The 144179-nt window shown below is 39.8% G+C and overlaps 2 protein-coding genes and 2 pseudogenes across 3 annotated transcripts; 2 read left to right on the plus strand and 2 right to left on the minus strand.

Annotated features, from left to right (window-relative positions):
* Positions 1 to 1467: 1467 nt before the first annotated feature.
* On the plus strand, positions 1468 to 6657 carry LOC129032436 (RNA ligase 1-like; annotated as a pseudogene).
* Positions 6658 to 14491: 7834 nt separating this feature from the next.
* On the minus strand, positions 14492 to 14905 carry LOC129033830 (histone H3.3A-like). Its single transcript, XM_054482894.1, has one exon. The coding sequence runs from the start codon at positions 14897 to 14899 to the stop codon at positions 14492 to 14494; it is 408 nt and encodes a 135-aa protein (XP_054338869.1). The 5' UTR covers positions 14900 to 14905.
* On the plus strand, positions 14804 to 104899 carry LOC134739152 (putative uncharacterized protein encoded by LINC00336). Of its 2 annotated transcripts, XM_063661607.1 has the most exons (5): positions 14804 to 15025; positions 22598 to 22757; positions 65735 to 65780; positions 82556 to 82595; positions 103862 to 104899. In XM_063661607.1, coding segments are annotated over exons 1-5 (291 nt in total). In that variant the 5' UTR covers positions 14804 to 14981; the 3' UTR covers positions 103863 to 104899. The 2 variants fall into 2 exon arrangements, with proteins under 2 accessions (XP_063517677.1, XP_063517676.1); XM_063661606.1 differs by lacking the exons at positions 65735 to 65780; positions 82556 to 82595; positions 103862 to 104899 and adding an exon at positions 41107 to 41296 and having other exon boundaries at positions 14875 to 15025.
* On the minus strand, positions 29503 to 30700 carry LOC129033829 (heterogeneous nuclear ribonucleoprotein A3-like; annotated as a pseudogene).
* Positions 104900 to 144179: the final 39280 nt, after the last annotated feature.

Here is a 144179-nt window from a genome sequence, read left to right on the forward strand (position 1 = left end):
TCACACAAGCTAAAGGAAAGAGGCAATTGTCAAGAAAGAAGAGGGTGATGAATGTTCCTCCCCTCTGGACTCAACTCACTTCTACTTCCAGAGCTTGTTCTTAGATGCACTGTCGGCTGGGCGTGGTGGCTCACGCCTGTAATCCCAGCACTTTGGAAGGCCGAGGTGGGTGGATCATCTGAGGTCAGGAATTCGAGACCAGCCTGGTTAACATGGTGAAACCCGGTTTCTACTAAAAATACAAAAAATTAGCCAGGCATGGTGGCGCGCGCCTGTAATCCCAGGTACTCCGGAGGCTGAGGCAGGAGAATTGCTTGAACCTGGGAGGCAGAGGTTGCAGTGAGCCAAGATCTCGCCATTGCACTCCAGCCTGGGCAACAGGAGCGAAACTCCATCTCAAAAATAAATAAATAAATAAATAAATAAATAAATAAATAAATAAATGCACTGTCTTGGAAAACCTAAAGACCATATTCCCATTAGAAAATCAAAATTATTTCCAGACTCTCCTTGCCGAGTTACGACTTGGACATTGCATGAGGAAACAAAGCAGGATGGACGGCCTTGTTTCCAAGCCCCATTTCCAGTCTTCATTTCCAAGGATTTATTGCCATCATTTTTCTTGCAAATGACTAAATTATTTAATTATGCTGCCTAAGAATGGCAGAGCTATAAACCTTAATTATTCAACAACTTACCCCTTTAAAGTTGTTACTGGGACAATATTTTGATAATCTTCAGGAGCTATTCTGGTATTCTGGTATCTCTACTATTTCCATATTCCTTTTTTTTTTTTTTTTTTTCTTTTTTCTTTTTGAGATGGAGTCTCACTCTGTCGCCCTGGCTGGAGTGCAGTGGCGTGATCTCAGCTCACTGCAACCTCTGCCTCCCAGGTTCAAGCGATTCTCCTGCTTCAGCCTCCTGAGTAGCTGGGACTACAGGCACACGCCACCACAACTGGCTAATTTTTGTATTTTTAGTGGAGATGGGGTTTCACCATGTTGGCCAGGCTGGTCTCAAACTCCTGGCCTCAAGTGGTCCACCCGCCTCGGCCTCCCAAAGTGCTGGGATTACAGGTGTGTGCCACCATGCCCAATGGGGTTTTGCCATGTTGGCCAGGCTGGTCTCGAACTCCTGACCTCAAGTGATCTGGCTGCTTCGGCCTCCCAACGTGCTGGGATTACAGGCGTGAGCCACCGCGCCCGGCCTCTATTTCCATATTCTTCTCCCTTCATTCATCATAATTCTGAAGGAGGAAGTCTAGAAAGAAAAAAAAAAATCGGAGGTAAGGTTTTGGGGGCGCGGGCTGCAGCTGCCGCTGGGTGCCTGGTGTGAGCTGCCTGAGCCCCGGGCTTACTTGCGCAGGGCTTTCTTCCCGCCTGTGCTTGGCGCTGCTCACAAACGCGCTCTCCTCTAGCACCGCCTACTGGGTCCACCACAAGGCGCCTGGACTCCGTGTAGCGGAAAATGCCGTGTGTTTCTAGGGAGGTGAAAAAGGAGTCCTCCACCGAAAGGCAGAATCAGCCGTTTAAAGTTTTGGCAACGAAAACCGTAAGTCATGAGGCATTAGATGGAGATACATACAGTGCAATTCCAACAGAAAAAGAGGACGGAACATGTTGTTATGTTGCTACTTGCAGAGATACATTTTGTTTTGATTAGATAGAAAACCTAACAAACAACCTGTTAAAAGATTTTAAAATTTTTTAGATTCAAAAGAAAACTTCAAAGAATTTTCTTGGAATGTTGAGGAGTACTTCAAGGCTACTCCAGAGTGCTGGCTAGCAGCAAAGGAAACAGAAAAATTAAACAGGAATCTGGTCCATGATGAAACATGGACACATTCCTGGTTGGGCACCAGTAGAGAAAAATAACAAATAGCATTACTGGCATTCCTCTGTGGTTAATTATGAATTTGCAATTGATCTGGTACTAAAGCATCATCCTGAGGACCCTAGGCTTTTGGAAATTAGTGCAGTGCCATTATCAGATCTCTTGGAACAAACATTGCAGCTTATAGGAACAAATATCAATGGAAACCCATATGGGTTAGGAAGGAAGAAGCATCCACAATATGTTATACTGCATGGACCATTTCAAATAAGAAATCTGCCTACATTGGGCCAAGTGTGGTGGCTCACACCTGTAATCCCAGCACTTTGGGAGATTGAGGTCAGAGGATCACCTGAGTTCAGGAGTTCGAGACCAGCCTGGCCAATGTGGTGAAACCTCTTCTCTACTAAAAATACAAAATTTAGCTGAGCGTGGTGGCGGGCGCCTGTAATCCCAGCTACTCAGGAGGCTGAGCCAGGAGAATCGCTTGAACCCAGGAGGCAGAGGCTGCAGAGAGCAGAGTCGCACCACTGCACTGCAGCCTGGGTGAAAGAGCGAGACACCGACTCAAAAAAAAAAAAAAAAAGAAACCTGCCTATGTTGAAGCACAATGATTTGCTGTCCTGGTTTGAAAGCTGCAGAGTAGGTAAAGTGAAAGGAATAGTATGGGGTTGCAGTGATGGCTGTTTAACTAATGTCCATTACCATCGTCTATCGTCTTTGTTTACACTGGCCAATTGCAGATGTTTACATGAATTCAAAACCAGTAATTATCAATATGAAACTTAACAAATATGACTATGCTTTTGATACTGTTTTTTTTTTTTTTTTTTTTGAGACGAAGTTTCGCTCTGTTGCCCAGGCAGGAGTGCAGTGGCGTGATCTCGGCTCACTGCAAGCTCCGCCTCCTGGGTTCACACCATTCTCCTGCCTCAGCCTCCCAAGTAGCTGGGACTACAGGCGCCTGCGACCACGCCCGGCTAATTTTTTTGTGTGTTTTTAGTAGAGACGGGGTTTCACCGTGTTAGCCAGGATGGTCTCGATCTCCTGACCTCATGATCCGCCCGCCTTGGCTTCCCAAAGTGCTGGGATTACAGGCGTGAGCCGCTGAGCCTGGCTTGATACTATTTAATAATTTTTTTAAATCAGAAATTTAGTAGGCTTAAAGATATAATACTTGACATATAAAATGCAAGTGCACTTAAAATTAGTTTTATTTATTTAGTTTTTGGAGACGGGGTCACCCACGCTGGAGTGTAGTGGTGTAATCACAGCTCACTGCAGCCTTGACTTCCCAGGCATAAATGATCCTCTCACCTCAGCCTCTTGAGTAGCTGGGACTATAGGATCATGCCACCATGCCTGGCTAATGTTTTTAATTTTTAAATTTTTTGTAGCTACAGGGTCTCAGTGTGTTGCCTAGTCTGGTCTTGAACTCCTGGACTCAAGTGATCCTCCTGCTTTGGCCTCCCAAAGTGATGGGATTACAGGGGTAAGCCACCTCACCTGGCCAGAATTAGTTTTATTATTTAAAAAAAAAAAAAAAAGACAATCTGTGAAATAGAAAAAAGAATATGTCTGTTAAAAACTACAAAAGATAGCTGAGTGCGGTGAATTGTTTGAGCTCAGGAGTTTAAGACAAGCCTGAGCAACATGGTGAAACCCCGTCTCTACCAAAAATACAAAAATTAGCTGGGCATGTTGGTGCATTGCCTGTGGTTCCAGCTACTTGGGAGGCTGAGGCTGGAAGATGGCTTGAGCCCGGAAGGTGGAGGTTATAGTGAGCTGAGATCATGCCATTGCACTCCAGCCTGGGCAACACAGTGAGACCTCATCTCAAAAAAAATTACAAAAGACTGGGAGAAAGCAGAAACAAGTATTGGGAAGATTGTGCTATGTGTAGAACCCTCCTGTTCCACTAATAAAGGAATGTGATCTTTGATAGACTGAGTATAGGGAACATATAATGGAAGCATTAAAGGGGTGCATCTTCCTTACTTTTTGCCTCCACTGTACACTTTTAGGTCAGACATTCCCTGAGAGGGGTATTATCAGGCCTAGAGTAGAGACAGATGAGAGGTGGTTGAAATTACTCTATTGTATAACATAATTAATACAAGCAGTGACTCTATGGGATCCTTTAAAGCTTTTATTTTCTGGGTAAACATTTGCACCGGGGCCAGTGCTGGAATTAGTGACTGCTTCCCACTCTTTCTGCTTTTCTTCTCTTGATCACCAGTGGCAGGAGGGTGAGGCTAGGTAGGAAGGAAAGCTTGATGTAGACTCTGGATGTGCCCAGGGAGGGTTTGGGTTGTAGCTGCTCCTCTAATTCCACCTAGAGGTAAGAACTGGATGTGGTCAGGGAGAATCCTCTTGCTACTGCTCTCTTGCTACAAGCTGGCAGGCTCCAGTTTTACTAAGGAACACAAAAGAGTCCGGAATAGGGTACACACACACACACACACACACACACACACACAATCATATTTTTTGGTTCATTTTAAATTTTTTTATTGTCATATAATATACACAATAAAGTGTACCAACCTTAAGTGCTCCATGAACTTTTACATATGAAAACATCTTTTAACCACAATTCCGTTAAAATTATCTGAATACATGCAGCAGCTCAGAAGGTAATATGAGCTGTGTTTTCAGTAAATACTGTCATCCAAAGTAACTAATATTTACTTTTCCACCCAAATATAGATGGGCATTGGATTAACTTCTGGTGTGGACTATTATAAATAAAGTTACCTTAAATATTCGTGTGTGTATGTGTGTGTATATATATATATATATATATATATTTTGTTTTTTTTTTTTGAGATGGAGTCTTGCCCTGTCGCCCAGGCTGGAGTGCAGTGGCCCGATCTCGGCTCACAGCAATCTTGGCCTCCCAGGTTCAAGTGATTCTCCTGCCTCAGCCTCCCAAATAGCTGAGATTACAGGCATGCGCCACCAAATCCAGCTAGTTTTTTTGTATTTTTAGTAGAGACGGGGTTTCACCATGTTGGCCAGGATGGTCTTGATCTCCTGACCTCGTGATCCGCCCACCTCAGCCTCCCAAAGTGCTGGGATTACAGGCCTGAGCCACCGGGCCTGGCCCACAATATACATATTTTCCCCCTACTTGCTTTTTAAATTTTTCCATGTGTCATGAGTATCATGTCATGGCATACACTGAAAACAAAATTCAGATTCCTGGCATCTACAGAAAAACCTCCTGAACAAAAATCTTTAAGAGCAAAATTTAGAAATTCATATTTTTTAAAAGGACCCCAGGGAATTTCGCTGTAAAAACTAGATTTGAGGCACAGGCCCTGATTAACTCCTGGAGAGCAGAAACTAGAGTCACACATATTTTGGATGAACGACTCCAGTGTACTCTTGACTTTGTTAAGTGAATTTTAATGGTTCTGCTTTCTCTTCCATATTGATTTTCTAGACCAGATTTTATGTTTGACCTCTCTGGAGAAATGAGGAGGAAAATCTTGGTCAAAGATAACTTCATTGATGCCATTTTAAACACAAAATAACTCAGGGATCAATTGAGTGTCCCTAGAAAATGGGTTGAAACCTTTTTCTCTGCTGCTGTCTTTATCAGATCATTTAGTTATAAGGTATTAATAACTGAAGCTGGATTGATCAAAACAGAGAGATTTCGTTTTTCACTGTGAAAGCTAAGTGTGTGTCAGGATAGGGACTCTTAAAAAATAAAACCCTCTTATCAGGAAGCTTAAAAAGCACATAGTAAAGAAAACTTCAGTGGCCCAGAAGAGTTTGGAAAGAAGTAAAAGCACTGGCAAAGATTTACTTTGCAATTTATAGTACATATGAATTTTTTTTTTTTTTTTTTTTTTGAGACAGAGTCTTGCTCTGTTGCCCAGGCTGGAAAGCTGGAGTGCAGTGGCGTGATCTTGGCTCACTGCAACCTCTACCTCCTGGGTTCAAGTGATTCTCCTGCTTCAGCCTCCTGAGAGCTGGGATTATAGGTGCTTGCCAACACACCTGGTTATTTTTGTATTTTTAGTAGAGATGAGGTTTCAGCATATTGGCCAGGCTGGTCTCAAACTCCTGACTTCAGATGATCTGCCTACCTTAGCCTGTCAAAGTGCTGGGATTATAGGCGTGAGCCGCTGCCCCAGCCAAATATGGGATTGCTGATGTAACTTTTTCTTGAGACCAGATTTCGCTCTTGTTGCCTAGGCTGGAGTACAATGGCACGATCTCAGCTTATCGCAACCTCCGCCTCCCTGGTTCAAGCGATTCTCCTGCCTCAGCCTCCTGAGCAGCTGGAAATACAGGCATGCGCCACCACACCCGGCTAACTTTGTGTTTTTAGTAGAGACGGGGTTTCGCCACGTTGTTCATGCTGGTCTTGAACTCCTGACCTCATGTGGTCCGTTCTCCTGGGCCTCCCAAAGTGCTGGGATTACAGGCATGAGCTAACTTGCCCGGCTTGCATTACTTTCTTTGGACTGCCGTAAGAAATTACCACAAGCTCAGCAGCTTAAAGTAACAGAAATTTATTGTCTCACAGTTTTGGAGGTTAGAAGTCTGAAGTCAAGATGTTGGCAGGGGTGGTTCCTCCTGGGGGCTTTGAAAAAGGATCTGTTCCATGCCTCTCTTCTAGCTTCTGGTGGTTGCAGGCAATTCTTGGAGTTCCTTGGCTTATAGATGCATCATTCCTATCTCTGCCATTGTCTTCACAAAGCATTCTCCCCATGCGTCTCTGTGTCTCCGTGTCTTTACAAGGTCTTCTTAAAAGGACACCAGTCATTGGCATATGGACCACCCTACTCCAGCATGATGTCATCTTAACTAATTACATCTGCAAAAATCCTACTTCCAAACAAGTTTACATTCTGAGATTCATGATGGACATGATTTTTGTAGGGGACACTATTATTGTCATCATTATTTTAGAGATGGGGTCTTACTATGTTGCCCAGTCTGGACTACAGTGGCATGATCATGGTGCACTGCAGCCTTGAACTCCTGGGCTCAAGCCATCCTCCTGTCTAAGCCTCCTGATAGATGGGACTGCAGGCACATGCCACTGTGCCAGACTGGGTTGACACTGTTGAACCCAATACATTACCTGCTTTAGCAGACAATCCTACTATAGCTGAACTAGAGAAACTGGAGCTGATGTTTTTGTACATTCTCTCTTTTTTTTTTTTTTGAGATGGAGTCTTACTCTGTCGCCCAGGCTGGAGTGCAGTGGCGTGATCTCGGCTCACTGCAACCTCTGCCTCCCAGGTTCAAGCTATTCTCCTGTCTCAGCTTCCCAAGTAGCTGGGATTACAGGTGCACACCACCGCGCCCAGCTAATTTTTTGTATTTTAGTCGAGATGGGGTTTCACTGTGTTGCCCAGACTGGTCTCGAACTCCAGAGCTCAGGCAATCCACCTGCATTGGCCTTCCAAAGTGCTGGGATTACAGGCGTGAGCCACCACGTCCGTCCCATTTCTATACATTCTTAGCAGAAGTTTTAAAAAGGGGAGAGAATATTGTTAGATTCTTTCCTTCTTCTTTTTCCGGAAATGAAGCATTTGGGCTTCCCTCTGTCTTTGTTACTTTGTTAAGGGAAGAGCAGAAATAGGTGCCTGAGAGACAGCAGCAGCCCTGGCACCATCTTTCAGGCCCCCACAAGCTCTGTGCTTATAGTTTCATGGCCCTGCTTGGCTTCTCAGCCACCCCTTCCCTAGAATGCTAACCAATACAATTTCTTGGGGGGCTCCTTTAATTCTCAGTGTGGCCCCAGTAGTGGAGAAAGATAATATGAATTTTTCTTCTTCCTTAAAGAGTTATAGCTAGTTCCTATTTGGCTTTTAATTTTTCTTTTTGGAGTTGTAATCTATATCTTTTCTTTTTTCTTTCCGCTGGTCCCCAAGGCAAATGTCAGGGCAAGAGTAGCTCCTCTTGCCAAGGAAAGCTTCCAGAAGCTGCTGTGTTGGCTCCTATATAAGCTGGTTACACAGGTACTTTAAGTTTTTGTTTTTCTCAGCTTCATTTCTAGATGTCAGCTTGTTATTTTGTTCCTACTGGGCTGTTGCTAATGGTATTCATACTATCACACAGATCATCCAAGGACAAACTTCACCAACCTGCCTAACCTTATAGAGTGGCCTATACCCAACTGCTCCAGCTAAACAATTCTTGGGAAATTTGGCACCTGTATGTATGAGAGAGAGAGAGAGAGTGTGTGTGTGTGTGTGTGTGTGTGTGTAAGAGAGAGAAGCAGGGGGCTTGTCTGAGTTTGGGCTGCTATAACAAAATGTCATAGACTGAGTGGTGTTAACAACAGACATTTATTTCTCACAGTTCTGGATGCTGAGAATTCCAAGATCAAGGTGTTGGCAGATTCGGTTCCTGGTGAGGGCCCTTTTACTGACTTACAAATGGACACTTGCTTTCTATGTTCTCACATGGTTGAGAAGGAGAAAAAGGGGAAAATCTCTGTTGCTTCTTTTAAGGGCGTCTCTCCCATCATGAGGACCTACACTCCTTGCCCCACATAAACCTGATTATGTCTCCAAATCGCCATCTCCAAATGGGATCACATTGGGGGTTAGGGCCTCAACACATGGATTTTGAGGGGACACAATTCAGTTCATAGCAGGGCTGTTTAATATAATGTGGTTGTCATCTCCTGGACTCAGAAAACTTGAAGGCAACAATAAATTCAATGTTGATAGGAAATTATTTCAGTCAGCTTTCCTTGTTTCCTTAAAATAAAAGAGACTTTTAGGAGATGTCTAATGTTCTCTTCCTTACATTTTTACTTTTGATGATTTTTAATGAATGGGGAAGAGTTACAGTGACCTTCTCTTTTTTTCCTCCCGATCCATTGAGAGAGGGCATTTCAATTTTTAAGCCCAAGACAAACATATTTATTTTGTTTTCCTTTCCTGCCCAGATGGTTAAAGATCATTAGCTTTAGGCCATTCAAACATTTTCAGTCAGGACTCATTTTTTTTGTTTTTGTTTTTTTTGAGATAAGGTCTCACTGTGTCACCCAGGCTAGTGCAGTGGTGCAGTCTTGGCTCACTGCAACCTCTGCCTCTTGGGCTCAAGCGATTCTCGTGCCTCAGCCTCAATCAAGTAGTGGGGATTACAGGTATGTGCCACCACACCTGGCTAATTTTCGTAATTGTAGTAGAGACGGGATTTTGCCATATTGGCCACGCTGGTCTCAAACTCCTGGCCTCAAGTGACCCATCTGCCTCAGTCTCCAAAAGTGTTAGGATTACAGGGGTTAGCCACCGCACCCAACCTAGGACTCATCTTCTAAAAATTGTTGTTTTTGTTGTTGTTTTGAGACAGGGTCTTGCTCTGTTGTCTAGGCTGCAGTACAGTGGCACGATCACTGCTCACTGCAGCCTCAACCTCCCCAGGCTCAGGTGATCCTCCCACCTTAGCCTCTTGAGTAGCTGGACTACAGGTGTGAGCCACTACACACAGCTAATTTTTTTTTTTTGAGACGGAGTCTCACTCTGTCACCCAGGCTGGAGTGCAATGGCACCCTGTGGGCTCATGGCAACCTCTGTCTCCTGGATCCAAGCAATTCTCCTGCCTCAGCCTCCCGAGTAGTTGGGATTACAGGCAACCACCACCATTCCCGGCTAATTTTTATATTTTTAATAGAGACGGGGTTTCACCATGTTGGCCAGGCTGGTCTCCAACTGCTGACCTCAGTTGATCTGCCTGCCTTGGCCTCCTAAAGTGCTGGGATTACAGGCATGAGCCACCATTCCCGGCCAATTTTTATTTTATTATTTTTCTTTTTTTTTTTTATATATATATATGTATTTTTTTTTTCTTTGAGATGGAGTCTTGCTCTGTCGCCCAGGCTGGAGTGCAGTGGCATAATCTCGGTTCACTGCAATCTCTGCCTTCTGGGTTCAAGCGATTCTCCTGCCTCAGCCTCCTGAGTAACTGGGATTACAGGCATATGTCACCATGCCCGGCTAATTTTGTGTTTTTAGTAGAGATGGGGTTTCTCCATGTTGGTCAGGCTGATCTTGAACTCCCAACCTCAGGTGATCTGCCCGCCTCGGCCTCCCAAAGTTCTGGGATTACAGGTGTAAGCCACTGTGCCGGCTTTATTTTTTCTATTTTTTATAGCCATTGTGTTTTATTTTCTGGAAAGTGTTACTCATTTTACTATTAAGTCATAGGTTTATTTATTTTTATTTTATTATACTTTAAGTTCTGGGATACATGTGCAGAACGTGCAGGTTTGTTACATAGGTATACACATGCCATGGTGGTTTGCAGCATCCATCAACCTATCATCTACATTAGGTATTTCTCCTAATGCTATCCGTCCTGTTGCCCCCAACCGCCTGACAGGCCTCGGTGTGTGATGTTCCCCTCCCTGTGTCCATGTGTTCTCATTGTTCAACTCCCACTTATAAGTAAGAACGTGCAGTGTTTGGTTTTCTGTTCCTGTGTTAGTTTGCTGAGAATGATGGTTTCCAGCTTCATCCATGTGCCTGCAAAGGATCTGAACTCATTCTTTTTTATGGCTGCATAGTATGGTGTGTATATGCCACATTTTCGTTATCCAGTCTATCATTGACGGACATTTGGGTTGGTTCCAAGTCTTTGCTATTGTAAATAGTGCTGCTATAAACATACGTGTGCATGTGTCTTTATAGTAGAATGATTTGTAATCCTTTGGGTATATACTCAGTAATGGGACTGCTGGGTCAAATGGCATTTCTGGTTCTAGATCCTTGAGGAATCACCACATTGTCTTCCACAATAGTTTAACTAATTTACACCCCCACCAACAGTGTAAAAGTAAAAGAAATACTTTTACACGTATTTCTCCACATCCTCTCCAGCATCTGTTGTTTCCTGACTTTTTAATGATCGCCATTCTAACTGGCGTGAGATGGTATCTCATTGTGGTTTTGATTTGCATTTCTCTAATGACCAGTAATGATGAGCTTTTTTCCGTATGTTTGCTGGCTGCATAAATGTCTTCTTTTGAGAAGTGTCTGTTTATATCCTTTGCCCACTTTTTGATTGGGTTGTTTGTTTTTTTCTTGTAAATTTGTTTAAGTTCCTTGTGGATTCTGGATATTAGCCCTTTGTCAAATGGATAGATTGCAAACATTTTCTCCCATTCTGTAGGTTGCCTGTTCACTCTGATGATAGTTACTTTTGCTGTGCAGAAGTTCTTTAGTTTAATTAGATCCCATATGTCAATTTTTGCTTTTGTTGCCATTGCTTTTTGTGTTTTAGTCATGAAGCCTTTGCCCATGCCTATGTCCTGAATGGTATTGCCTAGGTTTTCTTCTAGCGGTTTTATGATTTTAGGTCTTATGTTTAAATCTTTAATCCATCTTGAGTTAATTTTTGTATAAGGTGTAAGGAAGGGGTCCAGTTTCAGTTTTCTGCATATAGCTAGCCAGTTTTCCCAACACCATTTATTAAATAGGAAGTCCTTTCCCCATTACTTGTTTTTGTCAGGTTTGTCAAAGATCAGATGGTTGTAGCTGTGTGGTGTTATTTCTGAGGCTTCTGTTCTGTTCCATTGGCCCATATATCTGTTTTGGTACAGGTACCAGGCTGTTTTGGTTACTGTAGCCTTGTTGTATAGTTTGAAGTCAGGTAGCGTGATGCCTCCAGCTTTGTTTTTTTTGCTTGGGATTGTCTTGGCTATGTGGGCTCTTTTTTGGTTCCAAATGAAATTTAGAGTAGTTTTTTCCAATTCTGTGAAGAAAGTCAATGGTAGCTTGATGGGGATAGCATTGAATCTATAAATTACTTTGGGCAGTATGGCCATTTTCATGATATTGATTCTTCCTATCCATGAGCATGGAATGTTTTTCCATTTGTTTGTGTCCTCTCTTATTTCCTTGAGTAGTGGCTTGTAGTTCTCCTTGAAGAGGTCCTTCATATCCCTTGTAAGTTTTATTACTAGGTATTTTATTCTCTTTGTAGGAATTGTAAATGGAAGTTCACTCATGATTTGGCTCTCTGTTTGTTATTGGTGTGTAGGAATGCTTGTGATTTTTGCACATTGATTTTGTATCCTGAGACTTTGCTGAAGTTTCTCATCAGTTTAAGGAGATCTTGGGCTGAGACGAGTTTTTGGGGTTTTATAAATATACAATCATGTCATCAGTAAACAGACAATTTGACTTTCTCTCTTTCTATTTGAATACCCTTTCTTTCTTTCTCTTGCCTGATTGCCCTGGCCAGAACTTCCAACACTATGTTGAATAGGAGTGGTGAGAGAGGGCATCCCTGTCTTGTGTCTGTTTTCAAAGGGAATGAGTGCAGCTTTTGCCCATTTGGTATGATATTGGCTGTGGGTTTGTCATAAATAGCTCTTATTATTTTGAAATATGTTCCATCAATACCTAGTTTATTGAGTGTTTTTAGCATGAAGCAGTGTTGAATTTTATCGAAGGCCTTTTCTGCATCTATTGAGATAATCATGTGGTTTTTGTCATTGGTTCTGTTTATGTGATGGATTACTTTTGTTGATTTGCATATGTTGAACCAGCCTTGCATCCCAGGGATGAAGCCGACTTGATCGTGGTGGATAAGCTTTTTGATGTGCTGCTGGATTTGGTTTGCCAGTATTTTATTAAGGATTTTCGCATTGATGTTCATCAGGGATACTGGCTTCAAGTTTTCTTTTTTTGTTGTGTCTTTGCCAGGCTTTGGTATCAGGATGATGCTGGCCTCATAAAATGAGTTAGAGAGGATTCCCTCTTTTTCTTTTGTTTGGAATAGTTTCAGAAGGAATGGTACCAGCTCCTCTTTGTACCTCTGGTAGAATTCGGCTGTGAATCTGTCTAGTCCTGGACTTTTTTTGGTTGGTAATTACTGCCTCAATTTCAGAACTTGTTATTGGTCTATTCAGGGATTCGACTTCCTCCTGGTTTAGTCTTGGGAGGGTGTATGTGTCCAGGAATTTATCCATTTCTTCTGGATTTTCTAGTTTATTTGCATAGAGGTATTTATAGTAGTCTCTGATGGTAGTTTGCATTTCTGTGGGATCAGTGGTGATATCCCCTTTATCATTTTTTATTGTCTCTATTTGATTCTTCTCTCTTTCCTTCTTTATTAGTCTCGCTCTGTTGCCCAGTCTGGAGTACAGTGGCATGATCTTGGCTCACTGCAAGCTCCGCCTCCCGAGTTCATGCCATTCTGCCTCACCCTCCTGAGTAGCTGGGACTACAGGCACCTGCCACCACGCCCGACTAATTTTTTTTATATTTTTAGTAGAGACGGGGTTTCACCACATTAGCAAGGATGGTCTCGATCTCCTGACCTCGTGATCTAACCACCTCGGCCTCCCAAAGTGCTGGGATTGCAGGCGTGAGCCACTGCACCCGGCCATGGATTCATTGATTTTTTGAAGGGTTTTTCATGTCTCTATCTCCTTCAGTTCTGCTCTGATCTTAGTTATTTCTTGTCTTCTGCTAGCTTTTGAATTTGTTTGCTCTTGCTTCTCTAGTTCTTTTAATTGTGGTGTTAGGTGTCGATTTTAGATCTTTCCCGCTTTCTCCTGTGAGCTTTTAGTGCTATAAATTTCTCTCTAAACACTGCTTTAGCTGTGTCCCAGAGATTCTGGTATGTTGTGTCTTTGTTCTCTTTGGTTTCAAAGAACTTATTTATTTCTGCCTTAATTTTTTTATTTACCCAGTAGTCACTCAGGAGAAGGTTGTTCAGTTTCCATGTAGTTTTGCGGTTTTGAATAAGTTTCTTTTTTTTATAGTTTAATATATTTTAATAGCATACTTATAGGAACAGCACAGCAGACAGACAACATTAAAAACATGTAATTGCCCGGGTGCAGTGACTCAGGCCTGTAATCCCAGCACTTTTGGAGGCTGAGGCAGGCGGATCATGTGGTCAGGAGATGGAGACCATCCTGGCTAACACAGTGAAACCCCATCTGTACTAAAAATACAAAAAATTAGCCAGTGTGGTGGCACATGCCTTTAGTCCCGGCTACTGTGGAAGCTGAGGCAGGAGAATTGCTTGAACCTGGGAGGTAGAGGTTGCAGTGAGCCAAGATCTTGCCACTGCACTCCAGCCTGGGTGACAGAGCAAGACTCCATCTCCAAAAAAAAAAAAAAAAAGAAAAAAGAAAACAAACATGTACTTGCATGTAGGACAACTCAGAAAAACATAGTGAATGGATGGAATTTATTGTATGATAAAAATGCTACAAACACTATTTAGTTGTTGCCAATAAGAAATTTACTTGTTTTTTTTTTTAAAAAAAAGAATTAATGTAATATGTTATGTCTTTAGATGGAAGAAAAAAAAAAAGAAATTTACTTGTTTTTAAAAAAATGCTAATGCCGGCATTGTCTAGAAAAATTTAACAGGTTTATTTATAATTATTATAAAGTTGAACTGTTGAAACCTGTTCACTGAAACATTTTAACTTGCATTAATGCTTTACATCTTCACATTTATATTAAAAATTTACACACAAATGAAAATTGAAAAACTACCATTACCTGATTTCTATCCCCTGTTTTTCCACTTGCAATCATATACTTCGGTATCTTTTGACCCCATGGAAAAAAATATCTAAGCTTCAGAACCACCAATAACAGGAAGAAAATTTTTTTCTTTTTGAGAATGAAATGTTTCCCATCATAGTGGATTCTTAAGCACGTCTTCCATGTATGCGGCATGCTAGCTGGATGTCTTTTGGCATAATCGTTGCACGTTTGGGGTGGATAGCACACAGGTTGCTGTCTTCAAAAAGGCCAACCAGATAGGCCTCACTTGCCTCCTGCAGAGCACCCATAGTTGCACTCTGGAAGCGTAGATCTGTTTTCAAGCCCTGAGCAATTTCTTGCACCAGACGCTGAAAGCGAAGATGGCGAATCAGAAGTTCAGTGGCCTTCTGATAACGTCTGATTTCACGGAGTGCCACAGTACCAGGCCTGTAACGATAAGGTTTCTTCACCCCTCCAGTAGAGGGCGCACTCTTGTGAGCGGCTTTTGTACCCCGTTGCTTCCTGGCTGCTTTACCGGTCGATTTGCAGGCAGTGCGCTTTGTACAAGCCATGGTATAGAGGCTTCCCTACTTACCTCCCTTATCCTTCAGCTGGAGCTCTGCCAGCGAGAGGCGGCGCTGGCGTTGGAGAGTGATGGCGGCATGGACGCGCGGCAGCAGCGGCTGCGAACACCTTGAGTGAGTTTCTTAATCCGCAGTTCTAATTTGATTGTACTGTGCTCTGAGAAACTTTGTTACATTTCCGTTCTTTTGCATTTGCTGAGGAGTGTTTTACTTCCAATTATGTGGTCAATTTTACTTTTATTTATTTGTTTATTTATTTTTGAGACGAGTCTCGCTTTGTCTCCCAGGCTGGGGTGCAGTGGCGCCATCTCGGCTCACTGCAAGCTCCGCCTCTCCGGTTCACGCCATTCTCCTGCCTCAGCCTCCCGAGTAGCTGGCATTACAGGCGCCTGCCACCATGCCCGGCTAATTTTTTTGTATTTTTTTAGTAGAGACGGTGTTTCACTGTGTCTCTACTAAATGTCTCATTGAGACCATTGAGGATGGTCTCAATCTCCTGACCTTGTGATCCGCCTGCCTCAGCCTCCCAAAGTGCTGGGATTACAGGCATGAGCCAACGTGGCTGGCCTATGTGGTCAATTTTAGAATAAGTTCTATGTGGTGCTGAGGAGAATGTACATTCTGTTGATTTGGGTGGAGAGTTCTGTTAATGTCTATTAGGTTTGCTTGGTCCAGAGCCGAGTTCAAGTCCTGAATATCTTTGTTAATTTTTTGTCTGGTTGATCTGTCTAACATTGACAGTGGGGTGTTAAAGCCTCTCACTATTATTGTGTGGGAGTCTAAGTCTCTTTGTAAGTCTCAAAGACCTTGCTTTATGAATCTGGGTGCTCTTGTATTCTTTAATTTTATTTATTTATTTTTTGAGACAGAGTCTCGCTCTGTCGCCCAGTCTGAAGTGCAATGGCGGGATCTCGACTCACTGCAAACTGGGCTTACCGGTTGCGAGCGATTCTGCCACCTCAGCCTCCCAAGTAGCTGGGACTACAGACGTGCGCCACCATGCTGGCTATTTTTTTTTTTTTTTTTTTTGTAGAGACAGGGTTTCATCATGTTGGCCAGGCTGGTCTTGAACTCCTGACCTCAAGTAATTCGCCCACCTCAGCCTCCCAAAGTGCTAGGATTACAGGCATGAGCCACTGCGCCCAGCCTAATTTTTATATTTTTTCTAGAGAAGGGGTTTAACTATGTTGCCCAGGCTGAGAACTCATCTTTCAAGGAAGTACAGCTGTTTGTTTCTGATTAAATATTTTGAATTAAAAGATTACTTTTTTTTATATCAATGGCTTTTCGTAAGTCCATGCCTCTATTTAACCGAGAGGACAATACTGAGAGTTCATACTAAATTATAAACGGGCCGGGTGCAACGGCTAACACCTGTACTTGTAGCACTTTGGAAGGCCGAGAGGGGAGGATTGCTTGAGTCAAGGAGTTTGAGACCAATTTGGACAACATAGGGAGAACCCATCTCTACCAAAAATAAAAACAAAATTAGCTGGGCTTGGTGGCATGTGCCTGTGATCCCAGCTACTCAGGAGGCTGAGCTGGGAGCCCAGGAAGTTGAGGCCTCTATGAGCCGTGATCAAGCCACTGCACTGCAGCCTGGGTGACAGAGTGAGACCCTGTCTCAAAAAAAATATATTAATACATAATAATATATATTAAATATTAAATAAATAATATATTATATAAGAAATGATCTATAATAATTAATTAATATATAATATGTATATTTATATAATATATATAAACGAAAAATAAGACTATACAGTTCCAATTTCCTGACACGTATCTCACTCTGGGTCACTTTTAGATAGCTTTGGATGGTCTCAGGGTTAGGCATTTCTGAGATTCAAAAAGATCACTTTTTTCTGTTATTTGTCATATTTACAATTTTAATAGTAACATGGTCATTACTACTGTTTTCTGCATGTTGGATTCTAGGTTCTGATTTTGAGGTTATAAGCGACCTAGAAAATGGTAATATTTAGAGTCAATATAATAATCAGCTTTTGTGTATTTTGTATATTGGGGAGTAAAATCTTGAGTTAGCCATAACCTAGAGTCTAGGACTACCAGTTTTGTCATCATTTTCTGATTCTTCTCAGTTCTCTTTGTTTTGCTACACTAGCGTAAATGTATTCCCTTGTTTCAATATAATAACCCCACATGTACATAGCCCCCTCCAAAACAGACAACAAGCAAAAATGTAGAGTTTACTATTCTAAAGTGTTTAAGATTTCTACTCAGATGCTTTGATTTGCTTCCACAATCAGATACTGAATGTATCTTCTGTTTAAAGAATAGAGATGAGGAAAATAGCACTCTGTGTGTGTGTGGTGTGTCTGTGTGTGTGTGTGTGAAATAGACTGATGAGATGCATTGTGACAACAGGTTGGGTTAATGACATCCTCTTTTTGTAAGGACACCAGTCATATTGAATTAAGGCCCATTCTAATGACATTATTTTAACCTAATTCTTAAAGACCCAATCTCCAAATACAGTTACCTTGTGAGGTACTGGTGGTTAGAACTTCAACATATGAATTTTGAGGGAACACAACTCAGCCCATGATGCACCCATAAAGGTGGAGAAACAAAGGGAAGAATTTGAAATTACCAACCATTTAAGGCTTACAATAAGGGCCCTGCAGATCTAATACTCAGACCTTTGAGAAAAAGGGGGAGTTGGTCTGGTGCTTCTATCTCAGAGCTCAAAAACCTATACCACAGCACAAATATAAGATGCAAATATCTCACTACCAAGATGGAATAAGAATTACTGGAGTTTACAGTCTTCTCTGAAAAAACAAAGAAAAAAACCAAATAATAGATAAAAATATATAAAACCTGTTTTTAAGACATCAAGCAATGAAGGGCAGTGATCTTGGAAAATGGGAAACAAATGAGCCCTGTGATTACACAGCCTCCTGAACTGAGGGAGATCCCAGGTTGTGACAAAGAGAGGGGGACCCCAGGCGGGGTCTGGTAGACTCTGTATGTTGAGGAGACAGAGTTGAGAGTCTGGGGAAACGGAGGCAGCTAGCATTCTCAGGACGGAGTGCCAGAAGTGAAGGAGCTGCCCCAGAGAGAACTCTGGAGATCTGTAGAGGGTGCCCCTTAGTATTCAGGAGAAAGCTGGTCAGCACATCCATGAGAAGAAATGACTCAAAGCTGGGGAAAAACCACTGAGAGGATTAGAGAGAAGAGCATATAACACTCACACAAGGCCGGAGAAACTGCTGTCTTACTAGCTAGACTGGAGAAGCTCACGATTCATAGGACGCTGGGGACAATACTGAGAAGGGCCTTGACTCAGTAGTGTGGAATAGTTAAGTTAACCCAAGACTAATCATGGCTCTGGTCATTCCTAATTTTTTTTTTTTTTGAGACAGAGTCTCGCTCTGTCACCCAGGCTGGAGTGCTGGAGTGCAGTGGCACGATCTTGGCTCACTGCAAGCTCCACCTCCCGGGTTCATGCCATTCTCCTGCCTCAGCCTCCTGAGTCGCTGGGACTGCAGGTGCCTGCCACCATGTCCAGCTAATTTTTTGTATTTTTAGTAGAGACGGGGTTTCACCGTGTTAGCCAGGATGGTCTCGATCTCCTGACCTTATGATCTGCCCCCCTCGGCCTCCCAAAGTGCTGGGATTACAGGTGTAAGCCACTGTGCCCGGCCCCCCCGGCCCTTTTTTTTGGAGCCTTACTCTGTTGCCCAGTCTTGTATGCAGTGATGGGATCTCAGCTCATTGCAGCCTCCACCTCTTGGGTTCAAGTGATTCTTGTGCCTCAGCCTCTCCAGTAGCTGGAATTACAGGCATGCACCACCACGCCTGTCTAATTTTTGTATTTTTAGTAGCGATGGGGTTTCACCATGTTGGCCAGTCTGGTCTCGAACACTTGACCTCAAGTGATCTGCCCACCTTGTCCTCCCAAAGTGCTGGAATTACAGGCATGAGCCGCCACACCCGGCCCATTCCTAATAAGTCTCAAAAGCAAGACCAAAAGAGGATCCACCCATTTCCAAGTAACTTAACTATATCTGAGAACAAAGCTCAAGAATATTTATTGAGATACAGAAAAGATGCAGAACTCATCAAGGTGAAATTCACAATTTTACTAGGCATGAAAAAAGGCAAACAACAACAACAACAACAACAAAAACTGATGCATAATGAAGAGAAAAATCAATCAATTGAATTGGATCAAGAAGTGATACAGAGGCCGGGCACGGTGGCTCATGCCTGTGATCTCAGCACTTTGGGAGGCCGAGGTAGGCGGATCACCTGAAGTCAGGAGTTTGAGAGCAGCCTGGCCAACATGGTGAAACGCTGTCTCTACTAAAAATACAAAAATTAGTACCGGGCATGGTGGTGGGTGCCTGTAATCCCAGCTACTCAGGAGGCTGAGGCAGGAGGATCACTTGAACCTGGAAGGCGGAGGTTGCAGTGAGTGGCGATCACACCATTTGTACTCCACTCCAGCCTGGTGACAAGAGTGAAACTCTGTAAAAAAAAAAAAAAAAAAAAAGAAGTAAAGGAAATTAAAGCCAGTTATTATAACTCTATTTCATATGCTCAGAAAGATATTTTTTTGTAAAGACCTAAAGTGAGTTTCTACAGGTAAAAATGACAATGCCATCACAACAGCTTTATTTGTAATAGCCAAAAAAATGGGAAATAATCCATATGCCACGAACAGGTGAATGGTAAACTGTAGTATATCTGTACAATGAAATACTACTCAGCAATAAAAGGGGCAAACTATTGATACACACAACAATGTGGATGAGTCTCAAAATAATTATGCTAGGTGAAAGAAACCGGGCAAAAGGAGAACACACAAAATATGAATTCACCTACAGTAATAGAAAGTAGATTAGTAGTTGCCTGGAGATGGGAGTGGGAGGGATTACAAAAGGTTATGAGAAACTTTTCAGGGGATGGTTGGACTTGTTCATTATCTGGATTGTGATGATGATTTCATGAATATACATACATCTGTCAAAACTTATAAAATTGTACACTTTGAATATGTGATGTGCAGCTTACGGCAAGTCAATTGGTAAAGCTGTATTTTTTTTAAAATAATGATTGACAGGAGTGTTTAAGGTCTGTCTCAAAACTTATCTCTTCTGGAGGCTGCTACACACCAACCTGTACTTGTACTTTATACTCAGAAACACTAATGTGCAGTTGTCCTATCAGTAACTTGCTTTGATGGGTAGTTCTACCCACAGACTCTTAGTAGGAACATTAGCTAGCATTTGCCTTCAGCTTTGCTTCCAGTGACTCTTCTCTTCCTGACAGGATTTTTGCAGCCCCAGTAACCTCATATGATATTTAGAGGGTGAGGCATTTAGTATTAACTCACAGCATTCTCACTCACTGGGTCAATGGAAAGAAGTATGGACAAGGAATAGAGTCTTGCTGAAATTGTGCTGCCACTAAGCAGACACACGTAGAGGTAAAGCGTTCACTGCATGGTAATGGTCTGTTCTCAGCTTTCTAGTATTGCATTGTCTTCTGTAATTGTGCAGTATCTTCTGCCTGGAAATCTTCCAACTCTCCCACAAGATATTTGATTCTACAACATCCATGTAAAGAAAAGTTACAATAATCATGACTTGCTAACCTCAATAAGGTCAACAACAGGTTTTTAAAATCTTTCTTTCTCTTTCCTTATCTCTGCCATTGTTAAATAATTCAGGAAATACCTAGCGAGGGCTTAGTGCGGGGCACACTTAGCTGTCAGGTACATCTACAGCCTTGTTATTCAAAGGGTATTTAGTGGAGGACAGTCTCTGCATCGGCTGGGAGCTTATTAGAAATGCAGAGTCTTAGTCCTCCTCCAGACATACAGGATCAGTTTCTGCATTTTAACAAGATCCCTCAGTGATTTGTATGTACATTTAAGAAGCTGTATTCTGGAGAATTCTTCTTAGCACTACCACTTAAATACTGCCATGACTTTGAGAAAGAGACTTCACTTCTTTAAGTCATTAACAAATGAGGGGTATGGGAATAATAGTAGAACCCACCTCATATTTGTTGGGAATAATAGTAGAACCCACCTCATATTTGTTGGGAGGATTTAGTGAGACAAACCTTCTAAAACCCTTAACATACTAGCTACTAAGTGCTTTTAAAAAATTACCCTTTATTATTATTATTATTTTGTAGTTGAAAGAAAAAACACACTTTTTTAATAAAACATATGTCATAGGCACTTCCTCTGTAGTTTATTTACGTGTTCATAATGACGGCAGAGAGACATTATTGCAACAGACATGAAAAATAAATATGACACTTGATCCTGAATTAGAACTTGAAGAAGAAAGGAAATGAGGGAAAGGGAATGTCTTAGCTTGAACTCTCTTAATAAAATACCACATACTGGGTGGCTTAAACAACAGATGTGTATTTTATTTAATTATTTTTTTGAGATGGTGTCTCACTCTGTTGCCCAGGCTGAAGTGCAGTGACGCGATCTTGGCTCACTGCAACCTCCATCTCCTGGGTTCAAGCAATTCTCCTATCTCAGCCTCCCGAGTAGCTGGGACTACGGGCACACGCCACGACGCGCAGCTAATTTTTGTATTTTCAGTAGAGACAGAGTTTCACCATATTGGTCAGGCTGGTCTTGAATTCTTGACCTCAGGTGATCCACCTGCCTCGGCCTCCTAAAGTGCTGGAATTACAGGCGGGAGCCACCGGGCCCGGCCTCAGAAATGTATTTTCTTACAGTTCTGGAGGTTGTGGTGCCTGCATGGCTAGGTTTTGGTGAGGATGCTCCTCCTGGCATGCAGATAATTGCCTTCTCATTGTGTCTTCACATCCCCTTTACTCCACAGTTGCACCTGGAGGGGGAGAGAGATTGTTCTTTTGTTCTTTCTCCTTTCTCTCTCTGTTTTTTTTTTTTTTTTTTTTTTTGAGGTGGAGTCTCACTCCGTCATCCAGGCTGGAGTGCAGTGGCTGTACCCTTGGGTCACTGCAACCTCCACCTCCCTAGTTCGAGTGATTCTCCTGCCTCAGCCTCTGGAGTAGCTGGGACTACAGGCACGCGCCACCACGCCCGGCTAATTTTTGTATTTTTAGTAGAGATGGGGTTTCATCATGTTGGTCAGGCTGGACTCAAACTCCTGACCTCAAGTGACCCGCCTGCCTTGGCCTCCTAAAGTCCTGGGATTACAGGCATGAGCCGCCGTGCCTGGCCTCTTCCTTTCCTTATAAAGCCACTAATCCCATCAGGAGGGCCCCACCCTCAACCATAATTACCCTCAGAGGCCTCATCTCCAAATACCATCACATTGGGGGTTAGAATTTCAACACAGAAATTTTGGGGGGATACAAACATTCAGTCCATAGCAGGGAATATGTTTGTTGATGCTGTTGTTTTTCTTCCTGTAAGTGAGACCATTGGACATTTGAATTCAAGTGATATAGAATTTGATAATGATGAATCTCTTCTAGGTGAAAAGCTGAACAAGAACTTTCAGAAGAGGACTGGATGTATTTAAGGGCTTTAAACAATAATAATGTTGCTATCCAGAGACTGCTCTTGCTGATACCCCCTTCCTTTTGCTCAGTTTCCTCAAGAAAGGGTCTGTGGGTGGCTGGCTACCTTGGACCCCGTAACTAATAAGCTCCAGGTTATACTTGTTCCACTCAAGTCTATTATTCTTTCCTTAGGGACGGGTCTCATTATGTTGCCCAGGCTGGACTTGAACTTCTGGGCTCGAGCAATTCTCCCACCTCAGCCTACCAAGCAGCTGGGACTACAGGTCTGCACCACTGCACCCTACCCATTCAAGTCCACATCCCCAGAAATGAGGATAATGCTTGGCACAAGGTAGGCATTTAATACATACATGTTGAATGTATGAATAAATATACTGGCTCTTTCTCAAGGCCAGAGAAGCCTCTCTTCTTCTTCCCAGGACTTCCATTACCTACTTTTTTTCTGGAGGGCGGGGGGGGGAATAATTTCAACCTACAGAAAAGATGCAGATGCAAGAATAATGAAAAGAACTCTTAGATACCCTTTAACTGCATTCACCAATAATGTTTTAGTTTGTAAAATCTAATTTGAAATAATTTTTTTTACAAACATTTATTTTCTCCTCAAATTTCTTTTTCTTTTTTTGACTTAAGAATCTTCATGTATTTATTTATTTATTTATTTATTTATTTATTTTCTGTTTTTGTTTTTTTGAGACAGAGTCTCACTCTGTTGCCCTGCCTGGAGTGCAGGGCATTATCTAGACTCACTGCAACCTCCACCTCCCGGGTTCAAGTAATTCTTGTGCCTCAGCCTCCTGAGTAGCTGGGATTACCGGTGCACGCCACCACGCCGGCTACTTTTTGTATTTTTAGTAGAGACAGGGTTTCGCCATGTTGGCCAGGCTGGTCTCGAACTCCTGACCTCAGGTGATCTGCCTGCCATGGCCTCCCAAAGTGCTGGGATTACAGGCTCATGCCTGTAATTGTTGCGCCCAGCCTCAAATTCCTTTTTTACCATGAAATAATTTCAAATTTATAGATTTGCAAGAAAAACACAAATAATACAAATAACTACCTTATACCCTTCACCCAGATTTCCTGATTATTAATCATTTACATTTGTCTGTTTTTCTTTCATGTACCATTATTTTATTCCTGATACATTTGAGATTAAGTTGCAGACATGCTGACAAATTACCCCTAAATACTTCAGTGTGTATTTCCAAAAACAAGGATACTTTTCCATATAACCTCAATACTCTCATCAAAATCAGGGTATTAACATTGCTACAATACTTTAATCCACGAATTCCACTTAAATTTCAACAATTGTAGGGATAGCATTAGGAGAAATACCTAATGTAGATGACAGGTTGATGGGTGCAGCAAACCACCATGGCACGTCTATACCTATGTAACAAACCTGCATGTTCTGCACATGTATCCCAGAACTTAAAGTATAATAAAAAAAATTTCAACAGTTGTTCAATAATGTCACTTATTGAAAAGAAGAGCAACAGCATCATCAACAAAACTTTTCCTCTTCCTCCTTTCCTTTCTGTTTCAAGATTCAATTCAGGATCATGCATTGTATTTAGTTGTCATGTCTCTCTCTCTCTCTTTTTTTTGAGACAGGGTCTTGCTCTGTTGCCCAGGCTGGAGTGTGGTGGCATGATCTTGGCTTACTGCAACCTTCGCCTCCTGGGTTTAAGTGATTCTCCTGCCTCAGCCTCCTGAATAGCTGGGATTACAGGCACCTGTCACCGTGCCTGGCTAATTTTTGTATTTTTAGTAGAGATGGGGTTTCACTATGTTGGCCAGGCTTGTCTCAAACTCCTGGCCTTAAGTAATCTGCCCGTCTCAGCGACCCAAAGTGCTGGGATTACAGGTGTGAGCCACCATGCCCGGCCTTGTTATTTTCTAATTTGATCATTTCTTGTACATTTATTAGTTGGCATTGTACTGTAAGATAGATCTTTTTTTTGAATATCAGTATGGGCTCATGGATTCTGATTTTATTGAATCAGTTATGCTCTATTATTATCCTTAACTATTACTTATTACAGCTTTATTGATGTGTATTTGACATACAAGAAATTGCATATACATAAAGTGAACAGTTTGAAGAATTTCATGTACCTATAAAGTGAATAAACCATTACACTAATCAATGAAATAAACATTTTCATTAATCCCTAAAAGTTTCCTTGTCCTTCTTAGTAATCCAATCTCCCTTCCTCTCTCTCCATCCTCAGGAAAGCACTAATTTGATTTCTGACACTGTAGATTAATTTCCATTTCTTCTAGAATTTCATGTAAATGGAATTCTACAGTATGCATTTTTGGAGTGAGGGTTCTGGCTTCTTTCACGTGGTAATTATTTTGAGATTAATCCATGTTGTTGAATCTATCAGTGGTTTCTTATTTTTATTGGTGAGTAATATTCCATTGTATTGATTTACCAAAGTATGTTCACCCATTCACTTATTCTTGGGTATTTATTTTTTTCTAGTTCGTGACTCTTACTAATGAAATTGCTATGAGCAAGTAAGAAGTCTCTGTACAAGTCTATGTCTGTGTCTTTGTATGGATATATTCTTTGATTTTTTTGGTAAAATATCTAGAGTTGGAATGGCTGGATTATACAGTAGATGTATGTTGAACTTCTATGAAACTGCTAAGTTATGAAAGTGTTTGTACCACTTTACGGTCTCCCCAGCAATATATGAACATGTTCATTGTTTGATGTCTGCACCAGTACTTGGAATGGTCATTCTCTTTAATTTTATCCATTACACAATGGGTATACTAGTACTACTTTATGGTTTTGATTTTCATTTTCCCAATAACTACTGACGTTAAACATTTTTAAATGTTCTTATTTACCATTCATGTATCTTCTTCAGTGAAGTGTCTGTTCAAATCTTCTGCCTATTTTTACTGGGTCATTTGTCTTCTTCTTCTTGAGTTGTAAGAATTTATTTTATTTTATTTTTTTGAGACGGAGTCTTGCTCTGTCGCGCAGGCTGGAGTGCAGTGGTGCGATCTCAGCTCACTGCGAGCTCTGCCTCCCAGGTTCTCGCCATTCTCCTGCCTCAGCCTCCTGAGTAGCTGGGACTACAGGCGCCCGCCACTGCGCCCGGCTAATTTTTGTATTTTTAGTAGAGACAGGGTTTCACCGTGTTAGCCAGGATGGTCTTGATCTCCTGACCTTGTGATCCGCCTGCCTCGGCCTCCCAAAGTGCTGGGATTACAGGCGTGAGCCACCGTGCCCAGCCTGAGTTGTAAGAATTTTTCATATATTCTAGAAGTAAGTAATTTATCAGATTGTATGTTTTGCAAATATTTTCTCCACTCCTGCCTTTTCATTTTCTTTTCTTTCTTTCTTTTTTTTTTTTTTTGAGACAGAATTTCACTCTTGTTGCCCAGGCTGGAGTGCAATGGCATGATCTCAGCTCACTACAACCTCGGTTTCCCGGGTTCAAGCAATTCTCCTGCCTCAGCCTCCTGAATAGCTGGGATTACAGGCATGCGCCACCACACCCGGCTAATTTTGTATTTTTAGTAGAGACGGGGTTTCTTAATAGTGTTATTGGAAGAGCAAATGTTTTTGATTTTGATGAAGTCAGCTTGGAAGTAGATCCTCCAATCGCAGATGACTACATCCCAGGCCAACAGTTTGCCTGAAACCCTGTGAGAAACCCTGAGCCAAAACCACCCAGCTAGCCACTCCTGGCTTCCTGACCCTCAGAAACTATGTGGAATCATAAATGTTTGTTGTTTTTAGCTACTAAGTTTTGGACAAAATGATATGCTGTGATAGATAACTAATATACACTGGTATAAAGTGAATATGCCTTGTAATTTTCTTCATATATAAATTTTTAATAATTTCAACTATTATTTTATATTCAGAGGGTACATGTGTAGGTTTGTTACCTGGGTATATTGCATGATGCTGAGGTTTGAGGTATGTATGATTGATTCCATCACCCAGGTACTGAGCGTAGTACCCAATAATTAAATTTTCAACCCTCTCCTCCAATAGTCCCTAGTGTGTACTGTTACCATCTTTATGTCCGTGAGTACCCACCATTTAGCACCCACTTACAAGTGATAACATGCTGTATTTGGCTTTCTGTTTCTGTGTTAATTCACTTAGTGTAAGGCCTCTAGATGCATCCATGTTGCTGCAAGGGAAATTATTTTATTCTTTTTTTTTATGGCTGTGTAGTATTCCATGGTGTATATGTACCACATTTTCTTATTCTAATCCATCATTGATGGGAACCTAGGTTGATTCCATGTCTTCACTATTGTGAATAGTGCTGCAATTAACATACAAGTGCATATGTCTTTTTGGTAGAATGAGTTATTTTCTTTTGGATATATACCTAGTTAATAGGATTGCTGGGTTGGCTGGTATAGTTCTAAGTTCTTTGAGAAGTCTACAAACTGCTTTCCACAGTGGCTGAACTAGTTTATATTCCCACCAACAGTGCATAAGCTTTCTCTTTTCACTGTGGCCTCACCAGCATCTGTTATTTTTTGATATTTTAGTAATAGCCATTCTGACTGGTATGAGATGGTATCTGGTGTGGTTTTGATTTATATTGATTTGTATTTCTCTGATGACTTGTGATGTCAATCATTTTTCATTAGTGACGGAGAGCATTTTTAATTATTTCAGCGTATATATGTTATATAAAATATATATTTTTTATTTGGTGTTCATTGAGCTCCTTTGATCTGTGGGTCTTTTTATTTTTCTATTGCTTTCTTCAAGTTCACTAACTTTTTCTTCTGCAGTGTCTGGTGTTAATTTAATCTGGCACATTTTTTCCAGAGACTGCATTTATTATCTCTTGAAATCAGTTTGTGCCTTTTAAGTATTTTAGCATGCTTACCATTTACCATACTCTTTACTATGCTTACCATTTACATTCTTTTATATGGAGTATGTTTACAGTAGCTGTTTTAATAACTATTAATTTTATTATCTGTGTCATTTCTGTGTCTATTTCCAATCATTAATTTTATCTTTATTATAAATCACATTTTCTTGCTTTTTTGCATGCCTTTTAAATTTTATTGGATGCCAGATATTTTGAATTTTATGTTGTTTGCTGGGGTTGTTTGCATTCCTTTAAATAGTTTTGGTCTTTTTTTTTTCTGGCAGGCACTTATCTGGAAACAATTTTTTTTTTTAAGGTTTGCTTTTAAATTTGTTAGGTGGGTCCTAGGGCTAATTCGGCTCTAATACTGAGGCAACACCTTCCGAAAATTCTACTTGATGCACCATGTGTTAACAGGCCTTCCCACACTGGCTAGTGGCAATATGAACTCTTGACCGGTGTGAGCTCTGGTGATTGTTTCACTTGATTCTTTCTGATGTTCTCTCCCTGGCCCTGGGACGTTTTCTCAAACACATGTGCTAATCAGTGGGCAGCTGAAGAATCAAGGGCAATCCTCTATAGATCTCTGGAGCGTTTGCTTTATCAGCTCTCTCTTCTCTGGTAATCTGGTCTGTAAATTCTAGCTGTCTTGGTGTCCCCAAGCTCTAAACTTTGTTTCCTCACCTCAGGGAACCCTTGTCCCTTTAGGGGCTTCCTTCCTGAGCTGCACCCTGTAAGCTCTCTCTAGGCAGTGAAGCAATTTTAGGGCTCACATTGTTTGCTTTCTTTCAAGAATCACATCCCTGTGCCGGTATCACATATCTGAAAACCATTGTTTCATATATTTCTCATTTTTAAATACTATATATATATAATATTTATTTATTTATTCTTATTTTTTAAGACAGAGTCTCACTTTGTCACCCAGGCTGGAGTGCAGTGGCGTGATCTCGGCTCACTGTATCCGCAGCCTCCTGGGTTCAAGCGATTCTCCTGCCTCAGCCTCCTAAGTAGCTGGGATTACAGGCACCAGCCACCACAACTGGCTAATTTTTGTATTTTTAGTAGAGACGGGGTTTTACCATGTTGGCTAGGCTGGTCTCGAACGCCTGGCCTCTAGTGATCCACCCTCCTTGGCCTTCCAAAGTGCTGGGATTGCAGGTGTGAGCCACCGTGCCTGGCTCAGGTTTTATTTTTCATAGCAGTTTTAGAATTTCAGAACAATTAAGAAAGTAGTACAGAGTTCCTATATACCCCATATCCAGTTTTCCCTCTTATTGTCTTACATTTGTATGATACATGTCATAATTAATGAACCAACATTGACACATTATTATTAGCTAAAGTCCATAGTTCCTTTTATTTCCTTAGTTTTTACCTATTTTTTTCTTCTTTTCTTTTCTTTCTTTTATTTTTTTGAAACGGGTCTTGCTCTGTCACCCAGGCTGGAGTGCAGTGGCATGATGATGGCTCACTGCAGCCTCGACCTCCCAGGTTCAAGTGATCCTCCCACCTCATCCTCCTGAGTAGCTGGGACCATAGGCACACACCACCACACCTAGCTAATTTTAAAATTTTTAGTAGGGACAGGCTTTTGCCGTATTGCACAGGCCAGTCTTGAACTCCTGGGCTCAAGTGAACCACCCACCTTGGGTTCCCAAAGTGCTGGGGTTACAGGCATGAGCCACCACGCCCAGCCCCTAATGCTCGTTTTCTGCTTTAGAATCCCATTCAGGATACTGCATCACTTTTGGTTGTATCTCTCTAGGCCTGTCCTGGCTGTGACAGTTTTTCAGACTTTCCTATGGTTCCAGTGACCTTTACAGTGTTTTTTTTTTTTTTTAAAGTTAAAAATTCCTTAATTTTTTATTCCTGGTACCACTACCACAATTTACAGGGCAATATACCTGATGTAATGAAAAGAAAAAGAAAAAGACAAAGCTACAACAGATAAAAGACCTCAGGAATGTGCATCTAATTGACACTACATTGCATTAATCAATAGCTGCACTTTTTGCAAACTGTGGCTATGACAGTCCTGAACAAGAAGGGTTTCCTGTTTAAGCTGCAGTAACTTTTCTGACTATGGATCATCGTTCTTTCTGTGGCAGATTTTTACAGTTCCTCTAATGCATTTGGGATGACTGTCTCAAAGTAACCTGCAGCTTTCCTGACAACTCCTCGCTCTCTCTCCTGCTAAGAACTGTAGCCCTTTTCTGCTGTTTTTAGAACCTTCTGCTACCATATCCACCACTTCCACCACCAGGTCCATAACCACCACCATAGGGACTGCCCGAGCTTCTTCCACCAAAACTGCCCCCTTTCATGGGTCCATAATTTGATTGCTATTGTCCACTGTAATTTCCAAAATCATTATAGTTCCCACCACCACCATAGTTAACACCGCCAAAATTTCCTCCTTCATTGTAACCATCATATCCTCCGCCACCTCCACCATATCCACCACCTTGGTTTCCATATCCTGGTCCACCACCACCATAGCCCCCTCTACTACTATAACCAGGACCACCGCCATAGTTGCCACCATTACCTCCAAATCCATTATATCCACCATCACCTCCTCCATAACTACCTCTGCTGTCACCACCTCCACCACCATAGCCTCCTCTTCCACCAAAGTTTCCACCACGGCCAAAATTACCACCACCTCCAAAATTTCCTCCGTGACCCATAAAATTGCCAGATCCACCTCCACGACCTCTCTCTGATCCAGCAGACTGCATCTCTTGTTTAGAAAGGGCCTTTTTCACTTCACAATTATGCCCATTAATAGTGTGGTATTTCTGGACAACAATTTTATCAACTGTATCATGATCATCAAAAGTTACAAAAGCAAATCCTCTCTTTTTTCCACTCTGCCTGTCTTCCATAACTTCTATGGTTTCAATCTTGCCATACTTTTCAAAGTAGTCTCTCAAATTATATTCTTCTGTATCTTCTTTAATACCACCAACAAAAATTTTCTTCACTGTTAGATGGGCACCAGGCTTTACAGAATCCTCTCTAGAAACAGCTCTCTTTGGTTCCACTACACGCCCATCAACCTTGTGTGGTCGAGCACACATTGCTGCATCCACCTCTTCAACACAAGAATAAGTCACAAAACCAAAGCCCCTGGAACGTTTTGTTTGGGGGTCTCTCATTACCACACAATCTGTGAGTGTGCTCCATTTCTCAAAATGTTCTCTTAAACTATCATCTGTAGTTTCAAAGCTCAGACCACCAATAAACAGTTTTCTCAACTGCTCTGGTTCCTTTGGATCATGGCCTTCCTCCCCCCAGTGGCGACGGCGACGGCGACGGCCGGAGTCGGGCTGGGGGCGACCGGGCGGCGGTTTTACCTCCATTTTGAGACCGGACTCGCCTCTTCCAACTCGAGTTCAATATGGGACCGAGAGGAAGACGACCTTTACAGTTTTGAGAAATACTAGTTTCGTGTTTTACAGGATGTCCTGCTATTTGACATACAGACCAATGGAATAAAATGGAGAATTCAGAAATTAATCCATATACTTATAGCTAACTGTTTTTTTTTTTTTTTTAATTTCTGTAGGTTATGGGGAACAGGTAGTGTTTGGTTACATGAGTAAGTTCTTTAGTGGTAATTTGTGAAATTTTGGTGCACCCATCACCCAAGCAGTACATACTCTACCCTATTTGTAGTCTTTTTACCCTCACCCCCCCCAACCCCTTCCCCGAGAGTCCCCAAAGTCCATTATGTAATTCTTATGTCTTTGCATCCTCATAGCTTAGCTCCCACTTATGAATGAGAAGATACAATGTTTGGTTTTCCATTCCTGAGTTACTTCACTTAGAATGATAGTCTCCAGTCTCATCCAGGTTGTTGCAAATGCCATCAACTCATTATTTTTTATGGCTGAGTAGTATTCCATCATATATATATTATGATATATATATATATCACAATTCTTTCTATATATATACCATATATACCACAATTTCATATATATATACACATGCATACACACACACACATACCACAATTTCTTTATCCACTCATTGTTTGATGGGTATTTGGGTTGGTTCCGCATTTTTGCAATTGTGAATTGTGCTGCTATAAACGTGTGTGCAAGTATCGTTTTTGTATAATGACTGGGTAGGTACCCAGTAATGGGGTTGCTGGATCAAATGATAGTTCTACTTTTAGTTCTTTAAGGAACCTCCACGCTGTTTTCCATAATGGTTGTACTAGCTTACATTACCATTAGCAGTGTAGAGGTTTTCCCTATTCACCACATCCACACCAACATCTATTATTTTTTTATTTTTTTATTTTTATTTTTATTTTTTTATTTTTTTATTTTTTGATTTTTTTGATTATGGCCATTCTTGCAGAAGTAAGGTGGTATTGCATTGTGGTTTTGATTTGCATTTCCCTGATAACTAATGATGTTGAGCATTTTTTCATATGTTTCTTGGCCATTTGTGTATCTTCTTTTGAGAATTGTCTATTTATGTCCTTAGCCCACTTTTTGGTGGGTTTGTTTGATTTTTTTCTTGCTAATTTGTTTGAGTTTGTTGTAGATTCTGGATATTAGTCCTTTGTCGGATGTATAGATTGTGAAGATTTTCTCCCACTCTGTGGGTTGTGTGTTTACTCTGCTGACTGTTCCTTCTGCTGTGCAAAAGCTCTTTAGTTTAATTAAGTCCCAGCAATTTGTCTTTGATTTGTTGCATTTGCTTTTGTGTTCTTGGTCATGAAATCCTTGCCTAAGCCAATGTCTGGAGGGGTTTTTCTGATGCTATCTTCTATAATTTTTATAGTTTGAGGTTTTAGATTTAAGTCCTTGATCCATCTTGAGTTAGTTTTTGTATAAGGTGAGAGACGAGGATCCAGTTTCATTCTCCTACATGTGGCTTGCCAATTATCTCAGCACCATTTGTTGAATACAGTGTCATTTCCCCATTTTATGTTTTTGTTTACTTTGTCGAAAATCAGTTGGCTATAAGTATTTGGCTTTATTTCTGGGTTCTCTATTCTGTTCCATTGGTCTGTGTGCCTATTTTTATACCAACACCATGATGTTTTGGTGACTATGTCTTCATAGTGTAGTTTGAAATCAGGTAATGTGATGCTTCCAGATTTGTTCTTTTTGCTTAGTCTTACTTTGGCTATGCGGGCTTATTTTTTGTTCCAAATGAATTTTAGGATTGTTTTTTTCTAGTTCTGTGAAGAATGATGGTGGTATTTTGATGGGAATTGCATTGCATTTGTAGATTGCTTTTGGCAGTATGGTCATTTTCATAATATTGATTCTGCCTATCCATGAGCATGGGCTGTGTTTCCATTTGTTCGTGTTGTCTATGATTTCTTTCAACAGTGTTTTGTAGTTTTCCTTGTAGATGTCTTTTACCTCCTTGGTCAGGTATGTTCTTGAGTATTTTATTTTATTTTATTTTTACAGCTATTGTAAAAGGGGTTGAGTTCTTGATTTGATTCTCAGCTTGGTTGCTGTTGGTGTATAGCAGAGCTACTGATTTGTGTACATTAATTTTGTATTCGGATACTTTGCTGAATTCTTTTAACAGTTCTGGGAGCTTTTTTGAAGAGTCTTTAGGGTTTTCTAGATGTACAATCATATAAGCAGCAAACAGTGACAGTTTGACTTCCTCTTTACCGATTTGGATGCTCTTTATTTCTTTATCTTGTCTGTTTTCTCTGGCTAGGACTTCCAGTACTATGTTGAAGAGGAGTGGTGAGAGTGGGCATCCTTGTCTTGTTCCAGTTCTCAGAGGGAATGCTTTCAACTTTTCCCCATTCAGTATTATGTTGGCTGTGGGTTTGTCATAGATGGCTTTTATTATATTGAGGTATGTCCCTTGTATGTTGATTTTGCTGGGAGTTTTAGTCATAAAGGGAAGCTGGATTTTGTCGAATGCTTTTTCTGCATCTATTGAGATGATCATGTGATATTTTTGTTTTTAATTCTGTTTATGTGGTGTATCACATTTATTGATTTGCATATGTTAATCCTGCATCCCTGGTATGAAACCCACTTGATCATGGTATATTAGGTTTCGATATCTTATTGGATTAGGCTAGCTAGTATTTTGTTAAGGATTTTAGCATCTGTGTTCATCAGGGATATTGGTTTGTAGTTTTCTTTTTTAGTTATGTCCTTTCCTGGTTTTGGTATTAGGGTGATACTGGCTTCATAGAATGATTTAGGAAGGGGTCCTTCTTTCTCTATCTTGTGGAATAGTGTCAAAAGGATTAGTACCAATTATTCTTTGGATGTCTGGTAGAATTCAGCTGTGAATTTATATGGTCCTGGCCTTTTTTTCTTGGTAATTTTTAAATTACTATTTCAATTTTGCTGCTTGTTACTGGTCTGTTCATGGTATCTAATTCTTCCTGATTTAAGCTAGGAGGGTTGTGTCTTTCCAGAAATTTACCCATCTCCTCTAGGTTTTGTTGTTTATGTGCATAAAAGTGTTCATAGTAGTCTTGAATAATCTTTTTTATTTATGTGTTCTCAGTTGTAATATCTCCCATATCATTTCTAATTGAGCTTATTTGGATTTTCTCTCTTGGTTAATCTTGCTAATGGTCTATCAATTGTATTTATCTTTTCAAAGAACCAGCTTTTTGTTTCATTTATCTTTTGTATTTTTTTTTTGTTTCAATTTCATTTAGTTCTGCTCTGATCTTGGTTATTTCCTTTCTTCTGCTAGGGTTGGGTTTGGTTTGTTTTTGTTTCTCTAGTTCTTGAGGTGTGACTTTAGATTGTCTGTCTGTGGTCTTTCAGATTTTTTGATGTAGGCATTTAGAGTTATGAACTTTCCTCTTAGCATCGCCTTTGTGGTATCCCAGAGGTTTTGATAGGTTATGTGACTATTATCATTCGGTTCAAAGAATTTTTAAATTTCCCGCCAGGTGCAGTGGCTCACGCCTGTAATCCCAGCAGTTTGGGAGGCCAAGACAGGCAGATCACCTGAGGTCAGGAGTTCAAGATCAGCCTGGCCAACATGACGAAACCCTGTCTCTACTAAAACTACAAAAATTAGCCAGGCATGGTGGCGGGCGCCTATAATCCCAGCTACGCAGGAGGCTGAGGCAGGGAGAATTGCTTGAACCTGTGAGGTGGAGGTTGCAGTAAGCCAAGATCATGCCACTGCACTCCAGCTAGGGCAACAGAGTGAGACTCCATCTCAAAAAAAAAAAATTTTTTTTAAATTTCCATCTTGATTTCATTGTTGACCCAATGATCATTCAAAAGCAGGTTATTTAATTTCCATGTATTTGCATGGTTTTAAAGGTTTTTTTTGGCGTTGATTTCCAGTTTTAGTTGCCTGTGGTATGAGAGAGTGCTTGATATAATTTCAGTTTTCTTAAATTTATTGAGGCTTGTTTTGTGGCCTATCATGTGGTCTGTCTTGGAGAAAGTTCCATGAGCTGTTGAATAGAATGTATATTCTGTGGTTGTTGGCTAGAATATTCTGTTAATATCTGTTAAGTACATTTGTTCTAGGGTATAGTTTAAATCCATTGTTTCTTTGTTGACTTTCTGTCTTGATGACCTGTCTAGTGCTGTCAGTGAGGTATTGAAGTCCCCCACTATTATTGTGTTGTTGTCTATCTCATTTCTTAGGTCTAGTAGTAATTGTTTTATAAATTTGGGAGCTCCAGTGTTAGGTGCATATATATTTAGGATAGTGATATTTTCCTGTTGGACAAGGCCTTTTATCATTATATAATGCCCCTCTTTGTTTTTTTAACTGCTGTTGCTTTAAAGTTTGCTCTGTCTGATATAAAAATAGCAAATCCTGCTTGCTTTTGATGTCCACTTGCATGGAATGTCTTTTTCCACCCTTTTACCTTAAGTTTGTGTGAATCCTTATGTGTTAGATTAGTCTCTTGAAGGCAGCAGATGGTTAGTGAATTCTTATCTATTCTGCAATTCTGTATCTTTTAAATGTAGCATTTAGGCCATTTACATTCAATGTTAGTATTAAGATATGAGGTACTATTCCATTCATCATGCTATTTGTTGCCTGTATACCTTTTTTTTTTTTAAATTGTATTTTTGTTTTATAGGTCCTGGGAGGCTTATGCTTTAAAGGGGTTCTGTTTTGATATGTTTCAGGATTCATTTCGAGATTTAGAGCTTTTAGTAGTTGTTGTAGTGTTGGTTTGGTAGTGGCAAATTCTCTTAGCATTTGTTTGTTTGAAAAAGACTGTATCTTTCCTTCATTTATTAAGCTTTGTTTAGCTGGATACGAAATTCTTGACTGATAATTGTTTTGTTTGAGGAGGCTGATGATAGGGCCCCAATCCCTTCTAGCTTGCAGGGTTTCTGCTGAGAAATCTGCTGTTAATCTGATAGGTTTTCCTTTATAGGTTACCTGGTGCTATTGACTCACAGTTTTTAAGATTCTTTCCTTCATCTTAACTTTAGATAACCTGGTGACAATGTGCCTAGGCGATGATTTTTTTGAGATGAATTTCCCAGGTGTTCTTTGTGCCTCTTGTATTTGGATGTCTAAGTCTCTAGCAAGGCTTGGAAAGTTCTCCTTGATTATTCCCCCAAATATATTTTCCAAACTTTTAGATTTCTCTTCTTTCAGGCCGGGCGCAGTGGCTCACGCCTGTAATCCCAGCACTTTGGGAGGCTGAGGAGGGTGGATAACGAGGTCAGGAGATCGAGACCATCTTGGCTAACGCAGTGAAACCCCGTCTCTACTAAAAATACAAAAAATAAGCCAGGAGTGGTGGTGGGTGCCTGTAGTCCCAGCTACTCAGGAGGCTGAGGCAGTAGAATGGCGTGAACTCAGAAGGTGGAGCTTGCAGTGAGCCGAGATCGTGCCACTGCAGTCCAGCCTGGGCGACAGAGTGAGACTCTGCCTCAAAAAAAAAAAAAAAAAAAAAAAAAAAAAAGATTTCTCTTCTTTCTCAGGAACTCTGATTATTCTTAAGTTTGGTTGTTTAACATAATTCCAGACTTCCTGGAGGCTTTGTTCATATTTTCTTTTTTTCTTTGTCTTTGTTGGATTAGATTAATTTGAAAACCTTGTCTTCAAGCTCTGAAGTTCTTTCTTCTGCTTGTTCGATTCTATTGCTGAGACTTTCCAGGGCATTTTGCATTTCTATAAGTGTGTCCATTGTTTCCTGAAGCTTTGATTGTTTTTTATTTATGCTATCTATTTCCTTGAAGATTTCCCCTCTCATTTCTTGTATCATTTAAAAAATTTCCTTACATTGGGCTTTGCCTTTCTCTGGTGCCTCTTTGATTAGCTTAATAATTGCCCTTCTGAATTTTTTTTCGGGTAAATCAGGGATTTTCTTCTTGGTTTGGATCCATTGTTGGTGAGCTAGTGTGATTTTTTTTGGGTGTTAATGAACCTTGTTTTGTCATATTACCAGAGTTGGTTTTCTGGTTTCTTCTCATTTTGGTAGGCTCTGTCAGATGGCTGAAGGCTGTTGTTCAGATTCTTTTGTCCCATGGGTGTTCCCTTGATGTAGTACTCTCCCTCTTTTCCTAGGGATGTGGCTTCTTGGGAGCCAAGCTATAGTGATTGTCATCTCTCTTCTGGATCTAGCCACCCAGCAGGTCTACCAGGCTCTGGGCTTGTACTGGGGGTTGCCTGTACAGAGTCCTGTGATAAGAACCATCTATGGGTCTCTCAGCTGTGGATACCAGCACCTGCTCTGGTGGAAGTGACAGGGGGGTGAAATGGACTCTGTGAGGGTCCTTAGTTTTGGCTGTTTAATTCACTATTTTTGTACTGGTGGACCTCCTGCCAGGAGGTGGTGCATTCAACAGAGCATTAGCTGTGGTAGTATGGGGAGGATCAGGTGGCGGGTGGGGCCCTAGAACTCCCAAGAGTATATGCCCTTTGTCTTCAGCTACTAAGGTGGGTAGGGGAGGACTATCAGATGGGGGCAGGGCTAGGCATGTCTGAGCTCAGACTCTCCTTGAGCGGGTCTTGCTTGGGCTGCTGTGTGGGATGAGGGTGTGGTTCCCAGGTCAATGCAGTTATGTTCCCAAGAGGCTTATGGCTGGCTCTGCTGTGTCATTCAGGTTGTCATGGAAGTGGGGGAAAGCCAGCAGTCACAGGCCTTACCCTGTTCCCTTGCAACCCAAAAGGCTGGTCTCACTTCCACTCTTCCCCTGTACCCCCACAACAGCACTGAGTTTGTTTCCAGGCAGTGGGCAAGCAGAGCTGAGAACTTGCCCCAGGCTACCAGTCTCCCAGCTGCAAAAGCATGTAGGGCTTTCGTACTTTCCGCCTGTGGAGTCTGCACACCAGATTCATGCCCTCCCCTGAGTTCCCGCCGGGAGACTTCTCATTTGGTTGAAATTGTTACAAAGTTCAGCTGGAGATTTCCTTCTCCCTGTGGCCTTTTCCAAGTACCCCCAGGCAGCCTGCTCCTGTGAGGACCCCTGTGAGGCAAGGCAGAAATGGTTTGTTAGGAGACCCAGAGAGCCCACAGGGCTTTTCCTGCTGCTTCTTCTACCACTGTGTTTTGCTCTGCTCTCTAAATTGACTCAGCTCCAGGTGAGGTTAGAATCTTCTCCCATGCGCTAGACCTTGAGATTCCCCAGTGAAGGTGTATGTTTGAGGACAGACAATCCCCCTTTCCCATTTTTACCTTTTGGGCACTCACAGTATTTGCGGTGTCTCCCGGGTCCTGCAGGAGCAATTTGCCTCCTTCAGTGGGTCTGTGGGTTCTCTCAGCTTTCCTGATTTATTCCTGCAGTAGTTCTAGAGCAAAAGTTCATGATGTGAGCCTCCACATGCTGCTCTGTCCGTCCAAGTGGGAGCTGCAATCCAGTCCTGCCTCCCATCCACCATGATCCTCTCTAGTCCCCACTGTTTGAATTTGACTGATGTTTTCCTCATGATAAGACAGGTTTGTGAGTTATTGGGAGGAAGACTACAGAGGTAAAGTGCCATTTTCATCTCGTCATATCAAGGATACGTATTATAAACACAGTTTATGGTTGCTGATGTTCACCAAAATCACCTTATTTATGTTTGCAGGGACTAGGATATTTATTTTATACTTTGAGTTATAATCCAATACTACTTTATTTATTTATTTTTTTGCTTAACTCCTTCCATTTTTGGTGACTGAGAGCTCTTTCAGTGGCTCCTGTTGTTATAGAACTGAACTGGGGTCCACTTGCCTGGCCCAGTAAAAACAAATGCCTACACTGAGGTTTTTGCAGTGCTAGAAAGGAAGATGTTTATTGCATAGTACTACACAAGGAAGATCAGACAGCTAAATGCCCAAGTCTAGACTCCCCAATGAGTTTTTTAAGGCAAGGGTAAATTTCAGAAAAGCAGAAGTTACAGGCAAAATCAAATCAAAGTAAAAAAATCAAATCAATATGGTGGTTACATGTTGGTTTGAACTTAAAAGGGCAGGATATCTTGCAGTGGGGGTTTACAGGTTGTAGGTAGATTCAAGAGCTTCTGATTTGCCATTGGTAAAGAAGAGAAGCTTTGTTTAAAAATTCGGGGTCCGTGGAAAAATGTTAACTGGCCTGGCTAGGGGGACTTTTTTTCTCCAAGCCCCTCAGAAGGAAACAGAATACAATACAGGGTGAATAAAGTTTAGTCTTCACATCCTCTTTATTGGGGGTATACGTGCCAATGGATCCATTTGTGGGGGTCCTAAGTGGGAGTACAAGCTCATGAAAGACAACTCAGTGACATATGTTGTTATTCTTAGTTTCTATAGGGAAAGCAAACATCTCTGGAACTGTAATTTCCTTGTCTATTGTTTTAGGCTACGATTTGCTTCTTGCTTAACGAGTTACTTAAATTTACTTCTGGGGCTAACTAGATGCCTGGAATTTCGCTTGAAGGAATTTCAGGATTTTCCTTTATGTTCATGCTTGAGATTTCCAGGTTCCCCAAAAGGGACCCCCTGCTGTGTCTAACAGTGTCTATAAACAATATGGCTTTTTGTTTTTATTTTCAGCCGTTCCTTACTTTTTGACATAAGATACTCCAGGCTCATCTTGTATATTTCCTCCCCCAGGCTTAAGCCAGCCATTTCTTCAAGGATCCCTTATTCCTTTTGTTGGAAATGGTTGGTGCTTGCCTGTAATCCCAGCTACTTGGGAGGTTGAGGCGGGAGAATCTCCTGAACCCGTGGGCGGAGGTTGCAGTGAGTCAAGATTGCGCCCTTGGACTCCTGCCTGAGCAACAGAGCAAGACTCAGTCTCAAAAAAAAAAAAAGAAACCAAGTTCTGGGACCTAATGAGTTTTTGTTGCTACTTCTTTAGGCCTTCTCAGCTGCAGAGCAAAAAGTATATGTGCATATACTAGCCCATGCATACATAGGTATCTATACATATCTGTATCTATATTAAGCTAAACATGAATTTAGATTGATATATAGAACTGAAATCCATTATTACTACACAGGTTACTATTGATTTTTTTTCTAGTTTTATTGAAATACAACTGCAAATAAAAATGTATATATTCAGTATTTGCAACATGATGATTCGATGTATGTATACGTTGTGAAATAATTGCTACAACCAAATTAACACATTTATCATCATCCATAGTTACTATTTTCTGTGTAAGTGCTGTGTGTGTGTGTGTGTATGTGTGTTTGTATGGAGAAGACACTGGAAAACTGTTCTTTTATCAAATTTTAAGTAAACAACACGGTATTATTAACCATGGTCACTTTCTTGTACATTAGATCCTCAGAACTTATTCCCTTTATAACTGAAAATTTGTACCCAATGACCAATATCTCTTCAGCTCCTCCACCCCCAAGCCCTTGGCAGCTACCGTTCTAGTCTCTGCTTCAAGTTTGACTTTTTGGGAAATGAAATCAGTGTCTCAAAGAGATATCTGGCTGGGCGCGGTGGCTCATGCCTGTAAACCCAGCACTCTGGGAGGCCGAGGGGGGTGGATTGCTTGAGTCCAGGAGTTTGAGACCAGCCTAGGCAACATAGCGAAACTCTGTCTTTACTAAAAATACAAAATGTTAGCCTGACGTGGAGGCACGTGCCTGTAATCCCAGTTACTCCGGAGGCTGAGGTAGGAGAATCACTTGAGCCCAGGAGGTTGAGGCTGCAGTGAGCCGGATCACGCCACTGCATTCCAACTTAGGTGAGAGAGTGAAACACTGTCTCAAAAAAAAAAAAAAAAAAAAAAAGAGCTATCTGGGTTTTCATTGCAGCATTATTCACAATAGCCCAGATATGGAAACAACCTAAGTGTCTATGAACAGATGAATATTTATAGAAAATGTGCTGTATAGATACAAAGGAGTATCATTCAGCTCTGAAACAAGGAAATCCTGCCATTTGTAACAACATGGATGAAACTGGAGGAAATTATGTTAAATGAAATAAGACAGACACAGAAAAATGGGTACTGTGTGATCTCACTTATTTGTAGAATCTAGAAAATTATCTTTAAAAATTAAATTTTATTTATTTCTTTGATCAGTTAATGTAGTTACATGGCTAAAAAAGTAAAAGGGGCATGTAATTCTCCCTTCCTTCCCTTTCATACAATCACATTGATTGCCTTCTGAAGGTGACTAACGTTACCAGTTTCTACAGGGGAATTGAGATGAGAAGATCATCTTTCTTTCTTTGTTTTTTTAGAGATGAACTCTCACTCTGTTGTCCAGGCTGGAGTGCAGTGTTGCGATCCTAACTTATTGCAGCTTTATACTCCTGGGCTCAAGCAATCCTCTTGCCTTAGCCTCCCAGGAAGCTCACTACAGGTGCGTGCACCATGCCTGGCTAATTAAATTTTTTTTTTTCTTTTTTGTAGAGATGGTGTCTTGCTATGTTGCTCAGGCTGGTCTCGAATTCCTGGCCTCAAGTGATCTTCTCACCTCACCCTTCCAAAGTGCTGGGTTCACAGGCTTGAGCCACTGCACCCTCTACTTTAATTTTATCTTACAACAACAATGTTGAAGATAGTACCAGTTGAAGAAGATAGTACTAATACCATTTTAAAAGTAAGGAGAATGGGAAATAAAAATTTGTTTTTCTTTTAAATGAGAAAATTGTATAAATTCATAATGTGGACAATTTGAGAAGCACTACAGAAACACTCAGACTTTAGAGTCAGGATTTGACTGTGGTATAAATCTGATCTCTGCTGGTTCATAACTATTTAAACCTGACATATCTTTTAAGCAATCCGAGTCTCAATATTTTCATCTGAACATTGGACTAATAATACCTATTTAATGGAGTTGTTAATTGTATTTGTAATGTGCTGAAGCCAGTGCCTGCCACAAACAAATCGCTCAAAGAATGGTAGCTATTATAATTTTAAGTTGTTTTAGTGGTTGAGCATAAAAACAATTGTTTTATTGTATGTTGGTAATATTTATGTAAGTTAGCCTCAAATATTGGATGGAGAGATCGCTAGCTATTTTTTTCCTTAGCCATCTAGCCAGGTCCATTGCTGGAAAGTGGCATGTTCCTTATTTTAACAGCAAATTCTGGCTTCCTCCTCTCCATAGAAATGCAAAGTCAAATTTTTGGAAAATAAATGCTAAAATTGTTTTTTTTCCTCCCATAACTATATATTGGAGCTCTCTTCAAGTATATAAAGCATTTTTGGGAATGCCGTTATAAAACAGATAATTCATACCCTGAGAGAAAAACCTTAAACATGGATAAGATTCTAAATAAGTCTAAGGGGCAGTTTGGCAGTAAGAGAGGGCATTTCTATCTCCCTAAGTTGCTCTTGACAATGGATGTTTAAGCAGGCTAATCAAAGGTGACTTCTATCATCAAAATTAGTAGGGCATGAAAAACTTTTATGAGCTCATTCATTACATTGCCTGTTTGAAAATATGATCTCATGTGCCTTCTTAAGAGTGGTCACTTTGGGCTCCCTCTGCAAAGCGAGGATTTCAGATTTTCAGGATGTTGCTAAGCAGACCAGGATTTGCTAATCCCTATGAAAGTCATTTAATGTTTTTTATTTGTTTGTTTTGTTTTTTTGAGACAGGGTCTCACTCTGCTGCCCAGGCTGGAGTGCAGGGGTGCCATCAAAGCTCACTGCAGCCTCTACCTCCTGGTCTCAGTTGGTCCTCCCATCCCAGTATCTTGAGTAGCTGGGACTACAGCTGTGCACCACCATGCTTGGCTAATTTTTGTATTTTTTTGTAGAGATGGTGTTTCACCATGTTGCCCAGGCTGGGCTCAGACTCCCCAGCTCAAGCAGTCTGCCCATCTTGTCTTCCCAAAGTGTTGGGATTACAGGTGTGAGCCATCATGCCTGGCAATGTTTGTGTTTTTGAAGGAGCAATAGACTTCTTGCATTTGGGTAGTCCCATTATTAGAACTCTTTCTCTTTTTACTCTTTTTCACTTGGGCAGTTTGTAAATAATTAGTGCTGTTTTCACCAAAGGTCATATTCTTTTCTAAGTTTATCTTCTTGGTTTTATATTACTCCTATCTAGAAGAAGGAAATCTCTAATTTAGTAGGAATAAGTTAAGTAAGACAAAGAATGTATGCAAGTATTTCCCAGTTTATTCATATCTAATAATTTTTTTGTATTCAACAAATATAGCCATCAAATCTTAGATGTTGTAGCACACCTAGGGATACATATGTAATATTAATAACACACATGCATTTGCTTTATTTTTCATCCTCAGGAATTTTCACTTCAACCTCTAATTTGGTCAAAAAGTCATTCATTTTTCTAATTATTCATCATGCAATGGTGTTTTCCCTGTTTATGTCTTATTTTAAACAATAATTTAGCAAGGGATTTCTAGCTAAATAAACCTCAATGAGCTTGTTTTTGATTTAGAACATGCAGATTTTATTTAATTGGTGAATTAATCTTTGTCTATTAGATATCCTCCTGAAGTGCAAAGTCTAGGGAATAATTTAATACCAGAGACTTGTCATTTTGGATACACATGCTTCTATGGACCTTTAGAAATAAGATGCATATTTATCTGGCTAATTATGGCTTGGCAGATGTGTTGCTGAGGTCTAGTACATAGTCAGTTCTAAAGGTGAATTGTCAACTAGAGGCAAGACTTTCAACCAGTGCCCATCAGAGGAATGCACAAGTCCACAAATGCCAGGAGTCAGCAGATATAACTTAAAGAGATAGTCTCAGGCTTTGAAGGACTAAATAAAAAGAAGTGGCTGATGATGTCAAATGGTGTTGGGGTTTCTCAATGGTTGCTAAACTTTAAATATGCACAATTATCTGTATTAAATAAATGAAAATATTTGGGAGAAAGTGAAATCAGAGAAAATACTGATTTGGTCACTCTAGATACTGGGCTGATATGGAGTACTTTATATAACTTTGTGTGTGTGTGTGAGCTTGTGTCTTATTTCTCTAACTTGTAAAATTCTGGCTGCTTCTATGTTATAATGCATCATTGTATGGACCAGAACCATAAAATAGGATTTTCCATGATGATAGTCATGTTCTACATCTGCACTGCCTAATATATAGCCACTAGACTCATGTGGCTGTTGAGTGCTTGAAATGTGGCTAATGCAAATGAGTTATATAATTTTTAATTTAATTTCAATGAAAAGAACCACATATGGCAAGTGGCTACTATATTGGACAGTGCAGTTCTAGTCATTGACATACAATAAATACTCCTTTTCTAAGCCCAAGTGAAAAAAATTGCTAGTTTCACATGCATTGTAGAGGAGTAGCTACTAAATACTTGTATTTCAAATGTAAAACCACAGAATTTTCTCCTCTCTTACACCAGAGTAAACTATATCACTGATCTGAGCTGTATCACGTATTGATTAGTATCACATGTTTTTTCAGGTCTTTCTTTTTCTATGTCTTTTCTCCATGACAAAAACTAATAGCCCATGGTTTCTTTGTATTTCTCCTTAACACATGTTTATTGAGCATCTACTATGTGTCAGGCACTGTCTTGGTGCTGGATATGCAGCAGAGAATACGACTGATCTCACTGAAATTAGTTTAACACATAATTATGTAAAAATTATTTGAGAACAATTATGGTAAGGTTTTAGTGTATTTATCTAGAAATAACTAAAAAATTGTTAATTGATTGAGAATTGTCACTGTCTACAAACTCTGTTTCTATTAGGCATTGACCTTGACTACTTTTTTTTTTTTTTTTCTTTTTTTGAGACGGAATCTCGTTCTGTTGCCAGCCTGGAATACAGTGGCGTGATCTCGGCTCACTGCAACCTCTGCCTCCCAGGTTCAAGCGATTCTCCTGCCTCAGCCTCCTGAGTAGCTGGGACTCTGGGACTACAGGCGTGCCTCACCACGCCCAGCTAATTTTTGCATTTTTAGTGGAGACAGAGTTTCACCATATTGGCCAGGTGACCTTGACTACTTTAAAAGGGCTCTCAGTTTATTTTATTTTTTTTTAGAGATGAGGTCCTGCTTTATCACCCAGGCTGGAGTACAGTGGTGTGATTATAGATCACTGCAGCCTTGAACGTCTGGGCTCAAATGATCTTCTTGTCTCAGCCTCTTGGTAGCTGGGGCTCCTCAGTTTAAATTAGGTATGTAGGAGTGGGGAAAAGATGAGTGGTAGAGCAGGGGGAGAGAAAAAAGGAATAACATTTCTTCTTTAGTTCTATATAACTCCACTTGAATGTAACCTCCTTGCAGGAGGAATTATCCTATTCCCTTCCACAATCCTCCACTAGCCTGTGTCCCTAGCACCTGAGCTAGCGTCTAGTGAGCATTATAAAACAAAACCAAACACCACATAAAATCTTTCTGGATTTTCCTTTTAGATTGTTTCTGATTTTGTGAGGAATTTAATGATTTTTAAAATCGTTCTTCTACAGTCATTTTTGTTTTGTTGCCTTTTTTCCTTCAACCGATTAAATGCTTCAGGTGTCCAAACTGGAGTGGCTGAAAATTATTATAGCGCTGCCGCTTTCATCATCCCATTTCCTTCTTTCTTCCCCTTTTGGTCTTTGCTATGGTGTGAATGTTGGAGTCCTTCAAAAATTCCTGTGTTGGAACCTAGTATCCAGTGTGATAGTATTAAGAGGTGGGTCCTTTTGGGAAGCGATGAAGTAGTAAAACCTCAGCTCTCATGAATGGGATTGGTATCCTTATAAAAGAGTTAATAGGGAATTGCCTTGCCCCTTTTGCCATGTATGGACACAGCAAGAGGTGCAATCTGTGAGGAATAGGCTCTCACCTGACATCAAATCTTTGGCACCTTGATCTTGGACTTCCCAGCCTTCAGAACTATGAAAAATAAATTTCTATTGTTTACAAATTACCCAGTCTAAAGTATTTTGTTATAGTAGGCTGAACAGGCTGAGACAGTCTTTTTTCTTATTTTCCCCATTAAGTTTGAGGTAGGAGATGAGGAAGGAAACAGATAGATGGTCAGGGTTCTGAAGTTTATAATTCCAGTTCTTTTTTCTTTAATTTCCTTTCTCTTCCCATCAAGTTATGAATCCACAGCTGACTTTTCCCTTCATTTGCATTTCTTACATTTTAAGGCTATTTCCAAATTGTCAATATTTATCTCCTTCTATTCTAAAATTTTGGCTCACTTTTCTTTGAAGAACAGGTCAATATAAAAGAAAACTAAAAGTCAATCTTGATGTCATTGGTTGCAAAGTGTATGTCCTGCTTGATTCACATCATATTCTTATCACATTCTTTTAATCAACTTAACATTTTGGGGAAGTGTCCCTATAGGAATTTTCTTCTGTATTTTTCAGCTTTGTGGTAATTATCAATGTAGACATTAAACTAGATTTACAGAAAATCTGTATTTATTCCAATAAGAACACCTTTATTTTGTTTGGATAAGCCATTGCTCTCTGGTGTTAAAATATACTCAAAGTAATTACACCATTAAAAGTTAATTTTGGCTCCACTTTAGAATCAAATCTGAGATTGGATTCATGTTTTCAATAACTTCACTCCTGAAGCTTTGCATTTTTTAGTAAGTGTGGAGATCCATTTAGGAGGTTGAGCTTCTTGTTCATAACTGGTGTTGAATTGTTCATGGGCACAATAATCATTAGGAACAATAATCATAGGCAGTTATAAGTGCCAGAATGATAACTGCTTCCTTTCCTACTGCTGTTGTAACAAAATATTATGAACTGAGTTGCTCAATGCCACACAATTTTTTTCTGTTACAATTCTGGAGTCAAAAGTCCAAAAATCAAGCTGGGTAGGCTAAAGTGAGCAGGGCCATGTTCCTTTTTGAGGTTCTGGGGGAGAATTTGTTTCCTTGTCTTTTCTATCTTTTATTGGCTGCCTGTATCCCTTGACTCCTGCCCCTTTCTCTGCATCACTCTGACCTCTATTTCTGTTGTCACTTCTTATCTCTGACTTCGACCTCTTTCCTCTGTCTTTTAAGAATCCTTGTGATTACATTGGGCCACCTGGATAATCCAGGATAATCTCTCCCTGCCAAGATGCTTAGCTTAATCACATCTGCACAGTTCCTTTTACCATGTAAGGAAACATTCATAGGTTCTGGGGATGCAGAAGTGGGCACCTTCGGAGACCATTATTGTGCCTAGCCACACCAACTCTTAAGTTAAACAAGAAAATAGCACATCGAGTTCAGAGCCCCATGTGATGTCACTAGGGCTCCCTCTCTCTCATTTGTGTTCTTTTGTGTTGGTCTCCTTTTCAGGCAAGATCTTTCTATAAAGTGAAAACAAATGGTCACTAGAAAACATGACCTAAAATTCTATCAGTGCCTCATTCTCAAAAGTTTCAGGGATGACTCTCTTTGTCAGAGTTTATATTTTCATGCTCCTTCTGTAGACAGTCTGCAATCTCTGACTCTGATTTGGCTGCCTTAATTGAGGAGGGGAGCAAGTTTATCCTTACTTAAGCCTCATGAACTTAACTGTGAAGAAAGGGTGGTTTGCCTAATGAAAATTGATCTGCTTTTACCAGAAGAAGAGAAAATGGGATATTGTGTAGAAAAACTAATATTCATTCAGTACATACTCCTTAGGATGTAGGAATCTATGTGTTTTCTTTGAAAGGTTTATGATTCACAGAACACTTTAAAGCCCAAGAAAGTTTATTATCAGGCTCACAAAGTTGATCTAATTCCTCTAGAAAGACCCAGCATTGATTCCTCCGGGTGAAAGGCACTAATTCATTATCAATCATCATTATCAGGGTGCACACATGATTTAGGTGCTTTGCCATTCCCCTGCTAGGCAGTAATGAAAGTAGCTAAACATGGGAATTTCTTTATGCCTTGTCTATAAAGCATTGCTCAGAAGAGAAGGGTTACTTCAAAAAAGATTTCTTTTTATTCACAGTAACAAAAATGCATTCCTCTCACCCCTCCCCCATATAAAAAGTGAAAAATAAAAATAAAACTTTATAGATAAGGCTAAATTTCAGTAGATAACCCTCTCCTACTTCATAATGTTCCCCTTCTGATTCCACAGCCATCAGCTGGGTTTTCAGACATTGTTCTGAACATATAAACTAGGTTATATGTAGGTTACTTTGAAAGCCTTAAATGACATGATGTTTACCCTACATTAGAAGTTATACGTTATTTGATTATAATTGATTCAATCTTCTATTAGAAGTTATAATCAATCCTATTACCTATTCTATCAAGTAAGTTTCTACAATGAAGAAAAGTTTTCTTGTCTTCAATTACTTGGGGAATGAGAAAGAAAACAAAGTTTGTTTGTTATATAACCATTCCAGATACTTAATCAGATTGACTTTCACTTGTATCTGGGCAAAGCTCATACTAATGCTTTTAGTTTTTCCCTCTAGGTCAACTTTTCTAATTATTTCATTATCTTTGGTTGGGGAAATGTCAAAGGTACTTTTAGACAAGTAGGTAATTTATTAAAACATTTTCATTTCTAAAATTTTAGCCATATACAAACCCACATATAAGCTACACAAGATGACTCTTATGTATCTATTCTTCAGTTTCAGTACTTATCAACTCATGACTAAATTATTTTAGAACAAATCTCAGACAAAAATTTAATTATAAAGATAATTATTTATTAAAAAAAATACTATTGACCAAGGAGGTGGAGCAAGATGGCTGCATAGAAGCCTCCACTGATTACCCTCCTGACAAAAACACCTAATTTAACAACTATCTCCACAAAAAAACACCTTGTTAAGAACCAACAATCAGGTTAATGATCACAATACCTGGCTTTAATGTCATATCACTGAATGGCACTGAAGAGGGTAGGAAAGACAGTTTTGAATTGCCTGCAAACCCCTTCCTCATCTCTTGGCAGTGGCAATGTGGCACAAAGATGGGTGTCACATGGGGTGTGCTTGGTGGAGGGAGACTGCATCAATTGTGGGACTTTGCATTGGAACTCAGGGCTGCCAACACTAGGCAGAACTCAGCCAAAACCCACAGAGGAAGCATTTAGACTAGCCCTAGCCAGAGGGGAATCGCCCATTCCAATAGTCAGAACTTGAGTTTCAGCAAGCTTTGCCATTGTGGCCTAAGAGGCTCTGGGGTCCCAAATAAACCTGAAAGGTAGTCTAGGTTGCAGTTCCAGGCAAGACTCTAATTCCTAGGCAAACTCCAGTGCTGCGCTGGGCTTGGAGCCAGCGGACTTGGGGGACACCCAGCTTGTGAGTCACAAGCTAGAGTGGATAAGGGAGTACTTGCATCACCCCTCCTCTCAACCCCAGGCAGCACAGCTCACAGCTCCAAAAGAGACCCCTTCCTTGCACTTGAGGAGAGGAGAGGGAAAAGTAAAGAGGACTTTGTCTTGCAACATGGAAACCAGTTCGGCCACAGTAGGACAGGGCATCAAGCAGAGTTGTGAGGTTCCCCATTCCAGGCCCTGGCTCCCAGATAACTCTTCTTTTCTTTTCTTCTCTTTTCATTTCTTTTATTTATTTTCTTTCTCTTTCTTTTTTCTTTCTTCCTTCCTTCCTTTCTTTCTTTTTGAATATACCATTGAGTCTTTTTTTTTTTTGGACAGAGTCTGGCTCTCTGGCTCTGTCACTGTTCCCCAGGCTGGAATGCATTGGCACGATCTCGGCTCACTGCAACCTCCGCCTCCAGGTTCAAGTGATTCTCCTGTCTCAGCTTCCCAAGTAACTGGGATTACAGGTGCCCACCACCATAAAAAATACAATTTTTTTTAACTTTTAGTACAGACAGGGTTTCACCATGTTGGTCAGGCTGGTCTCAAACTCCTGACCTCAAGTTATCCACCTGCTTCGGCCTTCCAAAGTGCTGGGATTACAGATGTGAGCCACTGAGCCCAGCCACCATAGAGCTTTAATTATGATTCAGCATTCATAATTGCATTTACAGACAAATGTTCAGTTATTAATGGAAGGAATGTGTCTATAATTATGGGCCCAAGGTTCTGAAAAGTTCATACCCTGCCCCATCAGCAGCAAGCAAAATGGAACAGGTGGTTTTTGTTAAAGAAAAAGTTCTTTTTTAAATATTTATTTATTTGTTTATTTTGAGATGGCATCTCGCTCTGTTGCCCAGACTGGAGTGTGGTGGCATGATCTCAGCTCACGGCAACCTCCGCCTCCCAGGTTCAAGCGATTCTCCTGCCTCAGCCTCCTGAATAGCTGAGATTACAGGCATGTACCATGATGCCTGGCTAATTTTTGTATTTTTAGTAGAGACGGGGTTTCACCATGTTGGTCGGGCTGGTCTCGAACTCCTGACCTTGTGATCCACCCGTCTTGGCCTCCCGAAGTGCTGGGATTACAGGTGTGAGCCACTGTGCCTGGCCAAAAATTTATTTTTTATTTCAAGAGATTTTTAGGGAGCAGGTGGCATTTGATTACATGAATAAGGTTTTTAGTGATAATTTCTGAGATTTTAGTGCACCTATCACCTGAGCAGTGTACACTGTACCGAGTGTGTAGTCCCTGATGACATTTCTAGACACACCTTGTGCTAGAAGGAAACCGCTGCCTTAAAGGGAAGGACCCAGTTGTGGCAGAATTCATCACCTGCTGACTAAAGAGCGCTTGAGTCCTGAATAATCAGCAGCAGTAACCAGGTAGTGCATAGTGTGAGCCTTGGGTGAGACTCTGAGATGTGCTGGCATCAGGTGTGACCCAGCATATTCACAACTGTGGTGGCTATAAGGAAAAACTTCTGCTTGAGAAAAGTAGAGGGAAGAATAAAGGGGACTTAATCTTGCAGCTTAGGTACCAGCTCAGTCACAATGGGGAAGAACACCAACTGGGCCCTTGGGGTCCCTGATTCCAGGCCTTGGCTCTTGGATGGCATTTCTAGACCTACCTTGGGCCAGAGGGCAGCCCACTGCCCTGAAGAGTGAGTCCCAGGCCTGGTAGCATTTCACACAAGCTGACTGAAGAGCCCTTGGGCCTTAAATGAACATCAGCAGTACTGTCCATGGGCCTCGCGGGTGGTGGATATGGAGACAGACTTCCCTGGTTGGAGAAACAGGAGTGGGGAGGGAAAAGGACTTTGTCTTGCGGTTTTAGTGCCAACTTAGCTACAGTAGAATAGAGTACCAGGTAGATTTTTAAGGTTTACAACACAAGGCCCTCGATCCTGGACAGCAACTCTGGACCTGCCAGGGCCCAGGGGAACTTACTACTCTGAAGAGAAGAACACAGACTGGCTGGTTTTGCCATCTGCTGATTTTAGAGCCCTAGGGCCTTGAGCAAACATAGGCAGTAGCCAGGTAGTGGTTACGGTGGGCCTTGGGAAGACCTAGTCGCGTGCTGCCTTCAGGTCAGATCCAACATAGTCCCAGTGGTGGTGACCCCAGGGGTGCTTGTGTCAGTGCTTCCCCAGCCTCAGGCAGCTCAGCACAGAGAGAGGGAGTCCATTAGTTTGAGAGAAATAAGGGAAGAGAACAATAGTCTCTGTTTGGTAACCCAGATAATTTTCTTTTAAAATAATTATTTTTTTATTTGTTTGAGACAGAGTCTCACTCCGTCTCCCAGGCTAGAGTATAATGGCATGATCTCAGCTCATTGTAACCTCCATCTCCTGGGCTCAAGTTATCTTTCTGCCTCAACCTCCCAAGTAGATAGGACTTACGGGTGCACACTACCATACCTGGCTAATTTTTGTATTGTTTTGTAGAGATGAGGTTTTACTATGTTGCTCAGGCTGGTCTTGAACTCCTGGGCTCAAGCAGTCCACCTGCTCAGCCTCCCAAAGTGCTGGAATTGCAGGTGTGAGCTACTGAGCCTGGCCCCAGAGAATTCTTCTGGCTCTTATCCAATACCACCAAGGCAGTACCTCTACAAATCTGTAAGAACCACAGCATTCCTGGGCTTGCAGTGCCCCCTAATGCAGATACAGCTACAGTAACTAGAAACTTAGATTACAAAAGCTAAGTCCCTTTGAATAGATGAAAAACCTTCCTGAGAAGGAAGGGTACAAACAAGCCCAGACTGTGAAGACTACAATACCTAACTTTTCGATGTCTAGACACTGACAAACATCCACAGACATCAAGATTATCTAGGAAAACATGACCTCAACCAAATGAACTAAATAAGGCACCAGGAGCCAGCCCTGGAGAGATAGAGATATGTGACTTTTAAGACCGAGAATTCAAAATAACTTTTGAGGAAACTAAGAAATTCAAGATAACACAGAGAAAAATTTCAGAATCCTATTAGATAAATTTAACAAAGAAATAACAGTAATAAAAATAATCAAACAAATTTTGGAGTGGAAAAATGCAGTTGACTTACTGGAGGATGCATCAGAGTCTCTTAATAGCAGAATGGATCAAACAGAAGAAAGAATTAGTGAGGTTGAAAGCAGCCTACTTGAAAGTACACGGTTAGAGGAGACAAAAGACAAAAAAATAAAAAACAATGAAGCACAGTTAAAAGATCTGGAAAATAGCTTCAAAATGGCAAATCTGATAGTTATTGAACTTATAGAGGAAGAAGAGAGAGAGAGAGAGATAGGGGTAGAACATTTATTCAGAGAGATAATAACAGAGAACTTCCCAAACCTAGAGAAAGATAACAATATCCCAGTGCAAGAAGGTTATTGAACACCAAGCAGATTTAACCCTAAGAAGACTACCTCAAGAGATTTAAAAAACTCCCAAAGGTCAAGGATAAAGACAGGATCATAAAAGCAGCAAGAGAAAAGAAACAAACAACATACAATGGAGCTCCAATACAACTGGCAGCAGATTTTTCAGTGGATCGCTTACAGGCCAAGAGAGATTGGCATGACTTATTTAAAATTCTGAAGGAAAAAAAATTACCCTAGAATAGTATATCTGGCAAAAAGTATCCTTCAAATATGAAGGAGAAATAAAGACTGTCCCAGACAAACAAAAGCTGAGGTATTTTATTAATACCAGACGTGTCCTACAAGAAATGCTAAAGGGAGTACTTCAATCTCAAAGAAAAGGATGTTAATGAGCAATAAGAAATCATCTGAAGGTACAAAACTCACTGGTAATAGTAAGTACATGGAAAAACACAGAACATTATAACACTGTAACTGTGGTGTGTAAACCACTCTAATCTTAAGTAGAAAGATGAAAAGATGAACCCATCAAAAATAATAACTGCAGCAACTTTTCAAGCCATAAACTGTACAAGGAGAAATAAATAGAAACAATAATAAGTTAAAAAGCAGGGAGATGAAGTTAAAGTTTTTGTTAGTTTTCCTTTTTCTTTCTTTTTTTTTTTTTGAGATGGAGTCTCTCTCTATCACCCAGGCTGGAGTTAAAGTATAAAGTTTTTGTTAGTTTTCCTTTTTCTTTCTTTTTTCTTTTTTTGAGAGGGAGTCTCCCTCTATCACGCAGGCTGGAATGCAGTGGCGCATCTCAGCTCACTGCAACCTCCACCTTCTGGGTTCAAGCAATTCTCCTGCCTCAGTCTCCCAAGTAGCTGGGATTACAGGCACCCACCACCACACTCTGCTAGTTTTTGTATTTTTAGTAGAGATGGAGTTTCACCATGTTGGCCAGGTTGGTCTTGAACTCCTGACCTCAGGTGATCCGCCTGCCTCGGCCTCCCAAAGTGCTGGGGTTACAGGTGTGAGTCACTGCACGTGGCCTAGTTTTCTTTTTACATGTTTGTTTATGCAATCAGTGTTAAGTTGTTATAAATTTAAAATAATGGGTTATAAGATATTATTTGCAAACCTCATGGTAACCTCAAATCTAAAAACATATAATAGATACACAAAAAATAAAAAGCAAGAAATTAAAACATACCACCAGAGAAAATCGCTTTCACTAAAAGGAAGACAGGAAGAAAAGAAGAAAGAAAAGACCACAAAACAACCAGAAATCAAATCACAAAGTACAGGAGTAAGTCCTTACTTATCAATGATAACATGGAATGTAAATGAACTAAACTCTTCGACCAAAAGACATGGAGTGGCTAAATGGATTAAAAAAGAAAGACCCAATGATCTGTTGCCTACAAGAAACCATTTACATAGTCTATGTGTGTCTATAAAAACACAAATAGACTGAAATAAAGGGATGGAAGAAGATATTCCATGCAAATAGAAACCTAAAAAGATCAGGAATAACTATACTTATATTAGACACAATAGATTTCTATACAAAATAAAAAAAATAGAGAAAAATAAGACCCTTGTATAATGGGTCAATAAAGGATAAATAAAAAGGGCATACTAATCGTAAATATATATGCAGCCAACACTAGGGCACCCAGATATATAAAGCAAATATTATTAGAGCTAAAAAGAGACAGACCCCATTACAATAATAGCTGGAGACTTTAACATTCCACTTTCATCATTGGACAGATCATCCAGACAGAAAATCAACAAAGAAACATCAGACTTAATTTACACTATAGACCAAATGGACCTAATAGATATTTACATGGTATTTCATTCAATGGCTGCAAAATACACATTCTTCTCAGCACATGGATCATTCTCAAGGATAGACCATATGTTAGGCCACAAAGTTTGAAATATTCAAAAAAATTTCAAATAATATCAAACATCTCTGACCACAATGGAATAAAACTAGAAATCAATAATGAGGAATTTTTGAAACTATAGAAAAACATGGAAATTAAACAATATGCTTCTGATGACCAGTGGGTCAATGAGGAGATAAGGAAGGAAATTGAAAAGTTTCTTGAAACAAATGATAATGGGAAAACAATATACCAAAACCTTTGAGATACAGCAAAAGCAGTACTAAGAGGGAAGTTTATAGCTGTAAGTGCCTATATCAAAAAAGAATAAAAACTTCAAGTAAACAATCTACTAATGCATGTCAAAGAACCAGAAAAGCAAGAGCAAACCAAACCCACAGTTAGTAGAATAAGAGAAATAATGAAGATCAGAGCAGAAATAAATGAAATTAAAATGAAGAAAACAATATAAAAGATTAATGAAATGAAAGTTTTTTTAAAGCCAGGCACGGTGGCTCACGCCTGTAATCCCAGCACTTTGGGAGGCTGAGGCGGGCGGATCACAAGGTCAAGAGTTCGAGACCATCCTGGCTAACACAGTGAAACCCCATCTCTACTAAAATACAAAAAAAAAAAAATTAGCTGGTGTAGGTGGTGCACGCCTGTAGACCCAGCTACTCGGGAGGCTGAGGCAGGAGAATGGCCTAAAACCTGGGAGGCGGAGCTTTCAGTGAGCCGAGATCGTGCCACTGCACTCCAACCTGGGAGACAGAGCAAGACTCCATCTCAAAAAAAAAAAAAAAAAAAAAAAGAAAATTTTTTTAAAAGATAAAGAAAATGAACAAACCTTAAGAAAAAAAGAAAGAAGATCCAAATAAATAAAATCAGAGATGAAAGAGGAGACATTCCAGCTGATAACACAGAAATTCAAAGGATCATTAGAGACTACTATGAGTAACTATATACCAATTAATTTTAAAACCTAGAAGAAATGGTCAACTTCCTAGACCCATACAACGTACCAAGATTGAAGCATAGAGAAATACAAAACCTAAACAGGCCAATAATAAGTAATGAGATATAAGCTGTATCTGTTATCCCTTTGAATAAATGTTATACCTCTGTCTCTCTCTCTTCTTCCTCTTTAAGGCTAATAGTTCTTACATTGGCCATTTTGAGGCTAGATCCTGTAAGTATATTTTATTGTTTTTTATTCTTTTTTCTACTTTGGCTTTGTGTTTTCAAATAGCCTGCCTTCAAACTCATTGTGTTTTTCTTCTGTTTGATTCATTCTGCTATTAAGAGACTCTGATGCAGTCTTCAGTAGGTCAACTGCATTTTTTCCACTCCAGAATTTCTATTTGATTATTTTTATTATTGCAATTTATTTGTTAAGTCTCCCAGTGAAGAAAAGCTTGAGACCCAATGGTTTAACTGCTGAGTTTCACCAAACATTTAAAGAAGAGCCAGTACCAATCCTACTGAAACTATTCCAAAAAATAGAAGTGGAGAGAGTAGCTTCTTTTTTTTTTTTTTTTTTGGAGTCAGAGTCTCCCTCTGTTGCCTAGGCTGGAATGTGGAGTGCAGTGGTGTGATCTCAGCTCACTGCACCTCTACCTCCCGGGTTCAAGCAGTTCTTCTGCCTCAGCCTCCCAAGTAGCTGGGACTACAGGTACACGCCGCCACTCCCAGCTATTTTTTTTTTTTTTTGTATTTTTAGTAGAGACAGGGTTTCATCATGTTGTCCAGGCTGATTTTGAACTCCTGAACTCAGGCAATCCACCCGCCTTGGCCTCCCAAAGTGCTAGGATTACAGGTGTGAGCCACCGCGCCTGGCCAAGTATTTTCAAACTCATTCTCTGAGTCCAGTATTACCCTGATACCAAAACTAGATAAAAATACATCCAAAAAGAAAACTAGGCTTGGTGTAATGGCTCATCCCTGTAATCCCAACAATTTGACAGGGCAAGGCAGAAGGATCACTTGAGCTTAGGAATTTGAGATCAGCTTGGGAAGCATGGTGTAACTCTTGTCTCTACCAAAAAACACAAAAATTAGCTAGATTTGGTGGCATGTGCCTGTAGTCCCAGCTACTCCGGAGGCTGAAGTGGAAGGATCACTTGAGCCTGTGAGGTTGAGGCTGCAGTGAACCATGATTATGTCACTGCACTCCAGCCTGGGTGACAGAGTGAGCCCCTCTCTCAAAATAAGAAAACCAGAGAAAAGAAAAAAAGAAAAGAAAAGAAAGAAAGAGGGAGAGAAGGAAAGGGCAATATCACTGATGAACATTGAGGAAAAAATCCTCAGTAAAATACTAGCAAGCCAAATTCAACAATGCATTAAAAAGATCATTTATCACCACCAAGTGGGATTTGTCCCAGTATGCACGGATGGTTCAATATATGCAAATCAATCAATGTTATATATCATACCAGCATAATGAAGGACAAAAACCATATGATCATTTCAGTTGGTGCTGAAAAAGCATTTAAGAAAATTTAACATCCCTGCATGATAAAAATCTTTAAAAAATTGGATATAGAAGGAACATATCTCAACATAATAAAAATCATATATAACAGACCCACAGCTAGTATGATACTGAATGGGGAAAAATGGAAGCCTTTCCTCTAAGATGTAGAACACAACAAGAATGCCCATTTTCATCGCTGTTATTTGATATTGTATGGGAAGTCCTAGCTACAGAAATCAAACAAGAGAAAAAAATAAAGGGCATCCAAATTGGAAAGGCAGAAATCAAATTATCCTTGTTTGCAGATTATATGATCTTATATTTACAAAAATCTAAAGACTTCACAAAAGAACTATTGGAACTAGGCCGGGCACGGTGGCTCATGCCTGTAATCCCAGCACTTTGGGAGGCCAAGGTGGGCAGATCATGAGGTCAGGAGATCGAGACCATTCTGGCTAACATGATGAAACCCCGTCTCTACTAAAAATGCAAAAAATTAGCCAGGAGTAGTGGCGGGCGCCTGTAGTCCCAGCTACTTGGGAGGCTGAGGCAAGAGAATGGTGTGAACCTGGGAGGTGGAAGTTGCAGTGAGCTGAGATCATGCCACTGTACTCCAGCCTGGGTGACAGGACACAAAATCAACATACAAAAGTCAGTAGCATTTCTATATGCCAACAGCAAGCAATCTGAAAAAGAAATCAAGAAAGTAACCCCATTTACAATAGCTACATATAAAATTAAATATTTAGGAATTAACCAAAGAAGTGTCAGATCTCTATAATAAAAACTGTAAAACACTGATCAAAAAAATTGAAGAGGATACCGAAAAAATGGAAAGAGAGTCCATGTTTATGAATTGGAAGAATCAATATTGTTAAAATGTTCATACTACCTAGAGCAATCTATAGATTCAATGCAATCCTCTATCAAATTACCAATGACATTCTTCACAGAAATAGAAAAAAATCCTAAAATTTATATTGAACCACAAAAGACCCCAAATAGCTAAAGCTATCCTAAGCAAAAAGAACAAAACTGGAGGAATCGCATTACCTGACTTCAAATTATACTATAGAGCTATAGTAACCAAAACAGCATGGTACTGGCATAAAAACAGACACATAGACCAATGGAACGGAATAGAGAACCCAGAAACAAATTTATATGTCTACAATAAACTGATTTTCAGCAAAGATGTCGAGACACACATTGGAGAAAAGACAGTCTCTTCAATAAATCATGCTGGGAAAAACACACACATGCATATTTGCATTACTATTGCATGCATGCATTATTCACATGCAGAAGAATGAAACTAGATGCCCCATCTCTTGTCATATACAAAAATAAAATCAAAGTGGATTAAAAACTTAAATCTAAGACCGCAAATTATGAAACTACTGAAAGAAAACTTTGGGGAAAATCTCCAGAACATTGGTCTAGGCAAAGATTACTTGAGTAACACCCCATAAGTGCAGGCAGCCAAAGCAAAAGTGGACAAATGGGATCACATCAAGATAAAAAGCTGCAAAGCAAAGGAAACAATCAACTAAGTGAAACGACAACCCACAGAATGGGAGAAAATATTTGCAAAGTACCCATCTAACAAAGTGTATATATATATATTTTTTTTTGAGACAGAATTTCGCTCTTGTTGCCCAGGCTGGAGTGCAATGGTGTGCTCTTGACTCACGGCACCTTCCACCTCCCAGGTTCAAGCGATTCTCCTGCCTCAGCCTCCCGAGTAGCTGGGATTACAGGCATGCGCCACCATGCCTGGCTAATTTTGTATTTTTAGTAGAGACGGGGTTTCTCCATGTTGGTCAGGCTGGTCTTGAACTCCTGATCTCAGGTGATCTGCCTGCCTCAGCCTCCCAAAGTTCTGGGATTATAGGTGTGAGCCACTGCTCCTGGCCCTAACAAAGCATTAATAACCAGAATATATAAGAAGCTCAAACAACTGTACAGGAAAAAAAATCTAATAATTTGATTTAAAAATGGGCAACAGATTTGAATAGACATTTCTCAAAAGAAGACATACAAATGGCAAACCGCTATGTGAAAAGCTGATCATTATCATTGATCAGTAGAGAAATACAAATTGAAACTAGAATGAGATATAATTTCATCCCAGTTAAAATGGCTTTTATTGAAGGGAAGCATGTTTTGGTCTGGGTAGGAGTATTAAAAGATGTTAAGTTGGGACTTTATTTTGGGTATTTGTTTTTGTAAGACATCACAAAGGTGAAGAATAATATAACAGACATCAAGTGTCCTCTGATGAAATCCTTTATTTTCTCCCTTCCTCCATTGCATTTTTGGGGATGGTGGTAGTACTGGAGGATTTTCAGAAGAAACAAGCTAACCCTATTGCCATTTGTCATGTGTCACAAAAGTGAGGTGGGCCGGGGAGTGTACTGATTAACCCTGTAACTTAGAAACATGGATTCTTGTGGAGGACAAACCCTAATATGTCTTGATGAATAACAGAGCAGATAAAATAGAGCTCAATCTGGTCATAAATCCCTTGACTAGTGCCATCAATTGCTGCAAGAAATTCCCTGATAAATTTCCGGACAATTCTGTTTCCTGGATTCTGGGGGGTTTCTACCACTGGAGAACTCTGCCTGCTAGTGAGATGGCACATTGGTCAGGGTTCTTGTTGTAAGCAACAGAAGCCAGCTCTAACAGATACAAGCGCAAAAGGAATTTATAGAAATACATCAGAATAAGAAAAGTAGTTATACTGGGTAGTTCACAGGGACACTGGGAAGCCAGGAGAAGCAGGCTGGGGCTGTGCAGGTGGAAAATGTGTCCTCGATTATGCCACTGAACTAGTCCAGAGATATGCCTGGGACATCCATGGGAGCTTGAGGCTTGCAGTATGTGCTGGTGACACTGCTGCTTGTGGACTCTGGTGTCACGGCTAGTGGTGCCATCAGAAGTAGGTGTTTTCTTTATTGCTTTTCTCAAATTTGGATGAGGTGAATCTGTAGCTCCACAGGATGGTGTAACGCCATCGAACATCTCATTGAATATCTTTTTGAAGTGTCCATTTTACTTGAATGTTTCATGCAAAAAATTTATGTTAAAATTAATATACATACTAAAAATGGCTTTTATTCAAAAGTCAGACAATAACAAATGCTGGCAGGGATATAGAGAAAAGGGAACTCTTGTACATCTTTTGTGGAAATGTAAATTAGTACAACCACTATGGAGAACAGTTTAGAGGTTCCTCAAAAACCTAAAAATTGAGCTACCATGTGATCCTGCCATTCCACTGCTAGGTATATACCCAAAAGAAAGGAAAACAGTGTATGAAAGAGATATCTGTATTCCTGTGTTTACTGCAGCACTATTCACAATAACTAAGATTCGGAAGCAATCTGTGTTCATCAACAGACAAATGGATAAAGAAAATTTGGTACTTATACGCAATGTAGTACTTTTCAGCCATAAAAATGAATGAGATTCTGTCATTTGCAGTCACATGGTAGGAACTGGAGTTCATTATGTAAGTGAAATAAGACTGGCACAGAAGGACAAACTTCACATTTTCTCACTTATTTGTGTGAACTAAACAATTAAAACAATATGACTCATGGAGATAGAGAGTAGAAGGATGGTTACCAGAGGCTGAGAAGGGTAGTGGGAGGGTGTGTGTAGGGGGAAGTGGGGATGATTAATTGGTACAAAAAAATAGAAAGAATGAGTTAGACAGTATTTGCTAGCACAACAGAGTGACTATAGTCAATAATAACTTAATTATACATTTATAAATAATTAAAAGAGGCTATTTGGGCTGACACTAAGAATAAATGCTTGAGGGGCTGTATACCCCATTTACCCTGATGTGGTTATTACACACTGTATTTCTCTATCAAAATATCTCATAGAGCCCGTAAATATATACACCTACTTTGTACCCACAAAAATTAAAAATTAAAAATATAAACAGTTATCCTTCTCACAAAACACTATTATCACTGTATTAGTCTGTTTTCATGCTGCTGGTAAAGACATACCTGAGACTGGGCAATTTACAAAAGAAAGAGATTTAGTGGACTCACAGTTCCACGTGACTGGGGAGGCCTCACAGTCATTTTGGAAGGCGAAAGGCACATCTCACATGGCAGCAGACAAGAGAAGAGAGCTTGTGCAGGGAGACTTCCGTTTTTAAAACCATCAGATCTCGTGAGACCCACTCACCGTCACAAGAACAGCTTGTGAAAGACCTGACTCTGAGGCAGAGTTCTTCGGTGGATTCAACCACCTCCCAACAGGTCCCTCCCACAACACGTGGGAATTCAAGATGAGATTTGGGTGGGGACACAGCCAAACCACATCAATTACTAATAAAAATAACTCCTTAAAGAAATAATTTATCTAGTAAACATTTAAAATCTCTTTCTTATCTCCTTCTTTTTAAAATTTTTTGAACAAATAAGGTTGCCCTCCCTTGGTTGATATAACTCTTACATGTCTTTTAATTAGTAGATTCCCCTCTTCTTCATCTTCCTTTTTCCCCTCCCTTTATTTATTCATTTCCTTGCAAATTATTTGTGGAAGCAACTGGTTGTTTGTCCTGCAAAGATTCTGAGAGATTATATTTTGCTGCTTGTATCAATCATTTGACTTATTCTTTTATCTACATATTTTCTCTGCATTGATTATTAGAGCTATGTTCAGCTTGTTATTTTTCTTTTGGTAAGAGAAAATTGTGGTGTTACCAGAAACCTTCTGGGGACTTACCAATACAGTGAAAAAAATTAATGTAATTTACTTTGCCACAAGCAGAAATATTGAGGAAAAATATTTAGAAATATGAATACAATCATTCTACTTGCAAGGTAAATACATTTATCTCAAAGTGGACACAGCCTGCACAAGTTGATCTTGGAAATGTTCCTTGCCTGTAATTATTTCCTGTTTATTCTAAAGCCCTGTTCTTGATATATTCCTCTTCTAAAAAAACCTATGTGAAAATCAGTCATACAAAAGAACACATATATGACATAATAAACTCTAAGAATAATAAAACATCCACCCCTATGCTTATCTTATTCTTATATTGTTTTTTTTGAGAGAAGCATTGCATTTTTATTTTTTTATTTTATTTTATTTTATTATTATTATACTTTAAGTTTTAGGGTACATGTGTACAATGTGCAGGTTTGTTACATACGTATACATGTGCCATGTTGGTGTGCTGCACCCATTAACTCGTCATTTAGCATTAGGTATATCTCCTAATACTATCCCTCCCCCCTCCACCCACTTCACAACAGTCCCCGTTGTGTGACGTTCCCCTTCCTGTGTCCATGTGTTCTCGTTGTTCAATTCCCACCTATGAATGAGAACATGCGGTGTTTGGTTTTTTGTCCTTGCGATAGTTTGCTGAGAATGATGGTTTCCAGTTTCATCCATGTCCCTACAAAGGACATGAACTCATCATTTTTTATGGCTGCATAGTATTCCATGGTGTGTATGTGCCACATTTTCTTAATCCAGTCTATCGTTGTTGGACATTTGGGTTGCTTCCAAGTCTTTGCTATTGTGAATAGTGCTGCAATAAACATACGTGTGCATGTGTCTTTATAGCAGCATGATTTATAGTCCTTTGGGTATATACCCAGTAATGGGATGGCTGGGTCAAATGGTATTTCTAGTTCTAAATCCCTGAGGAATCACCACACTGACTTCCACAATGGTTGAACTAGTTTACAGTCCCACCAACAGTGTAAAAGTGTTCCTGTTTCTCCACATCCTCTCCAGCACCTGTTGTTTCCTGACTTTTTAATGATCGCCATTCTAACTGGTGTGAGATGGTATCTCATTGTGGTGTTGATTTGAATTTCTCTGATGGCCAGTGATGGCGAGCATTTTTTCATGTGTCTTTTGGCTGCATAAATGTCTTCTTTTGAGAAGTGTCTGTTCATATCCTTCTCCCACTTGTTGATGGGGTTGTTTGTTTTTTTCTTGTAAATTTGTTTGAGTTCATTGTAGATTCTGGGTATTAGCCCTTTGTCAGATGAGTAGGTTGCGAAAATGTTCTCCCATTCTGTAGGTTGCCTGTTCACTCTGATGGTAGTTTCTTTTACTGTGCAGAAGCTCTTTAGTTTAATTAGATCCCATTTGTCAATTTTGGCTTTTGTTGCCATTGCTTTTGGTGTTTTAGACATGAAGTCCTTGCCCATGCCTATGTCCTGAATGGTATTGCCTAGGTTTTCTTCTAGGGTTTTTATGGTTTTAGGTCTAACATGTAAGTCTTTAATCCATCTTGAATTAATTTTTGTATAAGGTGTAAGGAAGGGATCCAGTTTCAGCTTTCTACATATGGCTAGCCAGTTTTCCCAGCACCATTTATTAAATAGGGAATCCTTTCCCCATTGCTTGTTTTTGTCAGGTTTGTCAAAGATCAGATAGTTGTAGATATGTGGCATTATTTCTGAGGGCTCTGTTCTGTTCCATTGATCTATCTCTGTTTTGGTACCAGTAGCATGCTATTTTGGTTACTGTAGCCTTGTGGTATAGTTTGAAGTCAGGTAGTGTGATGCCTCCAGCTTTGTTCCTTTGGCTTAGGATTGACTTGGCGATGTGGGCTCTTTTTTGGTTCCATATGAACTTTAAAGTAGTTTTTTCCAATTCTGTGAAGAAAGTCATTGGTAGCTTGATGGGGCTGGCATTGAATCTATAAATTACCTTGGGCAGTATGGCCATTTTCACGATACCAATTCTTCCTATCCATGAGCATGGAATGTTCTTCCATTTGTTTGTGTCCTCTTTTATTTCATTGAGCAGTGGTTTGTAGTTCTCCTTGAAGAGGTCCTTCACATCACTTGTAAGTTGGATTCCTAGGTATTTTATTCTCTTTGAAGCAATTGTGAATGGGAGTTCACTCATGATTTGGCTCTCTGTTTGTCTGTTATTGGTGTATAAGAATGCTTGTGATTTTTGTACATTGATTTTGTATCCTGAGACTTTGCTGAAGTTGCTTATCAGCTTAAGGAGATTTTGGGCTGAGACAATGGGGTTTTTGAGATGTACAATCATGTCATCTGCAAACAGGGACAATTTGACTTCCTCTTTTCCTAATTGAATACCCATTATTTCCTTCTCCTGCCTAATTGCCCTGGCCAGAACTTCCAACACTATGTTGAATAGGAGTGGTGAGAGAGGGCGTCCCTGTCTTGTGCCAGTTTTCAAAGGGAATGCTTCCAGTTTTTGCCCATTCAGTATGATATTGGCTGTGGGTTTGTCATAGATAGCTCTTATTATTTTGAGATATGTCCCATCAATACCTAATTTATTAAGTGTTTTTAGCATGAAGGTTGTTGAATTTTGTCAAAGGCCTTTTCTGCATCTATTGAGATAATCATGTGGTTTTTGTTTTTGGTTCTGTTTATATGCTGGATTATATTTATTGATTTGCGTATATTGAACCAGCCTTGCATCCCAGGGATGAAGCCCACTTGATCATGGTGGATAAGCTTTTTGATGTGCTGCTGTATTCTGTTTGCCAGTATTTTATTGAGGATTTTTGCATCAGTGTTCATCAAGGATATTGGTCTAAAATTCTCTTTTTTGGTTGTGTCTCTGCCTGGCTTTGGTATCAGGATGATGCTGGCCTCATAAAATGAGTTAGGGAGGATTCCCTCTTTTTCTATTGACTGGAATAGTTTCAGAAGGAATGGTACCAGCTCCTCCTTGTACCTCTGGTAGAATTCGGCTGTGTATCCATCTGGTCCTGGACTCTTTTTGGTTGGTAAGCTATTGATTATTGCCACAATTTCAGAGCCTGTTATTGGTCTATTCAGAGATTCAACTTCTTCCTGGGTTAGTCTTGGGAGGGTGTATGTGTCGAGGAATTTATCCATTTCTTCTAGATTTTCTAGTTTATTTGCATAGAGGTGTTTGTAGTATTCTCTGATGGTAGTTTGTATTTCTGTGGGATCAGTGGTGATATCCCCTTTATCATTTTGTATTGCGTCTATTTGATGTGTCTCTCTTTTCTTCTTTATTAGTCTTGCTAACGGTCTATCAATTTTGTTGATCCTTTCAAAAAACCAGCTCCTGGATTCATTAATTTTTTAAAGGGTTTTTTGTGTGTCTATGTCCTTCACTTCTGCTCTGATTTTAGTTATTTCTTGCCTTCTGCTAGCTTTTGAATGTGTTTGCTCTTGCTTTTCTAGTTCTTTTAATTTTGATGTTAGGGTGTCAATTTTGGATCTTTCCTGCTTTCTCTTGTGGGCATTTAGTGCTATAAATTTCCCTCTACACACTGCTTTGAATGTGTCCGAGAGATTCTGGTATGTTGTGTCTTTGTTCTCGTTGGTTTCAAAGAACATCTTTATTTCTGCCTTCATTTCATTATATACCGAGTAGTCATTCAGGAGCAGGTTGTTCAGTTTCCATGTAGTTGAGTGGTTTTGAGTGAGTTTCTTAATCCTGAGTTCTAGTTTGATTGCACTGTGGTCCGAGAGACAGTTTGTTATAATTTGTGTTCTTTTACATTTGCTGAGGAGTGCTTTACTTCCAAGTATGTGGTCAATTTTGGAATAGGTGTGGTGTGTGCTGAAAAAAATGTATATTCTGTTGATTTGGGGTGAAGAGTTCTGTAGATGTCTATTAGGTCTGCTTGGTGCTGAGCTGAGTTCAATTCCTGGGTATCCTTGTTAACTTTCTGTCTCATTGATCTGTCTAATGTTGACAGTGGAGTGGTAAAGTCTCCTATTATTATTGTGTGGGAGTTTAAGTCTCTTTGTAGGTCACTCAGGACTTGCTTTATGAATCTGGGTGCTCCTGTATTGGGTGCATATATATTTAGGATAGTTAGCTCTTCTTGTTGAATTGATCCCTTTACCATTATGTAATGGCCTTCTTTGTCTCTTTTGATCTTTGTTGGTTTAAAGTCTGTTTTATCAGAGACTAGGATTGCAACCCCTGCCTTTTTTTGTTTTCCATTTGCTTGGTGGATATGCTTATATTCTTAAATAAGAATAATAAAACATCCACCGCTATGCCAGTATCTTTGATGTTCCTTGGCGTCCTTCCCTAATTCCATCCTTTTTATTCTCTTCCAGGTGTTTATTATTCCCTTGCTTTTCTTCATAATTTCACCACATAAATGTGAGTTTTAAAATAATATATTTAAAATTTTTCTTGTTTGCCAAAACTTTATTAAATGATATACATGTCAATTATATATGATTTTTCTGTGACTTGCTTTTTTTGCTCAGTAGTATGCCTTTTTGATTTACCTAGGTTAGGGTTTGTCAACCTCCACACTACTGAAATTTTGGACTGGATGATTCTTTGTTGTGAGAGGCTGTCCTGTGCATCATAGGATGTTAGGTGCATAACTAGTCTCTAGGTATTAGATGCCAGTGACTTGACCCTAGCTGTGGCGATCACGAGTGTGTCCAGACATTGCCAAATGTCACCAGGGTGTTTGAGTTTGTGTCGGGGTGGCAGATTCCCTCGGTTGAAAAGCATTGGTTTTTGTTGCTGTGTGTGGACGAATTTCATTCAATTTCACTGATACAGATCATTTTATTAATATTACCTGAGTATGCACCTGTTGATTTATCCATTCTTCTGTTGATGAAATTTGCATTTTCCCAAGGTTTGGCTATTACAAACCATGCTATTGTAAATGTATCTATGCATAGCCCCTGGTACATGTGTACTATAATTCTTCTAGGGGTGCATATATAAGGATAAAAATATTGGCTTATGAAGTTTACACATCTTCAACTTCAAAGATTAGGCAAAAATATTTTATAACTTTCTCTTTTTTTAAATTTACAGACAAGACAGACAGACACACACACACATCCACACATTTCCTAATCTCTTGTTTTGTAAATATTATAACACAGGACAATAGTATGCATGCACCCAATAGAAACAAACATGATGGTAAAGTCAAAGTTTCTTTTCGAAGTTTCTAGAAGATGATCAGTTTAGTTTAGCATTTCTGCAACTCAAAATCTCACATCTATCTCTTCATAAATTGTGGTGTCGGAAATAATACCAAGGATGGAGCAAAAAAGAATTGTGAAGCTCTAAAATTTTCCTTTGTTTATTCAGTATGTAATTGCTGCTCCTCTACTATCTGCTTGGCACTGTCAGAATCATCATGGTGAATAAAACACCATCCCTTCCTCAAGAAACTCGTATTAGTCAGCTAGAAATATATTAACAATTAAATTTAAAATAACAAGATATGAACAAAGAAAAAGGACCAGAAGAGTACAAATGAAATGCCAAATTCAGTTAAAAGAGTAAAGAATAACTTCACCTAAGAGTGGCATTCATTCATTCATTAATTCAACACATATTTATTGTGTTCTTACTGTCTCCTGGCACTGTTTTGGGACTGTGAATATGCTGCCATGTCGACAAAGCAGTCACACTCTCATGGAGCTGATATTCTAGTTAGGGGGAGACAGACAGTAAGCAAACACAAATCACCCTGAGGTAGAACTCAGCTAGGCATGTTTAGGGAATAGGAAGGTTAATAGGAGAGCTGGGCTTTGAAGGGTCTCTAGGAGTTTTTGTCATGGTTGTAGGGAATACGGGCAGCAGGAATATCATGTAGAAGCACAGAATATCCAAGAGTAGGGAATAGGGGGTTGTTCTGGCTTCTTAGGTATGTGGAAAAGGCAAAGGATAGGAAGGGTTTTCTGGGAGAAGAGATGGGATTGAAAGAGGAGATGGGGTATAGAATGCTTATTATTAAAAAAAAAACCTTCAAACATGCCACAAAAGTAGAGGAAATACTATACTGAACCCCTGTATCTCAATTGCCTAGATTTTATAATTATCAAGAATTTGCCCCCTTCCTTCTTCTATCCTCCTTTCTTCTTCTCCTCCTCCTCTTCTTTTTTGCTAAAATATTTAAAGCAAATCTCAGACATTATGTAATTTCCCTAACATAACTCAGAATATATTTCTAGAGTTACATGAATTTTTGAAAATATAACCATAACGTCATTATCACATTTGCCAAATTTAATGAAATTTCCTTGCAACATTCAATAGCCAACCCATATTCAAATTTAGCACATTGTCTCAACCAATTTTTAAACTGATTGATGTATTCAAATGAATATCTAAATGAGTTCTACCATTTGTATTTGGCCATTAAGTCTTTAATCTTTATTTTATTTATTTTTTTTGAGACAGGGTCTCACTCTGTTGCCCAGGCTGGAGTGCAGTGGTATGATCATGGCTTCACAGCTCACTGCAGCCTTGACTGCCTGGGCTCAAGAAATCCTCCCACCTCAGCCTCCTGAGTGGCTGGGAATACAGGTGCATACCACCGCCATGCCTGGCTAATTTTTGTATTTTTTGTAGAGACAAGATTTTGCTATTTTACCCAGGCTGGTCTTGAACTCTTGGGCTCAAGTGATCTGCCAACCTCGACCTCCCAAAGTGTTGGGCTTACAAGCATGAGCCACTGTGCCTGGCCTAAATCTTTAATCTTTTAAACGTTTCTTTTGAAATGGAACTCATTAGTTAGAACTAAAGATTTGAGTAGATTTAGGTCCATCGTTTTTGGTTTGGCTCTGTCTCCCCACCCAAATCTCATATTGAATTGTAATCCCCACATGTTAGGGAAGGGGCCTGGTGGGAGGTGATTGGATCATGGGGGGCGGATTTCCCCCTTGCTGGTCTTGTGATAGTGAGTGAATTTTCACAAGATCTAATCATTTAAACATGTGTGGTACCTCCCCCTTCTCTTTCTGTCTCCTGCCGCCATGTAAGACATGCCTTGCTTCCCCTTCACCTTCTACCACAATTGTAAGTTTCCTGAGGCCTCCTCAGCCATGCAGAACTGTGAGTCAATTAAACCTCTTTTCTTTATAAATTACCCAGTCTCAGGCAGTTCTTTATAGCAGTGTGAAAACAGACTATTCATAAGTGACACTTCATAAATGGTCTTGGATGACACTTCACAAGTGGTCTTGGATGCTGCCTATGTTTCATGTCATGAAGCATATATTTTTGGTTGCCCTACTTTAATGATGCAAAGATTAATCATTGAAATTCACATGGTGACACCGTTTCCCTCATATATAAGTTCACCGTGGAACTTTCATTTATTTTTTTCACCAGCTGTTTTTTTAAGCTACAAACATTTTGTGGAGAAGTTTCATTCTTTAGTTATATCCCTTTGGTTATCCAAAATAAACTTCACAGAAAAGGTTAGATAATTTCTCAATTCTTTCCCTAAAGTTCTACCTTAGAAAGAATGTTTGGGGTCTCAGTTACTGCCAGTGGTGACCAGTGTTCTGCCTTTCTCTGTCATACACATTAAAAACTCATGTGTTTTTATATATTCATGTGTATGAACAAATACAGTTACTATCAAACTGTTTTTCAATGGTGATAATAATGAGCTGCTCTGGAATTTGAGAAAAGAATGATACAGATTTCAAGAAAATAGGAAATTACTAGGTAGAAGAAGTTAAAACTCTGCATACAAAAATGCTGAGATGGAACTGAGGGAATTGGTCATCTCTGTTTATCACCAGTATAACTGCACTGAGACGCTCTATACGATCAAAGATGTTTAAGCTCCAGGTAATGCCTAGTTGCTTTCACAGGTGATTTAATGCAACATAGATAAATCATAAGAGAAACATAACATTGTCCTTTGGGGTTGATTCTGAGGAAGAAATAGGGAATACAATAAAGATAGTGAAGGGAAAGCTGAAGTGCTATATACTAAAAAAAATGGGGATTAAAGTTCTGCTCAGATATTCTACCACCCACCACAGTCTAGTACAAAATTCCATTTCCAAATGAAATGATTCATATACAGGCCACTAGAGTAATGAAGAATACTTCCTTTGACTAATACAACATAGACCATTGGATCCTAGACATCATATTCTGAATTTCTCATTTCACCAATGTGGAAACTGAGGCTACAAGATATTGTTAATAATAATTCACACAATAAAAGGACAATTTTCATGAAAAATTATCTCTACTGGATTTTTCCCATCAGCATAAAAGGTGCTGTTATTTTTCTTCTCTTAAAACACATACACATACCTTTTAATTCTAGTTCTCCCCATAGGTATATAGATAAACTGGAAATAGTTCCTGGGTTCTGACGTCCTAATTCTATACCTAATATTCCATTTTACTTCACTACTTGTCTGTTTAATGCGAACTTCAAACTTAACATGGCCATAACAGAACTCTTAATCTTTCTCCCCAGTCTTCACATCCATCTCTTCACACTCTAGCGACAACATCATTCTTGCAGTTGCTTAGCCCAAATACATTTGGGTTATCCTTGGCTCTTTCTCACTTCTTATCTTTTCCACTGGGCAACCCTGCACTATGTACCTTTCCAATATTCTAGAAACGTTTTGCCACCTTTGCTATAACCATCCTGCTCGGGGCCACCATCATTTCTCACTGCAATTGAAAAGCCTGTTAACACATTCTCTCTATCCATTACAGTCTAGTCTCAACACAGCTGTCAGTGATCTTTACAAAAGTCATATTCTTTCACTGCTTTGCTCAAGAGTCTCTAATGACCTCTTACCTCACACTGAGTAAAAGGCAAAGTCATTATAATGATCTACAAGGCCCTGTTTTATCTGACTCTTGTTACTTTTCTGAACTTATCTGCTTCTCTCCCCATCTAATTACTGTCCTTTGGCCACACTTACCTCCCTGCTTATCCTAGACTGCTTGCTCCTTCTTCTTGCACACATTCACTCCTCTATCTCTGGTTCTTTTTCTCCAAATACCTGGTTGGATGTCTTCCGTACTTCTCTTGTCCTCATCCATCCCCTACTCAGTGAAGCCCTACCTGATTGCTCTGTTTAAAATCTTCATCCCTATCTCCTATCAATAGTTAGCTCTCTCTTCTGTTTTAGTTTTTTTCATTAAATTTATCATCTTCTGCTACATAAAACTCAAAAAAATCAAATCAATAATCAACTGAAAAAAATCCACTGATATGGCAGCTTTATGTGGTTAAATAAAGAATTTGTTTACTTGCTGTATTTCCCACTGGAATGTAAACTCTGTACTTCTCATTAGTGACTGGTATAAAATAAGCATTCAATAACTGTTGGCTGAATTAAATACCTAGGAATACATTAAACAAAGGAGGTGAAAGATCTCTACAAGGAAAACTACAAAACACTGATGAAAGAAATCATAGATGACACAAACAAATAGAAAAAATCCCATGCTTATGAATTGGAAGCATCAATATCATTAAAGTGACAATAGTGCCCAGTGCAATCTACAGATTCAATGCAATCCTTATAAAATTACTAATGTCCCAAATTGACAAATGGGATCTAATTAAACTAAAGAGCTTCTGCACAGCAAAATAAACCACCATCAGAGTGAACAGGCAACCTACAGAATGGGAGAACATTTTTGCAACCTACTCATCTGACAAAGGGCTAATATCCAGAATCTACAATGAACTCAAACAAATTTACAAGAAAAAAACAACCCCAACAACAAGTGGGCGAAGGATATGAACAGACATTTCTCAAAAGAAGACATTTATGCAGCCAAAAGACACATGAAAAAATGCTCGCCATCACTGGCCATCAGAGAAATGCAAATCAACACCACAATGAGATACCATCTCACACCAGTTAGAATGGCGATCATTAAAAAGTCAGGAAACAACAGGTGCTGGAGAGGATGTGGAGAAATAGGAACACTTTTACACTGTTGGTGGGACTGTAAACTAGTTCAACCATTGTGGAAGTCAGTGTGGCGATTCCTCAGGGATCTAGAACTAGAAATACCATTTGACCCAGCCATCCCATTACTGGGTATATACCCAAAGGATTATAAATGATGCTGCTATAAAGACACCTGCACACGTATGTGTGCACTATAAAGACACATGCATGCGTATTGCAGCACTATTCACAATAGAAAAGACTTAGAACCAACCCAAATGTCCAACAATGATAGACTGGATTAAGAAAATGTGGCACATATACACCATGGAATACTATGCAGCCATAAAAAATGATGAGTTCATGTCCTTTGTAGGGACATGGATGAAGCTGGAAACCATCATTCTCAGCAAACTATCGCAAGGACAAAAAACCAAACACCGCATGTTCTCATTCATAGGTGGGAATTGAACAATGAGAACACATGGACACAGGAAGGGGAACATCACACACTGGGGCCTGTTGTGGGGTGGGGGGAGGGGGGAGGGATAGCATTAGGAGATATAGCTAATGTTAAATGACGAGTTAATGGGTGCAGTACACCAACGCGGCACATGTATACACATGTAACAAACCTGCACATTGTGCACATGTACCCTAAAACTTAAAGTATAATAAAAAAAATAGTTACTAATGTCATTCTTCATAGAATTAGAAAAAAATATTCTAAAGTTTATATGAAACCAAAAAACGGCCAGAATAGCAAAAGCAGTACTAAGCAAAAAGAATAAAGCCAGAGGCATCACATTACCTGACTTCAGATTATACTACAAGGCTGTAGTTACTAAAACAGCACGGTACTATTCAAAAATAGACACATAGATCAATGAAACAGAACAGAGAACCCGGAAATAAAGCCACATATCTACAACCAGCTGATTTTTCACAATGTCAACAAAAATAAACAGTTACAAAAGGACACCCTATTCAATAAATGGTGCTGGGAAGATTGGCAGAAGAATAAAACTGGACCCCTATCTCTCACCATGTACAAAAATTAATTCAAGATGGATTAAAGACCTAAATATAAGATCTGAAACTATAAAAATTCTAGAAGAAAACCTAGGAAAAATTGCTAGACATTGGCCTGTGCAAAGAATTTATGACTAAGATCCCCAAAACAAATGCAACAAAAACAGAAAGAGAAACGAAATTTAAAAAGCTTCTGCACAGCAAAATAAATAACCAATAGAGTAAACAGACAACCTACAGAATTGGAGAAAATATTTGCAAATTATGCCTCTGAGAAAGGACTAATATGCAGAGTCTACAAGGAACTCAGTTAGCAACAACAACAACAACAACAAAAAACAACAAAACCAATAATCCCCTTAAAAAAGAGCAAAGGATGAGAATAGACATTTCTCAAAAGAAGACATACAAATGTCCAACAAACATATGAAAAAATACTTGACATTAATCATCAGAGAAATGCAAATTAAAACCACATGAGATATAATCTCACATCAGTCAGAATGGCTATTATTAAAAAGTCAAAAACAACAGATGTTGGCATGGATGCAGAAAAAAGTGAAACCTTATACACTGTTAATGAGAATGTAAATTAGTACAACATCTGTGAAAAACAGGATGGCAATTTCTCAAAGAACTAAATATAGAATTGCCATTTGACCTAGCAATGCCTCTGGATATCTACCCAAAAAAAGAAGTTATTATATAAAAAGACACCTGCACTTTTATGTTTACTGTGATGCTATTCACAATAGCAAAGTCATGGAATCAACCTAAGGGTCTATCAACATATGATTGGATAAGGAAATGTAATATATATATATATATATATACACACACCATGGAATACTATATGGTTGTAAAAAAGAATGAAATCATGTTCTTTGCAGCAACATGGATGGAGCTAGAGGCCATTATCCTAAGTGAATTAATATGGAAACAGAAGATCAAACACCGCACGTTCTTGCTTTTAAGTGAGAGCTAAACAATGGGCACACAAGGAAACAAAGATGGAAATAATAGATACTGGGGACTCCGAAAAGGGGGAGAGGTTGAGAGTGGGGGTGAGGGTTAAAACATTACTTATTACAATGTGCACTATTTGGGTGAGAGGTATACTGGAAGCCCAAACCTCATCATTATGCAGTATATCCGTGTAACAAATTTGCACATGTACCCCTCGATCCAAATTAAAAAAAAATCAAAAACCAAATTATTGGCTAAATGGCTGAATGAATAAATGGCCAATCTGGAGACTTCTATTATGTAGAAGAGAAAGAAAATAAATTCAGTAGTAAAGCTGGACATAATTCATATTGAGACTTTTTGATAAATGATTTGAATACCTTGGAAAGAAGAGATTCTTGTCCTGAAGTAACCTATTTTATTTTCTTCAAGACTATGGCATCTTTCTCATTATCTGACTTTTAAAGAATTAATTATCCAAAGTTTATGGGTTTAGATGTCAGTGAGGGATGGATTTCAGATGTCGGGGCAGAGTGCTGGTTCGCTTATTAAATCCATTCACTTCTTGTTCCATTGCAATAGAGCCTTGATTTTAAACAGTGAGGCAAAATGTACAGCTAAGACACCAAATTTTATAGGTATTGATAACTAGACTTTGCCAGTGAAATATAAGTGGAAGCTGTTTCCAAGAGCTCTTTAAATCAAGCTACCTTGGCTGGAAACATTTTGTTTGCATTTCTCCTCCCCTCCCACTTTTTTCCAATCTAAAGTTCAACAAATATTTCCAGGAGTTTCAGTAATCCTATTGAATTAGGATGTAACTTGAGGATGAAAGCCTTTTCTCAAGTGGCAGAATACAAAGATGAAATAAATATGGTCTAATGATTGATGTCACAGAGCTGCCATTCACATTCTGGACTGTCTACATCTGGACATGTCTTATATGCAAAAAAAGCCATATATTTTTCTCAGCTACTGTTTTTGATTTTTGTTTGAGACAGGGTCTCACTCTGTAACACAGGCTGGAGTGCAGTCTCATGATCACGGCTCGCTGTGGCCTTGACCTCCCCAGACACAGGTGATCTTCCCGCTTCAGTTTCCTGAGTAGTTGGCACTACAGGTGCATACCACCACACTCGGTGATATGGTTTGGCTGTGTCCCCACCCAAATTTCATCTTGAATTGTAGTTCCCACAATCCTCAAGTGTCGTGGGAGGGACCCTGTTGGAGGTAATTGAATCATGCGGGTGGGTTTACCCATGCTGTTCTCATGATAGTCAATAAGTCTCATGAGATCTGATGATTTTATAAAGGGCAGTTCCCCTGCACATGCTCTCTTGCCTGGTGTGTAAGATGTGCCTTTCTTCCTTTTTTGCCTAACACTATGATTGTGAGGTCTCCCCAGCCATGTGGAACTGTGAGTCTATTAAGCCTCTTTTTCTTTATAAATTACCCAGTCTTGGGTATTCTTTCATAGTATGAAAATGGACCAATACGGTAAATTGGTACTGGTCAAGTGGGATGCTGCTGTAAAGATACACAACAATGTGGAAATGACTTTGGAACTGGGTAACAGGCAGAGGTTGGAGCAATTTGGAGGGCTCAGTAGAAGACAGGAAAATGTGGGAAAGTTTGGAACTTTCTAGAGGCTTGGAGGACTCAGAAGACAGGAAGATGTGGGAAAGTATGAAACTTCCTAGAGACTTGTTGAGTGGCTTTGACCAAAATGCTGATAGTGATATGAACAATAAAGTCCAGGCTGAGTGGTCTCTGATGAAGATGAAGAACTTGTTGGGAACTGGAGTAAAGGTCACTCTTGCTATGCAAAGAAACTGGTGTCATTTTGCCCTTGCCCTAGAGATCTGTGGAACTTTGAACTTGAAAGAGATGATTTGGCGTATCTGGTGGAAGAAATGTCTAAGCAGCAAAGTGTTCAAAAGGAAGCAGAACATAAAAGTTTGAAAAATTTGCAGCCTGACGATGCAGTAGAAAAGAAAAACCCATTTTCTGGGGAGAAGTTCAAGCTGGTAGCAGAAATTAGCATAAGTAATGGGTTGCCAAATGCTAATCACCAGGACAATGGGGAAAATGTCTGCAGGACATATCAGAGACCTTTGTGGCAGTCCCTCCCATTACAGGCCCAGAGGCCTAGGAGGAAAAAAGGGTTTCCTGGGCTGGGTCTGGGCCACCCACTGCTACATGCTGCCTCAGGACTTGGTGCCCTGTGTCCCAGCTGCTTTAGTTGTGGCTAAAAGGGGCCAAGGTACAGCTCAGGCTGTGGCTTTGGAGGGTGCAAGCCCCAAGCCTTGACAGCTTCCACATGGTACTTGTCCTGTGGGTGGGCAGAAGACAAGAATTGAGGTTTGGGAACCTCCACCTAGATTTCAGAGGATGTATGGAAATGCCTGGATCTTGAGGCAGAAATTTGCTGCAGGGGCAGTACGAACATGGAGGACCTCTGCTAGGACAGTGCAGAAGGGAAATGTGGGGTGGGAGCCCCCAAACAGTGTCCCTACTGGGGCACTGCCTAGTGGAGCTGTGAGAAGAGGGTCATTGTTCTCCAGACTCCAAAATGATAGATCCATCCAAGCTTGCACTGTGCACCTGGAAAAGTTGCAAACACTCAATGCCAGCCCATGAAAGCAGCCAGGAGGTGGACTGTGCCCTGCAAAGCTACAGGGGTGGAGCTGCCCATGACCATGGAAACTTACCTCTTGCATCAGCATGACCTGGATGTGAAACATGGAGTCAAAGGAGATCATTTTGGAGCTTTAAGACTTGACTGCTCCTCTGGATTTCAGACTTGCGTGGGGCCTGTAGCTCCTTTGTTTTTGCCAATTTCTTCCATTTGGAATGGTTGTACTTACCCAATGTTTGTACCCCCATTGTTATCTCGGAAGTAACTAACTTGCTTTTGATTTTTCAGGCTTGTAGGTGGAAGACATTTGCCTTGTCTCAGATGAGACTTTGGATTGTGGACTTTTGAGTTAATGCTGAAATGGGAAGGGCCAGGGGTAGAATGATGTAGTTTGGCTGTGTCCCCACCCAAATCTCATTTTGAATTGTAGCTCCCATAATCCCCACATGTTGTGGGAGGGACCTGGTGGGAGGCAACTGAATCATGAGGGCAGGTTTTTCCATGCTATTCTTATGATAGTGAATAAGTCTCATGATATCTGATAGTTTTATGAAGGGCAGTTCCCCTGCACACACTTTCTTGCCTGCTGCCACGTAAGATGTGCCTTTCCTACTCCTTTGCCTTCCACCATGATCATGAGGCCTTCCCAGCCATGTTGAACTGTGGGTGTATTAAACCTCTTTTTCTTTATAAATTATCCACTCTTGGGTATTTCCTGATAGCAGTATGCAAATGGACTAATACACCTGCTTAATTTTTTTTGTATTTTTTGTAGAGATGGGGTTTCTCCATGTTGCCCAGGCTGGTCTGGAACTCCCGGGCTTGGTGTTCGGCCTGTCTTGGCCTCCCAAAGTGCTAGGATTACAGGAGTGAACCACCATTGGTTTAATATGTTTATTGTCTTTTTTTTCTTCTTCTTTTTTTTAATAGTGTGAGGCAGCTCTGTTACTCATAGCTGCTTGCTTCTCTTTATTTATTTTATTTTTTATTTTTAAATTTTTTTGTTATTTAGTTTTTATTTCATAATCATAAACTTAACTCTGCAATCCAGCTAGGCATGGAAGGGAACAAGGAAAACAGGGAACACAAAGGGAACTGAAGCGAGAGCACAAAGATTCTAGGATACTTTGAGCAAATGGGGTGGAGGGGTGTTTGCCTGAGCTACAGAAAGAATGGGCTGGTGGTTAAGATGAAACACAAATCAAACTTATTAGAGTTGTCCACAGTCTGCAACAGTGATCTTGCTGGTCTTGCCATTTCTGGACCCAAAGCACTCCATGGCTTCCACAATATTCTTGCCTTCTTTTACCTTGCCGAAGACCACGTACTTGCCATCCAGCCACTCAGTCTTGCCAGTGCAGATGAAAAACTGGGAACCATTGGTGTTGGGTCTACCAGTTTCCATGGACAAGATGTCAGGACCTGTATGCTTTAGGATGAAGTTCTTGTCATCAAATTTCTCCCCACAGATGGATTTGCCCCAGTGCCATTATGGCATGTGAACTTGCCACGCTGACGCGTAAACCCTGGAATAATTCTGTGAAAGCAGGAACCCTTATAACCAAATCCTTTCTCTCCAGTGCACAAAAGTTTTCTGCTGTCTTTGGAATCTTGCAGACAAGATTCCAAAGGAGACGTGACCCAAGGGCTCGCCATCAACAGCGATGTCAAAGAACATGGTGAGGTTGACTGTGGCTGATAGTATGGGGCTCCCAGTGGTGGTGGCGTCTGCAAAGCCTGCAGTTCTTAACAAAAATAATGGTGTTGTCATGTTAACAAGAAAATTCAGAAGGTGTACCTAATAGAAAATATGAAACATTCAGAAGGAATTCTACCTTACCTATTTTTGTACATAAGTCATACCTAATACTAAAATATCTCAAGAAAATGGTTGGAGAAACTCCTAATTACAGATAAGTTTCCAACTTACATATGAAAAGATCAATTTATGGCATAGCTTCTATTTTTCTTTTCACAGCTTTATTGATGTATGTTTTATATAGCATAAAATTCATCCATTTTAAGTGTACAATTCAATTTAGTATATTCACAGAGTTGTGCCACCATTTCCAATTTAATTTTAGAACTTTTTTTTTTTTGAGATGGAGTTTCGCTCTTGTTGCCTAGGCTGGAGTGCAATGGCATGATCTTGGCTCACTACAACCTCCGCCTCCCGGGTTAAAGCGATTCTCCTGCCTCAGCCTCCTGAGTAGCTGGGATTACAGGCATGTACCACCATGCCCAGCTAATTTTGTATTTTTAGTGGAGATGGGGTTTCTCCAACACTCTAAAGATAAACCTTTTACCCTTTACAAACCTGTTTTCCATTTCTCACCCTTACCTTTAAACCCTTTGCCTCCAGCCCTCGACCTAGCCATAGCTCCTGACGAGGACTAATTTACTTTTCGTCTGTATGGATTTGCCTATTCTGGACATTTTACATACACAAGTCCATATCATATGTAGTATTTTTGTGTCTGACTTCTGTTTCTTAGAATATGTTTTCAAGGTTTATCCATGTAAAATATAACAGTACTTCATTTTTTATGGCCAAATAATATTCCGCTGTATGGATGTATGACATTTTGTTTGCCTGTTCACCTGCTGATGGATGCTTAGGTTGTTTCTGCATTTTGGCTATTATGAATAATGCTTCTGTGATTGTTCCTGCATAAGTCTCTGTGTGGACAAGTGCTTTCATTTCTCTTGGGAGTTTTCATTTCTTTTGGGAGTGGATTTGCTGGTCATATGATTTAACATTTTGTTTATGTTTAACATTTTGAAAAATTGCCAAATTGTTTTCCAAAGTGGCTTCGCTGTTTTACAATCTCAACAGCAATGTATGAGGGTTCCCATTTTCTACACTCCCTACAACACTTGTTATTATTTCTCTCTCTTTTTTTTAAAATAGTCATCCTAGTGAGATTGAAATGTAATCCCACTGTGGTTTTGATTTGCATTTATCTAATGACTAATGATATTGAGCATCTTTTCATGTGTTTACTGACCATTTATGTATCTTCTTTGGAGAAATGTTTATTTAATCCCTTTGCTCATTTTTTAAATTGGGTTATTTATTTTCCTATTGTTGAGTTGCATTTTTATATATTCTAGATGACTGCTTTATCAGATATATGATTTAGAAGTATGTTCTTTGGTTCTGTGGGTTGTCTTTTCAATTTTTTTTCTGTCCCAACTTTTAAGTTCAAGGGGGTATATGTGCAGGTCTGTTACATGGGTAAATTGTGTGTCATGGGGGTTTAGTGTACAGATAATTTTGTCACCCAAGTAATCAGCATAATACCCGATAATTGGTTTTTCAGTCTTCTGCCTCCTCCCACACTCCACCCTCAAATAGGCCCCGGTGGCTATTGTTCCCTTCTTTGTGCCCATGTGTATTCAATGTTTACCTCCTACTCATAAATGAGAATATGTGGTATTTTGGTTTCTATTCCTGCAATTATTCACTTAAGATTACAGCCTCCATCTCCATCTATGTTGCTGAGAAAGCCATGATCTCATTTTTATAGCTACGTAGTATTCCATGGTGTATATATACCACATTTTCTTTATCTAGTCTGCTGTTGATGGGCATCTAGGTGGATTCCATGTCTTTGCTGTTGTGGGTAATGCAGTGAACATATGCATGCATGTGTCTTTATGGTAGAACAATTTATATTCCTTTGGGTGTATACCCAATAATGGAATTGCTGGGTCAAATGGTACTTCTATTTTAAGTTCTTTAAAAAATCCCCAGACTGCTTTCCACAGTGGCTGAACTAATTTACATTCCCACTGGCAGTATATAAGCATTCCCTTTTCTCCTAGGATCTTTATAGTTTTAGGTTTTACATTTAAGTCTTCAATCCATTTTGAGTTGATTTTTGTATATGGTGAAAGGTAGGGGTCCAGTTTCAGTCTTCTGCATATTCTTAGCCACTTATCCCAGCAGCATTTATTAAATAGGGAGTCCTTTCCCAGTTGCTTTTGTTGGCTTTATCCAAGATCAGATAGTTTTAGGTGTGTGGCCTTATTTCTGGGTTTTCTAGCCTGTTCCAGTGGTCTATGTGTCTGTTTTTGTACAAGTCCCATGCTGTTTTAGTTACTGTAGCCTTGTAGTATAGTTTGAAGTTGGGTAGTGTGATGCCTCTGGGTTTATTCTTTTTTCTTAGGATTGCTTTGGCTATTCAGGCTCTTTTTTGGTTGCAAATAAATGTTAGAATTTTTTTTACCCTAATTCTGTGAACATGTCATTGGTAGTTTGATAAGAATAGCATTGAATCTGTAAATAGCTTTGGGCGGTATGGCCATTTTAACAATATTGATTCTCCTATCCATGAGTATGTACTATTTTTCCATTTGTTTGTGTAATCTCTGATTTTTTTAAGCAGTGTTTTGTAATTTTCATTGTAGAGATCTTTCACCTCTCTGGTTAGCTGTATTGCTGGATGTTTTATTCTTTTGTGGCTACGGTGAGTGGGATTGCGTTCTTTTTTTGTTTGTTGAGATGGAGTCCCACTCTGTCACCCAGGCTGGAGTGCAGTGGTGCAATCTTGGCTCACTGCAACCTCTGACTCCTGGGTTCAAGCGATTCTCTTGCCTCAGCCTCCCAAGCAGCTGGGATTACAGGCAGACCAACAAGCCCAGCTAATTTTTTTGTATTTTTGTTAGAGATGGGGTTTCGCCATGTTGGCCAGGCTGGTCTCGAACTCCTGACCTCAGGTGATCTACCTGCCTCGGCCTCCCAAAGTGCTGGGATTACAGGCATGAGCCACCATGCCTGGCCAGGGATTGCATTCTTGATTTGGCTCTCAGCTTGGATGTTATTGATTGGTGTACAGAAATGCTACTGATTTTTGTACATTGATTTTGTATATTAAAATTTTACTGTAGTTGGTTATAAGATCTAGAAGCCTGTGGGCAGAGACCATCAGGTTTTCTAGGTATAGTATCATATTGTTTGACTTCGTCTGTTCCTATTTGGATGCTTTTTTTTTTTTAATGGAATTTCACTCTTGTTGCCCAGGCTAGAATGCAATGGCATGATCTCGGCTTACTGCAATCTCCACCCACCAGGTTCAAGAGATTCTCCTGCCTCAGCCTCCCAAGTAGCTGGGATTATAGGCACACACCACCACGCCTGGCTAATTTTTGTACTTTTAGTAGAGATGGGATTTCACCATGTTGACCAGCTGGTCTTGAACTCCAGACCTCAGGTGATCCACCTGCCTTGGCCTCCCAAAGTGCTGGAATTAAACAGGTGTGAGCCACTGCGCCCGGCCTGGATGCTTTTTATTTCTTTATCTTGCCTGATTGCTCTGACTAGGACTTCTTTTCTTCTCTTTTTACATTTTTTTATTAAAAAAAAATAGAGACAAGATCTCACTATGTTGCCCAGGCTGGTCTCAAACTCCTGAGCTCAAGTGATCCTCCTGCCTCAGCCTCCCAAAATGTTGGGATTACAGGCATGAGCCACTGTCACTGGCCAGCAGTTTCTCTTTTCAGTTTTGTATGCACAAAAGTTCTGCGTCTTAATGAAGCTTAATTTATCTATTTTTTTTGTTTCATGTGCTTTCGGTGTTTTATCTAGGAAATGAGCCATTGCCTAATCCAATGCCTCAAAGATTTACTCCTATGTTTTCCTTTAGGTGCTTTATAATTTTACCTCTTACACTTAGATCTATTAGCTATTTTGCATTAATATTTGTGTATATTGTGAGGCAGAGATGTCCAGGCTCATTCTTTTTCATGTGGATATCCAGTTGTCTTAACACTGTTTTTGAAAATACTCTTATTTTCCCGCTGAATTGTTTTTATATCCTTGTCAGAAATCAATTGACCATAAATGTGAGAGTTTATGTATGGACTCCTAATTCTATTCCATTGATTTTTATGTCTATTTCTTTGTCAGTATTGCACTGTCTTGATTACTGTAGCTTTATATTGTTCAAAAGTAATTGCGGTTTTTGCCATTATTTTCAGTTGTAAAAGCTGCAATTACTTTTGCATCAACCTAATAGTAGGTTTGGAAATCAGGAAGTGTGTCTTCCAACTTTGTTATTTTTCAATATTCTTTTGGCTATTTTTAATCCCTTGCATTCCCATATAAATTTTAGTGACGGCTTGTCAATTTTTGAATTAAAAAAGTTGGAATTTTGATAGATATTTTGTTGAATTTGTAGATTAATTTGGGGAGTATTGCTATCTTAACAACTTAAGTTTTGTGATTCATGAATATGGAAGATCTATTTATTTAGTTCTTGTTCAGTTTCTTTTCAACAATATTGGTAGTGCTCAGTGTACAAGGCCTGTGATTTTTTTTTGGCTAAAATTTTCCTAGGTATTTTATTTGCTGCTAATATAAATGGGATCATTTTTAAATTTCATTTTCGGATTGTTCATTACTTGTAGATAGAAATACAATTGATTTTTGTATATTGACCTTGTATCCTGGCAAGTTTTTGAACTCATTTATTAGTTCTACAAGTTTTAAAATCTGATTCCTTAGAGTTTTCTATATACAAATATAGATAGCTTGCAAATAAAGATAGTTTCATATCTTCTTTTTCAATCTTTTTCTTGCACAGTTGCTTTCCTAAAACCTCAAGAACAACGTGGATTAAAGTGGTGAGTGCAGACATCCTTATCTTGTTCCTGTTCTTAGAGAAATGGCACTCAGTTTTTCTTCATTAAGCATGATATTAGCTGTGGTTTTCCATAGATACCCCTAATCAGACTGAGAAAATTCCTTTTTATTTCTAATTTTTTAAATGTGTTTTTATCATGAAAATATGTTGGATTTTTTCAACTGTGTTTTCTTTTTTCTTTTCTTTTTTTTCTCGAGACAGGGTCTTGTTCTGTCACCTAGGTTGGAGTGCAGTGGCTTCATTATGACTCACCGCAGCCTCAACACCTGAGTAAAGTTGGAACTTTAGGCACATGCGTCTGGTTAATTTTTATATATTTTTTTTATATTAACTACGTCTGGTTAATTTTTATATTTTTTTGTAGAGTCAGGGTCTTGCCATAGTTGCCCAGGCTGGTCTCAAACTCCTGGGCTCAAGCTGTGCACTGACTTTGGCCTCCCAAAGTGCTGGGATTATAGGCATGAGCCACTGCACCCAGCTCAACTGCTTTTTCTATGTCTATTGAGAAAATAATGTTTTTTATTTTCTATTTTTCTACTAATATGGTATATTACAATGATGGATTATTGTAGCCTAAACCACCAGCCTTATTCCTGGGATAAATCCACCTTGGTCATGATGTATAATTCTTTTATGTTTTGCTGAATATAGCTTGCTAGTGTTTTGGTGATAATTTTTGTGTCTATATTTATAAGGGGAATTGGTTCATTGCTTTCATAATCCTTTTTGTAAAACATTATTTTTTTTTTTTTCCTTTATGAGACAGGGTCTCCCTTCCTCACCTAGGCTGAAGTGCAGTGGTGTGACTTTGGCTCATTGCAAATTCCACCTCCTGGGTTCAAGTGATTCTCTTGCTTCAGCCTCCAGCGTAGCTGTGTGCCACCATGCCTGGCTGATTTTTGCATTTTTAGTAGAGGTGGGTTTTTGCCATGTTGACGAACTCCTGGTCTTAAACTCCTGGTCTCAAGTGATCTGTCCGCCTTGTTCTCTCAAAGTGTTGGGATTACAGGAGTGAGCCACTGTCCCCAGTAGAAAACATTAAAAAAACTTTTTGAAAAAAATTCAGACTTAATAAAAGGGCATAGAATCCCCGTACACTTTTCATGCAGATCCATCAAATGTTACCACCTAAACATACTTCCTTTTGCATTATCTATCTATCTCTCTACCTATCTATCTATCTATCTATCTAATTTATGTGTGTGTGTGATTTTTTTTTCTCAAATCACAATTTGAACCAATTTGGACACTTTTAATGTTACAGGTATGCCCAGCTATCTTCCACATTGGGAACGTCTATTTATATAGGCATCTTTCTTTTTCTGAAGATCTTTTACTTCCTATTTTCAAGAAGTAACCTCTTCTCATCTTCCCAGCTTCAGTCAAATTTATACCTCATCAGTGTAATCTTCCAATACCCCACCTGTGTAAGGCCCACCATTCTTTTCTGTCCCTGCACCCTGATAATTTCCCCTATGAAGATTTTTGCAATTTGAAAATGTGTATTTATTTATTAGTTACCTTGATTGTTCTTTGTCTTTCTCACTGGTTTATAAACTCTGAGAGGAGGGTGTCATGTGTCTTTTATCCACTATGGCATAATCGATGTTTACCACAGTGCCTTGCATGCAGTAATTATTCAAGAGATATTTATTGAAAAATAAATTAATAAAATATGGAATAAATGCTTAGATAACTAGTATATGCTTTCAGGGCTTGATTTTTCTGTGAGTTGGTTCAAGCAGTATATGTTTCTCTCTGGAAGGAGAGTGATAAACCAATGTTCAATATAGTTTGAGATGCTTTTAAATTAAATATTAGATGCCATTACTGCTGTAGTTTGGTTCTTTGTCCCCTCCAAATCTCATGCTGAAATTTGATCCCCAATGTTAGAATTGATGCCTAATGGGGGTGTTTGGGTCATGGGAGCAGATCCCTTATGAATGACTTGATGCTGTAGTACTGGTAATGAGCATGCTGTCATTCTATTAGTTTCCCCAAGAGCTGATTGTTAAAGAGTATGGCACCTCCCTCCTCTCTCTTGCTTCCTCTCTCACCATGCAGTCTCTGCACACATGGGCTCCTCTTCACTTTCTGCCATGAGTGGAAGCAGCCTGTGGCCCTTACCAGATGCAGATGCTCAATCTTGAACTTTCCCAGCCATGAAAATCATGACCCAAATAAACCTGTTTTCTTTCAAATTATTCGGTCTCAGGTATTTCTTTATAACAACCCTAAATAGACTTAGACGATGACTTATTTCACTTTGAAAGAAATCAAAATAGGGAGTAAGAATTTGTTTACAATTGAAATAATACAAAAAGGATAACTGTGATTTAAAATTTGAGGAAGTAAGGAAATAATATATACCAAAACTAAGATATTTAAAGTTACTATAGAAAAAATGCAAATAAATGAGTAAACAAAGAAAAGAAATAAAACCAAAACCAAAAGCCCTCTATTAACAAGAGGGGATGGGGGAGGGGTGCATTTTGTTCCTCTAAACTTAGTATCTAAGGAAAACATATTTACTAAAGATTTTTCAGGGCCTATATTAAGGATTCGATAATATCAACAAAGAGTGGCAAATATGTTTATTTTGTTTTGGTCTCTTGATTATTTTAGCAGCTGTGATTTTTAGAAAATTGTAAGTCACTTTGAGGTAGGCAGTTAGAGGCCTGGGTACCTACTGGTATTTAACAGAAACAGAACATTACATACAGCAGGAAAAGTTATTCTTTAGTATAGCTTAAGGTTAAAGTAGAGTTGGAATATATATAGAAAAGTCCAGTTTACAAAGCCAAAAATGACAACTGTGGTGCCATAATCGTTGAATATCTGACAAAAAGAAAGCTATTTCAGGGGAAAAATACAAACAAAGTTGAATTTATTCTTTAATATATGTGAAACTTAAAAATTTTACAAATACTGTTAAATATAATTGTACATATTAGTTATTTTAAAGTTCAAGACTATAATATTTTTGTGTGTTTCTTTATGCAGTAGTACAATTAGTAGCTAAACATCTTGAAATTCTTATGGAAATATTTATTTTCTACTAAATAGTAATGCATTCGTTCATTTATTGTATCATATGGGCTTTAGCAATTTTAATTAAATGATTTTGCATGTATTTGAATTAACAATAGTACAATGAATATCATGGTAACGAGTGACTGGATCACTACACAGAGAAAGAATAAACAAAGTCAGTATTCCAACTTCTTTAACATGGTGATGTTTCTTTCTCTGTTGATATTTTCTAAAGACACTGTCTTAAGGAGCAGCATGCTAACTGTTGGGAAATATGGCTTAGCTAAGGTCTGGTTAGCTACAAAGAGCAGAGACCTGAGTTTAAGTGGGCCTGGGGTCATTATGCTGCCACAAGCAGTAGAAGGGGAGGGAGGTCCTCAGAGGAGACAATAAAGACTAAAGACAGACATTCAGACCAGGGAATAAGGGGCCAGTGTCTAAAGTCAGGCTAAGAGACTGAGTTACTTCTAAACAAGGAATCAATCATGAGGAGATTAGCTGCTTGAACAAAAAAGAGGGAATAAATACACTAGGAACATTAAAAAGGCCTTGGGGATATTTCCCTTTTAGATTTAGTCTTTTAAGTTGGTGCTGTGACTTCCAAAGAATCATTAAAATTTGAAGGAGTGTGATTTTTTTTTCTGTATGTTTGCGCATTTTAAAACTTTCTATAACATTAGGCTGGGCACGGTGGCTCACGCCTATAATCCCAGCACTTTGGGAGGACGAGGCGGGTGGATCATCTGAGGTCAGGAGTTCAAGACCTGCCTGGCCAACATGGTGAAACCCCCATCTCCACCTAAAAAAAATATAAAAATTAGCTGGGCATGGTGGTGGGCATCTGTAATCCCAGCTACTCAGGAAGCTGAGGCAGGAGAATAGCTTGAACCCAGGAGGCAGAGGTTGCAGTGAGCCGAGATGGCACCACTGCACTCTAGCCTGGGCAACAGAGCAAGACTCCATCTCAAAAAAAAAAAAAGAAACTTTCTATAACATTAGATATGTGAAATTAAGCTAGGCAGCAAACCTTGTAGTTTTGATATTAAATGGAAAATTCTCATTAATTTTTTTTTTTGACCCAGGCTGGAGTGCAGTGGCACGATCATGGCTCACTTGCAACCTCCACCTCCTGGGCTCAGGTGATCCTCTCAACTCAGCACTCTAAGTAGCTGGGACTACAGGCAGGTGCCACCACGCCTGGCTAATATTTTGTATTTTTTGTAGAGACATGGTTTCACCATGTTGCCCAGGCTGGTCTTGAGCTCCTGAGCTCAAGCCCACCGCAGGCTCCCAAAGTGCTAAGATTAAAGGCATGAACCACTGCGCCCGGCCTCATTCATTGCATTTGACTATTGCCATTACCTTTAAAAGTTGGCAGTAAACTTGAAGTCCCACCTTTTCTTTTCACTAACTAAGGAATCTTGGACAAATCACTTTACCACTCTCAGCTGCAGTTTCTTCATATGTGAAATGGAATAATGGAGTGAGAGAGAAGAGTGAGTAAATTTGTGTCTAAGGAGTAAGACAATCATTTTAGAGCTGCAGAATACTGTATAAATAGAAAACAGAATTGCCTCATGCATCAATTCTTACATAGTCTGGGTACTATTAGGCAAACTAATGTTTTCCATTTGTAAAACTGAGACACTGCCTATTTACACGGTAAGTGTTAGCATTTATGTAACACCTCAGGCTCCCAAAGTGCTAATGTTTACTATGTAGCTCTTCGCAGAAAGGTTTGCTGACTACTGATATACTATATATATATATACACACACACACACACACACACACACACACGTATCTATATGTATTTATATATTATATTTGTAAATGTATAAATATGTATTTATATATTATATTTATAAATGTATAAATATGTATGGATATATAGATATGTATAAATAAATATACATTATTGACATATTCTAGCAATAGTATATATATGTAGATTAACATATACATATACCTACACAGAAAAGATAATAATTACCAATGCTAGTGCCAAGCATTTTACATGTATAAGTTTATTTAATTATAATAACATATTTATTAGGTAGTTAAAATTATCTCCTTCCGTAGAGAGGAGGAGGAAACTGAGATCCACGGAGATTAAGGGACATATCCAAGATTGCATAGCCAATAAGTAGCTGAGTAGTGTCTAAAGTCATGCAGTGTAACCTAAGGTTCCAGCTGGCTTAAATCAAATGGTGGTGCACCTTCATATTGGCCCTTGCTGCATGAGCTCCCAAGTGAAAAGGGGGCTCTAGAGATTCACAGCTTTTCAGCCATGAGTAGGGTTTATTGAAGGAGGAAGGAAAAATACGTTTTGTTTTCCAAGTCATTCAGAAAGGGGTGTGTGTGTGTGTGTGCATGCTGGAGAGTGTGCTACAATTCCTCAGAACCCGCAGAAGGCATCTTCTGTTGTTCAAAAGGGAAGGTACATTTCACCAAACTTCCCTGTTGTTGGCATGAGTTTGCACTAATATAATAACATGCAGGTATCCATGATCATATGAAAATTCTGCCTGTTAGTTTATTAATATGACACTGAAAGTGGCAGGGAGTTAACTTTTTTTTAGAATTATGTGCAATTTGGAGAAACTATATACTTATATTTTAACAGTTAATTTTTAAGTTATCTACCAGCATGTAACATTAATTATGTGTCAACATTTGTTAACTTATACAAAGAGCAAAAATTTACAAACTGAACATCCCCACTGAGTTTGTCCCGAGGATGAACTTTTGACGAAATATAAAAATGTCTTTTATGCCCCAAATCCTCCCGCTACAAAACTCCTCACTGTCCAGAGCCTATTGCCAGAGCTAGACTGCCTGGCAGTTGAAGAGGACAAGTGCACAAGGGAACAAATATAGACTCAATTAAAATCCAACCTTGTCCTATCTCTGACAAGGTAAAAAGAAAAAAGCAATGTGAATGGAAAATTGCATTTACGTAAATTGTAGTAACAACCACACTACATATCCGTGAAACAGGTATCAGTTATAATAGAGAAAAGTACACAGATCATATGCATATAGCTCAATAAGTTACCACAAACTAATACATTTATAACCAACTATCAATAAAAAATTAATAAGCACCCAGAAACCCCTCTAATGTCTCATTCCAATCTAATATTCCTTTCCTCCTCTCTTAAAAGGTATGCTTTATATTCCAAAATTCTTAGTTATCCATGGAAAACTGTGTGTGGCTCTTTCAAAATTCTGTCACTAGATTCATGAACGTTGCACCTGAGAAGAAAAAAATGAACATTCGTATTTACCATAAAATATATGTGTAGGTATTTAAAATGAACTAATATTTTGCAAATAGTGCTAAAAGATACTAGGTTACTTTGGATAAGGCTATTGAAGTTTTATATATTCCTGATAGTGACCCTATTTTTGTTGCACATATTTGTACACCTGTCTTGTTTTGTGCAGCCCATTGCAAAAACAACTTTAAAAACTCTTTGTGAACAAGATCAACTTTGTAAGTGTCCTGTAGGTGGTTAATTGCTCCTTAATTATCAAGACTAATCAATAAGTATATATCTTATAGCAATAATTGCAACTTTAAAAGGATGGTAGTAGCTTTATTACAAATGAAATTAGGGGATTGAGGAGATTGGATCTTAAAAACATTGGATCTGTTGATTTATGCTAATTTTTATATAAAGTCATATCCAGTGTGGGTGCTTAAACAAATTCATATTCTTACAGTTGGTAAGTTTTTTCCAATAAAATGATACATCTCGAAATGTGCATGCTTAAAGGGTAAAGTGAAATTAAATATAAGCCATTCGTTGGACAAACATATTTTAGGGTGTTGCATGGGAATTTGTGTGTGTGGAGATTGTATCCAGCCAAGAGCAAAATAGCCTTTGAAGCTCATGTTGGGAATCTTAAGTGCAAAATTAATTGACTTCCAAAGCATAAAATGTATATACTATTTCTCATGAAACTTTATTTGATATTTAAATGTTTATTGTATAGTCTCTACTCACCCCCCAGGACTGTTCTATTAAGACAACCTTCCTATGTAGATTTTGTTTTTGTTTTTAATGCTGTTTGTGACAAATACAGTGGTAAATAATCATTGCTGGGGAAGTTATTTGTAGTCTTAGACATATAATACTTTAAAAATATTTTTGAAGGGTTATGTCTTCATAACTTCAGCTATGTCTCAAAGTTCAATTTCAACAAGGATAAAGAAAAATCAAGTAGAGAAGAAACAAAAGACTACTAAATGATGATGAACTGTTGAATATTTGGGCGATATAACTTTATGGGAATTTCAAAAGTAGGAATAAAAACAACAGCCCAGCTCTTCATGGTTGAATAAACAAAGTGGGGCCTCTTCCCAAATTGTATTTTAATCTTTTTCAATTTTTCTGCTGTCTCTTCATATAATTAGTGGTTGATAGTTATTAATTTATTTGGCATTTATTATGCCAATGTTAATTCATGCATAGCTAATATGCCTTAATTGGAATTTGGAGGAATTTCTTATATGATGGAGTAATTCTAATGGAGCATTTATTGAGAGAAAATAAATATTTTCAAATGGATACCACTGTAGTTTATTAATTAATTAGTCTTACACTTCAATATACAGAGTGACATTGAAATCTATACTAAATGAAAGAGCAGCAGTTTGAAAATTGGTTAATATTTATCTTGCTATTTAATGCATCTCTTTTGGAAACCACATGTAAGAGTGAATTATCCAGCAACCAAGTTATCCTACCAACTATATTTCTATTTTGCGCTTTGTAGACTGGGAATCTTACAAGCTGAGCTATACCTCTGTTAGTGAGGAGATGATGGCTGAAATGAACCCATTTAAAAAAAAATCCTTGTTACCTGATCCCTGCTCCTTCCAGAGCCCATTCCTGTGCACCAGTCACCTGCCTCTTGCTTCTCTTCCTTGTTTGGATTCATCTTTGGCCTTTCTTTTGCTTAAAATTTAGTGTCCGGTTTAAGGCTGAGTTCTGGAGAATCAGGCTATGAGAATTGAGTGCTAAAGATCGTGGAACCCACGTTTTTCTGTGAATGTCATGTAGAGATTGGTAAAAGCAATATCTTTTACTGCCTTTGGTACAAATAAGTACTTACTCTGTGATTTCTGTGAGTTAACTCCATTTTTAATGTGTGGAAAGAATTGCTTAATACTGGTGTTTCCATGGGCATGTTTCTAGACTGTATTAGGTATTTTTACCTTTACTGCTGCTAATGAAACTTCTTATTCTCTTTGTTCTTTTACAAAAAGCATTCTGATTACTTGAATGGGCTGAATAGTATTCTATGGTGTATGTGTGCCACATTTTTTTCTCTTTTTTGAAGACATATTTTATTTTTATTTTACCAACAATTTTCAAACCGCCTTATGTATTAATGATTTACTTAAGTCTTGTAAATTAAAAGGTATTTAGATTTATTACTATAAATTTCTTATTTTATATGAGTACTCATTTATCTTTGAGGAATTTCTGGTTGACTGTATATCAGCTTTTACCATGTAGACACAACATATAATGTGATACATGTACATACGCAAAAATACATCCAAGCATATATGTATACATATACACACATATATATACACATACACCAAAATACAGACCTTATAGCTTTCATTTTAGAATCTAATTCATGAGGTAATCACACAAACTTACTAGTTTATAAAATACAGTTTTATCCACATTATGTTTCTGACAAAATTGGGAAGTATTCATATGGCTAAATGTTTTTTGCCCTGATAGGTAACCTAATGAAGGCTATGGACCAAAATTTTGGGTAAAGAAGTTTCCATGGCAGTTTGATTTTTTAAAAAACAGTCTCTTTAGTCTCTTTTACTTTCTCTTTTTTCCTTTTTACAGTTTCAAATTATTTTAGAGTTAATTTTGAATTATTTACATTTTAATAGGAACTGGCTAAATTTTATAAGAAAAAGAAAATCTCCAAACAACCTTGAATTAATAAGTTTATCTCCTCTTTGCCAGTCTAGTTTGCTTCATTAGCAAATCAAATGCAAGTAAAAAACAATCTTAGCAGTTGTGTGTGTGTGTGTGTGTGTGTGTGTGTTTTGCTGTTTTTATTTTATTTTATGTTAAAAATTCAACTTTTATTTTAGATAGTAGGTACATGTGAAGGCTTGTTACATGGGGTATATTGTGCCCAGGTAGTAAACATAGTACCCAATAGGTAGATTTTCAACACACATCCCCCTCCTACTTCTTCCCTCTAGTAGTCCACAGTCTCTATTCCCATGCTTATGTTTATGTATGCTCACTGTTTAGCTCCCACTTGCAAGTGAGAACATGTGGCATTTGGTTTTCTATTCCTGTGTTAATTTGCTTAGGATTGTGGCCTCCAAGTTCATCCATGTTGCTCCAAAGGACATGATTTTGTTCTTTTTTTATGGCTGCGTAGTATTCCATGGTGTATATGTAGAACATTTTCTTTTTTTTTTTTTTTAATTTACAGAGTTTATTCAGATTTGTCCAGTTTTACATGTACTTGTATTTGTGTATGTTGGTCTTTGAATTTCTTTTTCTTCCTATTGATGTCATTTATTATTGTCTGCTGACATTGTATCATTCTGCTCCCTTAATTTTCTTTCATTTTTATTTTTATTATTATACCTTAAGTTCTAGGGTACATGTGCACAACATGCAGGTTTGTTACATATGTATACATGTGCCTTGTTGGTGATATGTAGCACATTTTCTTTATCTAATCCATCACTGAGGGGCCACCTAGGTTGATTCCATATCTTTGCTGTTGTGAATAGCATTGCAATGAACATATGAGTGCATGTCTTTTTGGTAGAACAATTTATTTTCTTTTGGATATATAACTAGTAATGGGATTGTTAGGTCAAAATGTAGTTCTGTTTTAAGTTCTTTGAGAGATCTCCAAACTGCTTTCTGGAATGGTGGCTGAACTAGTTTATATTCCCACCAACAGTGTGTAAGTGTTCCCTTTTCACTATAGCCTCGCCAGCATATGTTGTTTTTTGATTTTTTAATAATAGCCTTTCTGACTGGTGTGAGATGGTATCTCGTTGTAGTTTTGATTAGCATTTCTCTGATGATTAGTGATGTGGAGCATTTTTTCATTATGTTTGTTGGCTGCTTGTATGTCTTCTTTTGAGAATTGTTCATGTCTTTTACCCATTTTTTAATGGGGTTGTTTGTTTTTTTGCTTGTTGAATTGCTTAAGTTCCCTATAGATAGATTCTGGCTATTAGGCCTTTGTCAGATGCATAGTTTGAAAATATCTTCTCCCATTCTGTGGGTTGTCTGCTCTGTCGGTGGTTTCTTTTGCTGTGCAGAAGCTCTTTAGTTTAATTAGGTCCCACTCAATTTTTGTTTTTGTTGCAATTGACACCACATATTTTGGAGAAGAAATAGCCCTTGATGAAAAAAGTCAAGACATGTAATCTTGATCCACAGATAATGATTTGAAATTGGAGGAAAGAAAATCGTTGAATGTAGTATATAGGGTAAAAAATAAAAATAAATGAAGCCAGAATACACCATCAAGTTCAAGAATCTCATCCCTAGCTACTGCTGTAAACTGATGAGCCCCCTAGTTTAACAATACTATGGAGAAACAGAATACGAATCCTTGGGGATGGTAGAGTATTTGGAAATGGATTTTGGTAATGAGGAAGTCCACTAATAACATTTGGTAGCTTATGTCAGCCTATTTCATCCTAGGATCTCAACTTTCTTTATAAGTATAGCTTTCAATAAAGTAATCAGCCATAGTTTACAAGTGTATAACCCAAGTTGTAGCAATGAAGTAATATATATAATTAGCTATTGAATGCAAGATTGAGAATGGCCACTCACCCATTGCCTAATTACTTACCTACAATGTTCCATTTTGTTTATGTCCAACTTTTTTTTTTTTCTGTTTTGGGATACCTGAAGGGTTAAGCTTGGCAGGGGTGAGAGTTTCAAGCTTTTTGTGTATATGTGTATCTGCCTATGTCTGTGTGTATGTGGCTGTATATACACATCTTCACTCTGTTCTATTTACTATAATTATTATGTTTTCTGAAAAAAATATCGCTATTAACAAATGATTTCACAGAGAATGTCTAAGGCTGATATTTTAGAGTATTTTATTATAAAACAAACTTTAAAGTAGTAAAATTTGAGTTTGGGATGAAGTGGCTGATTAGAGGTAGAATTCAGAAAGATTTCCAGATGGGAAGCTAAGATGAAGCCGTGAGATTTGGTATACATTTATTTCCATTTGTTTTCTTTGGTGGTGGAAGCAAATGCCTGGTGAAATGGTTCTGTAAAGACCAGGGACAAACCAGAACATTAAAAAAAATCAAGTTCCTGGATTTTTTTTTCCTTTGCCAAAGATGATCAGAATATTGTTAGACATATATTTTTTTCTTAAAATTATGTATTTTCAAATACGAAGTCAGAAGGAGTGTCCATCCTTTAGATCTACTCTGTGTAACATTAAGTGGTGTACTAACAAAACTGACAAAATGTGATTTTTTGAAGCACACTGACAGGCATAGAGTTTTTTTTGAGACAGAGTCTCACTCTGTTGCCCAGGCTGGAGTGCAGTGGTGTGATCTCAGCTCAGTGCAACCTCCGCCTCCTTGGTTCAAGTGATTCTTCTGCCTCAGCTTCCCGAGTAGCTGGGATTACAGCCATGCGCCAGCATGTCTGGTTAATTTTTGTATTTTTAGTAGCGATGGGGTTTCAGCATATTGGCCAGGCTGGTCTCGAATTCCTGACCTCAAGTGACCCACCCTCCTTGGCCTCTCAAAGTGCTGGGATTACAGGTGTGAGCCAGTACACCCAGCCCAAAGTTTAATAATATTGGAAGCTAGAAACAACAACAACAAAAACCAGTTGAGCTCTCAGTATAAAGCTGCCTGTCAGACTTATAATCAAAATGCAAATGTCAATACAGTAAATACTTTTGCTGCAGCACAGCAAAAGAGAGAGAAACAGCTCAATGATGTACATTGCAGGAAACTGGGGTGAAAAACGCTGTTTCAATTTTCTGAAAGTTGCATAAGACTAAAACTTACTCCAGTAAATTAGGCTTTTACTTTAACAGGTTTGGTGTTTCATTTAGGGAGGAAAAAAGGAGATTAAACTCCAAAATCTCTTCCCATTCCATCCATTTTGACAGCTTTAAATGAAGAAAAGTAGTTTTTTGGTTATTACCTTCCATGATAATAATATTTTTTCTCATACTTCTCTGGCACATAAGACATATCCTTTGCTGTTGTCAATGTGTCATAGCATTTTCCCTTCATATTGAACTTGCTTTCTAAACCAACTGTATCAAGTAGATGTAATTTTTTTGATGTAACTTTTCTAGCACCACAACCTGCCATTTGAGTGGAAATGCCTGGTAAACAGAATTTAATTTTCCAAAGTGTTTGTTCTTAGACTTTGTGGAAATTCAAGCTTTGCACTTTTTTCATTTTCTACTGAGTTCTGTGCTCACAAGATAAGTGATTCTTTCTGGGAACTTAGTTTATCTAGACTATAGGAGCACCCTAGTCTATAAAAAAAATAAAAATTTACATGCAAAAAGAAGTTGGGGGAGTTTTTCATGAGTGATCTTTAGCTTACTGAAAAGATCTGTCAAAGGGTTACTTCTAGAAGCCAGCTGTAAAAGTACATCTGCTTATTTTACACATAATTAACTACTTGATAAAGAAACCAAGGCAGAGAAAATTAAAGAATTAGGAATTCACTGCCAATTATAGAGCAATTAAAAATTAAGACATATTTATCTAAATCATAGTGGAAACCAACATGAAAACATAGTCTCTATGCCTAATGGGAGCACATATACACGGTAGTCTGCTTGAGAAGCTGACATTCTTGATATTCATTGAATCATCTATCCTGGACTGTGCTTCATTTGAAGGCTGCGAAAGTTGTTTTAGTTTAAATGTATATCAACTTTCTTCTCAAGGGACTTATAGTCTAATGAGAAGGATCAAATTGATGAATGTTTGACTCTTGCACGTAGGGAGGAATGACTTGCTCTGGAACTGAGATTAAATGCTGTAGTTAGTGGTTCTCAGTTAATCAGAAAAATCTTCCAGAAAACAGGTTTAGATTTATGACCTAACTATCAAAGGGAAATATTCCCAATCCTATGGAGCAAGCTAACAATTTAGTGAGGTAGGAAGAAGGTATAGTTTAGATCTGGAAATCTGATTTATCTCTTAACTATGTGAGTTGGGGAAGTTGCTTTCTCTAAGCTTCAGTTTTCTTCATCTTAAGACTAATGGTCTTTATCTACTTCATAGTATTGTTGTGGAAACTAAATGAAATATAGTTGGAATGTGATTTGCACAGTCCTTGGCATGATTTCTCTAATTGACTTTCTGTGTATTCTCAATCTGCACCCATCAAGGTGTCATGCATTCTAGATTCACATCTGCCTCTGAGTTACAACACCTCGTCCAGGTTAGTGGACAATCTGCCCAAAGTGGAAAAGTGGGTGCTGAAGAGTGGTTGGAAGGAGAGTCTTTGAGGACATGGTTGACACTAATAAAGAGTAGCCTGTTGGCTGGACTGCTCAGCTTAGAGGCACTAAGTCTGTAAGACTGGAAATTTGAAACACTTCAGTAACAAATGGAGAAAAAACAAAAACTAAAGTCAAAATGAAAGAGGATTTAAACAGAGGAAGAATTAGAGAACTCCTTTGATGAGTGATGATTTTCTTGAGAACAGAGATCAGTGTTCTGCAACATAAAAATTGGTTTGTAATTTTTTTTTTTTTTTGACAGAGGCTTGCTCTGTTGCCCAGGCTGGAGTCCAGTGGTGTGATCTCAGCTCACTGCAACCTCTGCCTCCTGGGTTCAAGACATTCTTCTGCCTAGGCCTCCCAAGTAGCTGGGACTACAGGCACGTGCCACCATGCTCAGCTAATTTTTGTATTTTTAGTAGAGATGGGGTTTCAGTATGTTGGCCAGGCTGGTCTCAAACTCCTGACCTCAAGTGATCCACCCGCCTTAGCCTCCCGAATTGCTGGGATTACAGGTGTGAGCCACTGCGCCCAGCCTATAATTGTTTAATGAATGTATAAATAGGAAATCCCTGTTTACTGGGCACTGGCAGGGTTTTCTGCACACATGTGCCTTGACACTGACACACTGATGAGATAGGTTAGGAATGGTGAGTGCCTGTGACTTTCCCTATCAGTGCCTGATACAAATTCAAAGAAGAGATGATAGCCCTTATGAAAGCTAGGTTGCTGGTATCTGGAACTCAATTTCCTCTTTGGTTCAAGCAGAAAAGACTAGAAAGCCAGAGAGTCAGTGGTTAATGCAGCGTTAGAGTGGAGCAAGAGAAACAATTCTAGACAATGATTCTTCTACCTATGGCTAACAGGTGTCCATGGGACAGCATCGGGATGGGAAAACTCAGCAGCTTAGGGAAGTACTCATACCCTGTCACTGGTAATAACAAGATCCAAAAGTAAGATGATATATAAAATAATTTTTACATTTCTGGACCACTATTTTTTTAAAAAAAGGATTATATCAGGAGGTTTTCTGTTTCAAAAGTTCCCCATTCTGTCTGGTTAGGTACAAGAAATTGGCTAAAATATCCAACGAATACAGGTAGATCAGAGACACCCAACTGTTCTCCTCTTGGCATGAAAAAGACTTTTTTTCTTGCTAGTTATTTATTATTTTACTAAATGCCCAAAGGCTGTCAGATGGTGACATTTTTTTCATCCACAGATAATCTAATACTATTAGAAGTAGCCACTTACATAACAGTGGACACCTGAGCCTCTCCTGTATTAACTTTTCTTCAGTATTACCTTTAGATGGGGGCCCGACACCAGAGAGATGGATGTTAGCTAGAGGTCAAATTTTAATGCATCAAGTCAGGTTTGTTTCTGAGAAGCCACCTGTTCCACAGAAACAGAAATGGTATGGCGGAAGGGTAGAGTGAAAGGTCACCCAATTTATCCCCCTATCTCTATGCAGTACATGGAGTGACCCAAATATTACATTAATTTTAATTGTACTTCTTCTTGTGCTGAGCTTGTTGATGTGTCATTTCCTGCCTCTGTTCCTCAGAGTGTAGGATTTGTTTCACTGATAACACTGATAACTGCTGCCATAATGTCATCAAATCAAACATGAATTGATTTTGTGATTGAAACTGCAGATGCTACTATTATCTGATTACTTTAAATGCCTTTCTAAAGATACATTTGGCCTCTGTCTAATTTTCTCTGCTTTGATTTTCCTAGTATCCTCAGGGTTGACTTGTTACTCAAGGATGAGTGCATCCTGTCAACATATAAATGATTCTCAGGGACTGGGGAAGAAACAGGAACCCTAGACTTCTGGACTACAGAGCCTTATTTTTGGTTCCTTTTAATTACATGTCCTTTAGATAATACTATTTTCATAGGAGAAAAACAAAATGAAGCTGAGAGTTCAGTTCTTTTTTCTAAGAAGAAGTTCACCGAAGCTTAAGTAGCCTGGGTTATACTGAAAGTGAGTGGACAACCCGGGCCTCTCCAGTATATCTGCAAGCTCCACCAAGATCCAAAAAAATCCAGCAGAACACTCTCTGTCTCTGATACCTTACACAACTCACCCAGTTTTCAACATGGTACAATCTAGCTGCAAAAAGATGACAGATGCCATTTTTTTTTTGTTGTTGTTGATTAAGTACGAGACTCTCCTACAGAGGCAGGAGATCCTAAAATCTTTTATTTTGGTCAGTGGACTAATGACAAATAGCATAACACAAAAGCATTCAAAAATTAGTCAGGCTTTTTATTGAGATTCTCCTGTCATCTAACCTTCCCAGAATTTAAAATTAGCTTGTCTGTACCTGTATTTTTGCCTCTGTGTGTGTGTGTGAGAGAGAGAGAGAGGAAAAAAAAAAAAACAGAAAGAGAGAGAGAAATTGATTTTTCATACCCTACCTTATAATTTAATAATTAATTAGCATCTTCTCCAGTGATGGAATGGAGAGATTGTTCATTAAGTCTGCAGATGGTTCTATGCTGGGCAAGCTAACAACATATAAAGTTAGTTAATTGCAGAGTTGCACAAAGCAATGGAGAAGTAGATGAGATGGTCACGAAGTGTGGAAATTGGGTTGGGTCATGAATGAGAAATAAAAGAACCATCGCTTTGTAGAGAGAAGACCAAGAAAATTAAAATAGCACAGTGGAAAAAATTTTCAGAAATATAAAATTTAGGACAATACTCTTCAGTGAAAATTGAGAAGAGGTGCAAGAAAAACCTTTACAACTTTTAGATATAAGGCTGGAAAATTGCTAAAAATTATTATAGAATAATATAATAGTATAAATTTATATTATGGAATGTCTGAATAATAAAAGACTAATTAAAATTAGATAACTGCATTGCATTTTATAGTGGTAAGGTAGAAGTCAACTAGATCAAGTGATAATGTGCTTTAGTTGTATATAAAAATTAGATAAATTTATTAATTAAAAATATGTTTTGTTCACTTTATATGTGACCTCCTTTAAACCATTTTCCATATTGCCAACATAGTACTTTTTAAGTTTTTTTGAAATAATTTTAGATTTACATAAGTTTCAAAATAAATTCCATATACTCTTTATATAGATTTCCCAAATGTTAACATTTTACCACATTTATCACTCTCTCTTGTTTTCTTTCTCTCTTTCTTCCTTCCCCTTTCCCTTCCTTCCATCTTTCCTTTTTTCTCTCTTTATAGTTATATATTTTGAACTGTTTGAGAGTAAATTGGAAACATGATACTTCTTTATATTGAAATACTTCAGTGTGTATTTATTTAAAATAAGTAATTTTTTTATATGGCTAAAGTACAGTGGTCAGCATCAAAAAATTACCAGTATAAAACTATTATATAATATATAAATTTTGATCACATTTTCAGATTTCTCCACTAATATCATCATCGTACAATAATTTTTTTTCTCTGGTTCAGACATGTATTCATGTTCACAAGTTACATTTAGTTGTCATCAGAATAATTGCCTAAAAAAACCCAGATCTGCTAGTACCACCCCCTAGCTAAACGTTTTATGATGATTTTGTAGTTTTCTTAAGATAAAATATCCCAGGCTATGTGTGATATTCAGCTGGTATGAAGCTCTAAAACCATATTGGCTTGTTAATGGCTTGTCCAATTGTCTTGAGTTCATTCACATTGGTTAGTGCCTGTGTTAGAATGGTTGTTCAATATTTGCAATATGCCTCTCCCTCTCCCTCCACTCCCTCTCCCTCTCCCTCTCCCTCTCCCTCTCCCTCTCCCTCTCCCTCTCCCTCTCCCTCTCCCTCTCCCTCTCCCTCTCCCTCTCCCTCTCCCTCTCCCTCTCCCTCTCCCTCTCCCTCTCCCTCTCCCTCTCCCTCTCCCTCTCCCTCTCCCTCTCCCTCTCCCTCTCCCTCTCCCTCTCCCTCTCCCTCTCCCTCTCCCCTCTTTTTTCAGTCTCCCTCTCCTCCTTTTTTCGGTCTCCCTCTGTTGCCGAAGCTGGACTGTACTGCCGGGATCTCGGCTTGCTGCAACCTCCCTGCCTCGGGCTCCTGTGACTCTCCTGCCTTGGCCTGCCGAGTGCCTGGGATTGCAGGCGCGCGCCGCCACGCCTGAATGGTTTTTGTATTTTTGGTGGAGACGGGGTTTCGCCGTGTTGACCGGGCTGGTCTCCAGCTCCTGGCCTCGAGTGATCTGCCTGCCTCGGCCTCCCGAGGTGCTGGGATTGCAGACGGAGTCTCGCTAACTCAATGCTCAATGGTGCTCAGGCTGGAGTGCAGTGGTGTGATCTCGGCTCTCTGCAACCTCCACCTACCAGCCTCCTGCCTTGGCCTCTTAAAGTGCTAAGATTACAGCCTCTGCCCCACCGCCACCCCGTCTAGGAAGTGAGGAGCGTCTCTGCCTGGCCGCCCATCGTCTGGGATGTGAGGAGCCCCTCTGCCTGGCCGCCCTATCTGGGAAGTGAGGAGCGCCTCTGCCCGGCCGCCCATCATCTGGGATGTGAGGAGCGCCTCTGCCCGGCTGCCACCCCGTCTGGGAGGAAGTGAGGAGCGCCTCTGCCCGGCCGCCCCGTCTGGGAGATGAGGAGCACCTCTGCCCGGCCGCCCCGTCTGGGAGGAAGTGAGGAGCGCCTCTGCCCTGTTGCCCTATCTGGGAAGTGAGGAGCGCCTCTGCCTGGCCGCCACCCCGTCTGGGAGGTGAGGAGCGCCTCTGCCCGGCTGCCACCCCATATGGGAAGTGAGGAGCGCCTCTGCCCAGCCGCCCCTTCTGGGAGGTGAGGAGCGCCTCTGCCCAGCCGCCCCGTCTGGGAGGTGAGGAGTGCCTCTGCCCGGCCGCCCCGTCTGGGAGGTGAGGAGCGCCTCTGCCTGGCCGCCACCCCGTCTGGGAGGAAGTGAGGAGCACCTCTGCCCAGCTGCCCCATCTGGGAAGTGAGGAGCACCTCTGCCCGGCTGCCACCCCCTATGGGAAGTGAGGAGCGCCTCTGCCCGGCCGCCCACTCTGGGAAGTGAGGAGCGCCTCTGCCCGGCCGCCCACTCTGGGAGGTGAGGAGTGCCTCTGCCCGGCCGCCCCGTCTGGGAGGTGAGGAGCGCCTCTGCCTGGCCGCCACCCCGTCTGGGAGGAAGTGAGGAGCGCCTCTGCCTGGCCGCCACCCCGTCTGGGAGGAAGTGAGGAGCACCTCTGCCCAGCTGCCCCATCTGGGAAGTGAGGAGCGCCTCTGCCCGGCTGCCACCCCCTATGGGAAGTGAGGAGCGCCTCTGCCCGGCCGCCCACTCTGGGAAGTGAGGAGCGCCTCTGCCCGGCCGCCCACTCTGGGAAGTGAGGAGCGCCTCTGCCCGGCCGCCCACTCTGGGAGGTGAGGAGCGCCTCTGCCCGGCCGCCCCGTCTGGGAGGTGAGGAGCGCCTCTGCCTGGCCGCCACCCCGTCTGGGAGGAAGTGAGGAGCGCCTCTGCCTGGCCGCCACCCCGTCTGGGAGGAAGTGAGGAGCACCTCTGCCCAGCTGCCCCATCTGGGAAGTGAGGAGCGCCTCTGCCCGGCTGCCACCCCCTATGGGAAGTGAGGAGCGCCTCTGCCCGGCCGCCCACTCTGGGAAGTGAGGAGCGCCTCTGCCCGGCCGCCCACTCTGGGAAGTGAGGAGCGCCTCTGCCCGGCCGCCCACTCTGGGAGGTGAGGAGCGCCTCTGCCCGGCCGCCCCGTCTGGGAGGTGAGGAGCGCCTCTGCCTGGCCGCCACCCCGTCTGGGAGGAAGTGAGGAGCGCCTCTGCCTGGCCGCCACCCCGTCTGGGAGGAAGTGAGGAGCACCTCTGCCCAGCTGCCCCATCTGGGAAGTGAGGAGCGCCTCTGCCCGGCTGCCACCCCCTATGGGAAGTGAGGAGCGCCTCTGCCCGGCCGCCCACTCTGGGAAGTGAGGAGCGCCTCTGCCCGGCCGCCCACTCTGGGAAGTGAGGAGCGCCTCTGCCCAGCCGCCCACTCTGGGAGGTGAGGAGTGCCTCTGCCCGGCCGCCCCGTCTGGGAGGTGAGGAGCGCCTCTGCCTGGCCGCCACCCCTTCTGGGAGGAAGTGAGGAGCACCTCTGCCCGGCCGCCCACTCTGGGAGGTGAGGAGCGCCTCTGCCTGGCCACTCCGTCTGGGAGATGAGGAGCACCTCTGCCCGGCCGCCCCGTCTGGGAGGTGAGGAGTGCCTCTGCCCGGCTGCCACCCCGTCTGGGAGGAAGTGAGCACCTCTGCCCGGCCGCCCCCTCTGGGAAGTGAGGAGCGCCTCTGCCTGGCCGCCACCCCGTCTGGGAGGAAGTGAGGAGCGCCTCTGCCTGGCTGCCCCATCTGGGAAGGGAGGAGCACCTCTGCCCGGCCGCCACACCGTCTGGGAAGTGAGGAGCGCCTCTGCCTGGCTGCCCCATCTGGGAAGGGAGGAGCACCTCTGCCCGGCCGCCACACCGTCTGGGAAGTGAGGAGCGCCTCTGCCTGGTCGCCCCGTCTAGGAGGTGAGGAGCGCCTCTGCCCGGCCGCCCAGTCTGGGAAGTGAGGAGCGCCTCTGCCCGGCCGCCCTGTCTGGGAGGTGAGGAGCGCCTCTGCCTGGCCGCCACCCCATCTGGGAGGAAGTGAGGAGCGTCTCTGCCCGGCCGCCCCGTCTGGGAAGTGAGGAGCGCCTCTGCCCGGCCGCCCCCTCTGGGAAGTAAGGAGCGCCTCTGCTCGGCCGCCCCCTCTGGGAAGTGAGGAGCGCCTCTGCTCAGCCGCCCCGTCGGGGAAGTGAGGAGCGCCTCTGCCCGGCCGCCCCGTCTGGGAGGTGAGGAGCGCCTCTGCCCGGCTGCCACCCGGTCTGGGAGGAACTGAGGAGCGCCTCTGCCCGGGCGGCCCCGTCTGGGAAGCGAGGAGCGCCTCTGCCCGGGCGGCCCTGTCGGGGAAGTGAGGAGCGCCTCTGCCCGGCCGCCCCGTCTGGGAGGAGAGGAGCGCCTCTGCCCGGGCGGCCCCGTCTGGGAAGCGAGGGGCGCCTCTGCCCAGCCGCCCTGTCTGGGAGGTGAGGAGTGCCTCTGCCCGGCTGCCCTGTCTGGGAGGTGTACCCAACAGCTCCGAAGAGACAGCGACCATCGGGAGCGGGCCATGAGGACGATGGCGGTTTTGTTGAAGAGAAGGGGAGGAAGTGTGGGGAAAGGAAGGAGAGATCAGATTGTTGCTGTGTCTGTGTAGAAAGGGGTGGGCATAGGAGACTCCATTTTGTTCTGACTAGGAGAAATTCTTCTGCCTCGGGATGCTGTTGATCTATGGCCTTTCCCCCAGCCCCCTGCTCTCTGAAACATGTGCTGTGTCAACTCAGGGTTGAATGGATTAAGGGTGGTGCAAGATGTGCTTTGTTAAACAGATGCTTGAAGGCAGCATGCTCTTTAAGAGTCATCACCACTCCCTAATCTCAAGTACTCAGGGGCACAAACACTGCAGAAGGCCGCAGGGTCCTCTGCCTAGGAAAACCAGAGACCTTTGTTCATGTGTTTATCTCCTGACCTTCTCTCCACTATTATCATATGACCCTGCCATATCCCCCTCTCCGAGAAACACCCAAGAATGATCAATAAATACTTCAGAAATTTAAAAAAAAAAAAAAAAAAAAAAAAAAAAAAAAAAAAAAAAAAATATTTGCAATATTACTTCTGACCATGTCTCATAAAATCCTGCTTTCTTTTCCAGATTCATATTTTGAATTCTCTCCCAAGCTGTCTTTGCTGTGTTCCTACTTGTCACAAACTCCAGAGGGGAAAAGATTTTATGCTACTTGAAATCTTAACAATGCAGCTGCCACAGTTTCAAAGATGTTGCCAGAAGACACAAAACCCCTGGGTCAGAGACAAAGAATATTACTGTGCATGGTACAAGAGGGAGATTAATGTTCACATGGTTCTCTTGACCCTCAAGTGCCATGAGGATGATGTGGAGGAAGACTCAGGTGGATGCTGTGCACACAGTGAATCTGTGTTTCAGCTTAGGATGTATTCTAAAAAGTAGGCTGCTAGCAAACTTGTCCAAGCTTTGCCCTGGAGGAAGATGTTATCTTTATTGTTCTGCATGGGGAAACAGATCTGCACTTTGCAGAAGTGCAGAAACTATGTATTTTCCAAGGTTGTTTGCTATATAAATATTTTGGAAAGATAGTCCAGTAAAAGAGTTGATTCAAGTCATCCATAATACTTCTTATGGAGAAATGTCTCTCAACAACACTAACCATCTTTCAGTTTCTGTAATGGCCTATGCCCACTCTGAGTGCTGCTGCATGTGCTATTTTTCTTTTGGAAACATTTTCTCCTGCTTTCTCTGTCTCATCTAATTAACTTCTCATCATTCTTTAAATGTAGGTTTTTTTTTTTTTTTTCAGTTCCTCAGATTAAGTTGAATTCCCCCATAGGTTGCTATTTATTCCATTAAGAGGATTTATTGGCTCGGTGCGGTGGCTCATGGCTGTAATCCCAGCACTTTGGGAGGCCGAGGCAGGTGGAGCATGAGGTCAGGAGCTCAAGACCAGCCTGGCCAAGATGTTGAAACCCTGTCTCTACTAAAACTACAAAAAGTAGCCAGGGGCAGTGGCAGGTGCCTGTAATCCCAGCTACTCGGGAGGCTGAAGCAGGAGAATTGCTTGAACCCCGGGCAGCAGAGGTTGCAGTGAGCTGAGATCACGCCATGACACTCCAGCCTGGGTGACAGACTGAGATTCTCGCCCAGAGTCAAATTTTCAAAAAAAAAAAAAAAAAGAAGATTTATCACACTGTGATTTATGTCAATGTAAGCATTCGATTAATGTTTGTCTCTCACAGTAGACACAATTTCATAAATGCTGCTTAACTTGAATCTCCAAAATTTAGCATAATAACTTAACACATGGTACACAATATGTTTGTGGAGTGAAAAAGAAAATATGTGTCAAACATGTAGTATTTAAGTTAGCAGGACCTGTGCTTGTGCAGTCTCATAGCAGTTATTCCAGATTTTTTGAGTATTTGATTTTGTCCAATCATCTGAAAATAATTAGAATCTGGTCTATTTATTTCTAGTATTTATACCTCAATTATTGTGTATGAGTGGGTACACATGTGTGTGTAACTGTAGTGGCTAGAATCTGTAATGTAATGACGTGAGTACCAGTGACAGTGGGTATTTCTATGTTGTTCAACTCAAACAAGAATGGTTCTAATCTTTCATTAAATGTAATTCTTCTAGAAGATACCTTTAAAGAAGTTTCTTTTTATTCATACAAGCATATTTTGGAGGTATTGCAGGCTCAGTTCTTGAGCACCAAATAAAGATAAATTTCAGTAAAGCAAGTCACACTATTTTTTTGGTTTCCCAGTACATATAAAAGTTAAGTTTACACTACACTGTAGTCTATTAAGTGTGCAGTATACGTATGTTTAAAAATATATGCATACCATATAAAAAACTTTATTGCTAAAAAATGCTACTGATCATCTGAGCCTTCAGCAGGTTGTAATCTTTTTCCTAGTGGAGGCTCTTACCTTGATGTTGATGGCTGTTGATTGATCAGGATGGTATTCCGAAAGGTTGTGGTGGCTGTGGTAGTATCTTAAAATAGAAAATAAAGTTTTATGCATATATTTATTCTTCCTTTCATGAAAGATTTGAGATGCTGTTGAATACTATTTTACATGCAGTTGAACTTTTTTCAAAATTAGCGTCAATCTTCTCAAACCCTGCCATTACTTTATCAACTAAGTTTATGTAATATTCTGTAATATTCTAAATCTTTTGTTGTCATTTTAACAATGTTCACTGAATTTTCGCCAGGAATTGATTCTGTCTCAAGAAGCCACTTTCTTAGAAGCAAGTCTTCATCTGTTCAAGCTTTATCATGATATTGCAGCAATTCAGTTACATCTTTAGGGTCCACTTCCAATTCTATTTCTCTTGCTATCGCTACCCAATGTGTAGTTATTTCCTCTATTGAAGTCTTGAACCTCTGAAAAGTCATTCATGAGGGTTGGAATCAACTTCCAAACTCCTGTTAATGGTGACATTTTTACCTCTTCCATGAATCATAAATGTTTTTAATGGCATCTAGAATTATGAATCCTTTCTAAAAAGTTCTCAATTTATTTTGTACAGCTCCATTGGAGGAATCACTATTTATGGCAGCTATAGCCTTAAGAAATATATTTCTTAAATAATAAAACTGGAAAGTAAAAATTACCCCTTGATCCATGGGCTGAAGAATAGATGTGGTGTTAGCAGGCATAAAAACATTAATCTTCTTGTACATCACTATCAGAGCTCTTTAGTGGCCAGGTGCATTGTCAATTAACCTTAATATGTTAAAAGTAATCTTTTTTTAATGAGCAGTAGGTCTCAACAATGGGCTTAAAATATTCAGTAAACCATGATGTAAACAGATATGGTGTCATCTAGGTTTTGTTATTCCATTCATAGAACACAGGTAGAGTACATTTAGCATAATTCTTAATGCTTTTAGGATTTTTTTTTTCTTTTTTTTGAGACGGAGTCTTGCTCGGTCACCCAGGCTGGAGTGCAGTGGTGCGATCTTGGCTCACTGTGAACTCCGCCTCCTGGGTTCACGCCATTCTCCTGCCTCAGCCTCCTGAGTAGCTGGGACTACAGGCATCCACCACCACGCCCGGCTAATTTTTTCTATTTTTAGTAGAGACAAGGTTTCACCGTGTTAGTCAGGATGGTCTTGATCTCCTGACCCTGTGATCCTCCCGCCTCTGCCTCCCAAAGTGCTGGGATTACAGGCGTGAGCCACCGCACCAGGCCAATGGCTTTAGGATTTTTAGAATGGTAAATGAGCATTGGTTTCAACTTGAAGTCACCAGCTTCATTAACCTCCAACAAGAGAATCAGCCTGTCCTTTAAAGTTTTGAAAGCAGGCATTGACGTCTTCTTTCTAGCCATGAAAGTCCTAAATGGCGTTTTCTTCCAATAGAAGGCTGTTTTATCTACGTAGAAAATCTGTTGTTTAGTGTAGCCAGTTTCAGCAATTATTTTAGCAGGATTTTCTAGATAACTTGCTGCAGATTCTACATCAGCATTTGCTACTTCACCTTGCACTTTTGTGGTATATATAGATGGCTTCTTTTCTTAAACCTCATGAACTAACTTCTGCTAGCTTCAAACTTTTCTCTGGTAGCTTTCTCACTTCTCTCAGCTTTCACAGAATTGAAGAAATTTAGAGCCCTGCTCTGGATTAGGCTTTGACTTAAGGGAATGTTGTGGTTGGTTTGAACTTCTATCTAGACCGCTAAAACTTTCTCCATATCAGCAGTAAGGCTGTTTCACCTTCTTATCATTTGTGTGTTCACTGGAGCAGCACTTTTAATTTTCTTTAAGTTTTTCTTTGCATTTATTACGTGGATCACTGTTTGACACAAGGGGCCTAGCTTGTAGCATATCTCAGCTTTCAACATGCCTTCCTCAGTAAGCTTAATCATTTCTATCTTTTGACTTAAAGAGAGACATGTACAACTTTTCCTTTCATTTTGACACTCAGAAACGATTGTAGGATTATTAATTAGCCTAATTATAATGTTATTGTCTCTCAGGGAATACAGAAGCCTGAGGAAAGGGAGAGAGATGGGGGAATGGTTGGTCAGTGGAGCAGTCAGAACATAATCAACATTTACCAGTTAAATTCACCATCTCATATGGGCCTAGTTCATGGCACCCCAAAACAGTTACAATAGTAACATCAAAGATTACTGATCACAGATAATCATAATGAATATAATAATGAAACAGTTTAAAATGTTGTTGGAATTACCAAAATGTGAGAGAGATACAAAATGAGCATATGCTGTTAAAAAACATTGTGCTGTTAGACTTGTTGGACATGGGGTTACCACAAACCTTCAACTGGTAAAAAACACAATTATCTGTAAAATATAAAGTGAAGTACAGTAAAACAAAATATGCCTTTTTTTTTTTGTTATTGTTTGTTTTTTGAGACAGAGTTTCTCTCTGTTGCCCAGGCTGAAGTGCAGTGGTGCAATCTTGGCTTACTGCAACTTCTGCCTCCTGGGTTCAAGCCATTCACGTGCCTCAGTCTCCCGATTAGCTGGGATTACAGGCATGTGCCATCACGCCCAGCAAATTTTTGTATTTTTAGTAGAGACGGGGTTTCGCCTTATTGGCCAGGCTGGTCTCGAACTCCTGGCCTGAAGTGATCTGTTCACCTCAGCCTCCCAAACTGCTGGGATTACAGGCATGAGCCACTGTGTCCAGTCTATGCCTGTATTTGCTAATAATTTTTTTTTTTAAAGAATGTATATTGAGTTTTATTAACCACTTCCTCCCCAATATTTTTGACTTTTATTAACCACTTCCTCCCCAATATTTTTTTCTTTTAACCAATTTTTATTTTATTTTATTATTATTATACTTTAAGTTTTAGGGTACATGTGCACAATGTGCAGGTTAGTTACATATGTATACATGTGCCATGCTGGTGCGCTGTACCCACTAACTCGTCATCTAGCATTAGGTATATCTCCCAATGCTATCCCTCCCCCCTCCCCCCACCCCACAACAGTCCCCAGAGTGTGATGTTCCCCTTCCTGTGTCCATGTGTTCTCATTGTTCAGTTCCCACCTATGAGTGAGAATATGCGGTGTTTGGTTTTTTGTTCTTGCGATAGTTTACTGAGAATGATGATTTCCAATTTCATCCATGTCCCTACAAAGGACATGAACTCATCATTTTTTATGGCTGCATAGTATTCCATGGTGTATATGTGCCACATTTTCTTAATCCAGTCTATCATTGTTGGACATTTGGGTTAGTTCCAAGTCTTTGCTATTGTGAATAGTGCCGCAATAAACCTATGTGTGCATGTGTCTTTATAGCAGCATGGTTTATAGTCCTTTGGGTATATACCCAGTAATGGGATGGCTGGGTCAAATGGTATTTCTAGTTCTAGATCCCTGAGGAATCGCCACACTGACTTCCACCAGGGTTGAACTAGTTTATAGTCCCACCAACAGTGTAAAAGTGTTCCTATTTCTCCACATCCTCTCCAGCACCTGTTGTTTCCTGACTTTTTAATGATCGCCATTCTAACTGGTGTGAGATGGTGTCTCACTGTGGTTTTGATTTGCATTTCTCTGATGGCCAGTGATGGTGAGCATATTTTCATGTGTTTTTTGGCTGCATAAATGTCTTCTTTTGAGAAGTGTCTATTCATGTCCTTTGCCCACTTTTTGATGGGGTTGTTTGTTTTTTTCTTGTAAATTTGTTTTAACCAATTTTTGAATCAGTAGAGCAAGTATTACATTCCAAGAAACATTATAAGGTTATTATATCATTTAAGAATGATACTTGTTTCAAGTGACAAAATACCAAAATTAACAGTGAAGTATCCCAACACAAAGTAATGTTAAATATTTGAGATAATGAATGTTAATTACATTGATCTGATCACTACACACCATATGTATCAAAACAACACTATGTATCCTGTGAATACATACAAATACCTGTCAATTAAAAAATAATAACATCAGTAGGGTTTCTATGCATGAACAATGAACTAGTTGAAAATCAAGAAGGCAATTCCACTTACAACAGCTACAAAAAATAAAACCACCTAAGAATAAATTTAACCAAGGTGGTGAAAAACCTCTACAAGGAAAACTATAAAACACTGATGAAAGAAATTAAAGAGGATACAAACAAATGCAAAGACATTCCATGCTCATGAATTGAAGAATTAGTATTGTTAAAATGACAATGCCACCCAAAAGAATCTACAGACTCAATGAAACCCCTATCAAAATACCAGTGACATTCTTCACAAAAAAAGAAAAAACATTCTAACATTTCTATGGAAACACAAAAGACCTCAAATAGCAAAGCAATCCTGAGCAAAAAGAACAATACTGGAGATATTGCACTGCCAGACCTCAAAATATCCTTAAAAAACCCCCAAAGTAAATACAAAAGATAGGCATTACATCACATTACAAGAAATCTGGAATTAAGTTGTTCTAAAATAGGTCTGACTTAACAGCATTAGGACTCAGACATAGTTCTCTGAGATTGTTCTGGCTGACACTTTATGATTTTTAGATGACTCTAGCAACTTTTAGTACCATGTTCTCATACAGAAGCCAAAGCCTTTATGTATGTCACTTTTAAATGGAAGTAGATATTTAAAAACATCAAACTTAAAGCATGCATTGACATGTAGCTTAGTATTTATAAATTGAAGCAAAATCCATTAAAATTTGATGTGTTTGAATTTATAAAAAATTTAAAAAGCAGTTTTCATGATGAGTTTGGATATGTACATTATAACTCTAATGCCACTTTTAATCGATAACTTATAAATATCTAAAGTATTATATTTGAAAGAGAAAATTATTTTATTTTTTTCCTACATTGAATAGAGGTTATTTTGAAGTGCACATTCAACATTTTTCTAAAAATGCTACACCAAAACTTTGTTGAAAATACTTGCCTTTTTCAGAAATATACGTGATTCAATCCTAGGCAAATATGGCATATTTAAAAAATAAAAACAAACATTTGGATAATATAGGCGGCATTTTATTATCAATTTATTTCAAAAACTTCACATTTTCTGCAAGTAAAGAATTAAGGGACAATTAATTAATGAGGATAATAGGAATTCCAGGTGTAAATCATAAAATCATTATTTAATCAAAGACTTAATTAGTTACTTCATCCCTCGTTGATTGATGGGCATTTGGGTTGGTTCCACGATTTTGCAATTGTGAATTGTGCTGCTATAAACATGTGTGTGCAAGTATCTTTTTTGAATAATGATTTCTTTTTCTCTGGGTAGATACCCAGTAGTGGGGTTGCTGGATCAAATGGTAGTTCTACTTTTAGTTCTTTAAGGAATCTCCACACTGTTTTCCATAGAGGCTCTACTGTTTTACACTCCCATCATCAGTGTAGAAGTGTTCCCTGTTCACCACATCCATGCCAGCATCTACTGTTTGATTTTTTGATTATGACCATTCTTGTAGGAATAAGTTGGTATCACATTGTGGTTTTGATTTGCATTTCCCTGATCATTAATGATGTTCAGCATTTTTTCATATGTTTGTTGGCCATTTGTGTATCTTCTTTTGAGAATTGCCTATTCAAGTCCTTAGCCCACTTATTGATGGGATTTTTTTTTTCTTACTGATTTGTTTGAGTTCACTGTGGTTTCTGGATATTAGTCCTTTGTCAGATGTATAGATTGTGAAGATTTTCTCCCACTCTGTGGGTTGTCTGTTTACTCTGCTGACTGTTCCTTTTGCCGTGCAAAAGCTCTTTAGTCTAATTTGGTCCCAGCTATTTATCTTTGTTTCTATTGCATTTGCCTTTGGGTTCTTGGTCATGAAATCCTTGCCTAAGCCAGTGTCTAGAAGGGTTTTACCAATGTTATCTTCTAGCATTTTTATAGTTTCATATCTTAGATTTAAGTTCTTGATCCATCTTGAGTTGATTTTTGCATAAATTGATAGGTGAGGTTCCAGTTTTATTCTCCTACATGTGGCTAGCCAATTATCCCAGCACCATTTGTTGAATATAGTGTCCTTTCCCCACTTTGTGTTTTTGTTTGCTTTGTCAAAGATCAGTTGGCTGTATTTGGGTTTATTTCTGGGTTCTCTGTTCTGTTCCATTGGTATGTGCCTGTTTTTATACCAGCACCATGCTTTTTTGGTGACTATGGCCTCATAGTATAGTTTCAAATCAGGGAATGTGATGCCTCCAGATTTGTTCTTTTTGCTTAGTCTTTCTTTGGCTATGTGAGCTCTTTTTGGTTTCATATGAATTTGACAATTGTTTTTTCAAAGTCTGTGAAGAATGATGGTGGTATTTTGATGGCAATTGCATTGAATTTGTAGGTTGCTTTCGGCAGTGTGGTCATTTTCATAATATTGATTCTACCCATCCATGAGCATGCAATGTGTTTCCATTTGCTTGTGTCATCTATGATTTATTTCAGCAGTGTTTTGTAGTTTTTTTTGTAGAGGTCTTTCACTTCCTTGGTTAGGTATATTTTGAAGTTTTCTTTTTTGCAGCTGTTGTAAAAGGGGTTGAGTTCTTGATTTGATTCTCAGCTTGGTCGCTGTTGGTGTGTAGAAGAGCTACTGGTGTGTGTACATTAATTTTGTATCTGGAAACTTTGCTGAATTCTTTGATCAGTTCTAGAAGCTTTCTGGAGGAGTCTTTAGGGTTTTCAAGATAAACGATCATACTGTCAACAAACAGCTACAGTTTGACTTCCTCTTTACTGATTTGGATGCCCTTTATTTCGTTCTCTTGTCTGATTGCTCTGGCTAGGACTTCCAGTACTATGTTGAATAGAAGTGGTAAGAATGGGCATCCTTGTCTTGTTCCAGTTCTCAGGTGGAATGCTTTTAACTTTTCCTTGTTCAGTATTATGTTGGCTGTGTGTTTGTCATAGATGGCTTTATCATATTGAGGTATGTCCCTTGTATGCAAATTTTGCGGAGAGTTACAATCATAAAAGGATGCTGGATTTTTTTGAATGCTTTTTCTGGATCTATTGAGGTGATTATGTTATTTTTGTTTTAAATTCTGTTTATGTGGTGTATCACATTTATTGACTTGCATATGTTAAATCATCCTTGTATTCCTGGTATGAGACCCACTTGATCATTGTGGATTTTTTTTTTGATATGTTGTTGGGCTCAGTTAGCTAGTATTTTGTTAAGGATTTTTCTATCTATGTTCATCAAGAATATCAGTCTGTACTTTTTTTTTTATTATGTCCTTTTCTGATTTTGGTATTATGGTGATACTGGCTTCATAGAATGATTTAGGGAGGGTTCCTCCTTTATCTTGTGGAATAGTGTCAAAAGGATTGGTACCAATTCTTTGAATGTCTGGTAGAATTCTGCTGTGAATCCATCTGGTCCTGGCCTTTTTTTTTTTGTTGGTAATTTTAAAATTACCATTTCAATCTCACTGCTTGTTATTGGTCTGTTCAGGGTGTCTAATTTTTCCTGGTTTCAGCTAGGAGGGTTGTATCTTTCCCATAATTTATCCATCTATTCTAGGTTTTCTAGTTCATGTGAATAATGGTGTTCATAGTAGCCTTGAATAATCTTTTTTATTTTTGTGGTGTTAGTTGTAATATCTCCCATTTTGTTTCTTATTGAGCTTATTTGGATATTCTGTCTTCTTTTCTTGGTTAATTTTGCTAATGTTCTATCAATTTTATTGGTTCTTTCAAAGATCCAACTTTTTGTTTCATTTATCTTTTGTATTTTTTTTGTTTCAATTTCATTCAGTCTGCTCTGATTTTGGTTATTCCCTTTCTTCTGCTGAGTTTGGGTTTGGTTTGGTTTTGTTTCTCTAGTTCCTTAAGGTGTGAACTCAGATTGTCTGTTTGTGCTCTTTTGGACTTTTTGACATAAGCGTTTAGGGCTATGAACTTTCCTCTTAGCACCACCTTTGCTGTGTCCCAGAGGTTATGGTAGGTTGTGTTACAATTGTCATTTCATTCAAAGAATTTTTAAATTTTCATCTTGATTTCGTTTTAGACTCAATGGTCATTCAGGAGCAGGTTATTTAATTTCCATGTATTTGCATTGTTTTAAAGGTTTCTTTTGGAGTTGATTTTTAGTTTTATTCCACTGTGGTCTGAGAGAGTGCTTTGTTATAATTTCAATTTTTTTGAATTTATTGAGGCTTGTTTTGTGGCCTATCATATGGTCTATCTTGGAGAAAGTTCCATGTGATGTTGAATAGAATGTGTATTCTGCAGTTGATGGATGGAATGTTCTGTATATTGCTATTAAGCCTGTTTGTTCCAGGGTATAGTTTACATCCATTGTTTCTTTGTTGACTTCCTGTCTTGATGACCTGTCTGGTGCTGTGAGTGGAGTATTAAAGTTTCCCACTATTATTGTGTTGAAGTCTATCTCATTTCTTTGGTCTATCAGTAATTGTTTTATAAATTTGGGAGCTCCAGTGTTAGATGAAAATATGTTTAGGATTGTGATATTTTCCTGTTGGACAAGGCCTTTTATCCTTAAATAATGACCCTTTTTGTCTTTTTCAACTGCTGTTGCTTTAAAGTTTATTTTTTTCTCATATAAGAATAGTTACTCCTACTTGCTTTTGTTGTGCATTTACCTGAAATGTCTTTTTCCACCCCTTTACTTTAAGTTTGTGTGAGTCCTTATGTGTTAGGTGAGTCTCTTGAAGGCATCAGAGAGTTAGTTGGTAAATTCTCATCCATTCTGCCATTTTGTATCTTTTAAGTGGAGCATTTAGGCCATTTACATTCAATGTTAGTATTGAGATGTAAGGTTCCATTCCATTCACTGTGCTGTTTGTTGCCTGCATACCTTGTTTTTTCATTTTTCGTTTTTGTTTTTTAAATTGTATTTTTGCTTTATAGGTCCTGTGAAATTTATGCTTTAAAGAGGTTCTGTTTTGATGTATTTCCAGGATTTGTTTCAAGATTTAGAGCTCCTTTTCGCAGTTCTTGTTGTGGTGGCTTGGTAGTGGTGAATTCCCTCATCATTTGTTTGTCTGCAAAAGACTGTATTCTTCCTTTATATATGAAGCTTAGTTTCACTGGATACAAAATTATTGGCTGATAATTGCTTTGTTTGAGGAGGCTGAAGATAGGGCCCCAATCCCTTTTAGCTTATTAGGGTTTCTGCTAAGAAATCTGCTGTTAATCTGATAGGTTTTTCCTTTATGAGTTACCTGGTACTTTTGTCTCACAGTTTTTAAGATTCTTTCCTTCATCTTAACTTAGATAACCTGAAGACAATGTGCCTAGGCGATGTTCTTTTGGCAATGAATTTCCCAGGTGTTCTTTGAGCTTCTTGTATTTGGATGTCTAGGTCTCTAGCAAGGCTGGGGAATTTTCTTCAGTTATTCCCCCAAATATGTTTTCCAAACTTACAGATTTCTATTCTTCCACAGGAACACCGATTATTCTTAGGTTTGATCATTTAACATAATCCCAGACTTCTTGGAGGCTTTGCTTGTATTTTCTTATTCTTTTTTCTTTGTCTTTGTTGGATTGGGTTAATTTGAAGACCTTGTCTTTTAGCTCTGAATTTCTTTCTTCTACTTCTTCAATGCTATTGCTGAGACTTTCCAGAGCATTTTGCATTTCTATAATTGTGTCTGTTGTTTCCTGAAGTTTTGATTGTTTTTTATTTATGCTATCTATTTTCTTGAATATTACTCCCTTCACTTCTTGTATCGTTTTTTGGGTTTCCTTGCATAGAGCTTTGCCTTTCTCTGGTGCCTCCCTGATTAGCTTAATACCTAACCTCCTGATTTCTTTTTCAGGTAAATCAGGGATTTCTTCTTGGTTTGGGTTAATTGCTGGTGAGCTAGTATGATTTTTTGGAGGTGTTAAAGAACCTTGTTTTGTCATATTACCAGAATTGGTTTTCTGGTTCCTTCTCAGTTGGTAGGCTTTGTCAGAGGGAAGTTCTAGGGCTGAAGGCTGTTGTTCAGATTCTTTTGTCTTACGGGGTGTTCTCTTGATTTAGTACTATCCCCATTTTCCTATGGATGTGGCTTCCTGTGAGTCGAGCTATAGTGACTGTTATCTGTCTTCTGGATCTAGCCACCCAGCAAGTCTACCCAGCTCCAGGCTGGTACCAGGGGTTGTCTGCCCAGAGTCCTGTGATGTGAACCATCTGTGGATCTCTCATCTGTGGATACCAGCACATTATTTGGGGTGTCTCCTGGGTCCTGCAGGAGCAATCTGCTTCCTTCAGGTTCCTCTCTGGTTTTCAGATTTATTCCTACAGTCGTTCTGGAGCAAAAATTCATGATGCAAACCTCCATACCCTGCTCTGTCTGTCCAAGTTGGAGCTGCAGTCTAGTCCTGCCTCCCATCCACCGTAATCCCTCCTCCTTTTTTTTTTTTTTTTTTCTTTACAGAGGTGATCAAGTTACAACTGATTTTGATAGAAGCACCAAGAACACTCATTGGGGGAAAAGACAATTTCTTCAATAAATGTTGCTTGGAAAACTGAATATACCTATGCAGAAGAAGGAAACTAGACTCCCACCTCTCACCCTAAAGAAAACTCAAAATGAATCAAAATCCTAAATGTAAGACCAAAAACTATAAAACTACTAGTAGAAAACATAGGGGAAATGCTTCAGGACATTGGCCTGGGAAAAGATATTGTGAATAAGACCTCAAAAGCACAGGCTGGAAAAGCAAAAATAAACAAATAGGATTATATCAAACTGAAAAGCTTCTTCAGAGCAAGTGAAACAACCAACAGAGTGAAAAGACAACTCGTTGAATGAGAAAAAAATATTTGCAAACGATTTATCCAACAGAGATTAGTGTCCAGAATATATAAGAACACAAACTTCTCAACAGTAAAAAACAAAACAAAACAAAAACAAACAACACACACACACACACATATACACAAAGACAATTCTATTAAAAGAAGGGCAAATGATCTGAACAGACATTTCTCGAAAGAAGATATATGAATGGCCAAAAAAGTATGAAAAATACTCAACATTAATCTTCAGGGAAATGTGAGTCAAAACCACAATAAGCTATCATCTCATCCCAGTTCGGGTGGCTATCATCAAAAATACAAAAAATAACAAATGCTGGCAAGGATGTGGAGAAAAGGAAACTTATATACTGTTGGTGGGAATGTACACTAGTATAGCCACTATGGAGAGCAGTGTGGAAGCTCCTCAAGAATCTATTAAATAGAACTACAGCAATCTCACTTCTGGGCATTTATCCGAAGGAAAGGAAATCCTGCACTCTCATGTTTATTGTAGCACCATTTACAATAGCCAAAATATGGAATCAACCTAGGTATCCAACAACAGATGAATACATAAAGAAAATGCAATAGATATAGTTAATGAACTACTATCAGCTATGAAAAAGAATAAATTCCTGTCATTTGTGGCAAGATGGATGTTCTTATTCATATGTAGAAGCTAAAAAACGATCTCATAGAAGTAAAAATTAGAACAGAACATATTGGAGGCTGGGAAGTAAAGGGGGACGGGAAGGATAGGGGAAGATTTGTTAAAGGATACAAACTTAACAGCTAAATATGAGAAATAAGTTCTAGTGCTCGATAGCACTGTAGGATGACTATAGTTAGCAGTAATATATTAGGTAGTTTCAAATAGCTAAAGGAGGATATTGAACATTCCTAACATAAATAAATGATAAATGTTTGAGATGATGTATATGCTGATTACCCTGATCTGATCACTATACTTTGTATGTATCGTAACATCACTAATACTCCATATATGTATAATTATTATGTCAATTAAAAAAACAAATTAAAAAATAAAAATGCTAGTAAGTAAATGATTATATTCAATATTATTTAAATTTATTTAACTTTATGAAATCTGGAATTTTAGCTTCTGGTTGTATGGAGGTCTAGAAAACCTGGATGCCTTTCATATTAGAATAAAACTATTTGTTAAACTAAAAAAAAAAGTTTAAGAAAGACTTGACAGTAAACCAAATAGTTCTAGAAAATATTTTGACCATTAGTGAAAATAGTTAAAATTTGTAATCAATATATAAAAATAAAACTTCTAGAAACAATAATATTGAAGAAAAACAACGTTGTATGTAAAGTATGGGAGTAAAGTACAATGTGTTTTTATATGAAAAATATGCAAGGAATGTAGAATGTGTTTTTGTTAAGGAAAAAAGCAGAATAATTTTGTCTTAAAGTAAAATGAGAGAAAGGGAAAGCATAGGACAGAACCCGAATGAATCTAGAAAGTTGTAGAAAGTTTGCAAAAAGGGAATTTAATTTTGTGAGGGCAAAACTGGCTAAGATTAAATGGCTTTATTTATAAGCCTTTTTTTTTTTTTTCCTGAGAGGTAGGGTCTCTCTCTGTCACCTAGGCTGGAATGCAGTGGCGTGATCATAGCTTCATAGCTTCTTGCAGACTTGAACTCCTGGCCCCCAACTGATCCTCCTGCTTTGGCCTCCCAAATTGCTGAGATTACCTGCGTGAGCCATTGTGCCTGGCCAGATTCTTTGGTTTGTTTGTTTTTATTGAAACGGAGTCTCCCTCTGTCACCCAAGACTGGAGTGTAGTGGCGCGATTTCAGCTCACTGCACGCCTCCCCCTTCCAGGTTCAAATGATTCTCCTGCCTCAGCCTCCTGAGTAACTGGGACTACAGGTGTGTGCCACCATACTTACATAATTTTTTTGTGTTCTTAGTAGAGACAGGGTTTCACCATGTTGGCCAGGCTGGTCTTGAACTTCTGACCTCAGGTGTTCCGCCCTCCTTGGCTTCCCAAAGTGCTGGGATTACAAGGGTGAGCCACTGTGCCCAGGCTTTTTTTTTTTTTTAATTAGGAAAATAATGTATTGACACAAGACTAGAGTTTGATTTTCTCTCTGTTAAAATGATAAAGTTTCTTGGCTCATCAATCTGTTCTTAATAAGAGATAGAGGCTCATGCCTGTTAATCCTAGCACTTTGGGAGGCCGAGGTGGGTGGATCACTTGAGCCCAGGAGTTCTAGACCAGTGTGGGCAGCATGGTGAAACCCCACCTTAAAAAAAAAAAAAAAAAAAAAGAGATGATAAAAGGTTTCTGTTTAGCTTGGAAAACAAAGATTCTGTGTCTTTTCAAAATAGTTTTCTGTGCTGTGTTGTTTTTATCATGTCTTCAATTTTTTAATTGAAAACATGTCATCTCCTATATTTATATTTGAGGTATTTTATGGCCATTATTGTTAAATAGATAACTAAGTATTTTTTCACAATTACATGTGATCTTATTTAATTGAATATTCAAACCTTTTGACATTTTGGACAACTTTTCTTGACCTTGAAGTGAACTTGAGGTTCCCCAGAGAGCCCCTGGAAAACATCAAAGGATTTGTTTTCTTACCTTGTTAAAAGAGAGATGCTAGACTAGTTAGGTTTATTATTTTTTTCACTAAATTTCATGGGAGGCATTGTCAAAGAAGAGAGATTATTTCAGAAGGAATATAAAGTTCCTATAAATCATCAATGCTCTTTCTATTTATGTCCTCATATAATGTTATTGGTTAAAAGTTCAGTTATTATTTAAAATGTCATGTAATAAAGCAACCAAATTTCCTCATCAATTGTATTTTTATAATGAACTTTCATTAGATTTTTAACTATAGCCATCTTAAGTCTTGTCATCCACAGATAGTTATTTTACTCTTATGCTTTCCTAAGAGCTCTTACAGCTACAGAACACTTTAAAGAAAACTGTCTCAGAAACCCATGGAAAAGGACTATGTTAGGTGTTTTGAGATATAGAGTTCTGATGGCTTTGCCTAAGTAATTTTGAGATCATACCAATGATCAAGATTTCCAAAACTTCAATAAAAATCTGATGAACTCATAAAATTGCTGTTTTAGTCAGTTTGGGCTGCTATAACAAATTACCATAGACTTGGCTGGGCGTGGCAGCTCATGCCTGTAATCCCAGCAGTTTGAGGGGTCAAGGCGGGTGGATCACCTGAGGTTGAGACCAGCCTGGCCAATGTGGAGAAACCCTGTCTCTACTAAAAATAAAAAAAAGTAGCCAGGCCTGGTGGTGCGTGCCTGTAGTCCCAGCTACTCAGAAGGCTGAGGCAGGAGAATTGCTTGAACACAGGAGGCAGAAGTTGTGCCAGTGCACTCCAGCCTGGGTGACAGAACAAGACTGTCTCAAAGACTGTCCGGTTATAGAAATGGAAGGACTGCTTGTGAGATATGCAGAAACAGTTCACAGGACTTTGTCTCATCGAAGCGAGGGGATGCAAGAGAAGGGATGAGAAAGGATAAAAGCTGTAAGTGTTCAGAAACCAGAGACAGCCTAGTCAGCATCAGCCCCACTAGCCCAGGCCCAGACCCAAACCCCAGCTGCTCTAACCGTCCTTCCTCTACCTTCCAACCTGTCATCAAGACCTATTTTACGTCTTCTCTTTTATCTCCACGGCGAAGGCCCTACCTGAAGCCCTCATCAATGCTTACCAGAAAGATTCATTTCCGGTCTTGTCTCCTATCCCAACACCCCTGGCAGCCAGTCTCTCCTCAACACTGGCAGCAGGGCGATATTCAAACACACAGCTCCAATCACACCCTGGCCCGCTCCACGTCTGCACAAGTTGCTGGTGAGTCCCAGGACAGGGAGGACGAGGTGACCTCAGCACCTCAACACTGCACAGGAGACCCTTCCGACATGGCTGCTTCCCACCTGTCAGCCCGAGACCTCCCCTCCCTGTCTCTGTCTTTTCCATTCTGGTCACTCTCTCTCCAGTGTCTACCTCGGGCAGGGCCTGCCCACTTGCCTGGGCCCGTCTTCCCACGCTGGTCACTCTTCTTGGGGCTCTTCTTCCCATCCTTCAAGTCTCAGATGAACAGCACCCCCTTCAGGAGGCAGCCCGGGCCACCCTGGGCTGATGGGCCTGCCCACCTCCGTGCCTTCAAGTGCAACCCCCCACAGTCATTCATCCCCTTGACCTTCACAGGCCTGTCCTGTGGCCGCTAACCACACGTGTCTACCAAATGCTGGTGATGTGGCTGATGCAACCGAAGAAACAAATCTCTGAGTTTAAATTTAAATACTGAAGCGGTTTTGTCAATGTGGATGCCAATATTAAAGAAAATAATTTTTGGTACAGGGTGGAAAACTTTTAAATATGTTTGAACTACCTTTTCAATTGTAAATTTTCTGTAACCTACATGCAGATCAAGTATTTCTGAGGAAAATTTAGCATCCTATTTGAGCTGGGCTATAAAATATACACTCAATTTTGATGACTCAGTACTAAAAAAGAAAATAAATATTGCTTAATACTTTAAAAAAAAAATCACCATAGACTGGATGTTTTACACTATATAAACATTTATTTCTCACAGTTTGGATGCTGGGAAGACCAAGACAAAGGTGCTGGCAGACTCAGTATCTGGTTCGGGCACTCTTCCTCGTTTGTAGATGATCATTTTCTTGTTATATCCTCACATGGCAGAGAAAGAGAGAGAGAAAGAGAGGAAGAGACAGAGTGTTTCCCACAGCTCTCAAACCCCTTGCAGGAGGGGGAGCATGCAGGCAGACGGGTGCAGGAACCAGAGCAAATGAACGCTGGGACTGGCTGGTTGCTCGGCTCTGGGGAGAGCAGGCTTTGTGCGGGTCCTGAAGCCGCTTCCAAGCATGTGACAGTGCTCTTTTAGCTCTGCTGTCCAGGAAGGGTTGTCTGTGACCCCTGGAGCCCCAGAGGGTGTGTGTTACAATCAGTGCTCTTTTAGTATTTGCCATCCATTGACGGCTAAGTGGAGGGTCAGGTTGACAGGTTTTACACCCTACCCTCTTAGTATCTGAGTTCTTGCCCAGCATTCAGGAAGAATCAGGTCACATGAACGAATTGAAGGGTGGTGAATGTGAAGGACTTTACTGAGCAGTGGAAGTGGCTCCAGAGGGAATGGGAGCTTGAAAGGGGGTGGAGTGGGAAGATAATCTTCCCCTGGGGTCCCGTTGTCCCCAGCCGAACTCCTCTCTGACCATAGTCTCTAACGTCCAGCTGCTGCTTCTCCTCTTGATGTCCAGATATTTCTCTCTTCTGTGTGTATGTATGCTCTGAGTCTGGATTTGGGGCTCTTATGGGCACAGGATAGGCGGTAGGGCTGGCCAAAAGGCAACATTTGCGCAGGAAAACAGAACTAGTTCTCACTTTGGGTGGTGGGTCCGGGATTGAGGGTGGAGCCCTCGCCAGGGATCATGCCCTCTTCTATCCAGCATTTCCCTGCGTCCTGTCCATATCCTCATCACACAGTTTTAAGGAACTATGGTTAACTTTATAAAGTCAGTGCTTACAAAGCACTCTGAAAAAAACAAAACAAAACAAAAACCAAAAAAACAAAAAACTAGGCTGGTACCTGGCTTACAGGTTTTCTAGCCTTACAGGTGAGTAAGAAGGTTCACCTACTGGCAGGCCCAAGAACCTTAGGATGTCCACTCAAAAAGACTGAGATTCACTCAAATCTATAGATACTACAGATGAAGACTAATGATAAATTCCTCACTTGGCTTCATAGCCTCAAGAGGATTTTAAACGTCCAGCCTGAGATTTTTTAAAATAAAAAGTTTCATAAAGCATATCTAAAAAGGCCTATATGGTCAGTTACTATTCTTGTTGAACTTACCTAAATAATCAGGCCAAATTTAATGAGAAAAATATTTTATAAGCAATAATAATATTACTTTGATTATCTTTAATCAAAAAGAGGTTAACTATAGAGAAAAAATATGTTTCAATGAAATAATATAACATGCCCTTATGGTTGTCAGATTATACTTCTACTTATTGCCTTTAAGGTTTTATTATCTACGTGTAAATTGAACTGATCCAGCCATTTTACACATTTTTTTCAGGCCTAACCAAATTCTCAATTTTTCTAGTTTCCTTCAATATCTAGTTATAACTCTCCAAATTGACGTTTCCAATTTTTCTCCTTCCCTCCTGATTTGGCATCACTGAGAACTAAAACTTGACTGCCCAGATCATTATATAAGGACTCAGTTTGCCTTGTATCTACCCTTTCCCCAGGATCTGAAAAAGCCCTCCGCACCGAAGCCAGGCGAAGTGATATAAACTTCAAAGAACTCATAGCTACAACAAACCATGTATGAGCAACCTTTGTTCCAGGAGCTGGACTCCATGGGCCACTCAGAAATGTCACAGGAACTCCCACATCTTCCAAACTCTCCTCCAGAAAATAGCTAAACTGTGATAGTGATGTCTATGCCACTATCACAAACATTCAGACTGTAAACTGGGAACTCCATCGGGTGGCCCTTGCTGTCCTCACTCCACCATCTAAAAACACTGAGAGCTCAGTGTCTAGAAATCTTCTCAGCTCACTGTCTTCTGGACTAAAAAAACTGGGTTTATAGTCTTCTCTAAGCATTAATCTTTGTTTTTGTTTCCATAAAGATACCCCTCATTAAATGCCTGATTGCTTACACCATCCAGCAAATGTCCTGTACTACTACGTCTCAGCAGATAATTCAGCTGTTCTTTAATAAACAAAAGGCAATTCTTTCTTCTCTCCTCAAACAACCTTTATGATGAATTTAGTGTATTTCCTATTAGTTCATTTTACTACATTTATATGCAGCCTAAAACCTTAAACTCCTTATTTTTTAAACAATGTATGTATTATACTACACATATCTTTTTGCTGCCATTTATTTTACTTAGATCCATTTTGTAGATCTGTCTCCCTGCTGATACATATACATCAATTTCATTCATGGAACTACTTTGAATACATATCATATTTTATTTGTCCACTGCTGAGAAATCTTCTTTATTAAATCATTGTTAACTTAGTTATTAGAGAAATTTTATCAAAATGATAAGTACTTATGTTTTACTGAAAATGCACTCCAATCCCTTTTTAAACACATCTTACCACCATATCTTTCTGACAGCCATTTGAAGATTGCTGACATATAATGATGAAGTCTACTCTCCCCTCCCTACTGAGTATCATGAGGTCTACGTGAATGTCAGAAGGCTTCAATTCCCCTGAAAACTGAAGTAAATTCTTGGGGGGCTTTTTCAGGAAGTGCTCATATACTGAAGGAAGTCTATGATTTTGATATACTAAGGAACTGAGGTATATAGTGTTTGCTCAGTCTCTGGATAGTAAATATTTCCCTCCTTCCTTCCTGCAATGAGATATTTAGTAAATAACCAAGTTTTATTTAAAATTTATAAATCCATGGTCCTCTTTGTCTTAACACCATTCTTTGATCAATCATTACATTTTATTAATGCCTTGTGGTTATGAGTGATGAATTGAGCATATTTTTATGCCTCTTTGTGCAGAGTTTCAGTGTGAGGAACTCTGTGAAAGTTTCTACAGGATAAATACTGAGAAGTTGAATTGTTGGGTCATACGGTTTGAGTATTTTCAGTTTTTCCATATACTGCCAACTTGCTCTCCTAGAGGCTATTATAATTTGTTCTACTTCCTGTGTGTAAGGGTTTCCTTTTCTCACCATTTTTGCCAACAGTTGGCATCAAGCACTTAATCTATTTGGTAAAAGTGGTATGTTCTTGCTGTTTTTATTCATTTGATTTGATTATTTGTGACATTGTTCTCTATTCTGCACCACTGATCTATTTGGCTAGTCTTGTGTAAATAATACACTATTTTAATTACTATAGTTTTATAACAAATATTGTTATCAGTGTAAGCCTATGCTCTATCATGCAATACTGCATAATATAACTGCCTCAATATCCTACTTTTTACTTTTACTTAGCTAATTCCAGTATCTTATTTTTTTAATGCTTGTAAGCTTTTGGAAGTCAAGAAATGTTTATTAGGCATCACCTGTATACTGTAATACGCTAAATACTGTTGCATATTTCTTAAAAGTACTTAGTACTTGTGATACATCCAGCAAGTTGATGAATGAATAACATAGCAGATCTCTGTCAGGGTGAGTGATTGGAGACCTCATTAGGCTGTGGAACCTGCAAGGTCCTCTCCTAGCTTTACTGGAGTTCCCGGAAGGAGTGCTGTTAAAGCTGGTCCCTTAGATCCTACCTTAGTTTCTGGAACATCATTCCAATGGGTCTTCTCTGCCCCAGAGTCAAGAGAATATTATTTATGGACTAGGGCAGAAAGGAAAAATCTCTAAGTGATGCATAGCATTGGGTGTTTGCTCATTGCATCTTGTTTAGTGTACACAATTGAAAATGATGAATTAATAGAAGCGTAGAGTGACCTGGATACAAAAAAGAGCAATGTGACAATTATCATAACATTATTATTTTATACTTACCTTGCCCTTTTTTATTAGGAGATTTATTCTTTTTTTTTACTAGATTTTTTTTATTATTATAATTTAAGTTCTAGGGTACATGTGTACAACGTGCTGGTTTGTTACATATGTATACATGTGCAGTGTTGGCTTGCTGCATCCATTAACTCATCATTTACATTAGGTATTTCTCCTAATGCTACACCTCCTCTAAGCCCCACCCCATGACAGGCCCCAGTGTGTGATGTTCCCCGCCCTGTGTCCAAGTGTTCACATTGTTCAGTTCCCACCTATTAGTGAGAACATGTGGAGTTTGGGTTTCTGTCCTTGCGATAGTTTACTCAGAATGATGGTTTCCAGCTTCATCCATGTCCCTACAAAAGACATGAACTCATCCTTTTTTATGGCTGCATAGTATTCCATGGTGTATATGTGCCACATTTTCTTAACCCAGTCTATCATTGATGGACATTTGGGTTGGTTCCAAGTCTTTGCTATTGTGAATAATGCTACAATAAACATACGTGTGCATATGTCTTTATAGTAGCATGATTTATAATCCTTTGGGTATATACCCAGTAATGGGATCGCTGGGTCAAATGGTATTTCTAGTTCTGGATCCTTGAGGAATTGCCACACTGTCTTCCACAATGGTTGAACTAGTTTACACTGCCACCAACAGGGTAAAAGCGTTTCTATTTCTCCACATCCTCTCCAGCACCTGTTGTTCCCTGACTTTTTAATGATCGCCATTCTAACTGGTGTGAGATGGTATCTCATTGTCGTTTTGATTTGCATTTCTCTGATGATCAGTGATGATGAGCATTTTTTCATGTGTTTTTTGGCTGCATAAATGTCTTCTTTTGAGAAGTGTCTGTTCATATACTTTGCCCAGTTTTTGATGGGGTTGTTTGATTTTGTCTTGTAAATTTGTTTGAGTTCTTTGTAGATTCTGGATAGTAGCCATTTGTCAGATGGATAGATTGCAAAAATTTTTTCCCATTCTGTAGGTTGCCTGTTCACTCTGATGGTAGTTTCTTTTTGCTGTGCAGAAGTTCTTTAGTTTAATTAGATCCCATTTGCTTTTGAATATGTTTGCTCTTGCTTCCCTAGTTCTTTTAATTGTGATGTTAGGGTGTCAATTTTAGATCTTTCCTGGTTTCTCTTGAGAGAATTTAATGCTATAAATTTCCCTCTACACACTGCTTTAAATGTGTCCGAGAGATTCTGGTACGTTGTGTCTTTGTTCTCATTGGTTTCAAAGAACATCTTTATTTCTGCCTTCATTTCGTTATGTACCCAGTAGTCATTCAGGAGCAGGTTGTTCAGTTTCCATGTGGTTGTGTGGTTTTGAGTGAGTTTCTTAATCCTGAGTTCTAACTTAATTGCACTGTGGTCTGAGAGATAGTTTGTTATGATTTCTGTTCTTTTACATTTGCTGAGGAGTGCTTTAATTCCAACTATGTGGTCAATTTTGGAATAAGTTTGATGTGGTGCTGAGAAGAATGTATATTCTGTTGATTTGGGGTGGAGAATTCCTGTAGATGTCTATTAGATTTGCTTGGTGCAGAGCTGAGTTCAATTCCTGGATATCCTTGTTAACCTTCTGTCTTGTTGATCTGTCTAATATGGACAGTGGGGTGTTAAAGTCTGCCATTATTATTGTGTGGGAATCTAAGTCTCTTTTTAGGTCTCTCAGAACTTGCTTTATGAATCTGGGTGCTCCTGTATTGGGTGCATATATATTTAGGATAGTTAGCTCTTCTTGTTGAATTGATCCCTTTACCATTATGTAATGGCCTTCTTTGTCTCTTTTGATCTTTGTTGGTTTAAAGTCTGTTTTAAGAGACTAGGATTGCAACCCCTGCTTTTTTATGCTTTCAATTTGCTTGGTAGATCTTCCTGCATCTGTTTGTTTTGAACCTATGTGTGTCTCTGCACATGAGGTGGGTCTCCTGAATATAGCACCCCGATGGGTCTTGACTCTTTATCCAATTTGCCAGTCTGTGTCTTTTAATTGGGGCATTTAGCCCATTTACGTTTAAGGTTAATATTGTTTTGTGTGAATTTGATCCTGTCATTATGATGTTAGCTGGTTATTTTGCTTGTTAGTTGATGCAGTTTCTTCCTAGCATTGATGTCTTTACAATTTGGCATGTTTTTGCAGTGGCTGGAACCGGTTGTTCCTTTCCATGTTTTGTCCTTCTTTCAGGAGCTCTTTTAGGGCAGGCCTGGTGGTGACAAAATCTCTCAGCATTTGCTTGTCTGTAAAGGATTTTATTTCTCCTTCACTTCTGAAGCTTAGTTTGGCTGGATATGAAATTCTGGGTTGAAAATTCTTTTCTTTAAGAATGTTGAGGGGGGCGGTTCCAAGATGGCCGAATAGGAACAGCTCCAGTCTACAGCTCCCAGTGTGAGCAATGCAGAAGATTGGTGATTTCTGCATTTCCAACTGAGGTACCAGGTTCATCCCAATGGGGCTTGTTGGACAGTGGGTGCAGGACAGTGGGTGAAGCCCACCAAGTGTGAGCCGAAGCAGGGTGAGGCATCGCATAACCCGAGAAGCCCAAGGGGTCAGGGAATTCCCTTTCCTAGCCAAGGGAAGCTGTGACAGAAGGCACCCAGTAAATTGGGTCACTCCCACCCTAATAGTGTGCTTTTCTAATGGTCTTAGCAAATGGCACACCAGTATATCCCACACCTGGCTTGGGGCGTCCCACGCTCACGGAGCCTTGCTCATTGCTAGCACAGCAGTCTGAGATTGAACTGCAACGTGACAGCGAGGCTGGTGGGGGGGACGCCTGCCATTACTGAGGCTTGAGTAGGTAAACAAAGCAGCCAGGAAGCTGGATCTGGGTGGAGCCCACCGCAGCTCAAGGAGACCTGCCTGCCTCTGTAGACTCCACCTCTGGGGGCAGGGCATAGCCAAACAAAAGGCAGCAGAACCTCTGCAGACTTAAATGTCCCTGTCTGACAGCTTTAAAGAGAGTAGTGGTTCTCCCAGCACGGAGTTTGAGATCTGAGAACGGACAGACTGCCTCCTCAAGTGGGTCCCTGACCCCCAAGTAGCCTAACTGGGAGGCACCACCCAGTAGGGGCAGACTGACACCTCATATGGCTGGGTCTCTGAGACGAAGCTTCCAGAGGAACGATCAGGCAGCAACATTTGCTGTTCAGCAATATTTGCTGTTCTGCGGCCTCTGATGCTGATACCCAGGCAAACAGGGTCTGGAGTGGACCGCCAGCAAACTCCAACAGGCCTGCAGCTGCGGGTCCTGACTGTTAGAAGGAAAAGTAACAAACAGAAAGGACATCCACACCAAAATGCCATCTGTACGTCACCATCATCAAAGATCACAGGTAGATAAAGCCACAAAGATGGGGAAAAAACAGAGAAGAAAAGCTGAAAATTCTAAAAATCAGAGCGCCTCTCCCCCTGCAAAGGAATGCAGCTCCTTGCCAGCAATGGAACAAAGCTGGACGGAGAATGACTTTGACGAGTTGAGAGAAGGCTTCAGACGATCAAACTTCTCTGAGCTAAAGGAGGATGTTTGAACCCATGGCAAAGAAGCTAAAAACCTTGAAAAAAGATTAGATGAATGGCTAACTAGAATAACAAATGTAGAGAAGTCCTTAAATGACCTGATGAAGCTGAAAATCATGGCACAAGAACTATGTGATGAATGTATAAGCTTCAGTAGCCGATTCGATCAACTGGAAAAAAGGGTATCAGTGATTGAAGATCAAATTAATGAAATGAAATGAGAAGAGAAGTTTAGAGAAAAAAGAGTAAAAAGAAATGAACAAAGCCTCAAAGAAATATGGGACTGTGTGAAAAGACCAAATCTACGTTTGATTGGTGTACCTGAAAGTGACAGGGAGAATGGAACCAAGCTGGAAAACACTCTTCAGGATATTATCCAGGAGAACTTCCCCAACCTAGCAAGGCAGGCCAACATTCAAATTCAGGAAATACAGAGAATGCCACAAAGATACTCCTCAAGAAGAGCAACCCCAAGACACATAATTGTAAGGTTCACCAAACTTGAAATGAAAGAAAAAATGTTAAGGGCAGCCAGAGAGAAAGGTTAGGTTACTCACAAAGGGAAGCCCATCAGACTAACAGTGGTTCTCTCGGCAGAAACACTACAAGGCAGAAGAGAGTGGGGGCCAATGTTCAACATTCTTAAAGAAAAGAATTTTCAACCCAGAATTTCATATCCAGCCAAACTAAGCTTCAGAAGTGAAGGAGAAATAAAATCCTTTACAGACAAGCAAATGCTGAGAGATTTTGTCACCACCAGGCCCGGCCTACAAGAGCTCCTGAAGGAAGCACAAAACATGGAAAGGAACAACTGGTACCAGCCACTGCAAAAACATGCCAAATTGTAAAGACCATCAATGGTAGGAAGAAACTGCATCAACTAACAAGCAAAATAACCAGCTAACATCATAATGACAGGATCAAATTCACACAAAACAATATTAACCTTAAATGTAAATGGGCTAAATGCTCCAATTAAAAGACACAGACTGGCAAATTGGATAAAGAGTCAAGACCCATCAGTGGGCTGTATTCAGGAGACCCATCTTACTTGCAGAGACATGCATAGGCTCAAAATAAAGGGATGGAGGAAGATCTACCAAGCAAATGGAAAACAAAAAAGGCAGGGCCTGTAATCCTAGTCTCTGATAAAACAGACTTGAAACCAACAAAGATCAAAAGAGACAAAGAAGGCCATTACAATCAAATTAGAACTCAGGATTAAGAAACTCACTCAAAACCGCTCAAATACATGGAAAATGAACAACCTGCTCCTGAATGACCACTGGGTACATTACAAAATGAAGGCAGAAATAAAGGTGTTCTTTGAAACCAATGAGATCAAAGACACAGCATACCAGAATCTCTGGAAGACATTTAAAGCAGTGTGTAGAGGGAAATTTATAGCACTAAATGACCACTAGGGAAAGTAGGAAAGATCTAAAATTGACACCCTAATATCACAATTAAAAGAAATAGAGAAACAAGAGCAAACATATTCAAACCTAGCAGAAGGCAATAAATAAGATCAGAGCAGAACTGAAGGAGATAGAGACACAAAAAACCCTTCAAAAAAATCAATGAATCCAGAAGCTGGTTTTTTGAAAAGATCAAAAAAATTGATAGAACACTAGCAAGACTAATGAAGAAGAAAAGAGAGAAGAATCAAATAGATGCATTAAAAAATGATAAAGGGGATATCACCACTGATCCCACAGAAATACAAACTACCATCAGAGAATTCTATAAACACCTCTATGCGAGTAAACTAGAAAATCTAGAAGAAATGGATAAATTCCTCAACACATATACTCTCCCAAGACTAAACCAGGAAGAAGTTGAATCCCTGAATAGACCAATAACAGGCTCTGAAATTGAGGCAATAATTAATAGCCTAGCAACCAAAAAAAGTCCAGGACCAGATGGATTCACAGCCAGATTCTACTAGAGGTACAGGGAGGAGCTGGTACCATTCCTTCTGAAACTATTCCTATCAATAGAAAAAGAGGAAATCCTTCCTAACTCATTTTTTGAGGTCAGCATCATCCTGATACCAAAGTGTGGCAGAGAAACAACAAAAAAAGAGAATTTTAGACCCATATTCCTGATTAACGTCGACGCAAAAATCCTCAACAAAATACTGGCAAACCACATCCAGCAGCACATCAAAAAGTTTATCCACCAAGATCAAGTGGGCTTCATCCCTGGGATGCAAGGCTGGTTCAGCATATGCAAATCAATAAATGTAATCCAGCATATAAACAGAACCAAAGACAAAAACCACATGGTTATCTCAATAGATGCAGAAAAGGTCTTTGACAAAATTCAACAGCCCTTCGTGCTAAAAACTCTCAATAAATTAGGTATTGATGGACTGTATCTCAAAATAATAAGAGCTATTTATGACAAACCCAATGTGATAATCACATATCAAACCCAGTATGATATTGCCAATATCATACTGAATGGGCAAAAACTGGAAGCATTCCCTTTGAAAACTGGCACAAGACAGGGATGCCCTCTCTCACCACGCCTATTCAACATAGTGTTGAAAGCGCTGGCCATGGCATCAGGCAGGAGAAAGAAACAAAGGGTATTCAATTAGGAAAAGAGGAAGTCAAATTGTCCCTGTTTGCAGATGACATGATTGTATATCTCGAAAACCCCATTGTCTCAGCCCAAAATCTCCTTAAGCTGATAAGCAACTTCAGCCAAGTCTCAGGATACAAAGTCAATGTGCAAAAATCGCAAGCATTCTTATATACCAATAAAAGACAAACAGAGAACCAAATCATGAGTGAACTTCCATTCACAATTGCTTCAAAGAGAATAAAATACCTAGGAGTCCACCTTACAAGAGATGTGAAGGACCTCTTCAAGGAGAACTGCAAACCACTGCTCAACGAAATAAAAGAGGACACAAACAAATGGAAGAACATTCCATGCTCATGGATAGGAAGAATCAGTATGAAAATGACCATACTGCCCAAGGTAATTTATAGATTCAATGCCATCCCCATCAAGCTACCAATGACTTTCTTCACAGAATTGGAAAAAACTACTTTAAAGTTCATATGGAACCAAAAAAGAGCCTGCATTGCCAAGTCAATCCTAAGCCAAAAGAACAAAGCTGGAGGCATCACACTACCTGACTTCAAACTATACTACAAGGCTACAGTAACCAAAACAGCATGGTACTGGTACGAAAACAGAGATATAGACCAATGGAACAGAACAGAGCCCTCTGAAATAATACCACACATCTACAACCATCTGATCTTTGACAAACCTGACAAAAACAAGAAATGGAGAAATGATTCCCTATTTAATATATGGTGCTAGGAAAACTGGCTAGCCCTATGTAGAAAGCTGAAACTGGATCCCTTCCTTACACCTTATACAAAAATTAATTCAAGATGGATTAAAGACTTACATGTTAGACCTAAAACCATAAAAACCCTAGAAGGAAACCTAGGCAATACCATTCAGGACATAGGCATGGGCAAGGACTTCATGTCTAAAACACCAAAAGCAATGGCAGCAAAAGCCAAAATTGACAAATGGTATCTAATTAAACTAAAGAGCTTCTGCACAGCAAAAGAAACTACCATCAGAGTGAATGGGCAACCTAAAGCATGGGAGAAAATTTTTGCTGTCTACTCATCTGACCAAGGGCTAATATCCAGAATCTACAAAGAACTTAAACAAATTTACAAGAAAAAAATGAATCCCATCAAAAAGTGGGTGAAGGATATGAACATATGCTTTTCAAAAGAAGACATTTATGCAGTCAACAGACACATGAAAAAATGCTCATCATCAGTGATCATCAGATAAATGCAAATCAAAACCACAATGAGATACCATCTCACACCAGTTAGAATGGCGATCATTAAAAAGTCAGGAAACAACAGGTGCTGGAGAGGATGTGGAGAAATAGGAACACTTTTGCACTGTTGATGGGACTGTAAACTGGTTCAACCACTGTGGAAGACAGTGTGGCGATTCTTCAAGGATTTAGAACTAGGAATACCATTTGACCCAGCCATCCCATTACTGGATATATACCCAAAGGATTATAAATCATGCTGCTATAAAGACACATGCACACATATGTTTATTGCAGCACTCTTCACAGTAGCAAAGACTTGGAATCAACCCAAATGTCCATCAATGATAGACTGGATTAAGAAAATGTGGCACATATATGCCATGGAATACTATGCAGCCATAAAAAAGGATGAGTTCATGTCCTTTGTAGGGACATGGATGAAGCTAGAAACCATCATTCTGAGCAAACTGTTGCAAGGACAGAAAACCAAACACCGCATTTTCTCACTCATAGATGGGAACTGAACAAGGAGAACACTTGGACACATGGCAGGGAACATCACACACCGGGGCCTGTCGTTGGGTGGTGGAGGGTGGAGGGATAGCATTAAGAGATATACCTAATGAAAATGACGAGTTAATGGGTGCAGCACACCAACATGGCACATGTATACATATGTAATAAACCTGCACATTGTTCTCATGTACCCTAGAACTTAAAGTATAAAAAATTTAAAAAGAATGTTGAATATTGGCCCCACTGGCTTCTGGCTTGTAGAGTTTCTGCTGAGAGATCTGCTGTTAGTCTGATGGGCTTGCCTTTGTGGGTAACCTGACCTTTCTCTCTGGCTGCCCTTAGCATTTTTTCCTTCATTTCAAGTTTGGTGAATCTTACAATTATATGTCTTGGGGTTTCTCTTCTCGAGGAATGTCTTTTTGATGTTGTGTGTATTTCCTGAATTTGAATGTTGGCCTGCCTTGCTAGGTTGGGGACGTTCTCCTGGATAATATCCTGCAGAGTGTTTTCCAGCTTGGTTCCATTCTCCCTATCACTTTCAGGTACACCAATCAGACATAGATTTGGTGTTTTCACGTAATCCCATATTTCTTGGAGGCTTTGTTCGTTTCTTTTTACTCTTTTTTTTTTCAAGTTCTCTTCTCACTTCATTTCATTCATTTGATCTTCAATCACTGATACGCTTTCTTCCACTTCATCAAATTGGCTACTGAAGGTTGTGCATGTGTCACTTAGTTCTCGTGGGGTGGTTTTCAGCTGCATCAGGTCATTTAAGGTCTTCTCTATACTGTTTATTCTAGGTAGCCATCATCTAATCTTTTTTCAAGGTTTTTAACTTCCTTGCGATGGGTTCAAACATCCTCCTTTAGTTCGGAGAAGTTTGTTATTACTGACTTTCTGAAGCCTACTCCTGTCAACTTGTCAAAGTCATTCTCCATCCTGCTTTTTTCCATTTCTGCCGAGGAGCTGTGATCCTTTGGAGGAGAAGGGGTGCTCTGATTTTTAGAATTTTCAGCTTTTCTGAACTGGTTTCTCCCCATCTTTGTGGTTTTATCTACCTTTGGTCTTTGATGTTGGTGACCTACAGATGGGGTTTTGGTGTGGATGTCCTTTATGTTGATGTTGATGCTATTCCTTTCTGTTTGTTAGTTTTCCTTCTAACAGTCAGGTCCCTCAGCTGCAGGTCTGTTGAAGTTTGCTGGAGGTCCACTCCAGACTCTGTTTGCCTGGGTATCAGCGTCAGAGGCTGCAGAACAGCAAATATTGCTGCCTGATCGTTCCTCTGGAAGCTTCGTCTCAGAGGGGCACCTGGCTGTATTAGGTGTCAGTCGCCCTTACTGGGAGTTACTACTACTTCCATTTAGGCTACATGGGGGTCAGGGACCCACTTGAGGAGGCAGTCTGTCTGTTCTTGGAGCTCAAACACTGTGCTGGGAGAACCACTGCTCTCTTCAGAGCTGTCAGACAGGGACGTTTAAGTTTTAGAAGTTTCTCCTGCCTTTTTTTCAGCTTTGCCCTGCCGCCAGAGATGGAGTCTACAGAGGCAAGTGGGCCTAGTTGAGCTGTGGTGAGCTTCACCCAGTTCAAGCTTTCTGGCTGCTTTGTTTACCTACTCAAGCCTCAGCAATGGCAGATGCCCCTCCCCCAGCCAGGCTTGCTGCCTTGAAGTTCAATCTGGGACTAGCAAAGATCAAGTCACCGTGGGCGTGGGACCTACTGAGCCAGGCATGGGATATAATCTCCTGGTGTGCTGTATGACAAGACCTTTGGAAAAGTGTAGTGTTTAGGTGGCATTATCCCGATTTTCCCGGTGCAGTCTGTCACGGCTTCCCTTAGGTAGGAAAAGGAAATCCCCCAAACCCCTTGCGCTTCCCGGGTGAGACGATGCCGTGCCTTGCTTCGGCTCACCCTCCATGGGCTGCACCCACAGTCCCAATGAGATGAACCAGGTACCTCAGTTGGAAATGCAGAAATCACCCTTCTTCTCTATCACGCTGGGAGCTGCAGACTGGAGCTGTTCCTATCTGGCCATCTTGGAACGGAGGAGATTTATTCTTTTAGCATTGTCTATTGTTCTTTTTTTTTTCCTGCTGAAATGATTTGCCCAAGGATACACTAATGAACTAGTAATTCAATTTTAATAAAATGCGGAAGATCTGCCTTTGAGTCCTGACCCCCACAGTTTCTCCACTGCAAATCTCTCTTGGGAAGTTATAGCACGTTTTCAGTAGCTAACTTAAATAATGTTAAATAGCCCTAAATTTGACACATTGGTTTTCTGCATCTTCTTATTAATCAGAACAGCCATATGGCACCACCAAGACTTTCAGAATACTGCAGAGACTCCATGGGTTAAACCTTGGTAATTCTATAAGTTTAAATCTCTGTGCTATATTTTCCTCAAGTCTGTTTTTTGGGGAGAAGGCATTACTGGCTGGATTTACTTATTACTTTAGTATCTGTTTTTGGAGAGCTGGATGCACTATGTTCTAAATTGATAAAATAGTTCTAGTTTAAAGAATTTTCTAGTTGTAAGGAGTTTTATTAAAAAGAGCAAGACAGGTATTGCGATAACATTTTTGTTTCAGCCCTTGTAGTTGTTTCTTGGAAAATGGGGAATTTTGTATTATTGAACAAAAATATCAAGGAGGGACTCACAGTTAATGAGGTGGAGTCCCTAGTAGTGGAGGAATGGCTTTTACCCAGAAAATGGAAAAACAAAGAAAGGATCAAAGAAAGACTTTGAGGAAATATTTTTCTGGATTTTTGAATGGCAGTATGAGGGGGTCAAGCAACCATAATTTTCAGAGCTATCCCTGAAGTTCCTGTTTAAGATGGATTTATAGAGGAATCCCTCTTTTTTTTTCCTGAGTAACAAAACAGTGTGTATGATGTAACTTGGGGATCATTTTAAACAAATGCTACAAAAAGACTTTCCAGAAAAATATAATGAAAAAATAGCAACAAGTCATCCTCAGAAATATTACCCAGAGGATGGAGCAATGAAGAAAGGTAGCTGCGTTCTTCTCACTACATTTTTGTATCCAAAGAGCAGTGAGAAGTTTGAATCACCACTTTGCCTGAAATCATCCCAGACTCACTGTCCCCACTATTTATACCTTGCTGGGGAATAAATAATTTTGCATTCTTATTATGTTCTGGTCAAAAACATTTAAAAAATGAAGGAAAAAAAATCCTCCTGTACCAAGATTTATTCTTATATAAATAACCTTAATTGCACTAGTAATTCAAGAGTCTTAGGTCTATAAAATTAACTGAATAATTGTGTTAGATTGCTAAACAATTTAAATGTGTTTGTATACATAAATTTTACAAAGTATGCAAACACTATTAATATATGAGGTTAGGTTTTAAGAGGCTGATCAATGTAATTTTTTTTCCAGTATCATCATTCCAATAGAACACAGTTTATAATGCAAGCCAAGGATCATTTGTGTACAATGCCTCATCATCCCTAAAAGGTTTTTATTTTGAGCTTGCTGGTATATGAAATATATTGTTTTGTGGAGGAAAAAACAAAAAATTTCTCTTAACAAATATGTTATTCTATGTTTTAATTTTGGTTAGCACTTTAGACTCTATAGCACACTTTAACATACATCATTTTCATAGAAGCCTTTCACTGGTTCATTAGGGTTTATTTAATCTTTTATAGAGAAGAGAAGATTGAGACTCAGATAGCTGTGTTTGATTTTCCCCAAGGTCACATGACTAGGATTCAGGGGGGACAAAAGCCACGTTTTGGCTCCTGGTTTTTCCGTACTGCATTTTTTTGTGGGTGTGGGGGGTGTGTTTTGAAGAATCCCTGTACATTAATTCAGCAGTAAAAGACCTCTCTTTGAAACATTTTTAGCATTTTCTGCATTTCTTTGGGGCATTAAAGATTCAGGGGCCAGGTGTGGTAGCTCAACTTGTAATCCCAGCACTTTGGGAAGCCGAGATGGGTGGATCACCTGAGTTCAGGAGTTCGAGACCAGCCTCACCAACATGGTGAAACCCTGTCTCTACTAAAAATACAAAAATTAGCTGGGCGTGGTGGCCATTGCCTGTAATCTCAGCTACTTGGGAGGCTGAGGCAGGAGAATCGCTTGAATCCAGGAGGCAGAGATTGCAGTGAGCCGGATTTCACCATTGCACTCCAGCCTGGGCAACAGAGCGAGACTCCACTCAAAAAAAAAAAAAAAAAAAAAAAAAAAAAATTTTCAGGAGACATCTATTGACTCAGAGCACAGAAGGTAGAGCTTTAAAAGGACTTAATAGATTTTAAGAAATAGAGATTGTCTTTGTGATGAAGAAAACTACTTATAATGTAAACAACTAACATTGTTTTTCTCTCTTTAGCTCAGCAAATGAAATGAAGAGTGGGATTATTTTGCCAAATAATATGCCTAAAACTCAGCTTCAGGGTATATAGCAGGGATTTAAGGAGGAATATATTTCAAATCTCAAAATTATGTATCGTATTTGTCACTGTAAAAAACTAAAAATACTCAAAAAACCTCTGTGTTTCTAACACTAAAATAATTATTATTAATACACACTCTGTGTACCTTTGTGTATTTTTTCTTCTTTCATGAAAATGAAACCCCCTCAAAATTTATTATTATCCCTTTGAATAGACTTTCTACTCCTATATCTTGCTCTATCTCCTCTTTAAGGTCAAAAATTCTTAAATTTGTGCTTTTGAGGTTACTTTCCAAACCCTGTAGGCATGGTTTATTGTTATTTTATTATTTTTCTTTTGTCTCCTCTGTGTATTTTTAAATAGCCTATCTTCAAGGTCACTAATTCTTCTGCATTCTTCAGTATATCAACTGCATTTTTCAGCTCTAGAATTTCTGCTTGGTTCTTTTTAATTATTTCAATCTCTTGTTTAATATATCTGATAGAATTGTGAATTTTTTCTCTTTGTTATCTTGAATTTCTTTGAGTTTCCTCAGCATAGCTATTTTGAATTTTCTGTCTGAAAGGTCATATATCTATGTTTCTCCAGGAATGGTCCCTGATGCCTTGTTTAGTTCATTTGGTGAAGTTATGGTTTCCTGGGTGGTGTTGGTGCTAGTAGATGTTCTTTGGTGTCTGGGCATTGGAGAGTTAGGTATTTACTGTAGTTTTCACTGTCTGGGCTTATTTGTAGCTGTCCTTCTTGGGAAGCCTCTCTAGATATTTGAAAGGAGGTAGGTGTTGTGATCTATGCTGTATATGCTTTAGGGGGCACCCCAAGCCTAGTAATGCTGTTGTTCTTGCAGACTCGTAGAGGTACCTCCTTGATGGTCTTGCACAAGATCTGGGAGAATTCTCTGGATTACCAGGCAGAAATTCTTGTTCTCTTCCCTTGCTTCCTGCCAAACAAACAGAGTCTCTCCCTCTCTACATTCTGAGCCAGCTACAGCTGGGGATGAGTGACACGCGTATCCCTGTGGCCACCATCACTATGAGTGTGCTGGGTCAGACCTGAAGCCATCACAGCATTGGGTCTTGCCCAAGTCCTGATGTAACCACTGCTGGATACTTGCCTGTATTCTATCAAGGCCCTGGGGCTCTACAATCAGCAGGTGGCAAATCCAGCCAGGCCTCTGTCTTTCCCTTCAGGATGCCAAGTTCCCCCAGTTCCCTGGTGGGTCCAGAGATACTGTCCAGGAGTCAGGGACTAGAGCCAAAAACCTTAGATGTCTACCCGGTGTTCCACTGTACTGTGGCTGAGCTGACACTCAAACCACAAGACACAGTACTTCCCACTCTTCCTTCCCCTTTCCAAAGGCAGAGGAACCTCACCCCATAGCCACCGCCACCACAGGCCACAGAGTGTACTGCCAGACTACCTATGATGTTTACTGAAGGCCCAAGGGCTCTTAAGTCAGCTTGCGGTGTATGGTTCCTGGCCTGGGACTCACCCTTCAGGGCAGTGCTCTTCTGTGTGGCCCAGGGAGAGTCCAGAAATGCCATCCGAGAGTCAAGTCTTGGAATCAGGGACCCGAGGAGCCCGCTTGGTGCTCTACCACCCTATGTCTGAGCTGGTACCTAAGGTGCAAGAAAAAGTCCCATTATTTTTCCTTCTGCTTTTCTCAAGCAAAGGAGTTTCATCCCATAGCCACCACAGTTAGTAATGTGCTGAGTCTCACCTGAAGCCCATAAGTCTCAGAGATTTACCCAAGGCCCTTGACATAGTACCTGGGTGTCACTGCTGATCATTTAGGGCCCAAGGGCTCTTCAGTTAGCAGGCAATGAATGCGCCAGGACTGGGTCCTTTTCTTCAAGGCAGAGGATTCTCTTCTGGCCTAGGGTATGTCTAGAAATATTATCTGGGAGAGAGGGCCGGGAAGTGGGTCTCATGACTCTGACCAGTGTTTTATCCTGCTGTGGCTGAGCTGGTATCCAAGATGCAAGACAAAGTCCTCCCCGCTCTTCCTTCTCCTCTCCTCAAGTGGAAGGAAGGGGTCTAGTTTGGAGCTGTAAGCTGTGCAGCCTGGGGTTAGGGGAGGGGTGATGACACACCACACTGAAGCTGCCAGAGGTGAGGAAGGGGTGGCATAAGGAATTCAGGGCCGTTTTTCTATCTCTTTGGTGCCCCTTTGAGGAATATGAAGTTAAAACCAGATACTATGAAGGCTCACCTATTTTTTGATTCTTATAAAGTTTTTTTTTTTTTTTTTTTTTTTTGAGATGGAGTCTCACTCTGTTTCCCAGGCTGGAACGCACTGGCGCCTTCTCCGCTCACTGCGAGCTCTGCCTCCTGGGTTCAAGCCATTCTCCTGCCTCAGCCTCCCAAGTAGCTGGGACTACAGGCACCTGCCACCACGCCTGGCTAATTTTTTTGTATTTTTAGTAGAGACGGGGTTTCACCATGTTAGCCAGGATGGTCTCGATCTCCTGACCTCGTGATCCTCCTGCCTCAGCCTCCCAAAGTGCTGGGATTACAGGTGTGAGCCACTGCGTCCGGCCAAAGTTTTTTTTTTTTTTTTAGATGGAGTTTTGCTTTATTGCCCAGGCTGGAGTGTGGGGGCACAATGTCGACTTACTGCAACCTCTACCTCCCAGATTCAAGTCATTCCCTGTCTTAGCGCCCCACGGTGCCCAGCTAACGTTTTGTATTTTTAGTAGAGACGGGGTTTCACCATATTGGCCAGGCTGGTCTTGAACTCCTGACCTCAGGTGATCCACCCACCTCAGCCTCCCAAAGTGCTGGGATTACAGGCATAAGCCACCGTGCCTGGCCTTAGATAGTTGTTAACCTGTTGTCCTTGTTGTGGGGGAAATCAGTGGAGCCTTCTACTCCTCCATCTTGCTCTACCTCTCTCCCAAAGGAATTTAAGAAGTGATTTTGTATTCATTTTCTATTGCTGTGTAACAAATGACCACAAAGTTAAAACCCACCGAGTTATCTCCTGGTTTCTGTAGATCACAAATCCCAGTGTGGCATCACTGAATTCTCTGTTCCAGGTCTCATAAGGCTGGAAGTAAGGTGTCAGCCAGTACTATGTTCTCATTTGTAGCTTGGGGGTGCTCTTACAAGCTCATTTAGGTTATGAACAGAATTCAGTTTCTTGTGGTTGTAATAAGACTGAGGTCCTAATTTTCTTGCTGTCTGACTGGGATTTGCTCTTAGCTGTTAGGGGCCATCCTCATGTCCTAATCACATGGCCCCATCCAAAGGCAATTCATAATGTGGCTATTTATTTTCTTCCAGGACAGCAGAAGAGCTCACTGATGCTTCCAGTATCTTTCAAAGGGTTCATCTAATTAGGCCCGTCCCACCCAGAGTAATCTCCCCTTTGATTAACTTAAAGTCACCTGACTAGGGGATTTCATTATATCTGCAAAAATCTCCTTTGTCATATAATGCAATGTAATCCTGGGTATGAAATCTTATATTCACAGGTTCTGGTGACATTTCAAGATTATGCCTGATGGGTACTCTAGAGAGCAGGAATTTTATGGGCAATTTAGAAGGCTCTGTGACCCAGATGTCCAGGCTCAAGTATACTCACTAGAAAGGATATTACTCTCTATTTTTAGCTCTTATTCTTAAAAAAATGGTTCTAATCTTCTTGTTACAGCATTCTGTGGGTGTGTTTTCTCTTTCCTGCCTCTCATCCTATGTCAGGTCTGTACTGATATTCCTTTCCTTCCTTCATTCCAATGTAGAAAATGACAGTCCTGCCTGATCAGCATGTTTTGTCCCATCACTAGTGACTTATTTAGAGATGAATACTGAAAAGACCAAATCAGTTAGAGAGATTTCTGGGAGTTTGGTTTGGTTGGAATTATTGAAAATTAGAAGCTCTCTTTTTTCACTGGGAGTGTTAGATATAGGATAAGACAACGCCGGAATTGCCTGGGATACCACATTAGAGACCTTTCTAAGAATAAGTTCTACACTGGAGAAATCAAAGTCAAGGATGATGACATTGTTGGAGGTCATTCATGTTTGAAGCCAGGTCTACTTGTACTCCTTTCAGTTGTGCAAATCAATATTACAGTAACTACTACTACCATTGCTACTGCCACCACTACTATCACCACCACCATTATTATTTCTATTATTATTTGGATTAAAATCTGTTTCTATCAAATGAACTCAACAACTCTAAAATTTTTCTTAAATTTTCTTAGGGAAGTCCAGTCTAAGGATGCTATGTATATAGAGATCCAGAAACAGTATTTTTTTCTTTTTTTGAGACAGAGTCTCGCTCTGTTGCCCAGGCTGGAAGGCAGTGGTGCAGTCTCGGCTCACTGCAACCTCTGCCTCCTGGGTTCAAGCGACCAAGCGACTAGAAACAGTATGCTCAAGAAGCATCATGAATTTAAGTTGGAATGACTGAGCACAGCATGCTTATTTGGTATGTCTTTGGTAGAATATTCCCCCCAAATATTTCAAATAAGGAATCATATTTTGTGAACAACCAAAACCGAAGTATTTATGATAACGTTAAGGTGGGGGGCTGATGACTCTGAAATTTGCAGGGCAGGCTTGCTGGCTGGAAATTCAGGCAGGGTTTTCATGTGGTAGTTTTCTGGAGAATTCCTTTTATGTCAGGGAACCTCAGTTTTTGCTCTAAGGTTTCCAACTGATTGGATGAGGCCCATGTACATTATGGAGATTAATCATTTTTTCTTAAGGCAGGTGGATCACTTAAGCCCGGGAGTTCGAGAGCAGCTCGGACAACATAGCAAGACCTTGTCACTACAAAAAATTAACTAATTTTGCCGAGCATCATGAGATGTGCCTGTAGTCCAAGCTACTCAGGAAGCTGAGGTGGGAGGATTGCTTAATCCCAGGAAGCTGAGGCTGCAGTGACCAAATCGCACCACTGCACTCCAGCCTGGGTGACAGAGTGAGACCTTGTCTCAAATAAATAAATAAATAAATAAATAAATAAACAGAGTATTCTATTAAACAAATACCTTCACAGCAACATTTAGACTGGTGTTTGAAGAACTGTGTACTTATAGCTTAGCCAAGTTGATAAATAAAGTTAATCATCACACTAGTAAATGAGATACTTAATATTATTTTATCTTTTCTTATCTGTACTTTAAGTAAAACAAGAATGGTTACAAAACTGAGAAGTTTTGATTGTTCTCATTATCTGAAATTATTCTTCTCATACTTGCTGAAGATGTCCTAGTATTATTCATGAGAAAACTTTTTCTCTTTTTATCTTCTCTAAGTACATTTTGTTCATCTCTCCAGTAGTAAAGCTGACAGCTACAGATGAAAGATAATCTGAGATATTACAAAAATCTGAGATACCTTACCTAATTCTATTAGAGCAGTAAGCCAAAACGATGCAGATAGAATCTAAGAAAATAGTAATGAAGACTCTTATTATATTTTTCTAATCCTCATTTTATAGGTGAGGAAATTGAGGCCCAGGAAATTAAATAATTGGTCTGCAGTTATCCAGTTTTTTTTTTTTTTTTTTTTGAGACTGAGTCTTGCTCTGTCACCCAGGCTGTAGTGCAGTGGTGCGATCTTGGCTCACTGCAACCTCTGCCTCCTGGGTTCACGCCATTCTCCTGCCTCAGCCTCCCGAGTAGCTGGGACTACAGGCACCTGCCACTATGTATTTTTAGTAGAGACGAGGTTTCCCCATGTTAGCCAGGATGGTCTCGATCTCCGGATCTCCTGACCTCGTGATCTGCCCACCTCGGCCTCCCAAAGTGCTGGGATTACAGGTATGAGCCACCGCACCCAGCCACCCAGTTTTAAGTAATGGAATTGGGGCTAGCATTCAGCTCATTTGACCTCAGCTATATTTTTAAAATATTACATTGTCTCTACAATAAATATTTTCCATTTTTAAATTCTAATGTATATTTTGTTCCTAATTGATGTTTTTATAGGCTTTGTCTTTTTAGAGATTATTCATGGAAGCTTTTTTAGAAGACAGAGGCCTTAAATTATAGTGTAGGTGCCCAAAAATATTTGTTTTGTTGAAGAATACATTTTTGTACAAATACTCCATGTCAGGCCTACTGCTAATAGCTCAGAGACCCTAATTGGGAGCAGAGTAATAGCAGAGTTGATTGCTCTCACAGCATTCTGTGATTATCTTCATTAGAGTCCTTAATCAAGTCATGGTGCTATTTTCTCTTCACTCTCCCTTTTCTCATACTAAATTATAGGTCTGTATGCCCCTTAAGAGAACCTCTTCTGTCTTAGAAATCACAATAAAAGCTTTGTGTTTCAGCATTCAGAATCTGACACTGGTCAGTGCTGAACATGTGGTTGTTGAAGAAAGTAAAGAAGAAAGGAAGGGGAGGGTGAATACATATATTTTTCTTAATGAAGAATTGATACCTAGGTTGTACGCTAAGCCTGTGAAGCAATCACCCTGAGCAAGTTTCTTAATCTCAGCCCTAGTTTCTTCATTTATACAATAGGGATACAAATGCTTATATTACTTACATCACTGAGTTGTGATAATAAAACAATGTGAAAGAAAGCACTTTGAAAAGCAAACAATGGAAACTTTTTTCAGAGGTTCCAAGATGGCCGAATAGGAACAGATCCAGTCTACAGCTCCCAGTGTGAGCGACGCAGAAGACGGGTGATTTCTGCATTTCCAACTGATGTACTGGGTTCATCTTGCGGGGGCTTGTCGGACAGTGGGTTCAGGACAGTGGGTGCAGCCCACAGACTGTGAGCCAAAGTAGGGTGAGGCATCGCCTCACCCGGGAAGTCCAAGGGATCGGGGAATTCCCTTTCCTAGCCAAGAGAAGCCCTGACAGACGGGACCTGGAAAATCGGGTCACTCCCACCCTAATACTGCACTTTT

This window comes from Pongo pygmaeus, chromosome 2 (genome assembly GCF_028885625.2).
Source record: "Pongo pygmaeus isolate AG05252 chromosome 2, NHGRI_mPonPyg2-v2.0_pri, whole genome shotgun sequence".
Classification (NCBI taxonomy): Eukaryota; Metazoa; Chordata; class Mammalia; order Primates; family Hominidae; genus Pongo; species Pongo pygmaeus.

Excerpts from the sequence above, each read along its gene's own strand:
- LOC134739152 (XM_063661606.1), top strand. The coding sequence starts at position 14,982 with ATGGCGGCATGGACGCGCGGCAGCAGCGGCTGCGAACACCTTGA. Across the intron at positions 15,026-22,597 it reads AGCGGCTGCGAACACCTTGA|GGACGGGTCTCATTATGTTG; the intron begins GTGAGTTTCTTA and ends TTCTTTCCTTAG. Across the intron at positions 22,758-41,106 it reads AGGATAATGCTTGGCACAAG|AGATGGTGTCTTGCTATGTT; the intron begins GTAGGCATTTAA and ends TCTTTTTTGTAG.
- LOC129033830 (XM_054482894.1), bottom strand. The coding sequence starts at position 14,899 with ATGGCTTGTACAAAGCGCACTGCCTGCAAATCGACCGGTAAAGCAGCC.